Source organism: Bos javanicus, chromosome 1 (assembly GCF_032452875.1).
Source record: "Bos javanicus breed banteng chromosome 1, ARS-OSU_banteng_1.0, whole genome shotgun sequence".
Lineage (NCBI taxonomy): Eukaryota > Metazoa > Chordata > Mammalia > Artiodactyla > Bovidae > Bos > Bos javanicus.
In genome coordinates, this window is record NC_083868.1 from 64,524,776 (window position 1) to 64,666,922 (window position 142,147).

The 142,147-nt window shown below is 43.1% G+C and overlaps 5 protein-coding genes and 1 long non-coding RNA gene across 19 annotated transcripts; 3 read left to right on the plus strand and 3 right to left on the minus strand.

Moving 5' to 3' along the window:
• The first annotated feature begins 410 nt into the window (after window positions 1–410).
• Window positions 411–20,302, plus strand: TIMMDC1 (translocase of inner mitochondrial membrane domain containing 1). Of its 5 annotated transcripts, none has more exons than XR_009732712.1 (7): window positions 411–883; window positions 4,327–4,492; window positions 7,727–7,815; window positions 8,751–8,818; window positions 13,493–13,638; window positions 14,150–14,228; window positions 17,529–17,600. XR_009732712.1 is itself a non-coding variant. In XM_061397664.1 (7 exons), the coding sequence occupies exons 1-7, from the start codon at window positions 690–692 to the stop codon at window positions 19,995–19,997; spliced, it is 858 nt and encodes a 285-aa protein (XP_061253648.1). In that variant the 5' UTR covers window positions 417–689; the 3' UTR covers window positions 19,998–20,302. The 5 variants fall into 5 exon arrangements, 3 of the variants coding, with proteins under 3 accessions (XP_061253676.1, XP_061253648.1, XP_061253724.1); XM_061397664.1 differs by lacking the exon at window positions 13,493–13,638 and adding an exon at window positions 19,847–20,302 and having other exon boundaries at window positions 417–883; window positions 17,529–17,639; XM_061397740.1 differs by lacking the exon at window positions 13,493–13,638 and adding an exon at window positions 19,847–20,302 and having other exon boundaries at window positions 418–730; window positions 17,529–17,639.
• Window positions 20,303–21,557: 1,255 nt separating this feature from the next.
• On the minus strand, window positions 21,558–51,122 carry CD80 (CD80 molecule). 2 transcript variants are annotated; one of them, XM_061397533.1, is made up of 8 exons: window positions 50,037–51,122; window positions 48,707–48,755; window positions 48,437–48,541; window positions 39,334–39,660; window positions 34,165–34,446; window positions 27,832–27,942; window positions 26,530–26,638; window positions 21,558–23,918 (listed from the first exon to the last, which is right to left on the minus strand). In XM_061397533.1, exons 3-7 carry the CDS (start codon window positions 48,534–48,536, stop codon window positions 26,571–26,573), a joined length of 888 nt encoding a protein of 295 aa, XP_061253517.1. In that variant the 5' UTR covers window positions 48,537–48,541; window positions 48,707–48,755; window positions 50,037–51,122; the 3' UTR covers window positions 21,558–23,918; window positions 26,530–26,570. The 2 variants fall into 2 exon arrangements, with proteins under 2 accessions (XP_061253517.1, XP_061253428.1); XM_061397444.1 differs by having other exon boundaries at window positions 48,437–48,544.
• An 8,284-nt stretch (window positions 51,123–59,406) lies between these two features.
• Window positions 59,407–69,549, plus strand: ADPRH (ADP-ribosylarginine hydrolase). The gene is made up of 4 exons (XM_061398754.1): window positions 59,407–59,497; window positions 62,662–62,987; window positions 64,290–64,650; window positions 65,836–69,549. The coding sequence occupies exons 2-4, from the start codon at window positions 62,675–62,677 to the stop codon at window positions 66,221–66,223; spliced, it is 1,062 nt and encodes a 353-aa protein (XP_061254738.1). The 5' UTR covers window positions 59,407–59,497; window positions 62,662–62,674; the 3' UTR covers window positions 66,224–69,549.
• Window positions 69,550–72,398: 2,849 nt separating this feature from the next.
• PLA1A (phospholipase A1 member A) lies at window positions 72,399–120,467 on the plus strand. Of its 7 annotated transcripts, XR_009732815.1 has the most exons (12): window positions 72,404–75,093; window positions 83,668–83,869; window positions 85,620–85,797; window positions 86,322–86,430; window positions 87,938–88,039; window positions 90,607–90,696; window positions 92,403–92,570; window positions 93,962–94,051; window positions 97,640–97,748; window positions 101,121–101,285; window positions 116,919–117,009; window positions 119,922–120,467. XR_009732815.1 is itself a non-coding variant. In XM_061398094.1 (11 exons), exons 1-11 carry the CDS (start codon window positions 74,916–74,918, stop codon window positions 116,947–116,949), a joined length of 1,422 nt encoding a protein of 473 aa, XP_061254078.1. In that variant the 5' UTR covers window positions 72,404–74,915; the 3' UTR covers window positions 116,950–120,467. The 7 variants fall into 7 exon arrangements, 6 of the variants coding, with proteins under 6 accessions (XP_061254278.1, XP_061254078.1, XP_061254198.1 ...); XM_061398094.1 differs by having other exon boundaries at window positions 116,919–120,467; XM_061398027.1 differs by lacking the exons at window positions 116,919–117,009; window positions 119,922–120,467 and adding an exon at window positions 101,867–102,290 and having other exon boundaries at window positions 74,412–75,093.
• On the minus strand, window positions 102,627–110,372 carry LOC133236683 (uncharacterized). Its single transcript, XR_009732992.1, has 2 exons — window positions 106,024–110,372; window positions 102,627–102,938 (listed from the first exon to the last, which is right to left on the minus strand). It is a non-coding gene; the product is annotated as an uncharacterized LOC133236683 (long non-coding RNA).
• A 2,052-nt stretch (window positions 120,468–122,519) lies between the features above and the next one.
• Window positions 122,520–140,831, minus strand: POPDC2 (popeye domain containing 2). 3 transcript variants are annotated; one of them, XR_009732908.1, is made up of 5 exons: window positions 139,887–140,831; window positions 134,842–134,950; window positions 128,566–129,116; window positions 124,645–124,845; window positions 122,923–123,009 (listed from the first exon to the last, which is right to left on the minus strand). XR_009732908.1 is itself a non-coding variant. In XM_061398655.1 (4 exons), the coding sequence occupies exons 1-4, from the start codon at window positions 140,375–140,377 to the stop codon at window positions 122,924–122,926; spliced, it is 1,095 nt and encodes a 364-aa protein (XP_061254639.1). In that variant the 5' UTR covers window positions 140,378–140,827; the 3' UTR covers window positions 122,520–122,923. The 3 variants fall into 3 exon arrangements, 2 of the variants coding, with proteins under 2 accessions (XP_061254639.1, XP_061254564.1); XM_061398655.1 differs by lacking the exon at window positions 124,645–124,845 and having other exon boundaries at window positions 122,520–123,009; window positions 128,708–129,116; window positions 139,887–140,827; XM_061398580.1 differs by lacking the exon at window positions 124,645–124,845 and having other exon boundaries at window positions 122,921–123,009; window positions 139,887–140,830.
• Window positions 140,832–142,147: the final 1,316 nt, after the last annotated feature.

A 142,147-nucleotide genomic window follows, 5' to 3' on the forward strand; every position in this document is an offset into this window, starting at 1 on the left:
CCTGGTTCGAGTCCGAGAGGCTACCCACTCCAGTACTCGGGCTTCCCTTGTGGCCCAGCTGGTAAAAGAATCAGCCCGCAATGCGGGAGACGTGGGTTCAATCCCTGGGTTGGGAAGATCCCCTGGGAAAGGGAAAGGCTACCCACTCCAGTATTCTGGCCTGGAAAATTCCATGAACTCTACAGTCCATAGGGTCGCAAAGAGTCGGATACGACTGAGCCACTTTCACTTCAGCGTAAGACCACATCCTCCCGCCTGCAATCTACCTGCCACCGTGTTTCCCTGTCACAGAAGGGTGAGAAGGACGGCACCGCAAGTCAGACTGCGCTGAGCTTGGCTCCTTGCCATTACCTCATTTCCGGGGGGCTGGCCTGACACCGTCCCGCCCCCAGCCGGAAGTGTGTTCGGCTCCGGTTCCGGCTTTGCCCAGTCCCGCAGCCTTTGCTCTCGTTGGGGAGGGACTTCCTGTCTCGTGTGTCATAGTACCTCCAAAGTTAGGCTTGGCACCGAGGGCCTGTGTGTCAAGCGGTGTGTCGACGGATACGGCTGCAATTTAACTCGGGACTAGTGTAAAGATACTCTCCCATTCCTTCTTGCAGTTACCCTCGCTCATCCCCCACCGCACTTCCGTGAGGCCTTGGCCTCCTAAGCGCCCAAGCGAGTGTCTGTCGACAGGTTCGGAGAGGGTCATGGAGGCGCGGCCGCCGGCCCCACGGAGCTTCCTCTGCAGGTCGCTGAGACCTTTTCCTCGGGTCTTTGCTGCCGCAGCTGTGGCAGCCGATCCCAAGGCTCTTGTAGAGGACCAGGAACTGTCTTCCTTCGTCTCAGAACCCCAGTACCCGGAATCCGGATGGGACCGCCTCCGGGAGCTGTTTGTCAAAGAGTAAACGTGCCTTCGGTCTGTGGGGAGGGGCTACAAAGGAGGTGACCTGCAGCCTGGGTCATCTGGGGCGAAGGACCCCAGAGTGGTGTGATTTACTTTTGCGGGATTTGGAGTTTAATATAATGTACCTCAAGCTTGTATTCTAACATTGCTATTTGGTAGTTCTATTGATTGACAGGCCGGTTTTCAGATGGAGAGGGTGAGACTAACTGAAAGTAAGAACTTTTAGGAATGTTTAGGGAGTCTAAACATAGTCTTTAATATAATCCCCTGACTTTACAAATTAGAAGAATTAGAGTAAGCTATTTAGTGACCCTAGAACCAACATCTGGAGGACTCCAGTATTCTTATTCGTGTATCACTTGATCACAGATTCTGATGCTTCTTGAACAGTAGCCCTCTTCCCCGCCACAAAAATGGAGGTTGGAGAGAGAACACAGTTGTTAAAATTTTTACTCTGCCAAATAAGGAATGTATAAAAAAATAGTAGCAACTGTTATTGCAAAGATATTAGCTGGATTCACAAGTATGCTTCTGATGCTTCTTGAACAGTAGCCCTCCTTCCTGCCACAAAAATGAAGGTTGGAGAGAGAACACAGTTGTTAAAATTTTTACTCTGCCAAATAAGGAATGTATAAAAAAATAGTAGCAACTGTTGTTGCAAAGATATTAGCTGGATTCACAAGTAAAGCGGTGTCGGAATAAATGATAACCCTTTCAATTGAATTAACTTTAATGGAAAACTCAGGATAATTAATTTCATCATTTTTATTCCTCACTTACCGGTGAAAAGTTTTCCCTTTTTATGAAGTACTTTACTATATAGTGATGGACAGGGAGGCCTGCTGCTGCTGCTGCTAAGTCGCTTCAGTCGTGTCTGACTCTGTGCGACCCCATAGACAGCAGCCCACCAGGCTCCTCTGTCCCTGGGATTCTCCAGGCAAGAATACTGGAGTGGGTTGCCATTTCCTTCTCCAATGCATGAAAGTGAAAAGTGAAAGTGAAGTTGCTCAGTCGTGCCCGACTCTTAGCGACCCCATGGACTGGAGCCTACCAGGCTCCTCCGTCCATGGAATTTTCCAGGCAAGAGTACTGGAGTAGGGTGCCATTGCCTTCTCCGGATGGACAGGGAGGCCTGGCCTGCTGCAATTCATGGGGTGGCAAAGAGTCGGACACGACTGAGCGACTGAACTGAACTGAACTTCCCATATACTACACTGTAGTATCAACTGGTTAAATTAACATTGAAGCTTTATTATGTTGCTGAAATAGAGCAGGGGAGCCAGTAGAATTGTATTTAATTACTTTCTTTAGATTTCATCATCTTATTTTAAAGATAATGAGGCCGCCCTTCCATTGGTCGTTCCAAATTTATTTGAGATACTTGTGAACGATCCTATGTAGTACACAACAGAAAAGGTTTATTTTTGTTGATTTATTTATTTTTAATTGGAAATAGTTGCTTTACAATGTTGTGTTAGTTTCTGCCATACAGCAACATGAATCAGCCATAGGTTCCCTTCCTCTTGAACCTCCCCTTCCAACCTCCCACCCCATCCCGTGTATGTAAGTTGTCACAGAGCACCAGGTTGAGCTCCCTGTGTTACACAGCAGCTTCCCATTAGCTATCTGTTCACTTTACATATGCTAATGTATATATTTCAATTCTTTATATACATTATATATAATGTATGTATATCAATTCTTCCCACCCTCACCTGCCCCTGCTGTGTCTGAATCTCTATTCCTGACCTACAAATAGGTTCATCAGTACTATTTTTCTAGATTCCATGTATATGCATTAATGTATGATACTCGTTTTTGTGACTTAACTTCACTCTGTATAACAGGCTCTAAGTTCATCCACCTCACTAGAACTGACTCAAATTCATTTGAAAAAGGTTATTTTGATCAGCTTTATAAACCATAGAATGTTGGAGCTGAAGGAAACTTGAAAGATAATTTAATATAACTTTCATTGTCCCCTCCATGTCATGGGCGAGGAAACCAAGGTTCAGAATGATTGTGATCTACCTGTAGGTCACTTAGCAGTGGATGACAGAACCAGAACTACAACCCCATTGTTGCTACTTACAGTCTAGGTCCTTTCACCACTTTTCCCTGTTTGTTTACCATTCATTAGTTCTTAGGCCCAGTCATGTAACTTCATAGAGTGTCTGTTGATATTATGAAGAAAAAATATTGCTATGTCATGGAATTTTTCAGAGGATGAAAAAGAGGATATTGTATGCATTTCCTGGCTTGTTAAATCTTAAGCTCTTTTTTCATTTTCTCTTTTCCGAGTTCTCCCACTTTTTGTGTAAATGTTTTTGGTTTGATTCATTATATAAGATAAAATATAAAGTTTAGATTATAGCAGTTTTTCCTATTGATATAAGAATTCGTTTCTTAAGAAATTTTATTTAGGTTTCTCTCTTGTATATGTGGGAACTATAAGAACTCACTGATTCTGATTTCAGAAATGTGGTTGTTAGAATTAGATAAATTATATAGAATTAGAATTAGATAAACACTTGTACAGTCTCAGAAGAAAACAAGTTAGTAGTTTGTAAAAAATTAATATTCAGTAGTTTACTTACATAGGAGGGCCATTACTTCTAGTAACTAAACACTTACAAACTTAGCTGTTTGTTAGAGCAATTTCCAGAGGACATCTTGGAAGCTGCAACATAGCTTCTAGTTTCTAATGCTTTTGAGATTAATAGATTGAATGAAATGGTAGCTTTTCCGTTTATTTTAGGTTGGTCTGTGCTGCCCACTGCATCATGAGCTTTCTCATTCAGTGGTCTTCAATAGATAGTACAGGCCCATCTGAGCATGACATAAAAATTAAATATTCAGAAAGATAAAATTTGGGGTTTTTTTATGTATAGGTATTCATTCTTGCATACATTGTCCTAAAATCTCATAAGTTTTTATAATTTCCAAAAGTTATCTAAAAATTCAAAAAGGTAATTGTTAATTCTGCATCCAGTTTACAAATTCTTTCTGTTTCCAGGGATATAGCATAGCTGTAAGAGTCATCAAATAAAATAACCCTTTAAAAAACCTTTTTATTGCAGTATAAATAAAATATGCACCTAGAAAAATGTGCATAAGTATACCTGTCAGTGACTTTTCACTAAACATAGGTCTGTATCCAGCCCTAAGAGACTGTTAACAGTGTCCCAGAAGCTCCCCCTTGTGCCCCTTCTCTGTCACTGCCTTCCCAAGAATAACTACTAATCTAACTTCTGACAGTTTGACTGAGATTTGAGCTACTTGTAATATAATTATTTTATTCATCAGAAGATTTAATTGGTTCTGCCCATCATGAAAATTTAAGTCCTGTTTAGCATTTGGGACGATTCTGATCAAACTGTCTTTTGGAGAGCAGTATCCATAAACTAATCCCAAACAACATTGTCTTTTTGATGTTTTAGTGAACGGCAGAGAACTTCAAAAGAACTTCAGGACATTTACAAGGCAGCAATTTCAGCAGGCATCATCGGCTGGGCATATGGGGGAATACCAGCATTTATTCACGCTAAACAGCGCTACATTGAGCAGAGCCAAGCAGAAGTTTACCACAACCAGCTCGATGCTGTGGTACGTACTGGTGTTCTAATAGTGTTTGGGGGCATGCCAGTTTTGGCTGTTCACTTTATATTTAATCATCTAGTTAGGTAGTAGGGTTGAGAAGATTCAGGAAACAGTCTGTTCTCAGCAACAATGGAAGTGCTAATGCTAGCGTGCATACTCAAACTTTGTGAGACCACTTTTCTTACTAGAATCGATCACCACCATGGCTCTACTTTCTGAAATATATTTCTAATCTCCTGATAAATCATCAAGGCTCAGCTTTAGTGTATTTATCCTATTTACAAAGCCTGTATGCAGTACACTAGCTCACACTAAAATAATCATTAACATTTAGAGCTTTACAGTTTGTTGAGTGCTGACTCATTTGCTGTATCTTTCATTTGTACATCAGTTCTGTTGTCCTAGTGAGGAAGTTATGGCTCAGAATTTTTTGTTTTTTAAAATTCGTGTGTTTTTTTTTTTTAATTGTGTCAAGTTTTTAAAGTTGCAAAAGTAGTGCCAGTGTCCTACAATGTCCAAGAGGGATTGGTTCCAGGACTCCTGTGGATACCAAAATCCACAAATGCGCAAGTCTTTTATTTAAAAAAAACCATAGTACCATACGTCCTTCATATCCATGGTTCCACTTCCTCAGGTTCCAAATCTGGGGATACAGAGGACTGACTGTACAAAGAATTCCTGTACACCTTTCAGTCAGATTCCGCAAATGTTAACATTTTACCACATTTGCTTTCTTATTATCTCTGTATAAGGCATGCTGTTATTTTTTTGTGAACTGCTTGGGAGTGTGTTTTAGACATGGTGAGTGCTTCAGCATACATTTCCTAAAAAACAAAGACATTTTCTTACATAACCACAATATTATTATGCAGTTCAGGACATTAATACTCATAGAGTACTATTATCTTATCAGTGGACTTTATTAAATTTTGCTTATTGTCCCACTAACGTTATTTTTAAAGTAAACAAGTTATTAAAATTTTTTTTTCTGGTCCAGGATCTAGTATTGGATCAGATGTTGAATTTGCCTGTTGTGCCTCTCTAGTCAGTCTCCATTAATTTGGAACAGTTTTTCTATTGTTCTTTGACTTTCATGACCTCAGTATTTTTTAAGACTTGGGCCTTTATTTTGTATTGTAGAATGTCCCACAATTTGGACATTTGATGTTTTCTTGTGATTAAATTTCACTTAAGTGTTTTCACAGGAATACCCTACAATTGATACTGTATCCTTCCCAGTAAGTAATGATAAGAAGCATGAGATACCTATTTGTCCCTCTACTGGGGATACTTTAATCACTTAGTTAAGATGTTCCCTGCCATGTTTATCCACTATAAAATTATTGAGTTTTTCCCTTTGTGGTTAATAAGTATCTTAGGAATACTTATTAGATACTTTGAGACTATGCAAATATCCTATTTTTCATCAATTTTTCACCCCCTGGTTTCAGTGTTCAGTGCTGACTCTTTCCTAAAATAGTTATTACTGTGGTGGTAACCAAACAGCCATTTTGTAATTTTGTAATTCCATCGTCCGTGTATATTTATTGGTTAGTATTCTGCTGTAAGGAAGAGCTTTTATCTGTCCGTTTATCCATTTATAATTTATTCAGTGTGGACTTGTTGACTTTTACGTTATTCTATGGTTTTATAATCCATTATTATCATCATTTATTTTGATACTTGGCGTCGATTTAGACTGTTGGAATCTCTTCAAGCTAGCTCCTGTGTCCTTTTGATGACGTCCACGTTAGTCTTTGAGCACATCTTTACTTTGGGGCGCAGCATGGTTTTTCTGGTTCATCTTTTCAAGCACCAGCCTTGTTTCTTTTAAAATGATATTTAAATGACTCAGGGAACTCAAACAGGGGCTCTGTGACAATCTAGAAGAGTGGGATGGGGAAGGAGGTTTGGGAGGGAGGGGACATGGGTGTACTATGGCTAATTCTTGTTGATGTATGACAGAAAACCACAAAATTCTATAAAGCAATTATCCTTCAATTAAAAAAAATAAAGTGGCAAAGAGAAAATGATATTTAAAAACCAAGATCTGGGGCTAGGCATGCTCATTGCTACTGAGGTATGATGGTGTCTAGGCAGATAGAGCTAGGAAATGTATGTGTGTGATTTATATACACTTTCGTACATATATCTCTGTTTCTATATTTGTCTACCTATTTACTAAAAGCCATGAATTTGCGCTGATACCTTTCAGAGAGGCTTTGACTTGCCCAGTATCATATAGTAGTTAAGACTACATCTAGGGATTCTGTCACATTCTTTAAAAATCTAGGCTTTACCCTCACAATATTATGCCAGACTTGCTTCATGGTGGTTAATGAAAATGAGCGGTGGAAACAGACAACCTAACTTCCAATTCTGACTTTATTCTTTATTGGCTGAGTGATCTTGATTAGAAACTTCCTCTTTATGCCTTTTAACACCTGCTTGAAGAAAATGTTGTAAAGATTAAATGAGGTAATATGTTAGCAACTTTTACGTAGAAGGTGGTCAGTAAAGATTAGGTTTTTTCCCTTCCTTTCTTCCTCTCGTGCATATCTGTATTACTTTAATCCTTACCATTTATAGTTTACTCAGTGTTCCTTCTTTATTTTCTGTTTTTTCTTTTCCCCACAATTTCTTGAAAAAAAAGCATGTCTAATACTGATTTTGGAAGGACTGAGGCTAAAGCTGAAACTGCAGTACTTTGGCCACCTCATGCGACGAGTTGACGCATTGGAAAAGACTCTGATGCTGGGAGGGATTGGGGTCAGGAGGAGGAGGGAATGACAGAGGATGAGATGGCTGGATGGCATCACTGACTCGACGGACATGAGTTTGCGTGAACTCCGGGAGTTGGTGATGGACATGGAGGCCTGGCGTGCTGCAATTCATGGGGTCGCAAAGAGTCAGACACGACTGAGCGACTGAACTGAACTGAATACTGATTTTATATCTGTCATAGTATTTGTCATTTAGATTCTTAGTTGCTATTTAATTGATGAATTACTTGGTTGACACTGCATTTCTTAGTTCCTTTTATACCCTGTGATAGAATAGAGTGCACATGGTACATTTAAGTTTCAGTAATTGAAGAATGATATTTCTAGAGATTTTCTACTGTTTCTATCTATTTAGGTGTTCCTACCTATTTCCTAGTTGACATTCCTCCACCACAGTTTTAGAATAGAGAAAGTATCAAGGTGTCTTGGAACCTCACAGCCTTTTTATTAACTTTAGCAATCTGCCCATCGTGCTGCTACACGAGGCTTCATCCGGTATGGCTGGCGCTGGAGTTGGAGAACGGCCATGTTTGTGACTATATTCAAGTAAGTTCTCTGAATCTCATAAAGGATTTTAGGTATTCTTTTAGGAGCACATTGTTTTAACAAATGGAATTATAAAATCTAAACACCCATATAAAAGTGATCTATGATACCTTTTTCTTAAGAACTGTTACCTATTTATGCAAAAGATTCGTCCAGCTGTAGTTTTGTGTCAATGGATGATGATGGTCTGCCAGGCTTCTCTGGTGGCACAGTGGTAGAGATTCTGCCTGCTGTTGCCGGAGATGTGGGTTTGATCCTTGGGTTGGGAAAATTCCCCTGGAGGAGGAGGAAGCAATCCATTGCAGTATTCTTACCTGGAAAACTCCATGGACAGAAGGAGCCTGGAGAGGTATAGTCTGCTGCTGCTGCTAAGTAGCTTCAGTTGTGTCCGACTCTGTGCGACCCCATAGATGGCAGCCCACCAGGCTCCCCGTCCGTGGGATTCTCCAGGCAAGAACACTGGAGTGGGTTGCCATTTCCTTCTCCAATGCAGGAAAGTGAAAAGTGAAAGTGAAGTCGCTCAGTTGTATCCGACTCTGAGCGACCCCACGGACTGCAGCCTACCAGGCTCCTCCATCCATGGGATTTTCCGGGCAAGAGTACTGGAGTGGGGTGCCATTGCTTTCTATGGGGTTGCAAAGTGTTAGACATGACTGAGCACCTTGCAGAACTGAGCATGCGTGCACATGAAGGCCTGCCAGCTAGTATCAAAATAGATACAGGGTTGCTAAATGAGAGGAATTCTGCAGAACTTTACTTTACTTTTCTGTTGCTTACTGGCATATTATAGCAATCTGAAACACACTGAAGGAGCCTGCTGGAACCAGGGATTGACATAGTAAGCTCGTCTAAACTAACACGTATCACTTTAGTGAAAAAGTTAAAGTCAAGAAGGTAATTGAGATATGCTTTAAATTTTGTTTTCTTCTTCATAGTACAGTGAACACTGGTCTAAACGTTTACCGAAATAAAAATGCCTTAAGCCATTTTGTCATTGCAGGAGGTAAGACATTTTTGTTCATATTTCAATCTCAAATGTGGTTTAGGAAACATGTAAGGACTTATAAGTCATGGCTACTGAATTCTTTGGTTGGCTTCTCATCATATCTCATTTAACATTAATGCAAGATATATGGAAAATATGCTTGGTCTTTGGTATATTTAGTGAACAAAAACAGAAAAAAGTCTTTGCCTTCATTGAGTTTTATCATCTAATGTGTATGGGATAAAACAGGTTGCTATGATAAAAAATAGGTGGGGAGGTAAGATCTAATGTGGACAGACTGATTGATTTCTAAGGAAGTGACATTTAAGCTGATAGCTGAAGAATGGAAAAGAGCAGGCCTTGCAGAGAAGAGTCGCCTAAGCAGGGGTAACATCAAGGGTGAAGGCTCTAAGGTTTCTCAAATGTAGGATAATATGACTGCAACACAGTGAATGTGGGGGAGTGGCTTGAGAGAATTGTGAGGTGAAGTAGAGAGGAGCCAGATTTTTTATGATACGAAATTAGATTTTGTTTTAAAGTGCTCTGCCTCTGGTAGACATGCCCTCTTTAAAATGAACATTTTTAAAAAGTGTTGAATATTTTCATTACATTTCTAGTACAAATCCAGTACATCTACCGAAATGTAAATGAAGTTAACTGCCATTTAGATGCAAACATTTACTAATTCATGTATATTCCCTCACATAAGAAAAATGCATATACTTCACATAACAGCTTTTTACTTTTTGTTTGGAAATAACTTCAGGCTTATAGAAAGTTGCAAAAATAAAAGTAATACAGGAGCACCATGAGCAGTATCCTTTAGTACAAAGATTCTGTTATTGTTAAGAACTTTTTTAAGCTCCCCACCCCATGCCTATCCTGTTTCTATTTTTTTCCCCATCAATTTGCCATGAAGTGATGGAACCAGATGCCATGATCTTAGTTTTTGAATGTTGAGTTTTAAGCCAGTTTTTTCACTCTCCTCTTTCACCTTCATCAAGAGGCTCTTTAGTTCCTCTTCACTTTGTGCCATTAGGCTGAAGTGACAGACTTTATTTTCTTGGGCTCCCAAAATTACTGCAGATGGTGACTGCAGCCATGAAATTGAAAGACACTTGCTCCTTGGAAGAAAAGCTATGACAAAACTGGACAGTGTATTGAAAAGAAGCAGCATCACTTTGCCAGCAAAGGTCTGTGTAGTCAAAGCTGTGGTTTTTCCAGTAGTCGTGTATGGATATGAGAGTTGGACAATAAAGAAGGCTGAGCGCCGAAGAATTGATGCTTTTGAACTGTGGTGCTGGAGAGGACTCTTCAGAGTCTCTTGGACGGCAGGGAGAGCAAATCAGTCAATCCTAAAGTTAATCAGTCCTAAATATTCATTGGAAGGACTGATGCTGAAGCTGAAGCTCCAGTATTTTGGCCACCTGATGTGAAGAGCCAACTCATTGGAAAAGACCCTGATGCTGGGAAAGATTGAAGGCAGGAGGAGAAGGGGACAACAGACTATGAGATGGTTGGATGGCATCACGATTCAGTGAACATGAGTTTGAACAAACTCCGGGAGATAGTGAAGAACATGGTGTGCTGCAGTCCATGGAGTTGCAAAGAGCTGGACATAACTGAGCGACTGAATAACAACAACCACCCACCTCTGGCTGCAAAGCATGTGGAATCTTAGTTACCTGACTAGAGACTGAACCGAGGCTATTGGCAGTAAAAGTGCAGAGACCTATACCCTAGACCGCCAGGGAATTCCCAGTTATTAACATTTTAGCCCGTTTGCTTTATCACATATGCTCTTTGTTTTAGGTGCACTCTCTCTTTTTCTGTTAATACACAGGCAAACACACGTATACATAATTTGAGCTTAACATTTTAATGAAAACATTTAAAAACATGAAATGAGAAATAGGTATTAATAGCATTGGAGCAGCTAGAACTTGCCCTGTTTTAACTTGTGAAAAATTTTACATGGATATTCTATAGTGCCTATATCCAAAGAAAACTCTTGTGTTTCTGCCCTCACTTGCTCCTGTCTACTCCTGCTATATGTTTTTTGTCGTCTACTCTGTTAAATTCCAAAACTGGAAATCAATTAATGATGTGGTTCTGCCCTTTATGTCCCCTTTCCGAACTTCTCATTCTGTCAGTCTTATTTCTTAAATATTTGGACTCGCTCACCTCCTCTTTTCCCACTGCTACTGCAGGTTTTCGCTGTTTTTCATCTTGGTTTGCTTCAAACCTCTACTGTTATCTGACTTTTTTTGAAACATGAGTATGATTTTAGCACTTTTCTGCTTCAGATTCTTCCTTAGTTTCCCATCACACTAAGGTCGATTTTTTTTTTTTAAGGTCGATTCTTGACCTGACCTCCACGTACCACTCTTGCACGAGCCTTATAATCTACTTTGATTTCTCAAACCCAGCATATTCTTGCATTACAAGAATTCTTGCTTGAATCCACCTTTCCACTCCCATAACTAATTTTATTCAGCTCCATACTTAACACATGTCTTTCAAGGTTGAGTTCATCTGTCTGCTTCGGCTTCCTCAGAGGGTTCTCCTAGCTCCCAGTTTCCTATCTTGCGTATCTTTCCCCTGTGTTCTCATAATTCACTGTGAACAGTTTTATCAAAGCATTTATAACACTGTGTTGTAGCAGCTTACTTGTTTTGCTTCCCTACTAGACAACTCCCTGAAATTCAGAGAAAGTGTTTGCCTTTTATGTCACAATTGTTTGATATATAGCAGGGTAGAGTAAAGGTTTCTCGATTGAATGTAAATATTATTAAAATAAGAATAGAAAAATATGTATGATAGAAAATATATTTTTATCTCAAACCAGCAACCAACATTAAAATAAATAATATAACACTAAAATTAAAAAAAAAAATTATCCTGAAGTTGGAATCAGGTAAGGACATCTTCCCTCACCACTATTAGTTGGTATTTGTTTGAACACTTATAAAAGTATTTTCAATAACCAGAGAGCTTGGCAAATCCTTTCCTCCAAAAGTAATAATAAAATTGGACAAAATTATCAAAAACAACCCCTTAAAGATCCTGGAACTGAGCAAGGGCACATAACAAATTGAGAAGCATTTATTTAAGAATTTCTACTAAATCTTGGTAAGAACAATGGGAGTCTGTAGTATTTCAGCCTGAGGCTGCTCCCACCTAATGCCCAGCTCCATGATACAGAAGTTCCACAAGTGCAGGGCAGGCTGGGAAGACCAATACTAAAGTTGGAGATGACTGACTTGATTAGGAGCAGAGCACAGAAAATTCTATGCCTAAGGGTGTTGCTGAAAACAATAGCAAACACTTAGGAAAGAACAACATCACACAGCTAACTGGAGGTTTTGGTGGTGTTTGGGGCAAGCGGTCAATTAGTGGATGAGGTAGAATTCTACCAAAGACATCCAGAGAACCAGAAAGCCAACGGAGACTTCATTAAGAACCTACTAATCCCCAGAACTCCGAAAAGTTACCTGTCTGTGTAAGCACACTCAGGAGAGACTGGTAAGGGCTCTAGCAAGCTGCTTATCTGCTTTATTGTGAGGCCTCATGAACACAGAAAGTAAAAGCCAGAAGATTTATAAACTGCCTAAACCTTGAGTGCGTTCTTCAAGCCACAGACAGATCCACTGACAAAAGGTGACAGCATTACTGGCTTAAAATGTGTACTGGCTGTCTGCCAAGCTAGTGTGATTCCTAGGAAGCCAGAAATAAAAGTAAAAACTGAACAGAGACCTCTACTGGCTGCACTCTACTAAACAAGAAGACTAAGACTCCACAGACTTGGTCCAGGCAAATCACTATAGCAAAGAACCACAGCCATGCCCCTATAGGAAGATACTCCAGCTCCAAGTAGCAGACAGAAGACTTCAAGTGTTTACAATAATTAAAATGCGATGATAGTTATCAAACAGAATATATCACTAAAGATAGAAATTATTTTTAAGAGTCAAATGAATATTCTGGAGTTGATAAATACAGTAATGGAAATTAAAAATTCACTGGAGAGAAGGCCCTCAACAGCCAGTTTGAGAGAGCATGGGAGAATCAATGAACTTGAAGATAGATTGATATAGGTTATCTTTTATGAAGGACAGAATTTTAAAAAATGAAGACAAATGAATAGAGCCTCAGAGATCTGTGAGACACAATCAGTTCAGTTCAGTCCAGTCGGCCAGTCATGTCCGATTCTGCGATCCCAAGAACAGCAGCACGCCAGGGTTCCCTGTCCTTCACCAACTCCCGGAGTCTACCCAAACCCATGTCCATCGAGTCGGCGATGCCATCCAGCCATCTCATCCTTTCGTCCCCTTCTCCTCCTGCCCCCAATCCTTCCCAGCATTAGGGTCTTTTCCAAGAATATGAATAATGGAGAGGAAAGGGAAAAAAGGGAAGAAAAAGAATTTTAAGAAATTATGGCCACAGACTTCCCAAATTTGATGAAAAACATTAATCTACACATCCAAGAATCTCAACAAACTCCAGGAAGAATAAATGTGAAAAGATTCACACCTAGACACATAATAGTTACACTGTTGAAAGATAGAGAAAAATCATGAAATAGAAAAGTTAAAAAATGAATATATTATACTTAAATAAGAAATATAAACCTCAGATGTTAATGTTTAAACATGTTACCACCTGAAATGGCATTTGTTGTTTTGTGCATAGTGAAAGAGGAAAATGAATGGACATCTTGGGTGTACGGTCTCGGTGGTGAGGAAAAAGGACCTATGCTCCAGCCACCAGGTGGCAGTGTCGGCCAACTGCCCACTTGCAGGTCTGCTGGAGAGGTGATGCTAAGCAGCACAGAGCCAGTGAGGCTGAGGGCTTCCCTGGTGGCATGGCCTTTCTACTGTAGGAGGCATGGGTTCTATCCCTGGTTGGGGAACTAAGATTCCACATGCCGGGCAGCGTGTCCAAAAAAAAAGAAAGGGCGAAGCTGGGGGAAGACATGACCTGCAAGTGGCTAGTGAAGATTTTTATTGTTTATTTGGAGAAAACTTTCCTTAAAGCAGGAAGAACTAAAAGAGGTAGAAGTGAAGAAATAACATTTTTAAGGTGAGGTTGGCAAAAAAGCAGAATGAGAAGAAGCTGGGTCCATAGAACCGACTGAGCAGTTCTGTTTGTTTAAGGGACCTTTCTGCCTTTGAACTTGCAGAGTGGATGAGAAGCTGGCCGTATGGGAAGTCTAGGTTGTGGTGATATATTGATGTTGGGTTCAAAAAGCTTACTTGGAGATTTATGTCCTTATAGAAGAAACATGTTCAAATGGAACTCTGGTGTTTAAAAATGATTTGATACTGCTTTTTGTTTCTTTTAAAATAGCTATCACAGGAAGTCTTTTTAGAATAAACTTAGGCCTGCATGGCCTAGTAGCTGGTGGCATAATTGGAGCCTTGCTGGGGTAGGTATTAACGTATTTTGACTCTAATATAACATTAATTAATTCATTAATGCCTTGCCTGTTAAAAATCTGAATCATTTCTAAAGAACAAATTTAATCCTTAGAGGATTTAATCCCATGAAAGATCTCTAGTCTTGTATTGAGCTTCCCTGGTGGCTCAGTCAGTAAAAAATCTGCCTGCCGTGCAAGAGACCAGGGTTCAATCCCTGTGTTGGAAAGATCCCTTTGAGGAGGGCATGGCAACCCATTCCAGTATTCTTGCCTGGAGAATCCCCATGGACAGAGGAGCCTGGTGGGCTGCAGTTCTTGGAATCACAAAAGAGTTGGACATGACTGAGCGACTAAGCACAGCACAGCACAGTCTTGTATTGGTAGTAGCTTTGATTGTCCAGTTCTGATTGTATCCCAGTTGTTGATTTTACTTCTGGTCTTCACTGGGTAAAAACTGTTTAAATATCATTAACACCTGAAACTGAGGTTTGAACAAAGATACTTATAAAGAGTAAGAAAAAGGAATAAGAAATGGCTAACAAGCACATTAAAAAAAAATGAGGTTAGGTTTGTTTATTTAGTTTAATAAATTTTAAGACTTTTCTTCTCCAGCTTTTTACTTTGAAACATTTCAAACCTGTAGAAAAGTTGAGGTAATTAGTATGTTGAACACCCATATAACCTTCACTTAGATTCACCAGTTGTTCACATTTTTCCATATTTGTTTTCTCTTTCTCAGTATTTTTGTGGGACATGTGTATATTTCTTTTTGTTTGAACCATTTGAAATATTTGAGACCTCACAATTCTTCAGCCCTAAATACGTCAGCATGTATTTCCGAGGAGAAAGAATATTCTCCAATGATTTCACAGTACAATTATCACAATAAATGATTTACCATTGATTCAATACTATTTAAGATAAAGTCCATATTCAGAATTCCTGTTATTACAGTAATGCTCTGTGTGTGTGTGTGTGTGTGTGTGTGTGTGTGTATAATATATAATTTTGTAGAATCCAGGATTAAATTGTATTTTGTTGTTATATCTCTTTAGGTTCCTTTAAGCTAGACTAGTTCCACGCCTGTTTTTCCCCCAGAATATTTCTCAGTTTTGTTTGATTATCCCCTCATGATTAGATTTAGGTTTAACGTTTTCATCAAGATTACAACATAGGCGAAGTTGTGTCCTTCTCAGTGTGTGTCAAGAGGCATATTATGTCACCCCTTGTAAGTGAAGTAACTTGATATATTAGTTTTCTGTTGCTGTGTAACAGATTAACCACACACTAAGAAGCTTCACTACCCATTTATTATATCACTTTCCTGTAGGTCAGAAGTCTGGATGGGCTCAGATGGGTTCTCTTCTTAGTATTTCACAAGGCTAAAATCAAGGTGTTGGTCAGGCAGGCTCTTACCTGGAGGCTCTGTGGGAAGAATTTGTTTCCATAAAATTCAGATTGTTGACAGAACCGTTGTGGCTGTAGGTCTGAATTCCCTGTTTCCTGGGTGGCTATCAGGGACCACCTTGTTCCTAGAGACATCCACATTCCTTCTCCATGCCCTCTCCATGTTCAAACCAACAGCCAGCATGTTGAATCCTTCTCATACTTTGAATCTCTCTGACTTCCATTCTGCCACCAACTGGAAAAAACTCTGTATTCAGATGGTTCACACAGGTAATCTCCTCTTGGATTAACTCATTCAACTGATCAGTAACCTTAGTTACATCTGCAAAATCCACTTTGCTACATAACATAATTTAATCATGGGCATAATTTCTCATCATATATTCATATTTGAGAAATTAGGGTAGGAAATTTGGGGGGACCGTTTTAGAATTCTGCCTAGCAGATTTGGTATCTACTAAATTTCGCCACTGCAAAGTTATCTTTTTCCATTGTGTTTAATAAGTAATCTGTGGGATGAGGTAGTGTGAATTATCTACCCTCCAGCCATCTTTTAGTGGTTTTAATGATCCATTGATAATCCCTAATGTAATCAGTTATTATTTAATATAAAACTGGTTACAAAATGTTAATTTGCTAGTTTTGTCATTTCTTCTGTCTTTATTAGTTGGCATTCACCTGAATAGAAAGAAGAGTTCTCCCTCACCTTCCAAATTTGTGTTAAAATTCATCATGTGATGATCTGTTGCTGACATTTTTGTTTTCTTGTTAATATACCAACTTGGTTTGAAGGGGAAAATTGTTGAAATTAGGTGCAAAAATAGGTTTTTATTGTGGTTAAAAAACACACATAACATAAAAATCACCATCTTAACCACTTTTAAGTGTACAGTTCAGTAGTGTTAACTGTATTCACGTTGTTGTGCAACAGGCCTCTAGAACGTCTTTGTCTTGCAGACCTGAAACTCCGTACCCATTAAACACTGTGCTCCCTTCCCCCATCCCCACACAGCCTTTGGCAACCACCTTTCTACTTCCTGTTTCTGTGATTTTGGCTACTCTGAGTAATGCATATTAGTGAAATCATGTATTTTTCCTTTAGTAACTGGCATATTTCGCTAAGCATAGTGTCCTCTAGTTTCATCCATGTGACAGGACCTTCCTTTTTGGGACAGTATAACATTCCATTGTATATACAGTTCCATATTTTGTTTATCCATTCATCATCAACAAACATTTCCACATAGCAAAAATAATTTTTTAAATGTGGTTACAATGTTAAGTAAAGAATTTAAGTTGTATCAGAGTCAAAAACTCCCTTCTCTTTGAAAATATGAACAAAACCCTCATCATTACTGTGATAATTGTTATGTAAGTCATTTTCTCAGTGAGTAACTATTGGCATTCTGGGTGAGACAGTTGTGCCAGACTCTTGAATTTTAGGATATTTTGGCAGCTGCAACACCTAAAGCCAGTAGCATCCTTCTCCCAACCAAAAGTACCCTTCACATTTCTTGCCCCTTACAGGGTCTGGTACCATTCCTGGTATGAATTTCCTTTCTGAGAAACCTTCAATATAAAGCTGCTAACTAGAACTTATAAATATATGTTTTACTAGTTTATTTATCTTTCATGATTAAAAAAAAAGCCAATTTATAGACCTGTTGTTTTTATACCAGTTAAATTTAGGATGTTGCAATGATTGTTTTTCCCGTTGTTCGGACCAGGAAGGAAATTATCTTAATATTTTTTATCTGACAAGGATGCTTTAACTGTCAGACGTCCCTGCACCTGTCAGTGAGCCAGTGGTCTGGTTAGTGTTCCTCCTGCCTGAGCAGAGACTCTCATTCTGCATGGTCTCACGGCTCTTTCTTCTGAATGTTCCCTCTGCCTCCTCCTCAGCACTCCTATAGGAAGTCTGTTGATGGCACTTCAGATGTACTGTGGTGAAACAGTTCAGGAGAGAAAACAGAAGGATCAAAAAGCATTCCAGGAGCTGAAACTGGAAGAACGGTAAGGAGTGTGTTAAGACTGGATTGTTTGGGCTTTTGTGTCCCCAGACTGATGCTTTCTGAAACAGGTACTCTAAATTGCTGCTCAAGTCAAAGACTTTCTTTTTACTGAGTCTTTCACTTGGTACCCTACTTGGTCTTTAATATTTTTAATTAAGGAGAATGGAAAAAAGAAAGATACTAAATGAGAACCTTTCCTTAGACACTTTTTTTTTTAAGTTAAATGTTATAAATCTTATTTGGTTGCATATTTTTTCTTTTCCTATGTTTGTGACTGCATTGGAAATTATATAAAGGAAATGAAATGAATAGCAGTGAGTGAGTTTTACTTGGCTTTACTTAAAAGGTGATATCCTTGTTTACACGTATGTCTATGAACATTACATAGCATGTTAGGTCTCCACATTTAATTATTATACTTCTTGCTGTGGCTTCAATAGGTGTTAGGTGCATATAGTGGCTGTTCACAGACTAGATGCTACTGAGAAAGATGCAGACTATCGCTTGTTCATATAAGTCTCTCCCTGGGATCCAGTGATGGCCAACTTCCTGTTATTCTTTGTAAGATCATCGTAATAGTCTGCCGTCTAGCGCTTTGGTACAAATGATTCTCATGGTTCTGCTTCCTGCCCACTAAGATGACATCTGCTGCTGCTTCTTTGGTAGTCTGGTAGATAAGAAGTCTTCTTTTTCCCTTGGTTTTATTTGAAACTTCCATTTGTGCTACACACACACACGCACACACACACACACACTCTCACATAGACATACATGGAAATTCTTAATATCTATAGATCTGTTGTCTAAGGACTTAGGTACTATAGGAGAAAAAGCATTGATTTGGAGCCAGTGAAGCCTTGAAAACAAATCTTAAATACCAGCTAGACTATTAATTCTATGAACACAGATGTTTTCCTTAACTTCAAGCCATCAGTTTTCTCAGCTGTTGTAAGGGCAGAATCACACCACAGTGATGTTTGTTTTGTTCCTTCTTCTTCTCCATAGTAAGAGGGTGAGTGAGATATGAAGCTATTATAAAGCACTTAAAATTCTGAATGCCAGCTTAAAATTTGATATTATGGAGGGTTAAAAGCATAGAAGCATTAGCTTATTTCTAGTTTTTTAGGTGTCATGAGACTTCTTTTTTAAAAAAGAATCTTTGAGAAAGGAGTTGGAAAAGTAAGGAAAGTACATGATTATTTGAATCTGATATAGGAAGTTATAGAAGAATTAACATTTGGAAAAATATGAATAGTATTCCAGTCAGAAAAAGGAAGCCAGAAAAAGAAAGTTAGAGAAGTTGATCAGTTATTTAGAGAAGGAAAACCTCAAGAATGGGTAAAAAACTGGGTTTATAGAAATGAAAGAGTATTTTGGCAGAAGGAAATAGTGTCACTGTGTCAGTGTCAGAAGTGTTTAGGTTATTTATATGTATATAATATATATGTGGTGTTTCTGAGGACAGTTAATAAATAGTTAAGAACTTTTAAAATGTATGCTTCTTTGCTTGAAAATAACTATAGTATAGAGAAATCAACAAAGTGAGAATCTAAAAAATTGCCTTAGTGAGCAGAAAATATAGAACACTGGCTATATTTTCCATAGAGACATAGAAATGATCAAATCTTCTTATGAAAGTCATAGGTGACCTTGATAATCACTTAAAGAAAGGAAGACACTAATACTTGACTTGGAAAAAGAACCAATCTCTTATTTGAAAATTAGATATTTTAACTCCTAGTAAATATACATCTGTAGTGGTGTCCTGACTTCTCCGTATTGAGATTACCAATGTTACAACCTTTGTGCATGTCCTACAAGATCTGTCAACAGAATTTAACAGAGTGGCAGGGGGTTTCACATCCCCCTAGTCCCTGAGGGCAAGAGCACAGACTGGTTCCAAGGCTCACACTCAAGCTCAAGGTGTTTTAGCAACTGCAATTCACTGCTGGGAGAACTCTGGAATATCTTAAGGATCAGAGCTACTGCCCTGGCAATGTCCATTTTGGTAATGTGAGACTCCTACAAGGGGCTTTAAGTGAAACAGGTTATGAGACAGAAGAAAGTCTTGTACTTGAAGTGCAAGGAGAAGTATTTGCTCATAAGTTGTAGGAGAGAATAAGATAAATACTATCTTTCTTAGAAAAACTCTAAAAGCCAAAAAAATAGAACAGTGCTTGCTATATCTTTCTTGTACTTTCATTACAGGAAAGCCAGACTACAATTTACTGAGCTCCTCCCTGAAGAAATTGAAAGTAATTTACAGAAAGATCAATCTAAGGATGATGCTCAGAAAATTGAAGCACTGCTAAATCTTCCTAGAAACCCTTCATCAACAGATAAACAAGACAAAGACTAAACATGCTCTGGACTTGAAATTCAGTGGAGAGTTGAAGAGAGCTATGTCACCATGTCTAAGCATGCCAGTTGCTTGGGCTGCTGACACATGTAAGCACTGGCATCTGTAGTGGCACAATGACTTGCTCTTGCTTTTTTTTAATCAAAAATTGGGCTCTTGTACTCTTACTTTACTCTTCCTTAGATTTAAGTACATACTTGTATCTGCATTGATTGATCAATATAGATTTCCTTTCTCTGGATTTTACAGTAGTAAATTAAGATTTCGAAAAAGATTAAAGTTGAATTCTACAGGTTGTAAATTTATTCTTGTAGCCCTTTAAAAGAGTACTGTAGTGATCACTAGGAGAAGGAGAAGAAAGAACCAGGTAAGGCAGATGATCTGTGAAACCCCTGTACCCTTGGGTCCTAGAAACAGTAAGGACCTAAATGTGTAGTTGTGTTTGATTTTGTTTTAATACAAATCAGAGATGGTTTCTATGCCATTTGAAATAAAATAAAACTTAACAAAAAGGAAGTAGAGAAGAATTATTAAAGAAACAGCCCGACCTTGTTCTCTCACTCAGTAATGCTGACAAGTATGTCTGCTGTAGTATACAAGAGCTGCTCAGAATATACTGTCTCTATGCTCCTGGAGTTTGCTGCCTGGGAAAGAAGCTGCCCTGCAGAGTATAACTTTTATTAAATGAGGGCAGAATGGTTGAACCAAGTGTACTGAAATGAGAAAACTGCTAGTGCTTTGCTTTGGGTGAGTGCCGAAGAATTGATGCTTTTGAACTGTGGTGTTGGAGAAGACTCTTGAGAGTCCCTTGGACTGCAAGGAGATCCAACCAGTCCATTCTGAAGGTGATCAGCCCTGGGATTTCTTTGGAAGGAATGATGCTAAAGCTGAAACTCCAGTACTTTGGCCACCTCATGCGAAGAGTTGACTCATTGGAAAAGACTCTGATGCTGGAGGGTATTGGGGGCAGGAGGAGAAGGGGACGACAGAGGATGAGATGGCTGGATGGCATCGCTGACTTGATGGACGTGAGTCTGAGTGAACTCCGGGAGTTGGTAATGGACAGGGAGGCCTGGCATGCTGCGATTCATGGGGTCACAAAGAGTCGGACACGACTGAGCGACTGATCTCTGATCTGTAGACCTCTTAGTTCCTACTCTGACAACACGGTTGTTCCCATGAGCAGTGTTTGTGAAGCAGCCTATAGTAGTGGCTAAAGCTGTAGGCTCCGGAGGCAGACCACAGGCTTCGAATCTCAGCCCTGAGGCCTCCATGTGACTTACAGCCAACCCATTTTACTTTAGGTCTCAAGTTTTCTCATCTGTTAAACAGTATGTATCTCAGAATAGATACTAAGTGAAATGATGTGTGTAAGACATAGCACAGTACAGTGGCACACAGGACATTGTCTAACAACAGATATTAGCAGTTAAAAGGATATGAGAACCTCTGCACCAGCATAATCATCCCATTCATAAATTGCCGACAAATTGGCAGTTTATTGTTTTATTCATGCCCATGTATAGATTAAATCCTCCAAATGGAAATTATAAAATTAGATGGTTTTAAAATAATTTTATTAATAAAGTAAAATATAACTCCTTTAACACATTTATTAAATGTAATAAGCAATAATTTACTATAACTTATTTAAAGTACAAATAAGCTGTCTCTTAGGTTTGTACTGACTCTTACTTTTTTTTAATCATGTACAAGGATTATGACTCTTAATGAAGCAATTCCTGGGCTTTTTTTTTTTTTTTATTGTTTATCTTCTTTAAATTCTTGTAAGTCTACTACCTTTATTTTCTTCTGTAATTTTGTTCTGTAAGCAACCATTTAAAAGTGTATCCCTGTTTCTCAGACTGTATAGAATAATCTGATCTTTAAAGCTACTAAAATGAAACACTTTAAATCCTGCCACATTTGAGAAACTTGGTCAAACTCTTGCTGTCCAACTCCAGATTTTCAAATGAGAATGTCTAATTGACCAGGTCCACTCCTGGTTCAGTGAGCATGGAAGGCAATTTCAGAGAAAGAGAAGTCATAAGTTAAGTCATGTAAGAACAGCAGTTGGCCACTTCTTTCTTTTCAATTCTCTGATGTCAGGGGGATCCAGAAATACCGCAGAGAAAAAGCCACTTTAGGGATCTGAGGAAGCCCCATGGAATGCTATTTTCATTACATCAATCAATTTCTGCTAAAGACAGCTTACTCTTTAGTACATACACAATGAAACTATCTCATTTTAAATGAGAACCTTCTCATAAAGATTTTACAAATGAGATTAAACTAGCATAAAGCCATTTAAGGAGAGTATCAGTCCAATGTGAACCAAACATTACCACTCTCCAACCTTAATAGTGTGTTGGGGTGTACAGTAAGTCCCCTACATAGGAACGAATTCCGTTCTAAGAGTGTGTTCGTAAGTCCAACAAACTTAGCTTAGGTACCCAGCTGACAGAATTGGCTGTATACTGCTACTTTTACACTTGCTTCTGGACATCCTGAAATAAAGATCCTGTACTATTGTACTCTATATAGTACTGTAAAGTACACAAAAGCACAGTCACTTGTAGAGAATGCATGTGACAGTGTACACCAGACACATGAACTGACTTACATGATTGGACATGCGAATGCGCGTTCACAATTTTGAAAGTTTGCAACTTGTTAATAAGTGCAAACAGAATGACTTTATTTTTTGTTTTGTGAAGTAAATCATATTTACCAGGTCATAGGTCAAACAAGAATAGATTTTGCTGAATTTTTTTTTTATAGGAACAACTGAAAAATCAATACGAAAGTCCAAATGAATGCTTTTTGATAATTCCTTGGGAAAAAGTTGGTAAGCTTTTGTATACAATATTTACTTTTACATACAAAGCAAATATTGTATTAGAGAACAAGAACATAACAATATACTTAATACACAGTGCCAATCTTTGTGGTTAAGACTGAGGCTATCAATAAACTGTTAAGGAGAAAAATGCAAATTTCCCTAAGAAAAGATTTAGAGAAAGTTGTGTAAGTGTGCAAAACACACTTTTTTCTATTTAAAATTTATGATCTAACCAATAACTTGTTCTAGAAGGTAACTACAAACGAAACAGCTCATAAGTTCACTTTTGAATTAAAAATTGGCACAATACCTATTTTGTTACTTCGAAGAATTTTAAAAGAATTAAAATTTATTTTTAGTTAACAGTTCACAACTTGGGAGTTCGTATGTAAGGGACTTACTGTATAAGTCACTCATCCTCCATATCAGAGGAATTCAGTTTTAGATGGATCTACTTTCTCCTGAACCTGGTTGAGAAGTGGGAAAGCCAAAAAGGAGAACGTAGTGAGAATAAAGTCCTGGCTAAATACCAGTAATATTTCCATTGTCTTCTAGGTGTACTTACAACAGACTTCCCATACATTAACATTAGATTTCTTTTGACAGCATGACATCCTCCATTCCTTCATCACACTAAGTCTCTTGAGATGGACCTAACTGACACTGAATAAATTCTGTTTCCAGAAGCACTGTGACGGATAGTGTGTATACACACACAAACCAGTCAGTAGTACAGAGCCTGATTTGTGAAGGAAAAGAACACCAGAGCCAGAGCACCAAATCTGGGTTCTGGTCCTGACCTTTATAATTCAGGTCACCACACAGGACTTAGAGATCCTTGTTATTAGTAAGTGGTTTTCACTAATGTCTCTTCCAGGCCTAAAGAATTCCATGTTTCCAAATCCTTGGGCAAGGTCACCAGAACTACTTCTGTCCCCATCATACTCCTCTAGTCACTTTCAGTAAAGCCACTGGAGTGAAGGGGCTCCTAGAGAACAGATACAGGAAGGTCGAGGTGGGATAATCCTGGCTGTTCGCAGAAGCACCAGAAAGAGGCCAATCTCAGATGGAGGTAGGACCTGAAGAAAACATTAAAAAAATTTTTTTTATTTTTTTATTGCAAGGGTATTCCCAGCTTGAGGTACCATTATAGATACTGATCTTGATGGCTAAATGACATAAAGGCAGGTCCAAAGTATGAGAGAATTTAGGACAGGTCTGACGAATTTTACTACAGGAAATATTGAAGTATTATGCACCAGCAGTCACCAACCATCCAAACATTATCGATAAAGGTGCTCACTCAGCTATGTGTGGGACAAACAAAGGTGTATCAGGCATGCTTGCTCTTCTCAGTTAGCCTACAATTTGGTAAAGTAAGACACATGAAAATAAACCCAGGGTGGAGAGTGATGTGCCCAAGAGAGCACAACAATAGAGGTCACAGGCAGAGCTGCTTGAACTGGACAGCATGGCCACAGAAGACGTGTAGGGGATTGGGTTCCTGGCTGCCTTCAGCTGACTGAGCAGAAAACTTTTAAGATGGAAGGAAAGTCAGGGAAATGCAAGGTAATTGCAGAACTCAGGGGAACATCCTGGGAAGGGCATCCTGGGGAATGAGTAAGTTGTAAAGAAAGCAGAATTGGAAGCTGAGAGACTGCTGTGGGGGAAATACACATAGGCTGCTATGGAGCCATGAAAGGAACCGGAGCTTGATGTCCAGTTCGGGTTCTGGTTTTGCTCTTTATCTGTCTGACTTCAGGCAAATCACTCAACATCTGGGAGGCTTGAGTTTCTCTCCATAAAACAGATCTTGCTCAAAAGAGATTTTTATAAGATGAAATAATGCTTTTGTAAAGAAAACTAAGATCATGGCATCCAGTCCCATCACTTCATGGCAAATAGATGGGGAATCTGGGAACTTATTTATCACTGCAGATGGTGACTGCAGCCATGAAATTAAGACACTTGTTCCTTGGAAGAAAAGCTATGACCAACCTAGACAGCATATTAAAAAGCAGAGATATTACTTTGCCAACAAAGGCCCGTCCAGTCAAAGCTATGGTTTTCCCAATAGTCATGTATGGATGTGAGAGTTGGACTATAAAGAAAACTGAGCGCCAAAGAGTTGATGCTTTTGAACTGTGGTGTTGGAGAAGACTCTTGAGAATCCCTTGGACTGCAAGGAGATCCAACCAGTCAATCCTAAAGGTAATCAGTCCTGAATATTCATTGGAAGGACTGATGCTAAAGCTGAAGCTCCAATACTTTTGTCACCTGATTCGAAGAACTGACTCTTTGGAAAAGACCCTGCTGCTAGGAAAGATTGAAGGCAGGAGGAGAAGGGGATGACAAAGGATGAGATGGTTGGATGGCATCACCGACTCAGTGGACATGAGTTTGAGTAAGCTCTGGGAGCTGGTGATGGACAGGGAAGCTTGGCATCCTGCAGTCCATGAGGTCACAAAGAGTTGGACACGACTGAGTAACTGAACTGAAAGCATAACCTGCTCTGTAAGTCTTAGGTGTTAGAGCTCATTTTTTTTCTTTTTAAAAGTAACTCTGCAGAGTCTGATTTTTATATGCAGCTGTTACCCTAACTTTCACAAGTCAAAACTGAACTGTTTATGGAGACTGTAAACCATCCTGGTCCTGATATCAGTCTCTTGGATTCTAATGTCCCAATATTTCTCTTAAAAGACCTGGGGATTTTAGAATAGTGCAAATTGGGCTTCCTCAGAGCCCAAAATTGGAGCTTCCCTGGTGGCTCAGATGGTAAAAAATCTTGGAATGCAGGAGACCCAGGCTCAATCTCTGGGTTGGGAAGATCCCCTGGAGAAGGAAATGGCAACCCACTCCAGTATTCTTGTCTGGAAAATCCCATGGACAGAGGAGCCTGGCTGGCTATAGTCCATGGGGTCACAAAGAGCGATTAACACTTATAATAGTGTTACTCATAAAAGCTGATTCTGGGTTAGGCTCCCTTAACATCCTTGAATGAACAGTAATTACTCCATCATATATATTTAGAATCAGATCAAATCTAAAGTCTTGGACGCCATTTATTGACATTTAGTGTGTCCACGTGTGCTCCTGGAAACTGCCATGTGAAGGACGATAGAAACAACTGAGGATGTTTACACTGAGGAGATAACTGGAATATGGAAAGTAAGCTCTGAAGCCTTGCCTGTAGACACTGGAGTCTCTTCTGTTCTTAAGTGAGAAAATGACCCAAAGAGGTAATTCTTTGTGAAAATGACACTATGCTTGGGTCAGTGGGATGACTCTCTTAGTAAGAGGCAGACAGACCAATGAGATGTTACTGAATTAGTACAGAGCTACCCCACTCTGTGTCCCAGTGCTGAGGGATATAGGGAAGAAGGAAAGATGAGAATAAGGAGTTAGCCCAGAAATAGTACATGTGTTTGACAGATACTAAAAGACACTGAGTTGACTGAAAAGAGGGGAACATTTTAAGATGGCAGAATGGCACGACAAAGGAAAAGGTTACACTAAGCAAATTTTATGTGAGGAGAAAGAAGAGATGTGCCAACCACCTGTTGAGAGTACTCTGAGGATTTTGAGAAGGTGGTAGTTGGTAAAGGATCTTAGGTTTGGTCCTGAGAGGAAGAAAACCCTGTGTTCACAAGCCATAAGATCTCACACATCCCACATTGGCAGAGAAGGTACCTCCAGGCGTTTTGGTCATCTTGATCCTTCCACAGATTCTATCAAGACTGAGAGTAACTTTCCATTTCCACTTCATTCTCCCTTCTCTGTCTGCGTATTGCAGCATTTCCTTGAAGACAAGTGCAAGCAATAAAAATCTAGATAGGTAATCATTCCTTAAATCACGCCTATGTATTTTGGCAAAACTTCAGCAGGCTTAGAACTATAGCAGTGGTTCTCAACCCCAGGTTTCCACCACCACCTCAAAGTATACGTGCAATACTTTGAGACATCTTTGGTTGTCACAACTGGGCCAAGAGGTGCTATTGTAATATAGTGAGAGGAGGCCAGGGATGCTGCTAAATATCGCAATGCACAGAACAAACAATTATCCAGCCCTCAAAGTCAATGTACTAAGGATGAAAAACTGTAAACTAGAGGGTAGGGCTGGAAACATACTAGAAACTTCCTTGAGCCCACCAGACCTCTTTATACTCGTGGCATAAGTTGTTCATAACAAAAAGTCTCTAGTGACTTCCTCGAGCCTTGATTTTTTTGTGTGCTGGAAGTTGGAAAAGTCAGCAGATGTTGATTTTCCAATTTGCTCAGTGTATAAAATTTCTGCTCCAAGAAAGCTTGGTGTTCCTTCATGGTGACTATAGCCTTAACACTGGCCTAGCAGCTCCTCTTCATTTAATTACAGAGATTGAGTATAGCATATGTGTAAGGCCAAAGATTTAGATTCATAGGAAAAAGATATCCCAAATATCTCTTCTTTCCTCAACCACTCCTGATCTTTCATAAAAAATAAATTCTGAAGAACTGAGAGTTGGTAAAATCACCTGTAGTGATATAATTACTCAAATACATCTCATTAGTGCATCTTACCCTCCTCCATGAAAATGATTCTTGCCCCTAAACCTTGTCATTCTTGCCTTTCCTCCAATTCCAAATCAAAGATTAGACCATCACTTTGCATCAGATATGTTATCAATTTAGTTAGCAAGCCTCAGTATCTCTAAGAAAATACAGAGTTGGGGGAAGATAAAAGGACTAAGCTAGAATGTGCTTGAGGTCAGTGATTTCTCATCTGTTGAACTCCAGTGCCTAGTAGAGTGCCAGGCACATAGTAGGTGTCCAAGAAATATCTGTGCAGGGAATGAACAGAACCTGCTGAGACAAGTAAAGGAGACACTAAAGTTTCCATAGATTTGCTCCAAAAAGAATAAAATAGGCTTAAAAGTTGAGAGAGATGCTGACCCGTCCTGATAAGAGGTTGGGTGTCCAGAATTGAGATCATTACCAGAGTACAATATTACTTACTGCAGGTCAGGCATGTTAGTATAACTGCAATGATCACAGAAATCCCAAATGCTGAGACTGGGATAATAATGGTCCAGGTCAGGTGCTGATTAGCAGAAGGGGTTGGTTTGGCTGTTGAGGGAAAAGAACAGTGTCAGCTCTAATGTGTTTCCAACTGCTCTAATGTGTCCAACTGATACCCTTCATGCCCCTTATAATGACACAACTGTAAAGCATTTTTCACTACTTTGCCTGGTCACCTCTCCAAAATGCAGCTTCTGTCATTTTTCTTGCATAACTCTAATCAGACACATACTTATGGGCAACTAATATCAGATGTCAGATATAGATATTGAATGTGAAAAAGAGAATTTAAAGGTTTGCATTTACTGAATTAAGTTGGCACAAAGAAAAGATTCTCAGGAGAGCCTTTACAAACTATTTTAGGGACTCCCCTGGATGCCCAGTGGTTAAGACTTTGTGCTTGCAAAGCTGGGGGTGTGGGTTCAATCCCTGGTCAGGGAACTAATCGTGCATGCTGTGTGTTGTAGCCAAATAAACAAATACCAGAGCTTAATAAGCAATTTTTAAAAATAAATAAAAGTAGAAAAATAAATAGAAGTATTTCTATAGCTGATATTACTATGTACTGCTACTAATAGTTGATGTTGTGTTCTAGATGTACCTTCTAGATTTTCCTTCTCCAGCTCTGTCACGCCTTCTCCCTTTTAGGGTGTCCTCTTTAACGCACATACACATACACATACACACCTGACAATAGCTGCCTAAAACTACAGAAGTCACTTTGCATTCATTTTCAGATAACACCTTTTTCATCATTCAGCCTAGAGCTTCTGGAAGAATAGAAGAGACCTAGCAAAGAACCAAGCATGGCTGTCGCTTAGTGGTAGGTAGGATCATCCTGGAGGAGAGCTCTGCAAACTGGCTCTCATCTGTAGAACACAGGGAACAGAAAGAAGAGGGGGCACACGAAGAAGGATGTGGGTGGGAGGACAAAGGTGTATGTGTCAGTCCTCCACTCAGGAGCAGCAGCTACACCATTTATTCTTCAACTCCTTTAAGGAATAGTTAGCACCAACATCTGGACAAAGGGCAGAGACACTAAAGGAATACTAGCAGCTCATCCTCCTCTGATTTCCCCGGAATGGCTCATCAATAAATACTGAACATTTATTAATACTAAAGTACTTGATTCTCCAGAGAAGGCAATGGCAACCCACTCCAGTACTCTTGCCTGGAAAATCCCATGGACAGAGGAGCCTGGTAGGCTGCAGTCCATGGGTCGCTAAGAGTCGGATATGACTGAACGACTTCACTTTGACTTTTCACTTTCATGCATTGGAGAAGGAAATGGCAACCCATTCCAGTGTTCTTGCCTGGAGAATCCCAGGGACGGGGGAGCCTGGTGGGCTGCCATCTATAGGGTTGCACAGAGTCGGACACAACTGAAGTGACTTAGCATACTTGATTCTCATTTTTCTGATTATACACCTTGGGGATAAATTTTAGTCTTTAGCTTATTGGATTTCTCATCAGCATTCAGTCCCGTTGACACTTTTCCTCCTGGGACTTCTGTGACACCACATTCATCTGTTTCTGTTTGTTGTGATTCAGTTTTGTTCATCAGCTCTTCTTCCTCTTTTTATTCTTTAACTTGTCCCCATGGTTCCATCTGTGGTCCCATTCTCTCACTAGCCCTGGTAATCATGGGCGATCTTAGCCACACCTGAGGTTGGAAACACCAGCTGATTTCTAAGTCTGTATATCATATTTCTGATCTCACTTCTGAGCCCCAAATTTGTATTTCCAACTGCTAACTAGATGGTTGGATGCCAGCCTCTCCATTTGATTAAAATTGAACTCAGCATATGTATTCTTTCTAAAGTGTATCTACCACCTGCATTCTCCCATTTCAGTTAATGGCAACACCATTAGTGACCAAGGGAAGGCTTGCCTTCGTGCTCACTGCTCAGTAGCTCCCACTGACTTTCTGTTCTGTACTGAGACTATCTCTGCAACTGATTCCTTTTCTCCAAATCTCTTGCAGGAATTAGTTCAGGTTTTTCTGATCTCCAACCAAGTAGCCTTTATGGTCTCTTTGCCTCTGGTGTTCTAGGCTCAAATAATTCCTATACATTCTGCCACAGTGATCATTATAAAATGTACATTTGACCATAGAGCACCCACTACTTGAAAACTAGGGTAAGTTGTTTTTCTATTTTTCTCTAAAACACCCAATTGCATAGAGATATCCAGTGGTTACCAGAGTTGGCCTCTGCAGACCAAAATGACACCCAAAATAACAAAGAAGCTCTTGCTGTTATCCTGGGAGTCTAGATGTTTCACAGGGTTCCTCTCAGAGGTCACTCCTCATCCATTCTCAAGCCTCACTCAGCATAGAAGAAGGTAAGTGTTTAAGAGAAAGGAGGAATCAGTAACAGCAATCCCACTCTTTCGTGATGCCTATTAGGAACCTGGCACTACTCCATGGGGAAGACCCCAAATCCCAGATGTATAGTTGTGTGAGGACATTTGCACATATAGCTCATAAGACAGCCTGAGTAGGTCTCCCTGATTCACCCCTTATACACACACACACATCCCTATACGTTCCAGTACGTCAAGGGTTAACAAATTGGGTGGGCCCAGGCTAAAAGAGCCACAGACCCAATCTGCTTAATTAATAAATTTGGGGTTAATAGTGGGTATTTAAATAGTAGAGCTTTGCTCACATCCATTCAAAATTGCTATCAACTATACACTAATTTGACTTCCCTGGTGGCTCAGATGGTAAAGCATCTGCCTACAATGCAGGAGACCCGGGTTCAATCCCTGGGTCGGGAAGATCCTCTGGAGAAAGAAATAGCAACCCACTCCAGTACTCTTGCCTGGAAAATCCCATGGATGGAAGAGCCTGGTAGGCTACAGCCCACGGGGTCACAAAGAGTCCGGACACAACTGAGTGACTTCACTTTCTTTCACTATATACGCTAATTTACGTTTGTTTATGCAGTCACCCCTTGACACCCCACAAATGCTTTATTTGCTTCTGACTCTGAATGACATTTGCAGTCCAGTTGAAGTATTTAAAGCTGTCTGACCATAAAGACAACACTGGCACCTAGCAAGATGCTTGCTTTGTGACAACTGCTTAATGAAGACTGAATTGAAAAAAAAAAAAAAGATTGCGAGAAGGAATGATTAAACAGTTAATTCTGTCTCCACAAGTCATTGTGAATGTAGACCAAAGAGGACAAAGAGCTAGTATTTTTAATTATTCTGAAAAGGGATACTGCTCATCTTTAGCATGAAGAAAGAGTTGAGAAAAGACAAATCAGAGAAAAGATGATAAAGCTGGGCAGTCTAAATCATCTTTAAAGAACAGATCCATCCTTTTATTTAAAGGACTACAATCTATTTCCTTTAAGTCAATGAACTACCATGCATAGGCCAAATCTGGCTTACCACCTATTTTTTTAAATAAAATTTTGTTGGAACACAGCTATGTCCTTCATTTATGTCTTGTCTATGGCTGTTTTCATGTTATAACAGAACTGAGTTGTTGCTAGAGACTATGACCTGTAAAGAATATTTGCTATCTGGCCCTTTTCTGAAAATTTTTGTTAACCGTTGCCTCAGAATATCATACAGTCCCAAATAAAATATAATTGACTCTGTACTTATTAACTTCTACCTTAATCATGATGATCTAAAATTGATTAATTATATATCAATAAAATGACAATGCTGAATTAATAAACTATATGATTCAAACTTAATTTTTATAAGCTTTTTTCAGATACATGAAATATAGAGATGAGTTTGGACAATTAATAAAATCATATCAATAAGATTTGGTTTGTATCTGAACTAATTTTGTATCATGTTCCAACAAAATTTGGTTTGTATCTGAACTAATTTTTGCCCCAAATTTTATCTCATTACCTATTAAGGAAAACAATCCACTCAAGATGGAAAGACCTAGAGTTAATCTTACCTAAGATGAACTAGTAGACCATCTAAAATATCTCTACTACAAGCAAAGGTAAGTGGAAGATATAAGATATACTATACATAAGGTCAACATATTATACACAATATATTGTTTTTTACTGTGCAGCCACAAAACATATTGTTACAAGGGGTTGGGGGGTGGACAGAGGCCTGGTAATGCTCCATATAATCAGTCAAATAACGCTAGAAATGTATTTCAAGTATATGAGTTCTTCTGTAATAACCCATTGTGGATTTAATATGCATACATTTATGTAAGCCCTACTTTTTCCATTTTATATTTTCATATGATTTCACCTCTTGGGGAAAGAAAATTATATAAGTTTACTACATGTGGGGCAAATATTTGGGCATGGTTTTGGTCAAAAATGACCACTTTTTTCAAGCATTGTCCTCTAGTAGTTTGTCATTCACTTTCTTTGCCAGGCTTGGTTCTGAGTGAACAAGTATTTCTTAAAAAGCACATTCACCCTCAAAGGACAATGATTTGACATTATGGGACCATCATGGGAAGGGGGCTCCCAAAATGAAAGTGCCACAAAGAGAAACATAGATCAATGGAACAAAATGGAAAGCCCAGAGATAAATCCACGCACCTATGGACACCTTATCTTTGACAAAGGAGGCAAGAATATACAATGGAGAAAAGACAATCTCTTTAACAAGTGGTGCTGGGAAAACTGGTCAACCACTTGTAAAAGAATGAAACTAGAACACTTTCTAACACCATACACAAAAATAAAATGGATTAAAGATCTAAATGTAAGACCAAAAACTATAAAACTCCTAGAGGAAAACACAGGAAAAACACTCTCTGACATAAATCATAGCAGGATCCTCTATGACCCACCTCCCAGAGTAATGGAAATAAAAGCAAGAATAAACAAATGGGACCTAATTAAACTTAAAAGCTTTCACACAATGAGGGAAACTATAAGCAAGGTGAAAAGACAGCCTTCAGAATGGGAGAAAATAATAGCAAATGAAGCAACTGACAAACAACTAATCTCAAAAATATACAAGCAACTCCTGCAGCTCAATTCCAGAAAAATAAGTGACCCAATCAAAAAATGGGCCAAAGAACTAAACAGACATTTCTCCAAAGAAGACATACAGATGGCTAACAAACACATGAAAAGATGCTCAGCATCACTCATTATCAGAGAAATGCAAATCAAAACCACAATGAGGTACCATTTCACGCCGGTCAGAATGACTGCTATCCAAAAGTCTACAAGCAATAAATGCTGGAGAGGGTGTGGAGGAAAGGGAACCCTCTTACACTGTTGGTGGGAATGCAAACTAGTACAGCCACTATGGAGCACAGTGTGGAGATTCCTTAAAAAACTGGAAATAGAACTGCCTTTTGACCCAGCAATCCCACTGCTGGGCATACACACTGAGGAAACCAGAATTGAAAGAGACACGTGTACCCCAGTGTTCATCGCAGCACTGTTCACAATAGCCAGAACATGAAAGCAACCTAAATGTCCAGTGGCAGACGAATGGATAAGAAAGCTGTGGTACATATACACAATGGAATATTACTCAGCTTTTAAAAAGAATACATTTGAATCAGTTCTAATGAGGTGGATGAAACTGGAGCCTATTATACAGAGTGAAGTAAGCCAGAAAGAAAAGCACCAATACAGTATATTAACGCATATATATGGAATTTAGAAAGATGGTAATGATGACCCTATATGCAAGATAGCAAAAGAGACACAGATGTAAAGAACAGACTTTTGGACTCTGTGGGAGAAGGCAAGGGTGGGATGATTTGAGAGAATAGCATTGAAACATGTATATTATCATATGTGAACTAGATCACCAGTCCAGGTTCAATGCATGAGGGTCAGGATGGGGAACACATGTACACCTATGGCTGATTCATGTGAATGTATAGCAAAAACCACCACAATATTGTAAAGTAATTAGCCTCCAATTAAAATAAATTTTTAAAAAAATGAAAGTGCCAAAGCCTAGAGAGCAATTTCAAAGAAAGGCACATTTTAGTGCTTTCTATAACAACAATATTATTATAATAACTTCTTAAGATGTTGACTTGACAGAACTTACTTGGATATCTAAATTTTAGAATGTTTATTAAAGAAAGTAAAATTAGTACCATTATAGTCAAACCTTGTACAGTGACCTTAATAAGTCATACTAACACTTTTATTGTTATTTTATTTGCATGTCTAAAAAATACTGCAAGTAATAGTATCAGAGTCAATATGCATATTGTGTAATGTATCTGGCTGAGTTATTTTCTTTTTAGATTCTACCCAGCAGAAACTCTCCAGGACAATCACTTACATTCTTGCCAGTAGAAGGTCTGTGACACTGTTAAGTCTCCATACTTGACAAGACACAAGAAGCTGTGATTGCTTGTCATGTTGAAATCCAGTTCACTGCTAATCATGTAGAGCTTGGTTTCAGGATCTTGGGACAGTGTTGTGTTGGTAGCATTTAATTCTTCTCCATTTTCCAACCAGTAGAGGTGGGGCCTTGGAAAACCTCCAGAGGTTGAGCAAGTTAGCCTTCTGATATTAGGAGATGGATTTCCAAGATCATTTATGGTAGGGACAGGGAAGTCAGCTGAAGAAAGAACAAGAATGTAAGTACATATCATTACATGTTTGTGTGTAATTATATTTTTAATACATAGCTTTAATAATAATAAAATATAATTTTCAACTTCCCATAAGTATTAGTAATTATGTATAACCCAAAGACTAACTTTAGTTTGAGTTGGTTATATCAATTCATTACTTTTGATGGAATGGAGGTAGGAGAGCACTTATTAAAGAACTAAATTCATGTGAATAAATATTGACATAGTGCTTGCATTTAAAAACAACATTTATTGAGCTGTTAATTTTCTTAGGTCTGGACGTTATCTCATTTTGTCTTTATAACAACCCTAGGAGGTAGGTTGTAGATCCAAAAAGGTCAAATATCAGTAATTTTGTATTATTTATCCTAATACAATGTTTCCATTTTATGAATAATCAAATTGAGGTCTAGAGAAATCACAACCAGTAAGTGGGAGAACTGAATTCAAGTTTTTCTGATACCAGAGCCTTCCCTTCCTCTGATTTCTTTTCCTTTTTTTTTTTAGAGCTTTAAACTTTGCTGTCTTATTAAAACAGTAAATAAGATTATATTGAAAAAAATGTAGCCTCAGAAAAATACCAATGGCATGGTATTAGAGATAGTTATAAACAGGCAGATTTACATACGTTTGCCTTCTTTTCCTTTCCTTTCTTTTACTTCTTTTTCTTCCTTTTCTACCTAATTTTTGAGGTATACAAACTGACCCTCTTTTATGTATCTATTTATTAATTCATACTATACTATGTACCTGGGAGCCCACCACCCAACTTGAGAACCAGAGCATTGACAATAACTTATGTAAATCTACTTGTATGGTCTTAACTTTCCTGGCCTCCTAGTTCCCACACCTGGAGTAACACTACTCTAAAGTTTGTTTGGCATTACCTTTATATTTTCAAAAGCAGTCTTTAATCAGATAGACCTCTGTTCCAATTTTATACTGTTGAGCCTATAATCTCAACCACCATACTTTACTGATCCCCTTGCTGTTTTGATACACCTAACAAGGACAGAGAGGCCTTCCTAATATTCCTCCAAAGTACTTGAGGCACTCTTTCATTTGTGTTTTTGACCCCTAATAACATGTTAAAATATACACAAAGCAAAGCATAGTGAAATGACTACAGAGGAAACAGGGAAAAACTCCACGCACCTCTTTCTCACTTATTGTGAGGCTTAAAGAATTTATACTTTTTTTAGCGTAAGTGTGGGGAACCAATCCAAATGTGGACTTCCCAGGTGGTGGGTGGTGCAGTGGTATATAATCTGCCCACCAATGCAGGAGATGCAGGAGACGGTGGATTCTGTCCCTGTGTTGGGAAGATCCCCTGGAGAAGGGAATGGTAACCCACTCCAGTATTCTTGCCTGGAAAATTCCATGGACATAGGAGCCTGATGGGCTATAGTCCATGGGGTCTCCAAGAGTCAGAGCCAACTGAGCACACACACAGGACTAATCCCCTCGTACGTCATCTCATATGTTAGTTTTCTTTTTAGAATTCAGAGCCTCACAGAGAGATGTAGTATAATGCACAGTGGTCATCAAGGGCAGGTTTTAAAACCAGTTTTGCCTTTAATCCTGGGCCAATTCCTTAACCACTTTCAGTCTTAGTTTGCTCATTGTAAGAAAGGGATTATAATACCTCCTTCCCAGTGTTGTAAGAGTTAAATGGTATCATTAACATAAATCATGTAGACCAGAGACTGACATACAGGAAGTTAGTTAGACTAATGTGAGTCTTAAACGTGTCCTCTCTTAGAGGAATTCCTTCATGTAAATCACGTTGCTGGGTGAAAGCTTCCAGGACTGGGAGAGGAGAAGTTATGACAAGTGACTATAATTGCCAAGGAAAGGAAAAACTTGGATCTAGATACAGATAGAGTCACCTTTCTTTTTTGAATTAGTCCTGTTCTTAAATTGTTTGACATTTTCTTGAGCCATTTTTAGTTGACATTATTTTCTACTCCTTTAATTTATCCTATAAGATCAAATCATTGCAATGGTAGCTAACAAGAATACTCCTTTTGTTTCTTATAATATCAGTATGTCATGTTATAACTTGGAATAACAAATCCAAGTAACACATATCCAAATTATGATTCATGTTCATTTCTGGACTTTGCTTTTCTAAGAAATATTTAACCACAAGAATGCCACTAACACCAAGGATCATATTGAAAATCATCTTTTCAAGGTCTACCTGGACTTAGAACAGCCTAAGCTCTGTCTTCTATTCCTTCTGTAAGATGATCTGTTCCGAGTAGCAGCTCCAAAGGTTTTGCAAGACTGAACTATCAAAGAATTACTCTTTTGTATCTCATTTCAATCTTAACCCAAGTTTTCACCACTCTTAATGGGTAGAGTAAGAATATCCTACTAGGAAAGGAAAAGGTGCATATGTTTTAGAAAGGTAAAAATTTGTTAACCTAGTTAATATGTTGGGAGAAGGCCATGGCACCCCACTCCAGTACTCTTGCCTGGAAAATCCCATGGACAGAGGAGCCTGGTGGGCTGCAGTCCATGGGGTTGCTAAGAGTCGGACACGACTGAGCGCCTTCACTTTCACTTTTCACTTTCATGCATTGGAGAAGGAAATGGCAACCCACTCCAGTGTTCTTGCCTGGAGAATCCCAGGGACAGGGGAGCCTGGGATAGTTCATAGACCCCATAGACGATAGTTCAGCCATCTATGGGATCGCACAGAGTTGGACACGACTGAAGTGACTTAGCAGCAGCAGCAGTTAATATGTTAACTAGTATAGCTAGTTCCTGAAATGTGCTGCTTAATGCAGGTTTTAAAAACATCCATCGTGCAGCACATTTGAGGAACTAGCTATCCTACTTCATGATACTATGCTGTTATTGTATCCTTTGGCAATGTAGAGAAATCATCCTGTCCCAGTTAGCCTGAGACTGTCTCAGTATTAACACCCGAAGTCTCATATCCAATGAAACCCCTCAGTCCTTGGCAGACTGGGACAGTTGGTCACCTTGGCCAAATGAACGTTTACTTAATTTCTTGCTTCTCAGACTATAATCCTTAGCAGCAGTACAGGCATCACCAGGGAGCTTGTCAGAAGTGCCAAACCTGCTGAACAAGGTCCCCAGGTCATAGGCATCTTATCATTTGAGAAGCACTGTTCTAATTGACTCAACTGGGAATACCAGAATTGTTTCTGGGTCTAATTAAGCAGTATTTCCCCTTTGTCTTCCCTTGTCTGATTTTGGCACCGAATCCCCGTTTGAGGCCGTGTTAGCCTCAAACAGCACTCCCCCTGGTAGCCTTTTATCTGCGTTGGTCTCCAACTATAACCTGCTACTAAGGCCTGCCCTCCCTGAAACTCTGTCTCTTCTCTCCTTCTTGGATCTTCTTTATCTTTCTGTCAAAATGTACATGTCCTGAGTCTGTTTCTCTCTGGATATTCTGTTAAAGGACCGACTATGTATCTAACGTAATTAACTGATACAGGCTAATATGTCTGTGATGACATCTCCACCCAGGTAACACATTTTCATCTTTAACAGGGATCCTGGAGGGAGAGGGAGGGCTTCCCAGGTGGCTCAGTGGTAAAGAATCTGCCAGCAGGAGACGTGGATTCAGTCTCTGGGTTAGGAAGATCCCTGAAGAAGGAAATGGCAACCCACTCCAGTATTCTTGCCTGGGAAATGCCATGGACAGAGGAGCCTGGTGGGCTACAGTCCATGGGGTTGCAAAGAGTCAGACATGACTTAGCAGCTGAGGACACATACATGAGGGGAGAATAGTGCCGAAACTAGTAGGAGAGGCTATAATAGTGGGAATTGGAGGAATCCATGCAGATCTAAATTTTGGAGGAGATAGGCTTCTCAGAGCCCCTCACATCCCACCACATGATCATGGATATTTGTTCTCTCCATGGGTAGGGAGTACACAGAGTGAAGTTTAAGATAATTCTGTGTAAATTTGGCTTACTTCCTAAGCTTTAGGTATGATCTGGGTGTTACACAACTAAAAATTCAGTATAGCTGAAGACCAAAAGCAGGGAAGAACAGTAAAGAACTCACTAAAGATCCTCTTAAGCTAACTGTTATCAAGGTTATTTCTTACCTTATGTTAAAAGGTTTTGTTTCCACTAAAGGCTCAAGTGCCCAGAAAGAAAAAAGAAATGTGTTTGAATTTCACGTATGAAGGAATGGCCCCAGGCTGCCACTTCTCAATGAAGGTTCAGGACATATCAGTGTCCTCTAGCAGGATTACCTGTGATTGAGTCAAGGCTGGTTCCTACCCTGCCTTTCACAGTTTTCTAACATCTAACTTTGTAGGAATGACCGTTAGATGAGAGCTTCAAATATGCAATAAATACAATAGTAAAAGACATTCAAATACTACTTGAAAAATATGCCTGTGCAGCTTTTATGCCCGTCAATATACTTTACGGAGAATATGTTACTGGATCAAGTGCAGGTAACAGAACAACTATGCTGTGTGTTAGTACCTCAATCGTGGATGACTCTTAGTGACCCCATGGACTGTAGCCCGCCAGGCTCCTTTGTCCATGGGATTCTCCAGGCAAGACTACTGGAGTGGTCAGTACAACTCAGTACAACTACATCAGTTGTACTGATGTAGTTGATCAGTACAACTACATCAAATCAAAATCAGTACAACTGCATCAAATCAAATGTGTCCCTTTATGATTCAGAAGGTGCTTCAGGTCATGATAGCGCTCCAGGGTGGCTGTCATGAGCTTGGACTGTCAAAGTGCAAGAAATGCAACTAACAAATATTTCTAGGACATCCTGAGAAAACCCAATAGGAGTGTGTCTTTAAGGACATCAAAGACATTCTCCTCTCGATGGCTTATTGAAAATCAGAAAGTTCCACTGACCTCTGATCATTAACCTCACGGAAGTCAGGTGCTCCAGTTTATAAGCCCCTTTCAAATCAGGCTTCTGAATAACACAGGTGTAGGTGCCACTGTCCGACAGGCGCAGAGCCAGGATCACAATGCGGGGGTTATCGTTCATGTCAGTGATGGTGCGGTTCTCGTATTCAGGCCACACCTGCACTTTTCCAGGCAGGATGGCCAGCACCATTTTACTATCCTTTTGCCAATAGATCCGAAGGCTTGTCAGTTCTTCAGTGGATGTGTTGTAATCACAGGATAGCATTACTGTTTCTTTCACTCTTTTGGTCACACTCTTTGGGGTGATGCCTATGGAGAGGCAAACAAAACAAGATCTTGTATCTATTAAATGTTAAGATACCTGCACAAGCAGGAATTCAGAGTTGGCAGTAACAGAATTTTCAGAGTGTTGTATTTAGTGTCTAAGCAGGATTGGACAGAGTGTTCAGTTTGATTTTTTTTTTCTTTTGGTCCCCAGTGCATTTTTTTCTCCATTTAAATAATCATGATTAAAACAATAACATAGATTTTACCATCTCAACCATTTTAAAATGTACAGCGCAGTAGCATCCAGTATCTTCACAGTTTTTGTGAAGATTTTCCATGCTGTACACATTAAACTGCTCCCCCTTGTCCCTCCCTTCAGCCCCCTGGTAACCACCACTCAACTTTAGGTTTCTATGAATTTTACTACTTTAGATTCCGAATCATACAGTATTTGTCTTTTTGTGACTGGTTTATTCCACTAGGCATAATGCCCTCAAGGTTCCTCCATGTTTTACATGTGTCAGAATTCCTTTCCTTTTTAAGGAGTGATAATGATGTTAATGACTAAATATTCCACTGTATGTATTAATATATGCCACACTTCCTTTATCCATTTGTCTGTCCATGGACAATGAGAGAGAAGTTATACTAGTCCCAAAAGAAAAAGGACTTTAGGAGACCCCAGCACATGAATGCCAGCTATTGGTGAGACAGTTTTCTCAGTCCCATGGGGACAGAGAAGTCATAGTTAAGGAATATGAGGTTTTGAAGGAATTTCTCTGGTCATTCATTTTGGTGGTCTTATTTTATAGACAAGAAAACTAAGCACAGGAAAGGAAACTGCCCCAGTTTTGCAGAGAACTTTTTGGATCACTCTCCTTATTTATTTGTTTCCCTCATTTGAGACCCACTTCTAGGATAGGTAAGCCAGCATTGCCTGCTCAGAGCCGAGTCCCATGTTCTAGGCCCAGCTTGACCCGTGACTTCAGACTGAAATGACTGTCCTCATCTCCATGTGACAAGACCTCAGTTACACCTCCGGACCATTTCTGCCCTCTCTATCTACCGAAACATATGGCTACCCTGTCTTTATCTTCCTTGGCTATCTGCAATCCAAATAGCCGGTCCCCTACAACCTAACTTTGCAAAACATTTAAAACGTGTTTAAACATTTGCCCATTTAAACATTTGCCCATTTAAAACATGTTTAAACATTTGCCATTTAAAACATTTGCCCATTTCCCATCAGCGTATCACAGAAATTTCAGCATCCAAACTTCATAGTTTTGTTAGCTCCTAAGCACTCATCTTTCACTCTTCACTTTCATGCATTGGAGAAGGAAATGGCAACCCACTCCAGTATTCTTGCCTGGAGAATCCCAGGGACCGGGGAGCCTGATGGGCTGCTGTCTATGGGGTTGCACAGAGTCGGACACGACTGAGCGACTGCACTTTTACCTTTCACTTCCATGCATTGGAGAAGGAAATGGCAACCCACTCCAGTGTTCTTGCCTGGAGAATCCCAGGGACAGGGGAGCCTGATGGGCTGCTGTCTATGGGGTTGCACAGAGTCGGACACGACTGAAGCGACTTAGCAGCAGCAGCAGCAAGCACTCATCAGTAGCACCAAAATCCCTGAAAGACTATATTTTCTGGTTTTCTGCTTAGAAGGCATAGTAAATTTTCCCATGCTGTGCTTGACCTAAAAGCAGAGTCCCTCCAAAACCTCAGCACTTTAACAACTGGCCAGCCCCAAAGGCCCCCCAGTGCTGACATCTTCCCTTCTGTATCCTCCAGAGCCACACAGAACCCCAGGGAGGCCCCCATCTCACTAGGAGAGGGATCTCATTTCCAGGCCTGCTCTCCCTAGACAGCAGGGTCACGGGACACTAGCCTGTCTCCACCTCCCCAGCCATCCTCCCACCCGACATCAGACTGGATGTGGCCCCACCGCAGCATTTCGGAAGAGAGTTTTGTGATTGTGGGTATTTACACAGCAGTGGGAGGTACCTTCGATTGATCCAGGGCACTTCTTTCAGCAATTGTGCTGAACATTGCCAGCCCTAGATTTAGGGAGAATAACTGAAAAAAGGAAGTAAATGAAAAGGTATACTTTGTTGTTGTTGTTCAGTCGCCCAGTCGTGTCCGACTCTTAGAGACCCCGTGGACTGCAACGTGCCGGGCCTCCCTGTCCCTCACCATCTCCCAAAGTTTCCCCAAGTTCATGTCCATTGCATCAGTGATGCCATCCAGCCATCTCATGCTCTGACGGCTCTTCTCCCTGTTCTCTCTCTGCCCTTAATCTTTCCCAGCATTAGGGACTTTTCCAGTGAGTGGGCTGTTCACATCAGATGACCAAAATACTAGAGCTTCAGCTTTAGCATCAGTCCTTCCAAAGTGTACTCAGGGTTGATCTCCCTTAAGATTGACTGGTTTGAACTCCAAGGGACTTTCAGGAGTCCCTTTATATTTTAGGAGAGCACAAAATAGCTAAATAATCCAAACTCTCTTTTTAAAAAAGATATGACTAAAAATGGTATGTAGAAGGATTCCTATTCACTTGGGTTCTAGTCCCAGCTCAGCCACTTACTGATTAACCTGTTTCCTCATCTGTAAAATGGTATGATGCCAACCTCTCAGGATGATTGAAAACTTAAATTCAAATTAAATGGTGTAAGCGGAAAAGTCCCTAGTACCTAGCAGGTCTTCCATAAGGGTTTCCTTTCCTCTTTCTCCTTCCTCTCACCCCTAACTCGTACCCTGTGGTCTCTTTCACTCTGGGGTTATGACAGACACATGGAACACTAGTCTTGCTATGGGCCAGACAGACCCCATGACAGAAAGCAACTCAGTCATCTGGGGTCCTAAATAACTGAGTGTTTCCAATGCTCTGTTGGTTCCCACCCAAAAAGAATCCAGGATTTCTAATTTTGACATGTGGTGACATTAGCAAAAAGAAATCTTAACTGAAACTGATCTGAAAGTTTTCTTCACTGAAAATTTCAATGATGGTTCTTAAGGAGTTTTTGTCCAGCCATCTGAGGAGAAGTGTGGGTGTTTGTGTAAAGGTCAACAGCAAACCATCAATGGACTCTTCGATGTTCCTATGTGAGATCCCCTCACCAGACTCTGGTGCTGAGGAAGAACCAGACTGAAAAGAGGAACCAAAAATCTTCTGGGCAATTCCCACCAGGACCTGGCTTTCATACTCAGGGACTCCGCTACACATGGTTACAAGAAAACAGTTGAAAGATTCTGAAGGGTTGTGTCTGCTTCACTGGTTCTGGAGCGGAGAAGCAGGTCTCAGCATTACTGCCTGCACTGTTGGATTCTGAGCTTAGTTTGCCGTCTTACAAACGGCCTAGCAGCACCTACCTGATAATGTGGGTTGAGGTTTCTGTGAGGGAATGTAGGTAAAACCTGACCCAGTACCAGGCACACGATTGGGACCATTGCCTTTCCCAGACTTCCACACAGCTCCGTCCCTTGCTGCCTTCAGGGAAGATGTCCCCTTGTGGTGAGCCTTCTCTGACTCTCCCCAACCAGCATCATCCTCATGCCCCTTTTGAGTCACTTGCCCTGATTTATTTCTCTCGTGAGCTTGTCTAGCTGCTACATATCAGCTGGAGTTACTTTGGGGGCCATGAGAACAGGGACTTTTTCTGTTTTGTTTGTTGTCATACCTGCAGAACTCGGGCCTGGCCCAGAGCAGGTGCTCCCTAAGTACTTGCTGAATGCCTGGGTAGGCCTTAGGAGATGGGCTCTGATTCTACCTGCTGTGTATTAGACTCATAACCTTTGATTAACCTCCTTGGGCCTCAGGTATAATTTATACAAAATGGTCATAATACTGTCTCTCCAACTTACTTCCCGTAATTACCACAGGTCACATGACACCCAAATGTAAAGTGTTTTATGAACCGTAAAAGCTATACAGTTGTTTTTTTCCCCCATGGGGTTGTTCTCATGCATAGCACCTCCTGTGCCTCCGGTGTTGAGTCACGCCCAGGATGGGGCCAGAATCACTGTGTAACTGGCTGACACTTGCACTGAGTCACTGCCCCCATCTGGCACATGGTGCCCATTGTCACCTTGCCCATCTGTGAGGAGGAGGAGGGACAGCAGAGATGGAAGGCAACCTCGCTCATCTCTCACAAGTCTGTGTGCAAACCACCCCACCCTCAGGGCACTCTGGGTGCACTTCAGAACCCCTGCCTTTCCTGACCCCTCTGCCTGCTTCCTGCCCCGATCATAGCAGCTCCCCACTGATAACTCCCCAAGAGAGGGAGCTTTCTGCCAGCAAGTGCAGAGTACACTAGTTTTAGAAAAATAATGTACCTCTCAGAACTCAAAATACAATGGAATATTATTTAACCAGAACAGATGTGAGGCACTGTTACTACAACATAGATGAACCTTAAAAACATTGTGCTAAATGAAAGAAGCCAGACACAAAGGCCACATATTATATAGCTCCATTTAAAAGAAATGTCCAGAATAGGCAAATTCATGGAGACAAATTAGATTAATGGCTACCAAGAGGTGGGGTAGAGGGAATGGAAAGGAATAGCTAATGGGTTTGGAGTTTCATTTTAGAGTGATAGAAATGTTCCAAAATTATAGTGGTGACGGATTCACTTCTTTGTGATTATACTAAAAACCACTGAATCACATACTTTAAAATGGTAAATTTTATGTCTTTGCAAGAAAAACAACAATAAACGCATGCGGGACAGTTGGGAGATATGACAATAAAATTTAATGTTTAGCTTTAAAGAAATAAGAACCCAGTCTAGGAAGCCATGAGTCTCCCCCTAGTCCCTCCAAAGAAGGGGAAGGCAGTGTGGACAGTGGGCTGGTCACAGCACCCCTTCCCCATAGGTGAACCCCAGCAGTGGTCAGCAGGGCTGCACCAACACTTCTAACGGAGAAAAAACCAGGTGCCCACAGCAGCTTAGATCACCGTGTGCTGTTGTGTATCTCACTGAGGAATGTGGTGTGCTTTTTAAATAAAGACTTTCCCTGACTCTAAAAGAAACACACATTAAATTTGCAAAGAATGAAAAATAAAGAAAAACACAATAATCACCTATAATCTCACCATCTGGAGATTTAATGGTCTGGGTGACCTTTAACACAATGGAAGTGACCTTTTGGGACCCTTCTAAGTGCTTTTAATTAAGTGATCCAGCATCCACAGGGCTGGTGTGGGCCCTGGGCTAGGTGCTGGGCACACGAGGGGGCTACAGGTATCCGCTGTCCAGCAACTGACAAATTTATACTGGTGACCTGATTTATGCACTGCTCCCAACTTTCCTCTACAGGCCCAGACTATATGCTCTTTGCAAATATGATCCTTACTTGTGTGTCTCTCTCCAAAATGCTCGGGGACTTGAACAGCTGGTACCACAATAGTCATAGCAAGAAGCGTGGTTTGGGGACGCCTTGGCCAGCGGCATGCAGACAGAACGTGGCGACGGGGGAGAGGCCCTGTTTACGGTGGCACTCTGGGGCCCTCTTTTCCTCTAGCTCACTGTTCCTCGTGCTATAGACTTCCAGGCCAACACCTTTCCTGAATTCCTGGCCTACTCCTACCTAAGATCTCTCTCCTCTCCTTAAGGCTGTGTCTCCCTGAGAGGACCCTAGCTCTGAGGAAAAGGTGCCCATATTAGATGACCACCAGTTTCTGGAGCACGAGTCCAGTGCTTCTTCCTCTGCAGACCAAACCAGAAGTGAAACAGGAGGCCTGCTGGTGCTGCCCTGTGCAGGAAAGAGGTCCCCCTGTCCTGGGTAACAGCGGGGGGGACAGGTGCAAGTGTAGCTTTCCTGCACAGGGGAGGAGGTGGGTGGCAAATCCCCAGCCCTGAACAAAGTCCTCCCTGATTGCACTGGCTGCTCTAAAACCCATTCTCCATGCTTTAGCAACACTGGCTTTTTCTTTTTTTGTATAATGTTATCTTTTACTACTAAACCTAAAGGACTGTGGACCAGTAGCATCAATATCACCTGGCTGATTGTTAGAAATACAGATTTGCTGGCCCCTCCCCAAAGCCCACCTAAGCAGAAACTGCATTTTTAAAAATACATATATGGCCTTTATCTTCCACAGCAGTTCTAGGTTCACAGTACCCATGTGCCCCAGCTCCCATGGGTGCAGCCTCCCCCACTATTAACATCCCACACCAGAGTGGTACCTTTGTGACAATCAGTGAAGTTACACTGACACATCACTATCACCCAAAGTCCACAGTTTACATTATACATCATTCTTGATGCTGTACATTCTATGGGTTTTGACAACTACCATTGCATCTACCATTACAGTATCATACCCAGTCTTTTCACTGCTCTAAACATCCCCTGTGCTACAGGGAACTCTGCTCAATATTCTGTAATAACCTAAATGGCAAAAGAATTTGAAAAAGAATAGACACGTGTATATGTATAACTGAATCACTCTGCTGTACACCTGAAACTAACACAATATTGTTAATCAACTATACTCCAATATAAAATAAAAGTTAAAAAAAAGTCCCCTGTTCTAGAAGCTGCTTTTTAAACAGTCCTCCAGGAGATTGGTATGTGTAATAAAAGTGTGAGCAGCCCTGGCAGAGACTGTGTCACTCCCCTTCTTAAAATCCTTCCATGGCCTTCCAGTCCTCCAAATAACTTCCAGATCCCTGGCCTTCGAGCTCGAGCCCGTAGAGTCTGGTCTCTGTCTCCCTGCTGCCCCAACACTGCGCGCCTTCACTTCTTTGCTCCTCCATGTCCCTCACATGCTGCTCCTTCCACCTTCACCCAGCTCACTCTCACCACCCTCCTCCCCTCTGGCAGGGAAACATCGTGTTTCTTGGTCATACATTCAAGTGATTGATTCATCTTCGTCTTCATGCTAATGACTGTAAATTCCATGAAGGCAAAAGCCAAGTCAATTTTGCTAACAGCTTGTCCCCAGGACCAAGAAAAGTGTCTTGTACATAAGAAAGGCTCAGTGTTTGTTGAATACACAAATTATTAAACCAGAAAATGAGTTCCCCGCCTGCTGACTCATCCTCATCTTTCTGCATTTGTCCAGGCTAGTCTCTGCCCAAGTTCTGCTGCTGCGACCCCCATCCTCCACCATAAAGCCTGCCCACCTTTCCCAGGTCAGGGGCGCTTACAGGCAGAGCCAGGCACTTCTCTGCTTTTCACTTGTTTGTGGATTAATTACTTTTGCCTTCTCCAGCTAACATACTCACATCTCTCTTTGAGAGTAGGAATCTGAGGCTCAGTTTTTCAAGGTCCATCTTTTACACAGTAGGTGTTCAGACAAAAGAAGCTCAGATTCCTTTGTTGACTCAGTATAGCAACAATAAAATCTGGATGTAACTGTACAACAAGGTGCTTTCCAAAATACCTTTCTTTAGCTCAAAGTTCATTTCCTTCTATTGGCCTCTAATTTTTGTGGTATAATTGTTAAAGTCTTGGTTTTAATTTTCTTTTTATGCTTTCTCTCTTTTTTATTGTTTTTCTTTCTCCTCACCCCTCCCCCACCTCTCTCTCTCTCCTTCTTTCACAGACACACACACACACACACACGCTTGCACACACACCACATTTCTAGGAAGCTTGTAAATTTACTTTTAAATCTTTTAAAGCTCATTTAGACTCCCCAGAAGACTCTAAATTGGGAATGCTGCCTTCAGCTACCCAGGAAAAAAATTGTAACCGTTGGAAATATTACTGTCAAATATATGCAAAATCTGATGTTTAAATTGCAAAACTTGAATCATGGTTCTCTTGCTTCAGCAACAGTGTAAAATAGCAATTTCACAACAGAAAATGTATAAATACCTGCATTGTAGTCATCTTTTTGCGACTGTGCCCACACCCCTGTGTCCCCGCCACCGCCCCCACCCAACCCGCGAAGTCATTCTGGGTGATGGCTGCAGTTTAAGCAAGCAGAGCTTAAGACAAGATCCTTTGATATTTGGTTCTTTGAAGACTAGGAAACTGTGCAGGAGGCAAAACCTCCTCTTTATTTTGAGGAAACCAGGTGGTATGCTGCTCAGCAGAAAAGCAGATCTTTTATTTGTTCTGCCTTCTAAAAAAAGTCAGAGCCACCCTGTCAGCAGAATCAGCACCACCCTTCCCAACAGCCCCCCAAATTCAGCACCTGAGCTGGAAAAAGTCTCCAGAAGTCAAAAATACTCTTTGTAGGACACACTTGAAATACCTTTGTAGTAAGTTAAAAGTAACTCAAAATATGATTTGCACTACCAAATGTCAGATGCCAGCATTGACAAAGGGCATTGGCACCTAGAGCATAAAAGTAAATATTAAGAGAAAATTTTAATATGAAAAAGATTGTATGTCACCACTACTTTCTTTTCCCCCTTCAACTTGGAAAGATCATCACTGTTCAGTTTTAGAAGCAGAGGATATTGTGTTGTCTCATGGAAATGTAGCTTGGGAAGCAGAGCCCAAGGCCAGTGTGCCCTCGGTGTGTCACAACACGTAAATGAGCATCTAGTGGAGGAGATCACAACTCTAAGCTGTCCTTCTGAATTGGCTTTTGGTTTTGTTAAAATAACACGGCTCCGCCTTTCCTTTAAGGTCTGTGACCTGAGCTAGCTTGGCCAGTGGCTTGTTGTGTGATCAAGGACAGGTCCTTTAACCTTTCTGGACCTGTTTTCTCATCCCTAAAATGGACTGAAATACCCTGAATGTCCCTTCCCTCTTGCAGGGTGGCAGAAGGAGACAGCACAGAGAACACCATGCCCTTTCTCTTCCAAACCCCGAGGTGGTAGACTCAGTCAAGTTCCTGGAAGTTGCTTACCTGAACAGAAGTGAAAAAGACCAGTGAGCACCAAGAGCTGAGAGAGCCAGAGGCATGGGCGCTTGGGTGGTAGTGTTCCCCACTTCATTGTGTGACCCATGGCTTCTGCTGGTGAGGATGGAAAACAAAAGCAAACAGTTTCAAGCCACGTGAGAACTGGCACCTCACAGTTTACACCAGGCAGGGCCGGAGACAATTCAATTGCCTCCCGCACAGAGGGTTCGCCTGTGATGTTTGCAAAACACACTGAAGAGACGCTGGTTGGAGTACCTGGGTATGCAGACTCCTAAAATTAAAAGACAGGATTTATCTTCACAACCTGAAAAGGAAAAAAAAAAAAAAAAAGGTCATCCAGGAAGGAAGGAAGATTGGCCTACCCTGGGTTGTAAAACCTCTTGGTTTACTGCCTAAAATGAGTCAGGGACTGTAATCTGAGCAACCTCTAAATCACAGCACAATCTTAAGGGGAAAGCAAGACTTGACAGACATTTGAGGAAGTGACCCTGCCTTGCACATGTTCCGAGAACCAACCACTGCTCTCCTACTGCTGGGAGATGTTGAAGGTTGTTAAAAACAAGGAGAACTAAAGGCCCCTGGACACCAGCCAGCCAACGCATGAAAGCTCGGACCCTCTTCAGAACATATAGAGAAACACAGAGCACCAGGGAGGGCGTATTTTGTACAAGGCAGTACTTAAGTCATGAAACTATTTCTTTCTTACTATATTAACACAGAGAAACAAATGTTTCTGTTTTTAAATGCTTCTACATAAAGACTGTGTCTTAAAGCCGTAGAGGATTTCAATCAGTGGAAGAGCATCAGTAAAAGGGGAAGAGAAAAGACATACGGAAATCATTACTTGGTTATATTATGTACTACAATGTGAGAAAGCTGATTTTTTTTTTTAGCAAATATATTAAACATTAGGAATAAAAATGAAAGCTGTGCTTTGATGTGATCCTCTCAGATTCCAGCAGAGACCCAGTCTGGGTGCTACCCAGATGTTTGGGACCCATCTTGGAGAACCACCCCAGGGCTAGTCTGTCAGCCACACCAGATTGTCTTATCAGCCACACTGTATTTTAATCAGAATTAGCCTGGATTCACTTATTCACCAGAATTTTACTGGTTTTGGAAAACTCAGATTCAGCCTGAAAAATTAATATTTTCTACTATCTAGGGCCATAACTGATGCCCAGGCTGTGCTGGTGGCTCAGGCAGTAAAGAATCTGCCTACAATGCAGCAGACCCAGGTTCAACCTCTGAGTCGGAAAGATCCCGTGGAAAAGGAAATGGCAACCCACTCCAGTATTCTTGCCTGGCGAATCCCTTGGACAGAGGAGCCTGGCAGGTTATAGTCCATGGGGTCACAAAGAGTCAGACACGACTGAGCAACTAACAGTTTCCACTTTCCTTTCCACTTTTTAGAGTCATAACTCTGATAATGATTCTCCAATATGTTGGAATAAGAAACCCCCAGAAGGCCCTCTGGGGGGAAAGGATGCATCTTAGAGGTATGTTTGTTTAAAAAGCAGTCAGGTTGTTGGTAACTAGATCCACCAAGCTATCCCCATATTAAGCTAATAATAAATGTACTTACTTGCCAAAGAACAATTCCTCTTGTATTAAAAACCGAAGTATGAGGCTCCACTTCTGAGATGTTCCTTTCTTGCCGTCTTCAAACTAATGGCAAGTCACTCGGTTTTTCTTTGGGTGATATTTCACAGAGGTGGCATTTCCCCTCCCAACTTCCTTTTACTTGATAGAGAACTCTGATGTTCAGAAATGTTTAAGTCCAACCAGGGGAAGAGCATAGTGTTCTTCATGTGCAATTTGAGGAAGCTCCCTCTGCTGTCCTGTTTTGTCAGTTCCCTTCAGATGGTATTGCAGATTGCACAGCCTCTCTCCCTCACCTGCCCCAGCAGTGCCTCAGGGTCAAGGGGGAGAGGAAACTGCACTGGGCCACCTGGGGGAGAGGTTAGAAAGGTGCCCCATAGTGGGAGGGGCCGACCCATCAACTTTGGGGGTAGACAGTATTTGAGCCATAAGGCTGGCTGCTTCTGTGCTTTTTCAAGTTTTGTTTCAGCACCCAGAATTACCCCTCCCTAGTTACAGTCATGCCGTAGCAGGAGTGGGCCATCCATCTCATGGGTAGTGGAAACTTTGGGGGAGTGCCCAGCTTACAAGACCACTCTTACCTACACTGCCCCCTACCCCCACCATCTCTACAGAGTGGCTGGACAGTGTATCCTACTAGCCAAGTGGGACAGTAACCCCAGCCACCCTAGCCTGGTACAGTAAGCCTCAGGTGAACACAGTGACGGAACCAGAGGGTGAGCTGAGGAAGCTTTTAGTCCTCCCCTGCCAATTTCCAACCAGCCTGCTACTCCTGTGAAGAGTTCTAGAGCATTTCATGGGAAGGCAGCCAACCCACACTGGTCCAGTGGATCCCTTTTGCACCCGTGGAACCTGATAGCACTTTATCTGGCCCATACCTTTCTCTGTTTGCTTCTGGCACTTGAGGCCTCTCTGTTGCCTTCACATCAGATTCTCTGGGAAAGTCTACACTCAAGCATGTGCAACTTGGAAATATGAGGGACTTAGAACCAGTGGGGCTACTCTTGATCCAAAGGGGCTGGAAGATGATGGATAACTGCTTTCCATTTTCATCACCCAGATGGGGAATTGAGAGAGACATTTCACGAGGCTTTCCAGAAGGTCCCGGTGAGATGGAGTACCAGTTGCCTGAAGCAGAGGCCAGCATGGTGAGGCACCCTTGTATTGGCCTTTCTTTCTTCCCTGTGTCAAATCGCCCTGTCTTATATCACCAGACTCACATCCCCAGTCATCTAGGGCTTTGTAACTAGCTTTGCTTTCTAGAGAAACTAGGCTTAAGGCAGGAGGGACTTCATGTGGTAGACACACAATGGCTTCCCGTCTAAAATAACTGAGTAAAACAGAAAGGTGACTCCATTTAGAGGAAAAGAAAATGATAGGAGATGTGACTGATATATGAATGTGATAAATGCACTTGGCTTTGCCCCTGAACAAAGTGATCTCTCTAAAATGGAGATTCGGTCTAGCCTCTCTCAACCTTAGAACTGTTTCACCTCTCATGCAGATAAAAGCCAGGCTGAGCAAAAACGTTAACACAGGCAGGGTTGGGCTGGGCCAACTAGGGCTACTGCAAAGTCTTTGCATATTGAGTACTCAGGGTCCAAGGTGCTAGGACAGCTTTTGTTGTTGTTATTTAAGACAGCTTAGGTGCTGAGAAAACCTTTCCCACGGTGGACTCTTCTGTTGCCAAAGAAACAAACCCACTTTTGCATTAACAAAAATTTTCAGGAAGTTGTATCTTTGGTTTTTCTAACAAGACTGGTTGCAATCTCAGCAATGAAGAGTCACAAGAAGCTCTCTGACCTCTGTTTCAGGTCAGTTCCCCTGGGCAACTACCTGGCAACCAGCACCCTGATTTCTGCCCTGGACTGTGGTTGCAATGAATTTCAGCCTCTCTGTGGAGCCTCTCTGACTCCCGTTCTCAGCTTCATTTAAATTCATCTGTATAGCCTGCACTCAGAATGGGGTGGCCAGATCTGGGCTTTAAGACTGTGGTGCTCGCGAGTGGTGCCACACTCTGCTAAAGCTGGTGGTAAAGGCCATCGGTGTGAGAGTGGTAATCTCTTCTTCTTTGTACGCTGTCACATTCTTTCTGATTCACGGAGATGGAAATCACCAGAGTTCTTTAAATGAAAAGAGAAGTGGACATTCAGCGCTAACTCTGATCTAAACTGAGGGCTCTTTCCCTGTTGCCCACTGCCCCTCTCCCTTCTGCATTTGGGGCTCTACTTTCTGCCTGAAAATCTTAACTTCACCATAACCCCCTGTACTGCCTTTCCCATCCTCTCTGCCCATCCAAACATCTTCCTTCCCTAAAGGGGTATTCCAAAAATCACTTCCTCAAGAATCTCTCTTTGGCTCTTCTAATCCCCATCTGCTCTTTCCCTCCTCTGAGCTCCTAATGTCTGTACCACTCCTTTGCCACATCAAGCCAGTCCCCCCAAATTTACTGAGTGCCTACTGTATGCCTAGAACTGTATCATGTGCTGTGGATGCAAAGGTGAATAGAATGGGAGAGAGATAAGAACAAGATGGACAGACCCTAAGAAAAAGAAACAAACAATCACAGAAAAAGACCCAGGGCATTCTAAGGCTGCAAGATGGTGAAAATGCCAACAAAATATTAGGGAGGTATGAGTGGAAAAATGACATGCCACGGCCAGGAATTATCTTCATTATCTTTGCACATGAGCCCAGACCTTTATTGAAATACTACATTCTGTTTCAAACAAAATGGATCCCGAAAAAAAGTAACAAACAATAAGAAGAAGAATGTTAAACTGGGCAATTCAGAGAAAAGAGCAAACAGAGGAGAGCTGAGATATTTTTAAGATTGGCCAAGGGGATTGGGGGTTCTTGATAATGATCTTTCACTGCCTTGAGGTGTTCCTGTTTATTTGCTTTGAGCTTTTAATGGATGTAAATGAACTTCACTTCTGTGGATGACCAAATTAGAGAAAATAATCTTAAATTAAAGCTGGCGATTTGGTTGTATTTAAGGAAGACTTGGTTTGTGTGTGTGTGTGTGTGCGTGTGAGATGAATCTGGAAAGGGCAACTTTCAAAGGCACTGGGAGTGTAGTATTGTACTGCCTTTTCAGTCACTTCAGTCTGTATCATACTCAGGCTCCTCTGTCCGTGGGATTTTCCAGGCAAGAATACTGGAGTGGGCTGCCATGCTTATTACTTGATCCTTTAACAGAAGAGACAGACCCTGTGTCCACTCGAGTTCTCTGCCTGAGGGTAGGGGCCTGCTCTTGAATCCTGGCCACTCTGTGATGATAGGACTCTGGGGATTAAGAGTCGCCACAGACACTGGCTGCAGTCCTCCTGCCCACACTGTCCATTAGAGCTGCTGGCAGAGTCAGCACAGCTGCCCTTTTCTCAGTTTGTGCTTCCCTTTCCTTGCTCCCCCAGAAACATAGAAAGGCGCCATCCAAAGGCTGTCGAAGGAGAGGACGGAGACGATTTTGGTGCTCTCATAATGGGACATGTAGCTGTCATGATATCTAGCTCGAATAAATGAACGCTGAAGAGTCAAGTCAGCCCATTAAAGATTTTTGGGGGCTGGTGCACTGGGACGACCCAGAGGGATGGTATGGGGAGGGAGGAGGGTTCAGGATGGGGAACACATGTATACCTGTGGCGGATTCATTTCGATATTTGGCAAAACCAATACAATATTGTAAAGTTTAAAAATAAAATAAAACTAAAAAAAAAAAGATTTTTTTATTTAATTGGTAGAAAATAGCTTTACAATTTTGTGTTGGTTTCTGTCGTACGACAACTAGATTCAGTCAGAATTTATATGTATATATAGATATATATATATACCCCTTCTCTCCTGAGCCTTCCTCTCCTTCCCCTATCCCACCGTTCTAGGTCATCACTGAGTGCCAGGCTGAGCCCATTAAAGAGACTGAACAATAGGGCATTTACTTCTTAAACACACTAAACTATTTAACCACCCTAAGAGGCACAAAGAGTTGGACAGGACTTACCAGCTAAACAACATCAACAGGAGGAAGTAACCACCTTCCTTTACCCTCCCCTTCTTCTCCTTCCTCCTCAGCTTCTTCCCTTTCCTCCTCTTTCTTCTTTCTGGCATATTTTCTTGAAAAGTGAAATAGATAGCTGCCCTCTGTTTCTTAGTGACACAGTAATCTAGGGGAAAAACAATCTGTAACCAAAGGTCATGGTCTCCTATTTCAAAAGAAGGGGGAGGGGTTGTGGGGAGGGGTTGTGGGGAGGGGTTGCAGGGAGGGGAGTCGTCTAATTCTATGCATTAAATTAAAGAGAAATTGCATGGCTTGACTGGAAAGAGGAGATTTATCTCTCGTCAACTCTCCCCAGAAAGGGCAACATTTAAAGTACACCTTGCACAGACACATTTACCTAGAGGAAATCTGGCCACTTGTGGCCCCATTTACACAAGGATGCCGGAGAAGAGCAGAATTTATTTGATGCATGAAGAGCCAAAGCACATCCTCACATTGACTCGCTCCTGATTCTGGAGCTGACTTCACTGGCATCCACAGGGGGAGGCTGAGGGACTCTCCAGCGGCTGTTACCACTAGGAAACCTGCCTAAAACAGCTTCCTTTGTGAAGTCTTGGTTTCACTCTCACTTTTTAGATTTCCCACCCCCAAACTTGAGCTCTCTCCAAAGATCAGTTTTAGGAATGAATGCCAGAGACGAAGGGTCAGGGAACTGACACCTCATCAGAGGACAGGAGGAGAGGGCTGAAAGATGTCCCCTGATGAGGTTTTCCTTTACCTATAGTCCCGAGGATTCTTCTTGAAGCAAAATGAGCAGACTCAGGTAGGTTAGCCTAGTCTGATGCTGATGGAGGGATGGTGGAGCAGAGGATGGGAGAGTGGGGAGGGAACTTAAGCAAGGCTACCCAGGTGTTTGGCTTCAGTAGTTACTTTCCATTTCCTGGAAGCTATATTTTCACCCACTGAGAGCCAGACTTGTGGGCAGTGAAGTGCTTAGGATGAGCCTGTGGTCAGAAGCACCAAAAGTCCATTGCAAACTCAGGAAGGGGAGTGTGGGGACTCAGCTGACCGGCTGTGGGAAATCCCCACAGAACTGGGAGAGGCAGAGGGGCGGGGGCCATCTGGTAGAAAATGTACCAAAGAAGGTTTCAAAATCTACGTGGATCTCCAGATCAAAGGTTGGGAAAAAACAACTTACAGAAGCAAATGAGAGCACTCCAGAGACACGGGGAAAGAGGGGTGGGCAGGAATGTGGACTTCCCCCAGGTCTCTTTCTGTTCTGCTTAGGAGAGAAGCCACTGCCTGCTCTTAAAACACCAATTTGTATCCACTTATCTCTCCATTCAGTGTCCCCATCCCCACCTTCTGCCATATTTGATTACTGCCTGCTTATTAGAATTACAGCACATATCTTGGATCTTTCTTTAAATACGACTTTTATTTATTTTTTCTCCTTTTTAAGCATCAGAATTTTTTTTGTATTTTTTTTCACTTTTTTTTTGGAGGCTAATTACTATACAATATTGTATTGATTTTGTCATACATTGACATGAATCCGCCATGGGTGTACATGTGTTCCCCATCCTGAACCCTGCTCCCACCTCCCTCCCCATCCCATCCCTCTGGGTCATCCCAGTGCACCAGCCCTGAGCACCCTGTATCATGCATCAAACCTGGACTGGCGATCCGTTTCACATGTGATAGTTTACATGTTTCAGCGCTATTCTCCCAAACCATCCCACCCTCGCCCTCTCCGACAGAGTCCAAAAGACTGTTCTATACATCTGTGTCTCTTTTGCTGTCTCGCATACAGGGTTATCTTTACTAGCTTTCTAAATTCCATATATATGCGTTAGTATACTGTATTGGTGTTTTTCCTTGTGGCTTACTTCACTCTGTATAATAGTAAATATGACTTTTACACTGTCATCAAATGGAGGGCTCTTGTGGAAGGAGTATGAAATATTTTAAAAAATCAGGCTCAGCAGGTTCAGAGCGTTAATGAACTCAATGTTTAGTCTATCATATCATTTCAAAGTTTGTGTGAGTGGCAGTACAGGGAATGGAAGAAGCCCTGGACTGAGAGCTCCAAGACCATGGCCTCCTTTAGAGAAGAGTTCAGAGAAGGCTACTTCTCTCTGCGTGTGACTCAAAGGAACTCTCTTCACTTAGTTGGGCCTCACTTTCCTCACTATAAAGTTACAGGTATGCAAATATCCCTTCTGACTCTGACATGTTATGATGTAAACTTTGCTCTTATGTACATATGGATTCTATTTTTAAAAAGTACTTTGGGACCAGTGGCCAGAGAGCCTGTTTTCTTTGATAAACATCTTCAAATTCTTCTCCAGCCTTCTTTAAAATCCTCCAGGAGGACACTTGATTTCCATTGCGCAAATCTAGTACTCAGTCTTACGATGAAGTGTTTGGAAATGATTCAGTAAGACAGAAAAGGAGAAAGCTTAAGACCGTGACCAGTCTTCTAACCCAGCGACAGGCCGGACTGCAAACTAACTCACGCCTCCACAATGAGGTCGGGCTGAGCAACCGTGCATCACTCGGGAGGAAATATCAACCTAAGTCTGCGTCTTTGTTTTTACTTTTACTTTTTTTAAATCTTTGCTTCTCCTCTGAACTAGCTGTTTGGGTTATTTCTGGGCTTCTGGAAATTTTAGTTTATCTTCTTATTCTTTTAAAAAATAAGCCCAGATATAATTTTCTCTAGATGCCCCCTTCTGTGAACCCTCTAAGCTGATAATGTCTCCCTCCTATTTGCTGAGCTGGTACCTTGAACATTCTCCTTGGTCACAGTGCTTGTGCCTCAAAAGCCTCCTCTATCCCTGTGATTCTTGCTCTACCTCAGTAACTGCAGTAAGCGCCTAGCAAAGTATCTAGCATACTTTATATGCTGTAATAGGGTTCTCCAGAGAAACAAAACCAATACATACATGGAGAGAGAGATTTATTTTAAGGAACTGGCTCATGTGATTGTGGAGGTTACCAAGTCCAAAATCTGCACGATAGGCTAGCAGGCTGAAGACCCAGGTTGAGGTGATATAGCAGCTCCATGTGAAGATAGTCTGCTGGCAGAATTCCTTCTTCCTTGTGTCAGATCAATCTTTTTTCTATTAAGGCCTTCAACTGAATGGGTAAGGCCCACTTACCATGGAAGAAAATTAGCTGCTGATTTCCATGTTAATCTCATCTTAAAAATGCCTTCACAGAAACAGCTAGAAAAATGTTTGACCAAGTATCTGGGTACTTTTTCCTAGCCAGGTGAATACCTAAAATTAACCGTCACAGATGCTCACTGAATCTTCTGAAGTGAGTTGATGCTGCAGGATATGTGACCAGACGTTTTTGGCTTCCTATTTCTCCTGGCCTAGCTTTCTTCTGTTTTCTTCTAAAAAGCCTCTACTTCATTTTTTATCACTTTAAATCATTTAAAAAAAATTGTGTTAAATTGTGTCCTATTCTGTGGTACATTTTTCTCTGAAACTTTTTGTTATTTTGCATTTGCTGCACAGGTCAGGGGCCCTGTCTATTAACCATTTCCTGTTAGCTCTATCTTTCTCTCTCTTTCTCATTAAAAAAAAATTTTTTTTAGCTCTCAAGATTTCATGAGGCATGATGGCATGGTATAATACATTCAGGCCCCTGAAGTGATGAAGGTTTGTTTAATCTCCTGTTTTTCAACTATCTATACTTCTGTTTTCTTTCTGTTGAACCAGCCCTGGCCATGGTGTGGCTGCAGAGGAACTGACCATCAGGGCCTCCTAATTACTTTGTATCAACATGAAAGGGGGGTTATTTTAGAGGCATTACCTTATTTGAACATTTGGATCCAGCTGTAGTAACGACACTATTACAAATGACAGAAATGCTTACAATGTAAAGCTTAGTGATTAAAAATAGGATATAATATTGTATATACAAAATGACCCCATTTAAAAAAAATGTGCATAAAGACTGTATCAGTCTTTACAGTTTGAGTGGTAGAATGTGGGCTTTTTTTCTATGCTTTCTAAAATTTCTTTCTACACGTAATATGTAAAAATTCTTAATATGAAAGATTAATAAAAGTTTCTCTTTCTCTCCCTACTCCCTGCAAACTCTCCCCTTAGCCACCTGAGAGATAATTATATAATCATTAATAATAATGTAACATGTATCCTTTCAGTCATTTCACACACAGGCATGCACACACACACAGAGCTCTTTTTTTTTTACATAAATAAGACCATGTATATCCCTCACTCTAAAAGCTGATTTTTTGATTAACAAAATGTCTCCAGTTTCTTCCCCTGTGAACCTAATTATTTACCCCAAATCTACTGATTTAAATGTCTACCTTTTTGGAAAAGTTTCATAGTTATGCCCTAATTTAGGAGAAGGAAACACATTCTCCTCTCTAAATAGAGGTTATTTCCAATTTTCTGCTGAGAAACAATTCTGCAAAGAAATCCAGAAACATTTATCTTTGTGAACACATGAGAGATATATTTTTAAGAGATATTTCTAAAAGATTTCTCAGTTTTTCTACTGGAAGTATGCATTATTTTTTTTAATCATAAAAAGAACTTTTTATTTAAAAACAAAAAATGGAAATCAACAGCCTAAGATGGGATTCCTTGCATGGGTCCACTCTTATGAGAGCAGGGTTGTGTTAGGGCCTAGCATCCACGTGGTAAACAGCAGGTGTTTAATGCCTGTAGCAAGAAAGATAAGCATACAGAGATCATATAGTGTTTAGAATATCTGCATAGAATACCTGCAGATAGTGTTTCTAATTCTTTTCAAGAATTTATTCAGGCAAAAATACTCTTAGTTTTCCTTTGCTTTTATTTATTATCAGCATGAAAATATTCTATTCTGCGACCAAATAAATGACAAAGAGTTAAAATTAATCCTACCAACCACCCTAAAGAGGTCGGTACTATTATTGCCCCATTTTATGGATGAGGGCCCAGAACCGTTACAAAGGCCACTCACGCAATCAGCACCGTTTTCCGAGATCGGGGCCACACACTATTCACTGCCCAGGGGAGCTGGACTGGAGGAAAGGCCGAGGCTTCACGCCGGGGTCACTCCTGAGTCCTCGACAGGGGTGAGGGTGGGGTGGGGTGTTGGTGGCGGAGCGGCGCCATTTCCCGTCGTCCGTGCTCCGCGGCGCCCCCGCCCCCACCCCCACCCCCACCCCCACCCCTCCCCCCGAGCCGAGGGGACGGTTGACGCAGCGGGCAGCTGACGCTCGAGCAACTGCAAGCGCCGGGCACCGGTCCGGGCCTGTGGAACCTGAGCGCGATCCGCGGACGCGGCGCTCCACCCCGCTTGGTGCTCAGCTCTCGGCTCGCGCCGGGGTCCGCGCTGGGCCTCCTCGCACCCTGACTTCCCGGCGCCCGGCCCCGCCCTGGGCTCACGAGCGTGACACCCCTCCCGGCCACCAGGTACCCCTCCCCGCGCTAGGCCCCCACACCCGCGCTCCTCTCCCGGCGGCTGCCGGTCCCGCCCGCCCTTCCTTCCCCCACCCTCCCCGCCCGCATCCCGTCCCGTCCCTCGCGCCCCTCTCCCGCGGTGACCTAGGGGCCACCCTCCACCCCTGTCGGGGCTGAACCTGTACCCTCCCCCACTCAAAAAAAAAAAAAAACGCAGAAGACTGCGGTGAATCAACTGCCCAGATCTCCGTTTTGAATGTAAAGTTCGGGGACGAGACTGTCAACTGGAAATTTTAAGCGTGTAAAGAATAACAGTGTTCTGGAAAGCGGGAGGCCACAGCACGGTGTAAAAACTCAAAAGAAAATTTCTTACAGGGTGAGGTGGTCGTCGCCCACCACCCCCCAGCCTCACTTGAAAGCCACAGAAACACATTCGGGTGGAGCCAGGAGGAATTACAGACAGGAAGCTGAGAACTTGAGAAGAGGGTGGTGGTGGTGGTTTAGTCGCTAAGTCGTGTCCGACTTTTGCGATTTCATGGACAGAGGAGCCTGGCAGACTACAGTCCATGAGATTCTCCACGCAAGAATACTGGAGTGGGTTGCCATTTCCTTCTCCGGGGGATCTTCCCAACCCAGGAATCGAACCTGGGTCTTCTGCATTGTAAATGGACTCTTGACCAACTAAGCTACAAGGGAAGCTTCTTAGAAGAGGGTACAGGGGCTTAAAGATCCGTCTTCAGAAGTCTAGAACTAAGCTTGGTCTATGAAGCTCTCAGCGCAGGACGGGAGCCCAGGTTGCATCTATAGCTCCCCACTACCTCCGCACCCATCCCTGCAATACGATTTACCGTGGGAAAATTGAGGTCCTGGAAGGAGGTAGCTTGTCCATCATCACACACCTGATTCTGAGCAGAGCCCGGACTGTTAGCCCAGAACTCCAGCCCAGAACTCCAGTTCCTAAGCATCATTTATAAACATTAAAATATGTAAGTCAATTTTTTACAGATACCGTTTCTGGGCCAGGAAATTCAATATGATCAGGAACTCGATAATGGGCTGCTCAGTCTGTCCTCATCATTTTTCTCAGGTGCTTGCCAACATGCACCTGGTGTTCCCTGGGCTACAGCAGTGCAGCTGGAGCAGGACTCCCTTGGGAAGCCCAAGGATTTGAACTTAACCCTGAGCAAATCGATTTTAGGTAAGAGGAGGAGAGTGAGACATCTTGGATGGGGTAAGAGCTTGAGCTGAGAAGAGAATGAGCTACTCCACCAGCATTTCAAAGTGTTTTCCTGGCCTGGTGAAGTGGAGTGGATGATAGACGGAGGACACATAGTGGAAGGCTCTGCGGGTGAATGCTACAAGCTGTAGGGCACAATGGGAAACCAGGACTTTACTGGGGGTTAGGTTGGAGAAGACTCTTGAGAGTCACTTGGACTGCAAGGAGATCCAACCAGTCAGTCCTAAAGGAAGTCAGTCCTGAATATTCATTGGAAGGACTGACGCTGAAGCATCAGTGCTTTGGCCACGTGATGGGAAGAACTGAGTCATTGGAAAAGACCCTGATGCTGGGAAAGTTTGAAGGCAGGAGAAGGGGATGACAGAGGATAAGATGGTTGGATGGCATCACCGACTCAATGGACATGAATTTGAGCAAGCTCTGGGAGTTGGTGATGGACAGGGAAGCCTGGCATGCTGCAGGCCATGGGGTTGCAAAGAGATATGACTGATGACTGAACTGAACTGAACTGAACTGAGATTCATGGAGAGAGAGAGTGTTAGCTGAGACCCCAAGACTCTACAAGTCAAACATTTAGAAGGAACACAAAATTTAAATACTGCTGTTGAAAGGAAGATTGTGGGGAGAAAGTACAGTATTCTAGTTCAATTAATGGAAAAATCATTTCCCCTGGTTGTGTATGAATAATAAAAAATACTACTTATTATGTGCTAAACACTGTTCTAGGTACTTTATAAAGATTAATTCACTGGAACTTCCCTGGTTAGGGAACTAGATCTCACATGCTGCAACTGAGTTTGCATGCTGCAACTAAAGATTCAGCATGCTGTGACAGAAAGGTCCCATATGCTGCAACTGAAGTTCCTCTGTGCTGCAACTAAAAGAACCTGCATGTAGCAACAAAGATGGAAGATCCCACTTGCCACAGCCAAGACCTGGCGCAGCCAAATAAATATGTTTAAAAAGAATAACTAAAGTTATTTTTTAAATTAATTCATTTACTACTCATGACCAACCTATGAGGTTATTACTGTTTGTGCCACTGCCTTACAGATATGAAGGGTAAGGCACAAAGAGGTTGCTCAAGGTAAGTAGGTCTGTGCTGAGGTGAATGGCCCAGAAACAGAAGACTTGGATCCAGTGCCTCCATCTGTTGCTTGCGTGAAGTTACCCTCTCTGGCCCTCCATTTTCTTATCTCTGACATGCAGACTGTCATCCAGGCTCTCTGATGAGACTGAAGGTGCAGGTGCTTTGCGAACAGTGCCTCGTGTTACCAGTGGAAAGTTAATGTTTACGAAAAGGAGGGATGCATTCCAAGGCCAAATTCAACCAAAAAGAGAAAATGGTTGATTTGCAGAATTTAATGGGCTTGCCACTCACAGAGAGGCAAAGATAGGGTCCTAGTTAGTCTTGCCTAACTTGACAAGACAAGACAAAGTTCTGATCTTGCCTGGGAAATCCCACAGACAGAGGAGCCTGGTGGGCTAGTCAAGGCTGAAAAAGACTTGGACACGACTTAGCTTAGTGACTAAACAACAACAACAACACAACAAAATGGGCTTATTCCACTTCCCATAGAGCTGTTGTGAGGATTAAATGATATGCCCTTAATACTGTGCCTGCAAGGAGTGAGTAATCAGTAAAATGTGATGTGTGTGCTCCGTCTCTCAGTCGTGTCTTATGCTTTGTGACACTTTGGAGTGTAGCCCACCCAGCTCCTCTGTCCGTGGGATTTCCCAGGCAAAAATACTGGAGTGGGTTACCATTTCCTCCTCCAGTTGATCTTCCGGACCCAGGGATTGAACCTGTCTCCTTCATTGGTAGGTGGATTCCTTACCTCTAAGCCACCAGGGAAGCCCCAGTAAAATGCTGATAGGGCTATTATTTTTTCTAATTTTTTTTTCTCCCCATCCTCTGTGTATCTTTATGTTCCCCCAGAGACAGCTTCACCATGTGTGGGGCCCTGATGGAGAGGTATGTGGCAGCCATGGTGCTGAGTGCAGCTGGAGATGCCTTGGGATACTTCAATGGAAAGTGGGAGTTCCTCCAGAATGGGGAGAAAATTCACAGGCAGCTGGCCCAGCTTGGTGGCTTGGATGCCATAGATGTGGAGAGGTGGAGAGTCAGCGATGACACCGTGATGCACCTGGCCACAGCAGAAGCACTCCTGGAAGCTGGCAAAGTCTCAGACTTGACTCACTTGTATTCCCTCCTTGCTAAGCATTACCAGGACTGCATGGGAGACATGGATGGCCGGGCACCAGGTGAGAGCAGCTGGTGGAGGTCCTGGGCAGGTGGAGGATTAAAACAGACCCAAGGAAGTCATTTAAAATGTTGATTGGGGTTTAATTATAAAAGATACTAGTTTTTTATTTTTTAATTAATTTTTTTGCCACACCCAGAGCCTGTGGGACCTTAGTTTGCCGACGAGGGATCAAACGCATGCCCCCTGCAATGCAAAGCAGTCATAACCTCTGGACCACAGGGGAAGTCCTGGGACATGAGTTTTCTTAGTTATGATAAAAATAGAAACCAGCTAAATGTTCTGTCATTTATTTAATTATGGTGACACATCTGCAGCCATTTAAAATGATACAGAAAAGTGTTTACTGATACGGAAAGATGTATATGAAGTAAAGTAGATTATGAAACGCTATGTATCTTATGAACCCATTCTCATTAAGAGTATGTATGTATATCTGTTGGGAAAGATCTGGGTGATAAGAGTATTTATAGTTTCCTAGTTTCCTTTCACTTATTCGTAGTTTCTAAGTTTTCTTTAATATCTATGAAGAAAAACTTTTTCTTTTTAAAGAAGACTAGAAACGGTTTTGTAGAGACTCTTTTTCTGGTTCCAGGTCTGCTCACAAGTGGTTCTTGCTCACTTTTTTATAGTCACTTGGCCAACAGCTGATGTGAACCACCTTTTCCCTGGTTCTTGTATTAGTTAGCTTGACCTGCCATAACAAAATACCACAGATTGGCTGGGCTTAAACAACAGGTATCATTTTCTCACTGTTTGGGAAGCTAGAAGCCTGAGATCAGGGTGTTGGTTTCATTTCTTCTGAAGGAATCCTTTCTCTTTGGCTTGCAGACCATGCTGTGCCCTCTCAGAGCACACATTCCTAGTGTCTTTTTGTGTGTTCAGGTTTCCTCTTCTTATTAGGACACTGATTAGACTGAATCAGGGCCCATCCTAACATTCTCATTTTAAAGTCATCACCTCTGTAAAAGGCCCATCTCCAAATACAGTCACATTCCGAAGTCCTAGGGATTAGCTCTTCAACATATGAATTTTGGGGAATACAATTCAGCTTATCATCAATACAGTTCAGCTCATAACATTTCCTGATGAAAAGCCCCTCCCACAAACCCAACAGCGTCTAAGTACCCTTGTGTAAGTAAGGCACAGTGCTGACCTGGGGTTTGGAGTTGGGGGCCTTCATCATCACACGTTTTGGCTTTCCTTTCCACCCAGGAAAGTTGGAGGCAGGGCTTGGTTCTCTCCTCCTGCCAGGCCTTTGCTTTCGTTACCCTGACCCAATTCTCTACCCGACTCTTCCCAGGGGGTGCCTCAGTGCAGAACGCCATGCTGCTGGAGCCAGACAAAGCCGATGGCTGGAGGATTCCCTTTAACAGTCATGAGGGTGGCTGCGGGGCCGCCATGAGGGCCATGTGCATTGGTCTCCGGTTCCCTCACAGCAGTCAGCTGGACTCACTGATCCAGGTGAGCATCGAGAGCGGCCGGATGACCCATCACCATCCCACAGGCTACCTGGGAGCCCTTGTGTCTGCTCTTTTTACAGCCTATGCTGTGAACGGCAAGCCTCCCCAGCAGTGGGGAAGAGGACTGATGGAGGTACTTCCGGAAGCTAAAAAGTACATTGTCCAATCAGGCTACTTTGTGGAGCAGAATCTTCAACACTGGTGAGTTTGCAGGGGCACACTCCTGCTAGAAAATGGTTGAGTCTGTGTGCACACCTGCATGCATGTGTATGCCTAAAACTCAGACTTTTAGCAACCATCATCGGTCTCCCATCCAATTTCATCATCCACTGCATCCAGCCCCCTCCCCACCCTCCTGCTAAGGATTCTAAATACAGTCCCAGCTGTGATGGCCACCAAGGAGCCAAGTGAAGACCTCAGTGAGTAGGGCGGCTGCACTGCTTCCCTCATGTGTACGGATCCTGTTCTCCAGAGTTTTGTGGCTCTTCCTTTTCTCTCTTTTGTTTTTTCCTGGCCATGCCACACAGCATGTGGGATCTTCGTTCCCCACCCAGGGATCGAACTCGTGCCCTCTCCAGTGGAAGAGCAGTGTCTTAACCACTGGACTGCCAGGGAAAAGTCCCTGTGGCTATTCTTTACTGAGATAAATTTTCCTGATTATTTTCTGGAACTTGTTTTTTCATTGTTGTCTTGACAAACAAATAATATTGTGAAATCCTTGGTTAAAATGACCTAAAGATAGGTTTTTCCACCAGCTAATTAATAAGTGGTAAGACCGCATCTTCCCCTTTTTTGAATTCACTTCACATTGCCTTTCTTAGAATAAAAATGTCCAGAGGCTTTCTGCTGAAATCATCTACGGTCATGATGTTCTGAAGTTCCCTCTTAAAAAAAAAAAAGTAGCTGTATAAGGAGATGATGTGTTAATTAGGTTGATGGTAGTGATCATTTCATTATGCATATGTATACCAAATCATCATGTCGTACACCTTAAATGTGTACAATTTTGTTAAGAAAGTAATATAAAATAATAAAATATATGATGACAGACTAAATAAATAACGTTCACCCTTGAAAGTTGACACTTGACCTAATTCTCAACTCAGGAAAAACAAAACCTACATTTCTCACCTTTAACTTGCTGTATATCTTCTTTATGCATTAATAGCAACAGATATTGATGCCTTATTTATATCACTCCTTAGCAAAAATGTATTGAATGAAGGTCACTTAACATTCATTTTGATTTTTTATATCATATCATATTAGTTCTAGAGGTTGAAGTCATGATGGAACTCTCCCTGTTCACATGTCTTTCTGGTACCTTTCCTGATGGCTTTTGACTTTATTTTTTCAATTGACTGTAGTCTTTTTTTCTTCCTACAGGTCTTACTTCCAAGACCAGTGGGAAAAGTACCTAAAACTCAGAGGAATTTGGGATGGCAAATCAGCCCCTACCTTCCCCAAGCCCTTTGATGTGAAGGAAAGGGATCAGTTCTACAGTTCTGTGAGCTACTCTGGCTGGGGCGGCAGCAGTGGACACGATGCCCCCATGATTGCCTATGATGCCATCCTGGCTGCAGGAGACTCCTGGAAGGAGCTTGCCCACCGAGCATTTTTCCACGGTGGAGACAGTGATTCTACCGCTGCAATTGCTGGCTGTTGGTGGGGAGTGATGTATGGTTTTAAAGGAGTAAGTCCCTCCAACTATGAGAAGCTAGAATACAGAAACCGGCTGGAAGAGACAGCTAGGGCTTTGTATTCTCTTAGGTAATTACCCTAGGGAGAAGTGACATTCATTTCTGGTGGTTTCTTCTCTTGTGTAGTCCCTTTTCTACTGTTTCACTTTTTTCAAAGTCAAGAGTCTTAACCTTGTACTCAGGGAATTTTGAGGTAACAGTCCCTTGGGCACCTGTTACCCAAGGGAACATTGAAGCTCAATGTTTCCAAACTTATCCTGTCTTCACCAGCCCCTGCCCCAAATGTACCCCTCTTCCTATCCTGAAGAGTCTATTTCTCAGTTAATGGGATCAGCATTTCCCAAATTAGAAATCATATAGCCTCATATTTGGGTTTCCATTTTTACCATCTGATCTTTCACTAAGTTTTTTTTTTTTTTTTCTGTTTGTTTCAGGTTGGGTTACCAAAAGTGGATTCTAAGACAAAGATCTGAGTGCAAGTAGTTTACTTGGGAGGTGATTCCAGGAAGGACTGTTAGGAGAATGGGGAAATGAAACAGGGAAGGGAGAGGAGCCAGGACAAGGTGTGTTGATGAGCAGGTTCCCACTGTAGGCACTTGAGATGCAGTCCATCTGGGTCCTTTGCATAAGGCACTCAGAGTTGTCCCACCGTCTTTCATCTGATGTTGGTGGAGGACCACTCCCAGGGGTGCTAACTCCCTGGTGCTTCCTGGCCTGCCTCTTGTAAAGCCAAACATGAGTGTCCCCAGGTTAAGACTCAGAGATGTTTGCAGAGGCAGGCTGTAGGGTGCATGGGAACAGTGAGGTGTGTATGTGGGGGTCCCCACAGCGTCTGCTAGATGGTTCTACATCCTGAATATCCTTCAGATCTGTCATTCTTTTACCTTATGGCACCACATATTTTTCAGCTGGATTTCTGTATTGCAAACTATTTAAGTCTGAAGAGATTCTGCTCCTATTAACAGCTGCACCCTCTAATTTCCTAGGTATGGCACTTGACATGGTGCCAGCTCGTTGTCACCTATTTGACAGTCTTTATTCTCCTCTAGACAGAATCTAGCATGGTGCCCAGGTGCACAAGAGATGCTTCGTCAACATATATTAAATGAATGTTGTTTATTAGCCTCCTGTCTGGTGCCTCTAATCCCAGTACTGCCTTCCGCATTGCCCTCCAGAGAGATCTTTACAAATACATAACAAGTCGATCATACTGCACTTGTAATCATGTACAATGAATACTTACCCCCTGCTTCTTCATTTCTGGGAGCTCTTCCTTCTCCTCTTTTACCTTCAAGTTCCAGCTCAAGTAGCATCTCCTTGATGAAAACCCACTCTCACTGTTTAGGCTCTTGGCCCTCTCTCTTCAAAACACCCACAGCCTTCTGTCTCCAGCTCTGTCACCATACTGAGCGTGTTGTGTGGTGACTGTGGGTCTTCTGAGGACCCTCTGAGGCTGCTTGTGAAGGCTCGTGTCTCACTCTCTTTGTGGTCTTCCTGTCTAGCCTACTGGAGACACTCAGTGTTTACTGTGGAGGTTCCTCAGTTGGTTTTGATGTGAATGCTTTGAGCATGCACTTTCTCTTGGGTTTCAAATGCCCTCTACTTCATAACTATTAGGAGTGACCTGTGCTGGCCTGAGAGAGATGGAGGATTTGAGGCTTTAACCAGGCCTGTGTGCTGACTTCAGTGAGACAGAGATCTCAACTCTGTATCTGAAGCAGGACTGCAGCAAAGGCATCAGATTTATCATTCTTTTGTATGTAAAGGGAGAAGAAAATTCCAAAGCTCTTTTTCTGGTTCAAAAGCTCTCATATGTATTTATATATTTCAGAAAACAGATGTGTTTTAAATAATGAAACTAGTACAGTAGATTCTTCAGCAGGACAATCAGAAATTGCAGACTTTTAGGGGTGGGGATTTACCATTTACAGAACATGGTAATAACCTCTTAAATGCAGGTGTCTTAAATCCAGGTGCACAAGAAAACTCCTCTGTAGAAATATTTTGATGACAGTTTTAGAATAATAGAAAACAGTAAATACATATTTACACAGGATTCTTGAACAGAAGATTAAGATGGAGACTTTTATGACTGTTTTTCAATTTCCCACTTGATAAAAAGTGACAGTACAGAATAGCCTGTACTTTTCTGCAGCTGTAGGAAAAAAAGGAAACATTTTTTCTGTGTCTTTCTGTCAGGAGAGCTTGCAGTATTTATTTATTTATTTGGCTGCACCGGGTCTTGCAGCCTGTGGGATCTTTAGTTGTGGCATGCAAACTCTTAGTTGTGGCATATGGGAGCTGTTCCCTGACCAGGGATCAAACCCAGGCCCCCTGCATTGGGAGCAGAGTCTTAGCCACTGGACCACCAGGGAAGTCCTCTGCCTGCAGTTTTAGGGTGGAGCACTAGAATTCAGTCAGCACTGACCAAGTGGCAAAACTGAGATGCTTAAACCTTGTAATATAGAAAAGGGAAGAAGAGCATTTTAGCCAGTGGATTCTGAGGCATGACCTGTTTTACCTCTATAACTGGTTTGATGAATTGTCTGAATTTAGTGGAAGCACACATGGAATGATTTTCTTTTTCTCCAGCCACTGCCTTCGTATAAGCTGCTTTCTGTGCTGCTTAGTGTCATCTTTTTAGTTTTGTTAAAGTTGCTTTCCCTGCTCCTTAGTGTCATCTTTTTAGTTTTGTGTGGAGAGGGGGGTGGTGAAGGGTATTAAAAATCCAATCCAGTCCATCCCAGTCCAGATATTTTTTAATTTCAGCTTTACTGAGATATGAATGAATGTAAAATTGTAAGATATTTAAAGTGTACATTGTGGTGATTTAATATACATATACACGGTGAAAGGTTTCCCTTCATCTCATTAAGGAGCATATCCATCACCTCACATGTTTACCTTTTTTTGGTGAGAACATTTAAGTTCTACTCTCCTAGTAAATTTCAATTTCACAGTATAGTGTTATCAACCATGGTCACCATGTTTTCCATCAGATGTTCAGACCTTATTCATCATAAAAGTTTATACCCTTTTACCAACCTCCCCTTATTTCCCTCACCACCACTGCCCCCTAACCAGCCCCTGGCAACCACTTTTCTACTCTCTGTTTCTATTAATATGGATTTGACTTTTTTTTTTTTTAAGATTCCACATATAAGTGGTATCAGGTAATATTTATCTTCCTCTCTCTGATTTATTTTAGTTAGCATAATGCCCTAAGGTGCATTGATACTGTCACAAACATCAGGATTTCCTTCTTTCGCATAGCTGAATAGTATTCTATTGTATATATGTACTACATCCTCTTTATCCATTCATCAGTTGGCAGATACTTGAGTTGTTTCCTTATCTTGACTATTATGAATAAAGCTGCAGTGAACATGGGGCAGAGATACCTCTTTGATGCCCTGTTTTCATTTCCTTTGGATATATACCCAGAGGTAGGAAGCCCCATCCAGTTTGATCAGTTGTAAAACTTTAAAGTCATGTCCTCCTTCCTCCCGACCACAGTCAGTCCTGAGCCCAAAGGGCTTAGAGGAGAAAAGGGGACATGGATGCCTCTCTCACTCCTTGCCTTCCTCTTTCGGGGTTCCCTGTCTCCAGGGTTGCCCTAGACCAGCCTCACCAGGGGAGCCCTGAGGGAAAAGAGTCAGTTTCTCTCCTGAAGGTTCTCCTCATCCCTCCTGGTCACAGCAGAGGGGTGCAGGCTGTGCCCCCCCGGCCCCCTGCTGCTCTCTACACTCCGCCTGTTCCTCTCCAATAAGACAGATCTGGAGGCCGGGGAGGTTGCCCAGCACACGGCCGACTCAGGAGCAGCTGCCGCTGTCACCTTCGTGTGGTCGCCCTCACTCTCGGCCAGTACCCCCCCTCACTCAGCTGGTTGTGAAGCACAGCACTGCCTTCCTCCCCTTTCAGGAAGGAAGGGGAAACCCGTAGAATTTAGGATTCTCGTGATTTCTCCTTCAAACTGCTGATTTCCTGCAGAGGGAAGTGGGGAAGGGAGGTCTAGAGCAGTTCAGCTGCCTCCCATTAAGTCCTCAGGGATTTGTCGTTGCAGTCTCCTTAGAACGGGGCAGTGGAAGTATGTGCATGTGGGGAAGGGGGTCACGGCAGAGGAAGAGGGTGGGAACTTAACATTTTTTGTTTTCTAGTCACATTTCAGCTGCGATTGGAGACAAGAGCGAGCATCTCTTTAAGAGCCTGTTCTATTTGCTCTGCAAATTCTCACTCTTCACAGCAGGCACAATTCAGAATGAGATCAGACTCTCAGATTCCTTTTTCTCAAAACCTTCTCTCCAAACTTGACTCTCAGTTGACAGCTTTGCTTCCTATTTCTCTGAGAAAATAGAAGCAGTCGGAAGAGAACAACTGTTACACCCATCACCTCTGCCTCCGCCCACCCACACCTGGGCTCTGCCTTCTCTCCCAACCTGTGAATGTTGGTGTGTGTGTGTGTGTATGTGTGTGTGTGTGTGTGTGTGTGTGTGTGTGTGTGTGTAAGAGAGGGAGAGAGAAAGAGAAAAAGGAGGAAGAACCAGAATGAACAGAGGAAAGAGATAACAGACTTAATTATATGCATAATGTTAGAATAAATTGAGAAGATGACCTGAATCACAGTATAAACTTCTCATGCTGCTGCTGCTGCTGCTAAGTCACTTCAGTCGTGTCCAACTCTGTGTGACCTCATAGACGGCAGACCACCAGGCTAATCAGGTTAATACATGTGTCCTGGAGAAGAGAAAAGATCATGAGTAACGTTAACAGGGATTAATGGTATTTTTTTGACCTGCTAAATGATGGCACTTCACTTGCTTTGTTACATGATGGCTAGATGTTCTCTGGAGAAGGCAATGGCACCCCACTCCAGTATTCTTGATTGGAAAATCCCATGGGCGGAGAAGCCTGGTAGGCTTCAGTCCACGGAGTCGCTAAGAGTCGGACACAACTGAGAGACTTCACTTTCACTTTTCACTTTCATGCATTGGAGAAGGAAATGACAACCCACTCCAGCGTTCTTGCCTGGAGAATCCCAGGGACGGGGAGCCTGGTGGGCTGCCGTCTGTGGGGTCGCACAGAGTTGGACACGACTGAAGCGACTTAGCAGCAGCAGCAGATGTTCTCTAGAAGTCTTGGCAATAAGTACTTTTTAATCTGCAAAATTAGCATTGGTCTCATCTCAGCCACCATTCTCCATTCTCAGTGGAGAATGAAATATTCTCCATTTCCTCTTCTGTCTCCACCCCTGCAGGGCGAGGTAATGTGTATCTTTGTAAAACAGCCAGAGCTCCTGGGAGCGTGATTTCAGTCAGCCATCCCCATGGATCACCTCCTCAAGGAATGGGGTCAAATTAAGGACCAGGGGTCATCCAGACACCATAGAGAGGGCAGTCTTGCCATCATTTTTTCATCCTTGGGGTTTGGGTTTGAGGAAACTGACACCTAGGGAGTTGGTGAGACCTTCCTTTGGGGAAGGAAAGACAAGAGCAGGAAGAAAAGTTGCTAAGTGATTAGATGGAGCTGGGACTTAAACCCAGGTCTGCTTGTCTTCAGTCCTGCTGCTGCTAAGTCGCTTCAGTCATGTCCGACTTTGTGCAACCCCAGAGACGGCAGCCCACCAGGCTCCCCTGTCCCTGGGATTCTCCAGGCAAGGACACTGGAGTGGGTTGCCATTTCCTTCTCCAATGCATGAAAGTGAAAAGTGAAAGTGAAGTCGCTCAGTCGTGTCCGACTCTTAGCGACCCCATGGACTGCAGCCTAACCAGGCTCCTCCATCCATGGGATTTTCCAGGCAAGAGAACTGGAGTGGGGTGCCATTGCCTTCTCTGTCCTACTATACCCTAATTGTTTACTATAATTAGAAAGGGTTTCCTTAATCAAAGCCAGAATGAAACCCAGGAGTGAGATGTTGGTGGCAGCAGCTGGTGCCCTCTCTTCACCTTCCTACAGCTATAAGGTGACGTCAAAAGGGAAGTGAGTGGTGGGTTTGAGATGCGTGTTGTGCTTTTGTACTTCTTAATTAAAAAAAAATCATATGCATGTAGAACTATTAAAAACCACACTTGAAAAAATTAATGTGACCTCATTTTGTAGTCATAAACAGGTGAGGCCCAGAATTAATTAAATTTATTAATTAGAATAATAAAATTTATTTTATATTAGTATGTTTGTTTATATTCCCCCCACTTCCAACCCCACCCCTAAACTGAAGGCCTGGGATCCTGAAGCAAGATGAGGAAGCTGGGTGTCTGAGTTGGGAACAGGCAGGCAGGAAAGGCTGGAAGGGATTCCATGGATTCCAGGGATTGAAGCCTATAATTTCCTCTCTTTCTCTCTTCCCTTCCACACCACATCTCTTCTTCCCCTCTCTCTCTCTCAAAACAAGTGTTTAATGAGCACCTCCTATGTGCCTGGCAATGTTCTAGGTAGCAAGCACACAGCAGGGAGCCTGAGCAATGAGCGATGGATATTGAACCCGGCATCCTCGATCTCTCATTTGCCTCCCCGTGTTCCCAGATCCTAGGCAAGTAAAACCATCGGATTCCACTCTAGGAGGCCTCCACGTGGTCTCAAGATCAGGCCCCTTCCCACGGCCCTTCTCTAAATGAGCAACCCCTGCAGAGTACCACCCCTCCCCACCCCCTCCCCTTAGCAAATACTGAACACTGGCTGAGTGGCAGGCGCTGTGCCAGGTGCTTGGGGACACCTCATGAACAAAAGAGACCAGAATTTTGCCCTCTGAAGGCTCATATTCTCCCTGGGGGAGATGGGCCATATACACTGATTATAAGCTGGTCCCCAACAGAGTCTCCTGTAGAAAAATCTCTATCCTCACCTTCTAAAACACACCACTTCACTTTCCAGGGGTACCCCGCTTTCTTGGCGCCCTGAAACAGTGCTTCTAGGCCACTGGTCTCTGTGAGCATTGGTTTCCTCACTGGTCACATGGAGACGGCCTTGGTAAGAGTTAACAGAAGACTAGTGGCTCTGGCATGAGAACTGCAGAGTCCTGGGCACAGCCCCAGAGATTCTCAGTCAGCGTGTCTGGGTTGGGCCCAGCAGTCTGCCCTTGGTCCCCTGGGTGATTCTGAGCAACTGCACATGGAGAACATTGACCAGATGATGAGTGTGAGGGGAGGGTGCTCTCTGCACGTGAGCTGCGCCGATGCTGCACAGGGAACACTGTGCTGGAGTAACTGGGACCACTGGCCTGGTGACCGGCTCTGATCGTGCTGGGGTGTCCACTAGAACGCCATCCTCCATCTCCTGCTCTGGGGAACCTAACCGATTCACGGTCCCAGTTGCTGCCCTTCTGAATCTCCCCTCGTCTTTGTGCAGAGACCATCCCCAACTGGTGACTGAGCCAGGCAGGGCTGCTAACATAGCTCCTTCTCATAAGAGACAGGCTGCTATTTAGCCTGAGACTTCAGCTGAGGCTTCCCCGTGGCCTTGACCAGGACAGTCTAGGAACCGGCAGTATTCCAGGACTTCCTGAGCAGTCCTCTCTCTTCACAGATGCCAGCCCTCCATCAGCTGCAGGGTCTCAAGGTTCTCCCTGCCATCTTCTATTCTTCACAAATGTTACCCCCGATAAATCTCTTATACATCTAGTCCCACCCTGGCTTTTTTTCTCTGTGGACCTAGACCTCTACACCTGGCTTGGTCTCTGACACCAGTATTGCCCTGTCTGCTGCCACTCTGCTTCCCAATGGTTGCAGCCCCTGAGCAGTGGGATCATGCACAGGAGGGGAAGCGAAGGCTGGCTCCTCCAAAATCATTTTATTCCCGTCTTGGGTGACCCTGGCACAGCCTGTTGGTGCACTGGTTGGTGCAGCCTGTTGGTGCAGAGGTTCAGGGCATGGCCTCGTGCCAGCTTGTCCTGCTTCAAATCCCAACTCTGCATGAGCTTCTGCAGGGTATAAGCCCTCTGTGCCCTGAAGCTATAGGTAGATAGTAGTCGCCTCACAGAACTGTGGTCCGGATTGTTCCGTGCTGCCCTGTTGGCGGGTTCTCAGCCTCACAGCAGCGTGCTGCAGTTTCAGCAGTGCTGGGCAAGCACCGTGCCTCCCCTTTCCCTGAGCTGTCCGGAGCGAGCACTCTGTGGTTTCTGCTGCTCCTCTGGATGAAGAGGCCAAGCGGTACACTGGAAACACCCTGGTTCCAGGCCAGCTCTGCCACTTCCAGCAGCACCATCTCCTCTCCATAGGTCATTTTCGTTCTCTATTTCTTGGTTCCTTTATCTGTGAATTTAAGAAGCTGAACATCTCTTCTTAGAGGTTGGACTTACTTATAGCCTCAAGATTCTGTTAAGGATAGTAGTCTATGAGGCCAGTTTCATCTTCTTTCATTCTTTCTGGTAAATGTACACTAAACACATATTGTTGACTCAGTTCTGTGCTGGGCACTGGGGACTGAAAAATGGAAACAGAAGGTCTTTGCCCTCAAGCTGTTCAGAGTCCTTCTAGGGGAATAAACATATCCACAGATGACTCCAGGACAATGAGGGTTTGTGATTGCTTAGAGATGAAAGACTTCTGCCTTGGGTTTTACTAACATTTTATAATGGGAAGTGGGAGAGGTGCAGGAAATTGTTTCCTGATGATGTTTGGTTCAGAGAGGAAGGACAGTGTGTTTCAATGTCCCTTGCCTTAAAAAAAAAAAAAAAAAAAAAAAAACTATTTATTTTCATTGAGAAGAAACAGAAAAACTGGGTAAGTTAAACAAAGAGGGAAAGTTTCCTTTTACAGGTCATGACGCCAGTTAATGATTAGTGAGACCCAAGTGGGTGTTTGGCGAGAGGCTGGGTTATGCGATCTCTTTGTCATTAGAGGTCAGTTCTACCCCAGCTCTGAGACTTCTAGCTCAGTGATGCCCCCAGACTTCTGGGAGAGATGTTTCTGGTTGTGGGGCCTCCTTTTGTGGCTCAGTGTTGGAAGTACAGGTAAGTTGGGGAACGGGTCCTTGGGTGAAACTTCTTTCAGTCAATAATTCTGTTTTTTTCACGCCATCTATTTATGCAGCACTAACCTTTGGAAGGTCCCCTGTAAGTCCTCTCCTGAGATGAATTTAAAAGAGGGAGGAAAAAACCTTCAATCATAAGGGGAATGATGGCACGTCCTTAAGTCATAAAAACTAAACTTCTTCAAGCTGTTTTACTCATTTTTCTAAAATCTACATTACTCCTTTTCACCTTGCGCAAGACAAGAAGAGTTTAAGGAAATAAATGCAATTAACTCCAAAATATGATTCATTTTCACACTATACATATTCAGTGTTCCAAGATGTATTTACTTTTAAAATCAAAATTTTCCAAACTAACAACAGTTTTTTCATTGAGATTGTTAGAGGTTTTTCCTAATCTTGCTGACCCACCTCAAGTTCAGGTTTGTCATCCCACCTGGTAGGACTATGATCATTAGTCTGTTAAGCCACAGATGACCTGCAACCTTTAGTACAATTTCCCTCCGATGTGAAAACCCCACCCACCACTCTCCCTTGCTTAATATAACAAATCTAAACTCTCCTATGGCGTAGACATTCCGGGAAGAGTGAAGATCCCCTTCTCTGACCAGCAGTGGCATCGCCCTTAGAAAGCTCCCTTTCCCCTGCCCTCAACAGCTGACTGCTTTTCTGTCACCTCCACAAGACATTTAGTTCTCATTCCCCAGCTTTACAACGTGTCTGTCTGCCTTCTGCCTGCAGTTGCTCATACTACCTTTTCTGCTCTTCACATCTTCCAGGAAAGCTTCCATGATTGATACCACCCTTGCAGCACTGCTTACCCCTTCCCTGCCTCACTGGGTGATGTTGAACAGGTCTACTTACTTTTATGTGTGTGTATGTGTGTGTTAATCACTCAGTTGTGTCTGACTCTTTGCAACCCTATGGACTGTAGCCTGCCAGGGCTGTCTATGGGATTCTCCAAGAAAGAATACAGTTCCTTCTCCAGGGGATCTTCCCGACCCAGAGATAGAACCCAGATCCCCTGCACGGCAGGTGGATTCTTCACCATCTGAGCCACCAGGGAAGCCAGCTTTATGTGTGCTTTTTCCCTAACTCAGTCATATATTTGTGTGTGTGTGTGTGTGTATAAAGTGATCATGTATCTTGTATTGTGTGGCTGTTTATGTACTATACACTAGATCTAAAAGGATGTATATCTTATACATTTTTGATGAATGTGAGAAAAAGTGCCTTGTAAGGAAGTTATAACTGTTGGTTAGTATGTGGGCATGTTTGTTTCCCCATCTCTCCACCAACACTTTGTTAATGTTATCAAATGTTTTTCGTATTGTCAATCTCATAGGAAAAGCAGTATAACATTATTGCCTTAATTTTTATTTCTTATTACAATTTGTGTCTCTGATGTCTTGTTTAAGCAATCTTCTTATAATCTTTCATATTTTCTTCTAAACTCTATGTATTTAAATGAAGATCACCAGGGGCAAATCTTTTAGTCATGGGGTATTTTTTTTCCTATTCCCATGGGGTATTTTTAAATATGATGTTGAATTTTATTTGCCAACATTTATTTTAATTTTTGCATATATTTATTATTTTGTATGTTTATTCATAAAGGAAACTTATCTATCGTTTTCTTTTCTTTTATTGCCCTTCTTTGGTCGTGATGGTGCTGCTATTAAGTTGCTTCAGTCATATCTGACTCTTTGCAACCCTGTAGACTATAACCCATCAGGCTCCTCTCTCCATGGGATTTTCCAGGCAAGAATACTGGAGTGGGTTGCCATTTCCTTTTCCAAGATGATTATAACTGCAGGAAATAAGTTTGTTCTATGAAACAGTTTTATATTGGGTTGGCCAAAAGTTCTTTGGGTTTTTTTATTCTAGCCTCCAGAAAAATCCAAATGAACTTTTGGCCAACCCAATATAAGATAAAGGTTATTTATGATTTATAGGTTTTGTGGACTTTTCAAATAAAACCATCTGGATCTAGCACATTTTATGGTGAGAGAAGACTCTTGATTACCAATTCAATTTTTTTTTTTTGGTTCTAATAGGTTTATTAGGATTTTTATTTCTTTCTGATTCAGTTTCAGGAAATTATATTTTTCATTGCTGTTAAGTTTTCCAATGCATTTGTCTGGGAATGTTTAAGAATATCTGTTATACCTAATGTTCTGCAGTTTTACTATCACCTGTCTAGTATAGATGCATTTTTTAAAAAAAATCTTGCTCATTGCCCTGAGTATAACTTTTGATTAGAGAAATCATATATTTTTTTAGTTATAAAAAATTATTTGCAGCACAGCTTTTTTTCCCATCCTCTTGCCTTAGAGAACAGCCACTAGATAAATGTTGGAGCCTCTCCATGTGTTGCCTGTACTTTTTAACTGCACTTTCATATTAAAAAGCTTCTTTGACTTCTTCTGTACTAGACAATAGTGTACTGATTATATTTTTATTTCAATGGCCTTTTCATTTCCAATTTCTAATTAGCTTTTTTTTTACTGTATATCTTATCACTTATGCCTATTTTATTTAATAATTTCCTATGCTCTGTTTTTATGTTTATCCTTGTATATAATCTCAGCTTACTCATTTTAAACCTTTGTCAACAATTTTTTAAACTTTATTTCACCTGGATTGAATCAATGATTCACTCATTGACTATCTTTGTAAATGTTTGATGTCTTTATATATTTGTTTGCAAACTTTTAAAAAAATAAATTTGTTACTGAAATACAACATATATACAAAAAATACAGATTATTAAAACACATATTAATGAGTTTTTAGAACGATCATCCAGATCAAGAAAGAAAACATCACCCGTTTCTTAAAACCCATTCCCTGTATCCCATCTTTATCACAACTGCTCCAAAAGTAACTATTACCTTGACTTCTAACACAATAGATTAGTTTCATTTTAATTTTCAGTCTCTCTTTGTCTCTGTGTCTTCCTTCCTGAGCTCCCATCTTCGCCCCCTCTCCTTTGGGGGCAGGGGCGGGGTTGTTTCAGCTTCTGTTAGTAAGGCTTTGTCTTTCCATCTATCTTCCTCAATAAAGCTATTGCCCCAGTAAAAAGTTTCTGTGTGTGTTGTTTTTAGTTTCCTTTCCCGGGCTGGGGAGGCCTTCTCTCCATTGCTGGCCACAGATGGGTCTTCTCTATACCTGCCAGAGCACTTTGGACCCCTCAAACCTCACAAACCTGAATGCTTACAAACATTGCCTTCTCCCAGACCTGAAACCCAGAACCATTTTGCAATTCTGTTCTTGTTCGTGGAGATATTATTTTTACATTTGAGATTGTCTATGTCTCTTTCTCTCTGTCTCTTTTGGGTATTCATCTGTGACTACACTTTGGTGCATGCAGGGAGAGGGTATCTGAGCATGATTCATTGGGCCATGCTCCATAGTCTTGAATGATGGGCAGTTTAATTCTTTAAAAAAAAAATTATTTTTATTTATTTATTTCACTGTGCTGAGTCTCAGCTGTGGCATGTGAACTCTTAATTGTGACATATGGGATACAGTTCCCACACCAGGGATTGAACCCAGCCCCCTGCACTGGGAGTGTAGAGTCTTAGCCACTGGACCACCAGGGAAGTCCCTGAATAGTTTCATTCTATCATCTACAAATATTGGCAATTTTTCTCCCCTTTTTCAAACATCATAACTTTTATCCTATTTTATTATCTTGTTTTACTAGCTAGGACTAGAACTTCCAGTCCAATATTTAATAGAAGCACTGATAGCATACATTCTCATGTTCCCAGTTCCAAATGGAATGCTTCTAACATTTCACCAGTGAGTATAATCATTGCTATAGGCTTTTGGTAGATAGCCTTCCTTTCTTATGTTAAGGAGTATTGGATACTAAATTTTATCATTTCTCCCCCTACATCTATTGAGTTGAGCATATGTTTTTTTTTTTTCTTTAATGTGTTCACATGTGAATTACATTAGTATATTTTCTAATGTTAAGCCATCTTTTCATTTCTTAGACTAAACCCTGCTTGGCCATAATGTATTTTTAGTTCTTGTTACCCTTGAAGGATTTGATATTTTATCTAGGGTTTTTATGTCTATGTACAATAGTGAAACTGGCCTTTAGTTTTCCTTTCTCCTTCTTTATTTGTCCAGTTTTGACATTTTGGCTGTTTTCATAGAATGAGTTTGGATTCTTTCTCTCCTATTCTATTCTCTGAAATAGTAAGATAGGAATTGACCTGTTGGTGGAATTTCTATGTGAAATCTGTCTCTGAAATAGTAAGATAGGAATTGACCTGTTGGTGGAATTTCTATGTGAAATTTCTATGTGAAATCTATAGTTTTTTGATGAATAGATTTAAAACTACAGTTTCAGTTCCTTTATGCTACAGCTTTAGATTTGGTTTTCTGTTTTTTTCTTTCTTGACTAAGTTTTAGTAAGCTATTTTTCTAGGAAATTATCAACTTAGGAAAACATCTGTATTTTTAAACTGTTGGATGGGTGTAAATATGCTCCTTTGTGGTTTAAAAAAATTTGCTGTGTTTACATCCCCTTTTAATTCTCTATATTATTTATTTGTAACTTCCCTCTTTTTACTATGTCTTATAGAGAGTCCTGTGGATGGAGGAGCCTGGTGGGCTGCCATCTATGGGGTCACACAGAGTCGGACACGACTGAAGCGACTTAGCATGCATGCGTACTTTGGAGAAGGAACTGGCAACCCACTCCAATATTCTTGCCTGGAGAATCCCAGGGACAGAGGAGCCTGGTGGGCTGCCGTCTATAGGGTCGCACAGAGTCGGACACGACTGAAGTGACTTAGCAGCAGCAGCAGCATCAAAAGTACATCTTATTTTTTTAAGAACATCTAGTTTATTATCCTGTTCAAAGAACTACTTTTTGGCATTTATTCCGTGTGCCAAGTACTATTCTAGGCAGTAGAGTGAGCAAAATAGATAAAATCTCTTCCTTCTTTGAACATATCTTCTAATGTGGGAAAATTAATAAGCAATACATTTAATAATAAACTGGTAAATAAAAACTTGATTGGGTGATGATTGCTATAAAAATAAATCAGGATAAAGAAGATTCAGAGAATGGAGGTGAGGCACTTAGTCTGTGTGTTCTGCTCAGTCGTGTCTGACTCTTTGTGACCCCATGGGCTGCAGCCCACCAAGCTCCTCTGCACGTGGGATTTTTCAGGCAAGAATACTGGAGTGGGTTGCAATTTCCTCCTCCAAGGGATCTTTCTGATTCAGGGCTCAAACCTGCGTCTCCTGTGTCTCCTGTATGTAGACAGATTCTCTACCAGCTGAGCCATTTGTTTCAGGCACATAGGCAGATGGCAATTTAAATGGGGGTTAGAGGAAAGGAGATGACATTTGACAAGCAAAGACTTAAAGCAGAAGTGGGAATTAGCCACGTGGATGTCTGGAGAAAGACATGCCATGCAGAAGGAATGCCCAGCGCATAGAACCTCCAACAGGAACCTGTGTAGAGTGAGGAAGAGCTAGGAGGACAGTGGCTGGAAGAGGAAGCAATAGTGGGGCAGGAGAAGGCTCCTCAGGAGGATGGTCTAGATATTTAGGGCTTTTTTCCACTGTTAGGACTTTGGATTTTATTCTGAATGAAATGCCTTGGTGGCTTTTACTCAGAGATGTGACATGATTTAGTTTACTTTTCTAGCTGCTGCTGCTGCTGCTGCTAAGTTGCTTCAGTCGTGTCTGACTCTGTGCGACCCCAGAGACGGCAGCCCACCAGGCTCCCCCATCCCTGGGATTCTCCAGGCAAGAACACTGGAGTGGGTTGCCATTTCCCTCTCCAATGCATGAAAGTGAAAAGTGAAAGTGAAGACGCTCAGTCGTGTCTGACTCTTAGCGACCCCATGGACTGCAGCCTACCAGGCTCCTCCGTCCATGGGATTTTCCAGGCAACTGTGCTGCAAATAGGCTGAAGAGGATGAAGGCAGGAAAAGCATTGCAGGCCACATAATTTTGAGAAATGATGGTGGTTTAAACCAAAGTGGCACCAGTGTAGGTAGTGAGAATGGTTTAATTCTGAATATTTTGTTCTGAGGATTTACTTACCATTTTTCTGGGGGTAGGAGACAGCAAAGTGTCACATCTCTCCAGGAAGGTGGACCTGAGCAACTGCATGGGCTGAATTGCTCTTGATGACATTCTTATTCATTGTTTTCTTTAATTTTAATTACTTCCTTTGTATTTATTTCCCTACATTTTATTTGGAATTGCTGTAGTATTCTTTCTCAATTTTCTGACTTACAAGATTAACTTACATGATCTGTATCTTTCCCCATTTCCCTCTCATATTTGCATTTAAGGTTACATTAATAGCTATCAGTCTAGTACTGTTTTAGCTACTTTAACTCGTTTTGATATTGTATTGGTTTTATCGTCTTTAGCTTTTAATATTCTCTAATTTCTATTGTGATTATTCAACTCATTCATTACTTAAAAGGGAATTAAACTTAAAATTTCCAAATGTATCTTTAAATAATTTTGTTATTGATTTCTAATTTTTATTGCCACTTATTTAGATAACATTGTCTGGAATATGTTGATTCTGTGATGCTTGTTGGGCCTTGCTCTGTGACAAACTATGTTTACTACATGACCAATAGAGCAATGCAGTCATGTATGTGGTTCAGGTCTCCTGTTCAAGAGGAGGCTTTTCATCTTTTCTTCCAAAAGTAGGGGAGGCAGATGAGGTGGTCAAGTCATGACAAGTCTATCTTGGGTCATAGGAGCACAAGTTGCCACAGGCAGAGGAGCCTGGGGGCCTGCACTGTCAGAGTGGGCTTCACTGCAGGGGTGTCCGAGATCTGGCTGGTGAGAAGGGAGATGCAAGGGGACTCGGGGACCAGGCCTGGGGCTGAGATGCAGAGGTGAGGAAACTACTGGTGGCATGCTATAAGGGTGGGGCGCCCACATTCTGCTCACAGTACCAATGCCCAGTGCACTGCAGATCCACAGGCCTTCCGTACATGCTCCCCAGTTACCTCTGAAGGCAGAGAACTATTCCAGAAACCTGAGAGAGCTGTCTTCCTTGTGAAGAGGGCTGTGCAAATCAGTTTGCAACCTAGACCTGCCTTCTGATGTTGCAAATGGCTTTGTCCTGTGGTAGGAATGTGACGTCACTGCTAACAGCACCAGGATTGGGGCCCTGTGGGCACTCGGTACATGCACTGCGGCTCCTGCCAGTCTCTTTCTGTAAGACAGCTGGGCGTTAGAGGCCCCCCTCTTTATCACAGGCATGAGAGCGGACTGTTGGGTCTTAAAGATAGGTCAGATTTTCAGCTCCCTGGGATGCAGGCGTTACAGTATGCTGCCATTTCAGTTCAGTACTGTAGAAGGCCCTTCAGTGACCTTGACTATAAAATATCCTATTTAAAGGTATCTGTTGGAAGGCACTGTCCAATATAATACAATACAATAGAAGGCATTAAAGGCCTTCTCTATCATCTGGGCAGCCACGTGCTGGGTACTGCAGGCTCTGGAGTGGCTCCGGACTGCTCCTAAGAACAAAAGGTGATTAGTGAGAAGTGATCACTCTGGGATGGGATGAACAGACCAGAGTAAGCCTAGTCCCCAGGGCAACTGCTTATTTTATAGCCCAGGGTTCTTCTCAGAAAACTGTATTATTTATCCAGGACTGTTGTAAGAAAGTGCCGGAGGCAGGTGGCTTAAACAACAGAAGTTTATCCTCTCACACTTCTGGAGGCTGCAAGTCTGAGATTAAGGTGGTGGTGGGGTTTGTTCCTCCTGAGGGTTCTGAGCGAAGGATCCATTCCAGGCCTCTCTGTTTGGCTTGGAGATGGCTGTCTAGTCCATATGTCTTCAGGTCATCTTTCTTCTTTGTGACCAAATTGCCTCTTCACCTAAGGACATCAGTCATATCAGATAAGGGCCCACCCTATTGGTTTCATGGCCTTCCCAAGTGGCTCAGTGGTAAAGAATCTGCCTGGCAGGAGACGCCAGTTCCAACCCTGGGTCAGGAAGATCCCCTGGAGAAGGAAATGGCAGCCCACTCCAGTATTCTTGCCTGGAAAATTCCATGGTCAGAGGAGCCTGGCGAGCTACAGTCCATGGGGTTGCAAAAGAGTTGGACATGACTGAGCACACACGAAATGGCTTCATTCAATGTAATTACCTCTGTAGGGACTCTGTCTCCAAATACAGTCACATTCTGAGGTTTTAAGGATTAGTTAGTTCAACACATGAATTTATGGGGGGAAGGGGACTCAATTTAGCCCATGACAATATCCATTTCACCATGGCCTTTAATCTTCTCTAGCTGAGGAATATTTTATTCTTCTCTGGTATCTTATCTTTACACAAGATAAGAAAAAATCTGTGAAAAATAGTCACAGATTTTGGTTATAGAAGTGATGCCTTTAATAAATAAGTCGTTACACTTGCTGATTGATGATCAATCCCTGAAAGCCCCTGTTTCTTTCTTCCTTTCAAAAGCACTTTTCTTCTTTTTAAGAACAGATGACCTCACCTTTGAAGTTTCTTGGGTTTTATTTGTTTTTTCTTCTAGGGGATGCACCTCCTACCCCACAGACGAATTGCACTGACTTCCAGAATGCCAATCTCCTCCGAGGCACCAATCTCAAAGTCCAGTTTCTCCTCTTCACTCCTTTGGATCCCAGCTGTGGGCAGCTAGTGGAAGAAAGTAGTGACATCCAAAACTCTGGTTTCAATGCCACTCTAGGAACCAAGCTAGTTATCCATGGATTCAGGTGGGAGCCAACCAACCAGTAGGATCACCTCTGCTAGGAACTAGAAAATGACCCTCATGCCACAGGAAGTTAGTGGGGAGCAAGAGGAGAAATGGATTCACTGCCTGTCACAGGTCCCCTTGCTCACCTTCTGCTGGCGTTGAAGAGGTCTCATGGCAACACGAACACACAATGTGTTGCTCTTTCTTATTGGTCACATATGTTATTCCTCTGCTAAGTCTCATCTATATACTCTCAAACAGTAAATAAGAATGACCCAGGATAAGTAGCACATGAAGCCTCGATTTCCATGCCTGAATAAAAGGGAGGTTGTAAAAATGGTCTCAGTGATCCTTTCCTCCCTCAAGTGTGGGTTGCATGATTCATTTCAGCCAGTGAGGTCACAGGCTTTGTGCAATTGCTCAGGGTAACATGGTGTTTTTATCCAGGGTTTTATTTCCTCTTCTTCACTTCTACCTGGGTTTCACAACCCAAGAAACTTCCATCATTCCCAGAGATTAGTGTTTCTCAGATACTACACACTTCTTCAATTTCTTTGATGATCCACAGTCCAACTTTTGTTGTAATATATAGTCTCTGACTCCCAAATCAATCACCATCCTTCCTTCCAGCATCTTCTCTCCAAAATTCACTGACAATGCCAAAAACAGTAAAAAGTTGCTGGGAAGAGAAAGGGAGAGAATACGGTGAAACAGTAGCTAGAACTACTGAAACTGGGGGGAGACCCAATGAAGAGGTAGACAGTGAGGCACTACACAAAGGATAATTGCTTTCTCATCTCTGGCTGGGTTCTCCCTGCCTCTCAAACCCCTGATCCCAGGGTCCCAGCCACATCCTCCCTTAGGCATTCCTTCCCACTCTTGGGCCAAAGTGTCTCCTCTGGCAAATCCTGCATTCAGCCACAATCCAAGGTACAGAGACACCTGCGACCTGGAGATAGCTGATGGACTGGAGAGCTCTGAAGCCTTGCTGTGCTGTCTGTTCCAGATGCCCCCAGGCCATATTCCCTGGTATACACCCGGGCTGGGCTCCTCTGTCCACATGAGCAAGCTCTGTGCCATGGAGAAGACTTCTTTCCCATTCCTAATCTCTTAGGAAAGCTTTCTGAAAATTTTCCTCTTCTTCTTTTCCTAGAAAAGTCCTATTATACTCTAAGTTCTAGAATAATAAAGAATATATCTCATTTTTCATTTCTCAGAAAGCACCTAACACATTGCCTGGTCCATTTGTTGCATGAAGAGTGAATGCATGAGCAAGTAAATGGAAACATCCCCAAGGAAGGTGTCTCTATTATAGAGTGAGAATTAAGATTGCAAATCTTGAACTGTAATACACAAAGCTGTCTTTTCTTTCCCATGAGTAACACAAGCAGGGTCAGCACATGTGGTCCATGTGATTTATGCATTGCACAAGGGTACCTGACTGAGGGCCAGTGGGGCTGAACTCTGACCTGAGCTCTGAGCCCTGGCCCAAGGCTACATCCACCTGGAACAAAGGTACCTCTTTACAGTTTACCCACAGGCTCCACATGTGCAAGCAGGAGCCCTGCTAACTTCAGGATTATGTCCTCCTTATGCTCAAAGTGCTGCAGGATTTAGTGCTCATACTCCCCTCCACCCCCACCACACACACACACATGACTTTTTTCCTCTGGATTTGTTCTGTTTATAGAAACGTCATTGTAATTTCCATGACGATGAATACTGACTTGGAAGATAATTTTCCTATCCTTTCTTGGCCCCACATCTAGGGCTTTAGGAACAAAGCCTTCCTGGATTGATAAATTCATCGATGCCCTTCTGCGGGCAGCAGATGCTAACGTGATTGCTGTGGACTGGGTGTATGGCTCCACAGCTGCCTATTTCTCAGCCGTGGAAAATGTGATTAAGCTGGGACTCGAGATCTCTCGTTTCCTCCGTAAACTCCTGGTAGGTGTAGACGAGCTTAGGGTGAGTTCTGGCTGCTTATGGGGGAGCGAGAGCTCAGAAAGAAAGAAATAACACACGAGGAGGAGCTTTAGAGAGGAAGCAGAGCCACCGGTAGTCTGTGGGTCTTTGGTTCAGATCTCACCTTTACCACTTACTGTGCTGACCTCAGGGGGGCTTTGAACCTCTCTGAGCCTCTTGCTGCTCCTCTGTAAGATGGGCCACTGCATGTTACATAGCGGGTGCTGATAGCTGGCCCTTCTATGCTTTCAGGAGGAAATGGCTGTGGTCATGTCTCACACACCTTGGGCACCAAAAGGAAAGTGAATGGGTTGTCCAGGTGGGGAGCCCAGGGAGAGGGCAAGTGATTAACACGGTGAGATTCTGCACTTTCTCCCCAGAGCATGTGTGGCTGGTATGTCGTGCCCAAGACCCTCTGCTTCTGATGCCTCGGAGAAAATTGTTACCCTTGTAAGGTCAGGGGCTGGGGTGGCCCAAATGTAACTCACTGAAAATGCCTGTTCTAGGCGCTGGGTGTGTCAGAGTCCTCAATCCACATCATCGGCATCAGCCTGGGGGCCCATGTAGGGGGCATGGTAGGACATTTCTACAATGGACAGCTGGGACGGATCACAGGTAACATTCTTCCCTGACCATTCTCCGGTTTAGAGAGAGAGAACATGCCTGGAAGAGCGTTTGCTAAGGCAGGCAGAGGGAAGTGTGTTGGGCCTTTGTTCTTATGATCAAGTCATTGATTACCACTAAAATTTACCTATTGTGGCCATTTTGGATAAGATGGTATTGTGTTGTTATTGCATGATCTCTAGTGTCAGTGTCAGAGGCCACCTATTTCTTTCTGAGCCTCAGTTTCTACAACTCTAAAATGGGTTGTAACAGCTCCTATCTCCTTGGCCACTGTGGAAATCACCTTTACACAGTGTTTCTAAATAGTTGCACAGTGCTGGGAATTTTATGCTTCAGGAACTACCCTCAATCAGTAAGGAGCCAGAGCTGTATGGTAAATACTCTGGCTTCCTGGCACTTCAGTGGGACAATTCTGAGTTGTGTTTTGCAGAGTCCTGCAGGGAGACCCCAGTGGGATGAGACTCAAAGTGATAGTCTATTCATTTAAATTGTCTTTCATTCTCTGACTTTTTTCCACTCCCTCATGATCCTTTCTGTGTGTGCATGCTAAGTCAGTCATGTCTGACTCTTTGTGACCCCGTGGACTGTAGCCCGCCAGACTCCTCTGTCAATGGGATTATCCCAGCAAGAATACTGGAGTGGGTTGCCATTCCCTTCTCCAGGAGACCTTCCCTATCCAGGGATTGAACCTGTGATTCTTATGTCTCCTGCATTTACAGGCGAGTTCTTTACCACTAGCACCAGCTGGGAAGTCCATGCTTTCAGTGATTTTCTCCCAAATAAGCTACTTGCACTTTACATACTTGTCTCAGTCTGCTTTTTTGGGTGGAATAGGGAGGGATCCAAGGTAAGGCTGGGAGAGAGTAATATTTACTTCACTCTATCATTGTAAAGGGGCTTCCCAGGTAGCATTAGAGGTAAAGAACCCTCCTGCCAGTGCAGGAGATATAAGAGATGTGGGTTTGATTCCTGTATCAGGAAGATACCTTTGGAGGAGGGCATGGCAACTCACTCCAGTATTTTTGCCTAGAGAATCCCATGGACAGAGGAGCCTGGTGGGCTACAGTCCATGGGATCACAATAAGTTAGACACAACAGAAGCAACTTAGCATACATGCACACACGTTGTTGTAAGGACTAGAATGTGTGAAGTTGCCCAGCACAAGGCCTGGGCACATAGTAGCTACTCAAAACATTACAGCCATTGTTGTTACTACATGAGGATAAATATTACTAACATTAACCCTTGCCAAATGGTCGGAGTTAGCAAGTTCATTTCAGAGCCAGAGGAACTGGGTCATGAAGAAGTTAGAGTTCTCTCTACTCAACAGGTTAGGGTTCCCTGGGAAAGGTAGTCCTGAGCTAGTTCTCTCACCTTTGGGTCCTTGTTGGGGGATTCTGATCTGAACAATAAGGGTTGCCCATGTAGGTGTGCAGTGGATCCATAAGAGTTCTTGTGGCTGAGATGACAGGGCCCCTCACATGTCTGTCCTTGCAGGCCTGGACCCCGCTGGACCAGAGTACACCAGAGCCAGCCTGGAGGAGCGTCTGGACCCTGGGGATGCCCTCTTCGTGGAAGCCATCCACACAGATACAGACAGTGAGCTTGGGGGGCGGGGGGGCGAATGAGCACAGGGCAGAGGCTAAGAGGCGGACATTTATCGGAGTGGCCCTAGGAGGAGACTTCTTCCCCTCTGAGTTTCTATTGCAGTGAGAAGTTTATCAGCATGATCTCAAAAGTCTCTTCCAGCCCTATCTTGCTCTGGGACTGAGATGAAATGATTTTATTTTTAGCCAGCATGAGACAGAAGGATTCTCATTTGTGGACCAAAACTGTTTAGTCATGAGTCTCACTCTGATTCAACACTAAGCCGCATCTGAGGTAGTGTTTGGAGGGCACTTCTGCCTGGCAGGCACACGGGAAACTCAGGCTGCTTTTTCAGGGTGAACATGCCTTGCCCCGAGGACACTGGGCCATTCCACTCCTGGGGCAGATGCTCAAGCCTGTCAGAACTTCTATCCTTCCCAGGAGATGAGGCCAGCCCTCAGTCCAGTGAAGAGTGAGAATTGCTGCCTCCAATAATGACAGACACAGGCAAGAACCCCCAATTCTGAATCTATCATAACCAGCAGGCACTCCTCCTCATTTCTGCTGCTGCTGCTGCTAAGTCGCTTCAGTCGTGTCTGACTCTTCGAAACCCCATGGACTGCAGCCCACCAGGCTCCTCCGTCCATGGGATTTTCCAGGCAAGAATACTGGAGTGGAGAAGCCATTGCCTTCTCCTCATTTCTACTCAATGTCAAATGCCCACAGAGTCTAGTGCCAGGCCCTGTGCTCAGGGTGTTGGGTACAAGAAAAAATTACATCTGTCTCTGACCACGAGAGTTTGCAATTCAACTGAGAAACAACCGTGTCTCATTTGGCTAGAAGCCTTTTTAGCATCCCGAACTCACAGATTCATGATTCTAGAAGAAGTTCATGTAGTCATATAACTCAACCCTCTCTTCCACCTCCATTCCACAGATAAGAAAACAAAGTCTATAGCCCTCTGCTTAGTTATTAAGTTAATTAACCATGTTAATTAGCAATGTTAGCCCTTTATGTTCCTAAATTTGCTAAATAGGTGACCCATTGGTCCCTATTTACTTCTCCTAGGCCTCTCAGTCCCCTTCAAAGTTGTAGCCACTACCTGATATGATAAAAGAAAAAGTTTTTCTTTTTTTGATAAAAAAATAACTTCCATTTATTCAGTTAGTCTTGATTGATCTATGTAGCAGGCACTAAGAATACTGCAATGCACAGGGCACCACACGGAACTTTCAGGCTAATAGGGAAAGCATTTGTTCACTGATTTGTTCAATAAATAAGTATTTGGTACTAACATAGGCTAGGTACCGTAGAGTAGGGAGAAGACGGGTAAAGGCCCTGCCTTAGTGGAGCTTACATACAAGTCAATAGACAAGATAATTCTACCTCGTGATTATGATAATGAGGGATATGGGAGAAGCGTATGTGACTTGGCAGGGGGTGTGGGGTCTACTTCAGATAGGATTATTGAGGAAAATCCGTCCAAGGAGGTGATGTTTGAGGTGAGATTTCATGGATGAGAATGAGCCAGCACTGGAAAGAGCTGGGAGAAGACCATTATAGATGGGGAGGACAGCCAAAATGAAAGCCTTATGGTGGGTGAGGGCGGGAAGGAGAACCATGTAGTTAGCATGCAGTGAGTCATGTGATGAGAAAATGGAGCAGGACCAGACTGGACATGGCAGGGAGTTTACATCTTATTCTCTGATCAATGAGAATAGGGCAGCGATTTGGATTCCTTTAAAAGATGACTCTGCTGGGCAGAGAGTGGACTGGAGGTGGGCAGTAAAGGAAGGCCCTTTGGAAGGTGTTTGCAGTGGTGGCCTGGATGAGGGGGCAATAGTGGCTGAGGCAAAGGTGGTGGGAGTAGAGATGGAGAGAAGCAGAAGGATTCAAAATATATTATGGAGGTACAACTGACCTGACATGATGGGCAAGGAGGCATTCTAGGTCATCACTTAAACCCTGGATAGATGACGTTAAAACAGTAACACACACTCCACTGCTTGCAATTGTGACAAATAATATGACAGAGAAAGTCATGGTTTTTGGCAGCTGAATTGGACTGATTTTGAGGGGTCAGATATTGCCACACTGATGGGATAAAGGCTACTATGTCACAAACTCATCTCTTTGTAGTCAGATTATATTTCTTCTAAGTCATAGAAGCACAAAAGCATGTAAGAGACTGGAAATGTGGTCTCACACATATATATCTGAACTGTTACTTAAAATAGAAACTATTCAACAAGGAAATTTACCAAGCTTATTATAACATTTACTGATTCATAAAAACTTAAGGGATATTTTTCTTGATTTTATTAGGCAAATATGAGTATCTTCTTATGAATTTATTCTTAGCTTCCTTTCAGCATGACAAAACCTCTTAGAAAACCATCTAAGGGCTAGTTAGTTCTGTCATCTTCTAGCATTTAGGAATAAGTGGGCCCCCATTCAGCACAGAGAAGGGGTGGGTGCCCAAGGTCAGACTTCAGACTCTGTGGCCAGTAAACCCTGCTATGGGGACCTGGAAAATGGCCCCTGAAGGAAGAGGGTAACAAGGTTCTGCCTTCTTGCAGATTTGGGCATTCGGATTCCTGTTGGACACGTGGACTACTTCATCAATGGGGGCCAAGACCAGCCTGGCTGTCCCACTTCCATTTATGCAGGTCAGAAAGCCAGAAATACTCAGTGTTTGGCTGCTCCAGAGACTGGACTTTATCAACAGGTTTTGTGTTGAGTCAGCCAGTGTGAGCCACAGGAGTCTTCCTGACAGTGTCCTTTGCTATGTCCCATCAAGCTTACTCAGCACTTATTGAATGGATGTCTATGGAGACAAGGAATTCTAGGGGAAGACTGCCTGAAATTAAAAGACTGCTCCATATTTAGGTTCCCTCCCTATGTCTTAGGCCCTACCATCATCCACCATCCCTCAACCAATAACCTCTCTTCTTCCTGGGCCCCACTTTGTGGCAGAGTCCACACCAGCTACATCCTTTGCAGTGCCGTGTTGTGTCAGAACCAGGCTGATGCACCCAAAGCTAGCTAGCTGAAGGTTCAATTCACTGCACGACCATTTCCCCAAACTAACTAAATTTAAGTTCTCCAAAATTGCTTTCAAGATAATCTTCTTGAATACATTCAATGAATATACATATCTTCTCTTCTAAGTTTTCTCTTCTGGAATGTTCTTTTTGGATGTATTGCTTATGTTCTTAGCATAATTTTAAACAATTTAAAATTTATCAAAAGCTAAGCATTAAGGGTTGTTTAGTCTTCTTATATTCTTCTCATGAATGTAGCTAACCTATCAACATTTCATACAGGAGTTTTGATTTCTGAATACTATGTTTTTAACCTTTTCCTGCTTTACCAAAATTTTATCATTTTAAAGATTCTTTTGACAATCGTGTTGAGTAACCACTAATCCAACTTATCAAATTCACTGATTTTCCAAATCATGTTTCTTTTAATAATTCATAATTTTTTCAGCAATTCTGATCAGATTGGATGGTTTGATTTTAATGGCTTTTAAAAATTTCTTTGCATTTTAGTTGGTCACTTTCAATTTTTTTCTTCATAACACAATTTGAGAAGGGTTTAGTTTGTGTCTTCCAGCTCCCTGTTGTAGCTAGAAGGGGGTTGGCCACGGACAGTGTCCCAACTATGGGGGAAGGGAAAATCCGCACACAGCTCAGGCTTGGTTCTGGTCCCGGTGAGGGGGTCCCAAGGTGAAGGCAGAGTATGAAGACCTTAAATGCTGGAGTTATGGCTCACTATGGACCTCCTAGCCCCAGCAAATTCATTCAGTGTGAATTATCACAAATTTTAAAATAGTCAACAACAACAATAACGAGAAACCAAGTGTTTGTTGTGTTGGGACATTTGGCAGATTCAGTGTGTCAGTCATTGGGTTGGCTTTCATAGATGGACCACGAGCTGCTGCTGACTCCCTCGATTGTCTCTTTATTGGATTGGGTTTAATGAGGTTGAATAAAATTGGTTGTGTGGGTGATGCTGAAGAAGGCAAAAATGTGCAGACCAATATCCATTTTGAGAAGTAGGGTCAGGATCGCCAACTGTTCATATGCTCCCATTTTCCAAAAGAGAATCTGCATGACCATGGAAGAATGGGTCTCTAAGTAAGCAATTTTATTGGTAAGTTAAGCTTAGTTAAAAGAAAAAAAAAAGAATCAATTCGAAAAAAATTAAAAACCATGTTCATCAATATTTCAAAAATGTGGCTTGGGGGGATATCCCATGTATTTATAGCCTGTTGGACTATAACGTTCAATAGAGTTACAGTAAGTAGCATGGAGGGAGTTTCCATGTGTCTTGAACTGAAACCTTGGTTGTGTCTTTTGGCCTTGTTCAGGCTACAGTTATCTGATCTGTGATCATATGAGGGCTGTACACCTCTACATCAGCGCCCTGGAGAACTCCTGTCCACTGGTGGCCTTCCCTTGTACAAACTACAAGGACTTCCTTGCTGGACAGTGTCTGGATTGTTTCAACCCTTTTCTTCTTTCCTGTCCAAGAATCGGTAAATGCTCCTCTTTTGACTCCCTCTGACAACTTGGGGAGAGTCCAAGCCTTGACACCTCTTCAAGTCCTGATCTCCCATGGTCAAAAAGTCTTTTCAAGCGGGGTAAAGAAAATTTAAGTAATATTCAAAATTCAGCTAGAAGGTGTTCTCGCCTTGAAGGTGGCCTTTAGCTTGCTGTGTCCCACCCCCCGCCCTCTGTAGTGCTTCGTGATGCCGTATGCACTCTGTGCACACCCTTCACACACACCGAGACCCTGACCCGCAAGTCCACCTCAGGATGCTCTCCAGAAGCATCAGTGTGGTCCAGACCCCCTGCACCCACTCTTGCACCTGATGCACACCACAGTCTTTGTGCACCATGGTCTTCCGTGCTAGGCCAGCCGTTCTCCAGTTCCTGATAGGCTTGAAATCCAAGTGCTATGGGGAAATCCCTAAGACTGGCACACATTGCCTGCCTTAGAGGTGTGAGGCCACGTGCCAGCTGGAGGGATTCCTAATTGCTGATTGACCTGGACACATTCCTGGAGGATCCAGGCTAGTCTGGAGAGAATGGCTCGGGAAGGCTGAGGGATCCAGCCTCAGTTCACCCTGTGCAGATCATTGTTGTGAATATCCTGGGGTTATCCAGCCTGAAGGGTTCCAGGAAAAACTCCTGGGTAATGTGTGGTTCCTCCCCCTCCTTCACTCTCCCACTTCCCACCCTCCAGCTGCCACTCAGAACTGCAGCAGCCTGCCATTGCTTATATGAATGAAATGAATATCAGCTTGACAAAATGTTAAAGTAGGTGTGGTTTCCCATAATAAAGCAAAACAACATTACTTCCTGCTCATCAGGCATATGTCACTGTTTCCCACGCATGTGATGGACCAGATGGTTAACAACCACTTTACACTCTCTGCTCAGCCTCATCTCCCACGAGATTTTCCCTTTTTCCTAAACACCTCAGGGATGCTAACTACTCATACTTCCAAGAATATTTTTCATGTTTCCTCACCCAATATCCCTTTGCCCAGACTATACTTTCTGCTTGGAAAGCCCTTCTCCAACTTATCAACCATTTTCTTAAGCTCAAACACTTCCTGTGCTCCAATGCACAGGATACAAATACCACTAAAAGAACTGTCATATAGATTGTCTTGCAAGTTGGAGACATCATTTCATAATTTCATATACATACCCCTTGGGAGTGGGCCAGATAATCTAAAGAATGTATCTGCTGTCTACTTGTGTGTTTATCCCTGTCTGGATGGAGTTGCTGTATTCCAGGACTCACTACAGTTGTTTGTAGAATGAACGGGTGCATGAATTAATCACTGAAAGGCTGGGTGCCACCGAACCCTGAAATGGCCTCCTCAGGGCCCTGCTGTCTTTGCTTCTTTATCTCCAGGGCTGGTGGAACAAGGTGGTGTCAAGATAGAGCCACTTCCCAAGGAGGTGAAGGTCTACCTGCTGACCACTTCCATGGCTCCGTATTGTGGTGAGTAGGGAGGAACGCCCTGCTCACCTCTGCCAGTTTGCTGACCTGCTGAGTCCAGGGCTCCATCCTGGGCTATGTCCAGCCCAGTGTGGTAGCCAAAGTGGGAGGTGAAGAACGGGGGCAAAAAGGTCATGGAAAGTGAGAGGTGGAGGGCAGCATCTCCTGGGCTTAGATAGAACCCAGACTCATCAGAGCCAGCCCAAATCATTGCTCCATGGATAAGAACCTGGGGGCATCTTATCCTTCGGTCAGTATACTGACCTTCATTCCTCCTACCCCACCATGGAATCCTGCCCTCCAGTGTGGGCTCTCCCTCTAGGGTGGTATTTGGGAGAACCTTTTGGATTTCTTCTTCCTGCACACATTTCCCCCTCCTCATTGCCCACCCAGCGTGTCTCCACTCTAGCAGCCTTCCTACGTCAGGGTTCATGAGGAATACTGAACCTTCACATATATATTTCAACTGTTTACTGTGGCTCCTAACCACTGCATTTCACTGAAGCTAAGATGCCAGTGATCGTGAATGATGACTAATGTGAGAGAAAAGGGTGTCTTAGAATCTATAACATAAATTAAAGGCCAAACCATCCTCCTTCCTATAGTATTTGCATCTTATCTAGGTTGGCTATACTTCCTAATTTTTTTTTTATCCTGGAGTCCTGTCTGCTTTATTGTGTGTTCAGAATAGAAGTATGCTGGTTTGGGTGGGAAATTATATGACCACCCTAATTCTAAATGATTTTTTGATCACTGGTGTCTGGCTGATTGTTGGAGGGATCTTTGTGGCCATACCTTCCTGGTAGAGCCTGAAGTTCAGGCTCTGTGGTCACCCAAACCTGAATTGTTCTCGAATTCTCTGTTTACCTGCTGTGTGGTCAGGAGCAGCAAGTTCCTTAATCTTTCTGAACTTCTACATACTTATGTGGAAAACAGTCCTTATTTCAAAGAATTAATTGTGAGGATAAAATAAAATACGTAGTACACAGGCAAACACTGCACAGTGACTGGATTCAGTAAGAATAATTCCCTTCCCTCTGACAATGGGAGAATTTGGAAGCTGAGATGAGGGTGTTTGTAACTTCATTCGAGAGAATTCATGGCTACTTCTTAAGAATAAAGTGGGTCAGCTGTGGGCTTTTCACATCCATCCTCTCCTCTGACAACCCAGCCCCGAACAGTTGTATGCCCAAGGCTCCATGGGAGGGTGAAGAAGTCAGGATTCAACTCCGGTCTTCTGACTTCAAAATCTTTACCCTTTCCACGCCATCATCGCTTGCCTCCACCACTCATATCTCTGACCCCTCTTCCGAGAACCTGCTCTTTCCAGTCGTCTTTCTCAGTTACTCTGGGGTCCTTGCCGCTGCTCAGAGGTCAGCCTGAGGCAGGATGCTTTGTCTGGGTCAGAGGCAGGGCTGCAGGGACCCGACTTCCCATTTCTACTTCCAGCTCCAGGGCAGCTTTGTGGTGCCGCCTCCCCATCTAGACAGCCAGGGAGCCTGAGGCACACCTGAAGGTTGAAGGCATTTTTAGATCCCTGCTGAGGGGAATTCACTGAACCAGACTTTTTCTGTTTCATATTTGTTGTGAGATCCCCTCCCCATTGCCCCAGAAGTATGGTTATGTCTGTTCAAAGACCTCAGAGGGGCCTGCATCCTCTGAGCCTTCCATTCTGAGCATCAGAGTTGGGCCTCTCCTCTCCTGGTGGGAGGGTATGGGTCGCCCACCTGGTACCATCCATCTCATCCACTCCCAGGTCTCTGTGGCACCGAGCTCCCACTCCCCAGCACTCTGACCTGCCTCAGCCTCAGCACTGCTCACTAGGACAGCTGTCACCCTTGGCTTCTGCCAGGCAAGTGCCAGCATGGACAGAGAATCTGCTCCCAAAAAATCATTTTTCCAAAAATACTATTTTCCTCTTGTAGAGCAACGTTTCACCCAAAGTGTTTTCTCTCCATCACCCCGTTCCTCACAGTGTACTGTGAGGTGACGTTGGGGGTTACTGATTGCACATGAAGGAAGTGAGGCACAGAGAGGTTTGGTGACTTAGGCAAGACAACACAACTGGTGAGCGGCAGGGCCTCAGCTTGGATCCAGTTCTCCTGGCAAACCACCCAGGGCTCGTGTGCTGTTGCCCTTGTCACGCCCAGAGCAGGTAGGAATTTCACTACCAGTTCCCATCCACCAATGTTAGCAGACCTGGCCCTCCTAGGGCTTCCAGAGTAATCAGAGAAGAGATAAGCAGAACCTTAGGAAACTGTCTGGATCACTGATATCTGCTGGTAAAGTGATATATCCAACTCAGCACAGAGAATTAGATTCCTAGAGCTATGTAAGGTAGACTTTTTTTTTTTCCCACATTGTGATTATCCACTCCTGTTCAGCCCTTGCCCGTCAACATAACACACTGCATCCACAGTAAACAACCAAGAAAGAGAGACAGGGGGGACGTGGCAGCTGATGTTCTCCTCTGTGGAGGGGCAGAGTGCAGTGCTCTCCTGTCTTCTTGTGGGTTCTTGGCAGGAGTCCAGTTGCTAACCCCATGAGCCTATATGGATCACATCATTACTTCAACTTGGGCTGTCTCCCTAAATCCACTTAGTCCCTCCTCCCAATATTCACCCATAAAACAAACAAATGAAAAAGTACAGGTAGGGGTGAGGTGAAGGACTACCTCTCTAGCTATGTCCCAACCACCAAAGGAGTCTGTGAAAATGCTCAGAGACCAAAGTCAGAGCCAGGGGCCGCCAGATGGGCTTACCCTATTGAGGAAGGGCTAGGGTGTTGGGGAAGCTGCAATCCTTCTTAACCTCTCTTGACAGAGGGACTGCAGACCAGGGGTATCACCATGAACCAGGCTGCTCACCCAGTCTGTGCAGACAATACCAGCTTTGAGAGCCCCAGTTTCAGTGCTGCCCAGGAGGGAGGAGATGCCACACAGGACCCCAGCCACCACACGGAGGGCCACAGTCATCTCCTGCACACATGGTGTATTTCCTGACACTGTGCGCGTGCTAGCGGGGAGGGGCGTTGCTATATTTTATGAGTTAATTATTTAGTATAAGATAGACACTGGTTTTCAGAATCACACCATCAGGATAATGTTGCCAAACAGAGAGGAGAAGCACATTCTAGGAGTACAAGTAATAATAAAAACTATCACGTATTGAATGATTCCTAGGCACTGACACTGTCTAAGGACTTTATATGTATTAACTCATTTAATTCTCATTCAGAACTGTGAGGTATGTAATTTTGTTATCCCAATTTACACTTGGCAACAGAGGATGATATAGTTAAGATAGCATCACCGACTCAAAGGACAAGAATTTGAGCAAACTCCAGGAGATTGAAGGACAGGGAAGCCTGGTGTGCTACAGTCCATGGGGGTCTCAAAGAGTAGAACACAGCTGAGCTGCTGAACACAATTTAGGCTTGAGGAAGCAGAGAACCTGTGATTGACTGTGCCCAGTCACACAGCTGCTAAGTGTTAGAGTGAGATTTCTAACTGCTGTGCTGCTCTCCGGGATTTTTTATGCATTGCACCCACCGACATCTGGCCCTGTTGTCTGCTCTGCTTTGGTTTCCCAGTGCATCACAGCCTCGTGGAGTTTCACTTGCAGGAGCCAAGAAACAAGGACACCTGCATCACGGTCACTTTCCTTAGCAGCAGTGTCACCTCCTCGGTCAAGATCACCATGTACGTAAGTGTCCCGTGTGGCTGGTTTCTCTCCTATTTACATACATGCACAGACATCCCAGGACATGCTCTGTGTGGTCACTGATGGGTGGGCGGAGCCAACTGGGCCAGGGGTGGGGGTGAGGGTGGCACGTACCACAGATGGACCCACAGACACATGCCAGGCAACTGTTCCAGGTTCAGGATGAGTATTGGGCCCAAGCAGAGTGTATTCAGACAATAGCAGGCAGGCAGCAGTAAGGGGACATCCCAACAGAGGGGTGAGAATGTGGGGACTAGGCCCCTGACAGGACATTGTGTCAGGAATTCGGGCAGGGGCATCAGAGATGCCAGCAAGTAGGAGGACCTTGGCCACTGGCCCAGGCAGGGCTGGTGAGAACCTGGGAAGCCCCTACTCCTGGGCGGAGGGATGGGGGAGTGAGGAGGGGGGCTATCAGAGTGAGTTACTAGAGCAGACTCCCAAGCAGAGGGTAACTTAGCCAGGGAGTGCCAGGTGAGGGCCAGCGGGGTTGATGCCCAGTGGTGCCAGTCCCTGGAACTGGGGCTGATTTCCTTCCTTTTGTGGAGTCACACTTGAGCCAAGCAGCTGGTGGGACCAGGCTTGAGGCGAGAGGTTGGAGAGCCTCAACTGTAGGGAGCTGCAATCCTGGCTGCTGCTGCTGCTACTAAGTCGCTTCAGTCATGTCCAACTCTGTGCGACCCCAAAGACGGCAGCCCACTAGGCTCCTCTGTCCCTGGGATTCTCCAGGTAAGAACACTGAAGTGGGTTGCAATTTCCTTCTCCAATGGATGAAAGTGAAAAGTGAAAGTGAAGTCGCTCAGTCATGCCTGACCCTTAGCGACCCCATGGGCTGCAGCCTAACCAGGCTCCTCCGTCCATGGGATTTTCCAGGCAAGAGTAGGGGACAGCACCTCAGCCATGGTGCTTTTTTCTTTAAAAAGCCATTGATTAGTTACTCACAAGCGGCAGGAGGCAGACTAACCAGATACATCTCTGCCTCAGTCAGGGTTCAGTCTGGAAACTAGAGCCCAAGCCAGGCAGTCCAACAGAAGGAATTTAACACAGGGAGCTAATTACAAATATGTTGGGAGAACTGAAGATCCAACAGAGGATGGGGAAGCAATGCAGAGCTCAGCAATAGGAGTCACTCCCACTCCAGGGCTACAGGGACAAAGCCAGGTGGTGTTGGGAGAACCGAGTAGGGATCGGGGGTGGGAAGGGTAAGTGATTGGCAGGAGCTCAGATTCACTGCCTGAAGCAGCCTCCCACTCATGCCTGGGAGCCTGAGGAAGGTAGCTTCCAGCAGGAGGGGTGCAGTGCAAACAGGGGTGTGATCAGTGCCCATACATGCAAATGCACAATTGTCAGCAGTGACAGGGGCTATGAGAACAAAGAAGATAGAGCCTGGCTAAGTGTGGAGAAATAATGTTTGAGTAGAGTTCTGAAGGGTTTGCAGGATCCTTCCCTCAAGACCATGGGTTCGTGAGATGTGACCCTGGGAGCAGTGGTATCAGGCATGGGGACAAAAGGCTGGGGAGGGGGGGGTTAGTCAGGGCCAGACCGTGCCACCCCTGGAGGACAGGAGAGGGACTTGGGGTTTTATCCTGAGAGCAGTTTGGAGAGCTGCTGGAAATTTTAAACAGGAGAGTGACAGGATCAGATCTGGGTTTGGAAACACTTCTCGGGCTTCAGGGATGCACATTAACTGTGCTGTCAGGGAAGATGAGTTTCCTCTTGGAGGAGTGCACGTCTGGGCTACCAAACACTCTGCCACCAGGCAGGGTTCCAACTCTCCCAGGCCACACAGCACAAGACAGAGGGCAGTCAGGACCCCACATAGCCCTGGGGTGCCCACGGAAGCCTTGCAAATGATAGCTGAGTAATTTTCATTAGGTCAGTTCAAGATCATGTTAACTTCTACAAGTATGTTTCTACCACCTCTCCAACCCACCTCTCTGTTGGGTAGATGAGCCAATACTTGCAGGAATCATGATAATGACTCTGGCTGATTGTTAGACTTACCTGGAGAGCTTTAAAGACTGCTGATAGCAAGCCCCGCCCCAGGCCAGTCACAGTAGAATCTCCAGGCATGGCCTCACCTCCTACACTTTGAGAAGCTTCCTGAGTAATTGGAATGGATATCCCAAGATTTCTTCTTCTTCTCCCCAAAGAGACTTGCATTACTGTTTTGAAGAACATGATTACTTCAGTTCCTTGGGTTTTGTTTCTTCTTGCAGAACAGAAATTGAAAAGAAGGGAAGGGGGTTTATGTGTGGTCTTTCCCCTACTTTTTATAAATTTGTGAAACCCCAAGATTTCCTTCCAATTAGAAAATGGACCCAGGTCAAGTCCCCAGGCCACCACTCACAGTGTCCTTTATAGTACTTCTAGTTTCCAAGCTTTCCATCCAAGCAGCCTCTTAAAGTGAACAGTTTTGTTATTTTTCCTCTGAAATAAACACTTTTGAAATCAAAAGAAAAAAAAATGGAATAGCTTTTATACAAAGTTTTATGGGATCTTCCTCAAAAGGACAAAACAAACTATATGACTAACCCTGGGTTAGAAAGTACACACAGAAGACATTTCCTCAGCACACAGAGGCCAGAAAGGAAAGGGAAACCATGCTCGGCTTAGACAACACCCGATGGCATTCTGAGGGCAAAGCAGCACCCTCGGGAGCTCCCTCTTTCTCACGGTCCCTCTTTCTGAGCCCAGAGGAGCCTGCCCCTGAGGGGCAGCTCAGGGCAGGGCACAGGGAGCAGGGGCTGAGGCTCAGACCTAGGGCTGGGTGACACCAAAGCCGCAGCCGGAAAGAGACCACACCTGGACTCCACCCCAGCTCTGATCGGCCTCAAGGCCTATTACTCTTGGCTGGAAAATCCCATGGACAGAGGAGCGTGGTTGGCTACAGTCCACGGGGTCGCAGAGTCGGACATGACTGAGCGACTTTACTTTCACACTTTCACACATTCATACTCAGTCTGAATAGAGAGAGTAGTCTTCACACAAAATTCTTGGAACTCAACATCCTAGAAGAGACCTCTGCTTCCAGCTAGACGGACCCGAGAGTAAATATCTTCACTAATCTGAATTTAGATCATCACTAACTAGGACCCTTACCCTGATGTGTAAATCCAGGACCTATTGCTTTGCTGCAGGGTCCACCTGTTTACTTTCCAAAAACAACACCTATTTTTTGCTTCATGTTCAAAGCTGTGGGTTGTGGGCGAGATGCTGGTAAGGATGATGCAGAGGACTGTGTGCCCACCTCCCAGGAACTAACTGACCAGGCTACCCACAGAGCCCATGGGAGCCAAGGGGAAGCCAAGGTCAAACATGTGACAGTAAGTTACTTTCCCTTTCCCTTCCAGACCTAGACACCAGCGTGTTGGGAAAGGAGTCCTAGCTCACCCCAGCCCTCAGTGCCAGATAAACCAGGTGAAACTCAAGCTTCAGGCTTCCCACCGGGTTTGGAAAAAAGACCAGACGATCATCATCGGGAGGTTCTGCACTGCTCCTCTTCCTGTCAATGACAAGTAAGCCCCAGATCCACCCCACCCCAAACACAGCCACCAGGACCAAGGCTGACCTCAGATGTGACACTTGTTGAGGTGCAGTTTTATCATGAGGGTAAGCTTCCTTGATGGGGAGATGACAGACACCCAGGGTGTCCTGAACCTCCTGCAGGGCCATCTTGGGTTGGGATGCTAAGAAGCCAAAGAGGGTGGACTTTAATTCCCCATTCCCACTTTAATACAAGAAACTCCATTTTATCTATATGTTTTATGTATCTGTTCTATTTAGTTTCTCTGTAAAATTTTTTTGAAACAAAGATTGCTCATTGCATATTTCCTCTTCTTCAGCCTCTGCTGGTCACAGTCATGGGTGTGAATCTGGAATTCCTATCCCCTTTGCACCACCTCTAGCAGGCATTTGGAGTACGTCTTACCACACCTGGCCCTTGGAGGACAGGGGTGGACTCCTGTAGTAATCGTCCCATAGATGATTGTAGCTCTGACACCAGTGAAACACAAGGTCTCACAATTCTGAACCTTCTCTCCCGACCCGCCAGGAACCTGCCCTGAGCACACACCCTCTTGTTTCTCTTCTCTTGCAGCAAAAAGATGGTCTGCTTACCTGAGCCAGTGAACTTACAAGCAAGTGAGACTGTGTCTCATGACCTGAAAATAACCTGTATATAGTATATGGGCAGGATACAGCCCCCTGGATTGGGAGTGGGGGATGATGGGCATTCAACTTATTCTAAACCATTTAAGACTAAGAAAGAATGCAGAAGTCTTGTTTACTTTCTCCATAAATAGCCACCTTAGAGGGGAGAGAGGGGGCTCATTTTACAGAGCCTTATCTCCATTGTCAGTTGAAAGAGTTTTACAAAGACACCATTTCAACCTTCCTATTCATGCTTAACTGCAATTGCCCCATATGCTTGGACAACTGTACCTAGGATTCAGTAGAAACATATACAGGAGAAATACTTTCTTTTTTTTCAAATAAAACTATGGAATATCTGAATCATTCAATTGTTTTATTGGAATTAAATTCTGTTATGTACAAAACTGTGATTTACAATCTACATGATTGGAGAAAACATTAGATGCTGAATACTCTGCATTAAAATAGCAACTGAAAAGAAGTACTTGGTATAAGAGAGGGAATGGAGGATGGGGAGGAAGATGACACCATTCACCATCCCTTACCATTGCCTTCTCTGAGTATCTGGGAGGTTTCGGTAGCTCAGAGCAATCTTTGGGGAATATAGGCGGATTTTCTTTGGGTCAGTGTTTCTAAAACTTTGATCTTTATAAATAACCTCGTATCAAGCCATAGGCCAACAAGAAACAGATGGTACACTCAAATTGTGTAGTTTGAGAATTTATTAAGAGGACTCTTTACAAAGGTGTTGGCAGGAAGTGAGGAAATCACGAGGGACAGTGCAAGTTCTGTGGGGCTGGGGGCAGTGGGAGCTGCTGTGCTCTGTGTCTGAAGAGGCCAGAGGAGGAAGCACCAGAGTCTGGAGACAGACAGATCTGCAGGACCTCTGGTCAAGGGTCAGTGAGGGGGCAGCAATCCTGCAGAGAGGGAACCGAGTAAACAGATTCTCCATCCTCAGTCTTCTTTCTTCCCTCATTCTCCTGTTGGTGCGCCCACTGAGTGACTCCAGCCAGAAGCTGGAAGGCAAGAGGCGCGTTGATGTGGGGTATAAAACCGAGCAGAGAAGGTGGGAATGGCTGGGATGGCCATGGGAACAGAGAGACATGGCGCACACCTTCACTACCTTCTCCATAGCCAGGTACTCCTGGATCCCTCTGCACTGAATGGTTTTGCCTGTGTTGTGTGTGTGCTCAGTCGCTCCAGTCGTGTCCAACTCTTTGAGTCCCCCTGGACTGTAGCCCCCCAGGCTCCTTTGTCCATGGGATTCTCCAGGCAAGAATACCGGCGTGGGAGGAGCAGGGGATATTCCCAACTCAGGGATGGGAACTGCATTTCCTGCAGCTCCTGCACTGGCAGGCGGATTCTTAAACCACTGAGCCACCTGGGTTTGGCTTAAGTCTTAACAACAATTTTGACCATTTTTAAGTGTATAATTTAAGTAGTATTAAGCACATCCTCATTGTTGTGCAGCCATTACCACTATCCATCTCCAGAAATTTTTCATCATCCAGGACTGAAACTTTGTCCCCATTAACCAACAACTCCCCATTTGCCGCTCCCCTCAAATGCTGGTAACCACCATTCTAATGTTTGTCTCTATGAATTCTACTCTTCTAGAATACCTGATGCAATCATACACTGTTTATGCCTTTGTATCTGGCCTGTTTTACTTATGTTTCCATGGTTCATCCATATTGCAGCATGTGTCAGAATTTCCTTCCTTCTCAAGGGTGAATAATATTTTATTGTGTGTATAAACCACATTTTGTTTATTGTTTCATCCATCAGTGGACACTTGGATTGCTTCCACCTTTTGGCTATTGTGAATAATGCTGCGAAGAATATGGGCATACATATAGTGTTTGAGACAAAAAAAAAAAAAAACAAAAACCCTAAATAAACGGGCTTTGAAAGGAAACTGCTGACTTGCCAATTCACTCTCCACAATAGAGGCTGGGCAAATGATGCAAGCAGCAGGCTGCAGCTGCATCCGGGCTGAGTCACCCAGGTCATCAGGAGGGAGCGCTTCAGTCCTTGTCCAAAGCCCAGGTGACACAGTGTGAACGCTCACAGACACACTCTGCTTTCAGCACTGTCCACCCCAGTCAGTAGAACAACTTGAAAAATCTTCTTCAATATATGGACTTAAGAGGTTTTATTTCCCCCTCAAAACCCAAACCCTTCTTTCCTTTTATCCTTCCCTTTTTTAACTCCACCCAGGTTCCCAGCAAGAACCTCCCTAGAGGAAAGGGTGGAGGCAGAAAGCAGAGCAAACGCCAGTGTGACTGAATGGAAAGCTGAATTTAGGGACTGTCCCGAATGCCCTGTGCTGAACCTAGAAATGTAAAGGCCAGAAGTGATCGCAGGGAACTTGATTTCTAATTTTAAAAAGGTTTTACAAGACTATCCTTTTTTGCATATGTATTAAATAAGGTTTTAGGGAGGGGAAAAAAAAAAAACCTCCCTAGAGACAGACCTACCCTGAACTGAATAAGGCTGTATTTCCTGTTCTCTTACTTTAAAGCACTGTTAGACTCTCACATTTTATTTTGCTCCCCATTAGAAACTAGATCATTACCATACATGGAAAGCCAGTTTCCCTTATAAAAATAAATACGAGAACATAACAGTGTTTAAAAACTCCAACTAGCTCCTGTGGCTTGCTGAAGGCTCTATGCCCCAGGCCTGCTTTATTCTTATTAAAAAGAAAAAATTAGCAAGTGTGAGAGAAATGTCAAAAACTTATCAACACCAAACAGAGACTTTCTTCTGTGCATACGATCAGTGGACTGAAAGAAATTTAGAGCCTGACTAGCAAATTCACCATGAGATCTGATGTTATTTAATGCTGGGTCTATGTGCTACACTGCCTATGCTCTAGGAAACCTGCCTTTATGTCTGTGGGATGTGTGTGGAGTTAAGAAAAGGGGAGAGGTAACAGAACTTGCCTGATGGCAGGGCAAAGGCAGAGTGTGGGTCTCTCATTCACACCCATGTCACCCCCAACTCCCGCTGAGATGGGGTTTCATGAACAGAGACTGTTGTTGTTCAGTTGCTAAGTAGGATCCAACTCTGTGACCCCGTGAACTACAGCATGCCGGGCTTCCCTGTCCTTCACTGTCTCCCAGAGTTTGCTCAAATTCATGTCCATTGAGTCAGTGATGCTATCTAACCATTTTATCCTCTTTCGCCCCCTTCTCCTTTTGCCTTGAATCTTTCCCAGCATTGGGGTCTTTTCCAATGAATCGGCTCTTCGAATCAGATGCCCAAAGTATTGGAGTTTCAGCTTCAGCATCAGTCCTTCCAATGGATATTCAGGGTTGATTTCATTTAGGATGGGCTGGTTTGATCTCCTAGCAGTCCAAGGGATTCTCAAGCATCTTCTCCAACACCACAGTTCAAAAGCATCAATTCTTGGCACTCAGCCTTCTTTATGGTACAACTCTCACATCCATACTTGACCACTGGAAAAACCATAGCTTTGATTATACAGACCTTTATAGGCAAAGTGACGTCTCTTTAATTCAGGAATCGGCCCCTATACTTATGTGACACTAAAAGCATTAATTCTGGAGGCTTCTTCTCTCTGGCTACTATTCTGAGTATGTTCAGTTTGTACTGCAGTCCCCAGAGTGGGCTCCATTTACTAGGCTTCTTCCCCCGACGGCACGTGGCTCATTTGTTCTTTGTTAATCCTCCATTGCGTCACCCAAGAGTTGCTTTAGGGTTACCTATAGTTCTTCAGAGTTTAAAAATCGGTATTGATCCAGATTGCTTGCTTTCTTGTGGAGTTAATTTTTTGAACCTGAATGAACTTTCCATGTAACGCAATTCCTTCACATATTATTATTGTAGTCTCTCCAACCCATCAGAAATTTTTCACATCCTAATCTTATCTTAAGGAATACTTAGTGCTCCCTCTAAGCTTTATGTCATTTAAATCTATATCTATATGTAGATATATATGACGTTTTTTGTAGACTCCTATATCTATAGATAAGAACTTGAAAGGAGGCCAAGGGTAGAGACCTACTTCTGTGTTAGTTGCTCATTTGTCTCTGATTCTTTGCGACCCCATGGACTGTAGCTCCCCAGGCTCACCTGTCCATGGAATTCTCCAGGCAAGAATACTGGAGTGGGTTGCCATTCCTTTCTCCAGGAGATCTTCCCAACCCAGGGTTCGAACTCAGGTCTCCTTCATTGCAGGCAGATCCTTTACCAACTGAACCACCAGGGAAGCAGAGATAACAAATTGAAACCAACAAATTGATTTATCTTAATCAAATGTAATTAAGATCAATCAATACTCTGGACTTTTGTATATATTTCTAACTCATGTTTACCTTGGTACTTACATATTATGAGAAAAGTTTCAATTCTTTATATATACAACAATACCCTGATTAAAATATGATTAATTTAACTTTAGCATGACTTAATTCCTAGAAATGCAGGCTCCTAATAATTGCTATTTTATTATCTAAATACATCCCAGCAAACTTTTTAGTGAATTATTCTTTGCTGGGAATCAACATCAAACTTCCTGATCTCTAATTTTAGAGTCTCTGCTTTCTGGTTACTGGAGAGAATATATGTACCCACCATCTTCTAACCTTCTCTTTGGGATTATCTAGTGATCACTGAATAAAGACCCCAGTTACCCAGTGAAGTCTTTCTAAAGCAAGATTATAATTCAAGGTCTGAATAGTGTGGTTGATTTAAAGCAGTTGAGTGATTTCTTTTCAACCTTGGTCTCCCTGTTACGTTCACCCCCAAACCAATACATGTTCATTTTGACAAGTCAGATTGTAGACACACTTTATGGTTTCCATGACCCCAAGGTAATGAGTGTCAATAGCTTGATGTATGTCCTATATATCTTTCCACATCAATACAAATATATACACACATGATTATTGGACTTTTTTTGTTTGGGTTTTTTTTTTTTTTTTAAACAAAGATGAAATCATAGCACACACTATATTCTGTAATTTTCCTTTGTTATTCACAATATATCATGAATATTCCTCCTGGGCCATACACAGACTTAATTTATTCCCTGAATATATACATTCCAGAGCATGGTCATACCATAATTTAGCCAGCCACTTTCTTGGGATGAATATTAAGGCTGTTTCCAGTTTTCTTCAATTACAAATGATGCTGCAATAAGTATTTTGTAAATTTATTTCTATATTTCTTTGGTGAGAATAGCTGGGTCAACAGATACAGCAAAAGTTTAGTAGTGCTGGATTACTTTCCAAAAATGTCATATCAATTTACATACATTCTGACAATGGTTGAAAGAAATAGTTTCTTTTCAACTACTTATTCAAGTAATTGCTTCACCTAAGATCAGTAACCCAAATTTCTCCTCTGGAGTTACCACATGGTATTCAACACTTTCCAAGTTGGCCAACCAGTTGGCCATCCATGAAATTGGAATAATGCTCTTTCCTTCAGAAGAATAGGGGCCTGAAATTTTATTACCTTTTAAAAATGACATTCATTTAGACACAGTAGTCCTCAGAGCAGTGAAATTTCCTGTAGGTGAGCTGTGATGAACTTTTAAAAATGAAGGCTATTGTTGTTATGATTATAAAATTCAACTAATTTAAAAAAATATTTATTTGGCTGTGCTAGGTCTTAGGTACATGGGATCTTTGATCTTCAATGCAGCATACGGGATCTACTTCTCTGACCAAGCCTTTGCTTTGGGAACATGGAGTCTTAGTCACTGGACCACCAGGGAAGTCCCAAAATTCAACTAATATTAAAAGTTATGAAAGAGAAAGTGAAAAGCTAAAACTTCCTGAGCATTTAGCATTCTAATCCCTTTACATAAATTGTCTTATATAATCCTCCCAACAATTGTATGTATTACTTCATTTTACATATAAGAAAACTGAGGGACAGGAAAATTAAACAACTTGTCCATGGTTAGACAACTAGGTTCAGGGTTCACACCAAGCTGTCTGTCATCTGGGCTCTAACCACCACATTATACGGTTGTGCATATAAACTTGCTCAGTTGGTTTCTAGAACTTAGATGTCTTAACCAATGTCTCTAAAGAAAGATCTCCTCAGTCTGGCCCCATTCTATCTAACTAAAATTACTTGCCATTCCCCCGAGTGTGCTTAAGCCAGTATCCCCTAAAAGATACTGTGGACAATGCCTTCTCCAAGCCTTTGCAGCTGCTGCTACCTCCATTCAGACTCTGCCAGTCATTCTGGGTCCACTTCCAGCTCTCTCCTCTGGGAAGCCCGGCCACTCACAGGTCATTACAGTTGGTATCTGTGCAGCCTTGCAATGGTGGTGAATAGCTTATTCCATGTTGATCAGGCTATGTTTTCTCTTTCTCTGTGTCTTCCACATCGTAAGCATGCAATAAAAGCTCTTTTAATTAAAGATAATGCTCTAAGGATATAGACAAAGAGAGAGGATAAGGCACAGAGAGGCTTGACTCTAAAGGTTGGTGTCTTTTCATAAGTTTTAGGAATGGCCTTCATTTATTCAACTTGTTTTAAAATTTCACCTGCCATTGTTACACTTTAACCTTTAAAAATCTCTGCAGAGGAAAGCTCTGGTTGTGCATATAAATATAAATACAACTCTTCCCAAATTGCTGCATTCTCATCCAGTCCTTGATTTTCTTGTTGAGTGTTTGGGGAATAGATGGGGAAACAGGGGAAACAGCATCAGACTTTATTTTTTGGGGCTCCAAAATCTCTGCAGATGGTGACTGCAGCCATGAAATTAAAAGATGCTTACTCCTTGGAAGGAAAGTTATGACCAACCTAGACAGCATATTCAAAAGCAGAGACATTACTTTGCCAACAAAGGTTTGTCTAGTCAAGGCTATGGTTTTTCCTGTGGTCATGTATGGATGTGAGAGTTGGACTGTGAAGAAGGCTGAGCACCGAAGAATTGATGCTTTTGAACTGTGGTGTTGGAGAAGACTCTTGAGAGTCCCTTGGACTGCAAGGAGATCAAACCAGTCCATTCTGAAGGAGATCAGCCCTGGGATTTCTTTGGAAGGAATGATGTTAAAGCTGAAACTCCAGTACTTTGGCCACCTCATGTGAAGAGTTGACTCATTGGAAAAGACTCTGATGCTGGGAGGGATTGGGGGCAGGAGGAGAAGGGGACGACAGAGGATGAGATGGCTGAATGGCATCACTGATTCGATGGACATGAGTCTGGGTGAACTCTGGGAGTTGGTGATGGACAGGGAGGCCTGGCGTGCTGCGATTCATGGGGTCGCAAAGAGTCAGTCGGAGACGACTGAGCGACTGAACTGAACTGAAATGAACTGAAGTGACATTCTGAAAGTGACGTACTGCTTTCCCTAGCCTTAAACACACCTCTGACCTCACTTTTGAGCACACCCAAGCTCAGTGGTGATCATCTCAGTCCTGCCTCTTCTCCAGAAGAGATGGCTTCCTCCTTCTAGAGGAGAGTTTAGAGGTGATGGGAACATTGCTGTACCTGAGTCTTTCCATGCCTGTTTGAAGGCCTTAAAATCCTCCCTGATCCTCAGTATTTACCCTCTTATTTATGAAACCATACTGTTTAATTTTTGTGGCCATTCAGTATATTGACAGCAACCCAAACTCAATTCATGCAAAATCAAATCAACATCTCCCCCAAAGTTATTCTTCCTCTCCTTAGTGTAATAGCCACCACCATCATCCAATCTCCAGGCTTGAGGCCTGAGTCATCTTTGACTCAGAACATCACAGCACTTGCTAAAATTAAAAAAAAAAAAAAAAAATCTGTTTCTTAAAAAATTGTCTGTTATCTGTCCCCTCCTGTCTGTTCCCTCAGATATGTGGTAAGACCCTGGATCTGACACCAAACTCAAACTAGTCTCTTTTCCCCCAGCTTCTTTCTCCTCTAGTCCATTCTATTTACCTGGGCCAGATAACCCTACAAACTCTTTTTAAACTTACCAGTCTCCTGCTCCATAATTTTCACTGATGTCCTTAGAATAAGGGCTTCATGGCTTCCCTGGTGGCTCAGAGGTTAAAGCATCTGCCTGGAATACGGGAGACCCTGGTTCAATCCCTGAGTCGGGAAAACCCCCTGGAGAAGGAAATGGCAACCCACTCTAGTACTCTTGCCTGGAGAATCCCATGGAGGGAAGAGCCTGGTAGGCTACCGTCCATGGGGTCGCAGAGTCGGACACGACTGAGCGACTTCACATTTCACTTTCACTTAACTTCTTAACCTAGACTTCTGGAACTTTGTGGCTAAATTCTTATCTCTTTTCCTTGATTTCTTTCTTACTCTTTAGCAAAAGAAATCCTTAGCCCCTGATGAATTGATTCACTATAATTATTATTATTATGTTCTTTAAATAACCTTTCACATTAGTCATCAAGCCACAGAGTGTCAGAGGAGGAAACCAAGATCCAAAAAGATTCAGGGAATTTCCCAAAGCTGTTAGCCACTAGAGGAAAGCATAGCAATTCTCCCATTTATATTGTACTTCCAAACTTGGGCATTTCTATTGGGTTTTGATAAATTTAAATGGCTCTTCATTACATGTGAGTGTGAGCTTTAATAACATTTTGAAGATAAACAAGGGACAGTGTTTATCCGGAAGTAAATCCTTGCTGCTGCCTTGAAGCTGTGGATCATTTATCCAGGCCTAAGCCAGTACAGATTCTTAGTTTAGACAGAGCTGGAAGGTGGAGAGGTGGGAAGAAATCTAGGTAAATACCCTATGAAGAGCAGCCTCATATATGGCACCCCTCTTCAAGGCACTGGGATCAGACTGACTTAACTAGAAACATCCCTTCTCTCTTGCAATCACCAGGCCTCTCAACTTTAAAACTCCCACAGTGTTCACTCAGCCCTCCTGGTTTGGGCTTGAAACTGAAACTACACAACCTCAGGATTACTTCCTTTGACTCTCAACCCAACCTTCAATTCAGAAGTTACCCTCTGCTGTATTTCGTACAGCAGTTTCACTGGAGAGTACAGTGAAATGGGTAAAACTGGAGACAAATAATCATAAAACCAGAATATTCACTCATTCAGCAAACGTTTACTATAAGCCAATGATGTACCATGTATCAGGCACCATTCTGAAGGCAATCTTCTTCTTAAGAACTACAACATAACTGAATGCTTACTATGTCCCAGGCATGTTTAAGTATATATACTTAAACTCTTACAACAAACATATGATATAGGTTCTTTTTTTTTTTTTTTTTTTGTACTATTTAACATATGAACAAGGTAAGGGGCTGAGCAGTAAAGTTCCTAGACAGTGAATGAAGAGGTTACATGGCAGAGCTGAAATCTGAAACCAGGCAATCCAGCCCCAGAGCTTCATATTCTTACCCCTACATTAACATGGTGTCTTAACCCAATGTCTACTTATGTCATTCTCATCTTCTTAAAAAAAAACTAACATTTACTTATAATGACAAAATGTCTGGCCATGTGCTAGACGCTGGGAATGCAAATACAAATAAAATGGAAAGGACTATTCTCTTCAGAAACTCACTCATTAGCTCATAAGTGAGCCATCACGTGCCAGTGTTGGTGGTCTATAATTTACTTTAAAATACTTCAGCTAGGGCTTCCCTGGTGGCTCTGGTAAAGAATCCGCCTACCAGTGTAGGAGACACGAGTTCAATCCTGATCTGGAAGGATCCAACGTACTGCGGAGCAACCAAGCCCATGCACCACAACTGTTGGGCCTGTGCTCGAGAGCCCATGAGCTGCAACTACTGAAGCCCACGTGCCCTAGAGCCCATGTTTCTCATCAAGAGAAGCCACTGCAATGAGAAAGCCGGGCACCACAGCTAGGGAGTAGTCCCACTCACCACAACTAGAGAAAAGCCCGTGCAGCAATCAAGACCCACAACAGCCAAAAATAAAAATAAACAAATAAAAATAGTTTACAAAATACTTCAGCTAAACAGTGTGATACATGAGTCACCTTTAGTCACCATTCTAGGAATGTTTGATCAATTATCTAAATCAGGAATAAATACTTTAGGGGAAGTCATCTGACATTTCACCTAAGCTCACAGTCCAGAGGCAGCTACTATAATCCCTTCAATCCTCTTCATGTCCCCATGGCCCCATCTCAATCCTCAGAACCCCTGGGAAGCATTTAGAACTACAGATTCTAACTAAGCCCAGGGGCCCTCGAAATTCAATTGTAACTGGTTTGCTATAGGACCAGTTTTATATTGTTTTATATATTTATATTTCAAACATTTTTGTTATGAGACATTTCAAACACATATAAAATTAGAAATATAGAATAATGAATTTCCATATACCTGCTATCCAGCTTCAACAATTAACAACTCTTGGGGCTGTCTTCTTTTGTCTATGGCATTGGTGTTTTTAAAAACTTCTCAGTTTATTTTAATATGCAGTCAGATTTGGGAATCATTGATCTAAACAAGTAATCATTGCTCTAAATAAACAAATAAGTGCAATCACTGCAAACAAAGAAGCATGCATTAGACATAGTGGAAGCGGATGATGAAGGAAAAGGGCTAGGGTTTCCATAATTCCTCACTGGATCTCAGGGTTTCCGGGGCTAAACCATCCCTTGGCAGTTCTGATGTCTGAGACTCTGCTAGGGGGTGCTTCTTTAGCTTGGCCTGAGGATCCTAGGCTGGAAGCTGGAATTACATGCTCACACACCCACAAAATAAAGGCCTTCTCAAATATATATCCATATTTAGTTGCATTAAATTGGAGTTTACTAGGTTAGATAAAATAACAGTATAAACAGGGTGCTTTTTTTTTTTTTTCTTTCTAATGTTTATGTTTGTGACTAAGGAAACAGACGTTGAAATAAATTAGGAAGGGGGGAAAGGAAAGAAACAGAAGGGGAGCCGAGAATAGTGAGGAATCAAGTTACCTGATGCAGTGGGGCAGTGCACAGCCCCTAGCGCGCAGCTGTTGTGGCTGGCCTGACCCAGCAACCTGTTACCAGGCAACGGTTGCTGTGAGACCACTAAGCCAGAAGATTCGAGCGGTGATTAGTGGTCCCGCTTAGCCATTGGTCGGCACCCGCAGTAGACTGCACCCCCAACCGGCAACTGTCAATGAGCAACCGTTAGCGGTGCCACTTGGTCATTGGTCGGAGTCACAGTAATCCCTCCCCAGAGCGAGCAACCGTTAGTAGCACTGCTCTGCCAGTGGTCAGAGGAGTGGTGGTTGTCCAAAGGAAAGTGAGGTTAAGAGGTGGGTCCTGGCTTCTCTGGGGCCCTCCAGCTCACCCGGTGAGCTAAGAGGTCTGCGGAACAGGCTTGGAGCTGTGTCCTGCAGGGCTCTAGAGCCCTCCACAGGCCACACACACTGGCTGGTCCCAGGCCTTGAGGTAGTAGTGAACCTCGCCCCCATTCCTGCCTCTGTGACCTAATATCAGCGGCAGTCTACGGGATCTGGCCCCCTAAATGCTATTTGGGTGGCCTGAGGAGGCTGAGGGCTATTTGGGTCCTGGACGCCTGGCTCCCTCAGCGATGATGGCTGGGCAGGGTCTGGGGACCTGGCCCTGAGGGAGCCACCAGTTGAGATCTGCTTCTTCAGCACTGGGAGGAGGACCCCGATTGGGTGCTGGACTAACGTTCCTGGGCAGTGTAACCGGCCAATGCAGGGACCCCTCCCCCAAGCCCCCCCCCCCCCCTCCACCCCACCTCCTCTTAGCCAGGGCCTGGACCTTGGAAGGTGAACTTTGAGTCTTGGGACCTTGCCCTTCCTTGTCAGAACAGACTGTTTGGTGGAGTTTTACAAGAACATAGTTAACTGACCGTAACTAATCTCCAGAATTAAGGATCTGACACAAATAAAGTGAAAAGTGAAAGTGAAGTTGCTCAGTCGTGTCCGACTCTTTGGGACCCCATGGACGGTACCCTACCAGGCTCCTCCATCCATGGAATTTTCCAGGCAAGAGTACTGGAGTGGGTTGCCATTTCCTTCTCCAGGGGATCTTCCTGACCCAGGGTACAAAGACACAAAGAAGTCTACAACTAACCATGCCCTTCCTTCTCCTTTCCTAGAAAAAGGGCTTTGCTTTGGGGGAGTTTGGGGTTTTTAAGATATAAGCCACCCATCTCCTTGCGGGGCCCTGCAATAAACCTTTATTTGCTCCAAATTCTGGAATTTGGTATATTTGGCCTCACTATGCAGCAGGCACACAGACCTTGTGCTCGGTAACAGTTACAAGAAACAAGGAAGAGAAGAAACCAAACTGGAGAATGGAGAAGTCGCCAATGTTTTCCTCTCAGACACTTCAGGGAGGAGGATGAAGGCCAAGCTGTCCAGGGCAGGAGATGGGGACACCAGGCCTGAGCCCCAAGACACCAAACAGAAAGGACCTCCATCCTCAGCCACACACGAGTCAAAGAGAAAGTTGAATAGTGGACAGAAGCAAAAGAAAACTGGAAAGCAGAACTAGAAGTGCTAAAATCCCAAGAGTTTTATCTGACCCACGCTTAAATGAGTAGCAGCTGAACTTAACAAAGCTCCAATCGGTGCCACTTAAACACCAGTGCACCGCGAGACCATGGCCATAGGTCATAGTCTGCATGGCCCTTTGGTGCCTCCAGAGGAAGCCTAGGGAGAGAGGAGGCTGAACAAGGCAACCCCATAGGATCTTCAAGTCCTGTGGAGACTGATACTAACAGAGCTGGAGGGAAATGGTGCGAGAGTGGGCAGGGAGGGGATGTTTGCACCAGCCTTGTGGGATGCATAGGGTTCAGGGCTGACAGAGGGCAATTCCAGGCCATTGAGTATCTGTCTGTTGACAGTGGCAATCATGTGCTGTGCAGAGGAGGGCTCGTGGGAAGGCTAACGTCAGAGAAGTGAACCAAAAGTGAAATAAAATCCCATGATCTCCAGGGAAATTTCTGAGTAGAAGACACGTGTAAGTGCATAAATTCAATGACAATTAGAAATGAAACTGCTGAGAGCATTTCTTCAGTTATCAGGATTTGTGAGGGCATCTACAGGAAACCAGAGTGTTCAGAATATTCAGGGAAGAAGGCCCAGAATCTCTAAGGTGGACTTGACTCCCCTCCCAGGAAGTTCTACCCAGAGTCTTTCACAGGTATCTCTTCCCATGGCCATCACATTCTCTGGCCCTGGTACTGTAATAGGGGCGGAGCAGGTGTGCAGCTATTATCTCGAGACTAATATTGGGAGACCCTTAGTGCCACAGTTAGGGATCCCACTCCACCAACAGTCAGCCTTGCAGTGGTTCTCTCCCTGCAAAGAGTGTGGTGGGAGGTAGCTCTCAGCCTTTTCTCTGCAGCCCTCCAGGCCTTAGGTGGGTGGGTTCAGCTGGGGGACCCAGGAACAGGCTGAGGTCTGTGTTCTACAGAGCTCCAGATCCCTCTCCATAGTCGGCACTGGCCAGGCCCAGACCCAGCTCCATTACCTAATGGTGACGACAGTCTCAATGGGTCACAGTCTATGGAGGCCTCAGCACCTAGAGTATAAGGATACTGCTATTAAGGTAACAGCTTCAACCAACTTCAGTCTCTCCAAGTTTCAAAAATTGGTATAGCTGAGATCAGCTGTCTACCTCTAGGAGGTGGCCAGAGGCCAGGGTTAAGTTGCAAGGACACTGCACATCATAACTTCAGCCCCACCTCTGTGGTTGCCCTTCTCAAAGAAGGGCAATTGTTGTGAGCTAGGAATTAACCTGATTGGTATTTGCTACAATATATATTCCTAGTGATCCTATGCAAGTAATTCTCTCCAGTTTAAATGAAAAGCCTGAGGACTGGCTGGGACCCGGGTGCCTTGTTTCCTCAGTGATGATGGCTGGGCAGGGTCTGGGACCTGGCCCTGAGGGTGCTTCCAGCTGAGATCTGCCTCATCAGCCAGGCCTGGGCACAGGCATGAGGACCCAGACTGGGTGCTGGACCAACGCTCCCAGCAGGGTAACTAGCCCCGCAGAGACCTGCTACTTTTAGCCAGGGCCTGGACCTCAGAGGGTAAAAGCTGAACCTTGGGATCTTGTTCTTTCTAGTCAAAACAGAAAGTAATGTTTGTTTGGTGGAGATTTACAGAAACATCATTATCTGACTGTGACCTGACCTCAAGAACAAATGATCAGACACCAAGAAGTTTGCAACAACTAACCACATCCCCTCACCTTTCCTAGAAAAGGGCTTTGCTGAAAGCTTTCTGGGAGTTTAGGGGTGTTAAGGCATGAGCCAACTGTCATCTCTTTGTATGGCCCTTCAATAAACCTTTCTCTACTCCAAACTCCAACTTTTTTTTTTTTTAATTGTTTGGTCTCGCTGTGTATCAAGCACACAGACATGCATTTGCTAACAGTACCTCACAACCCAGTGACCATTTCAGCGGCCTTGACTATTCTCCTGGCTTTGTTTTCTCAAGTCCCTCAGAACATGAATATTGGAGAAACAGCTACACTCTGCCAGACCCCATGGTGTGCACTGAACACAACCTCCCTCCATGCTGCTTTGAGAATACCATGTCCAGGTTCACGTCCCACTGCCTTGCAGAGTTCGGGCTCCATAGCCAGTCACTGGGAGATATTGCTTCTCTTCTGCAAGCATGCCTTCCTTGTACCACCAGCCCACAGACTTTGACTTACATGCACCCTTTACCTGAATTGCTTCTGTTTTGCCTTCCTTTCTCTAGCTTTTAAGACATAGCTTAAAATCAACTTTGCTGTGAACCCTTCCCAATCCCAGAAATGGGAAGTGACACCTGCTGAACTGTTACAGCTCTTGTAGTGGTTTCAACCACTCATGTTAAGGCTTTCCACTAAGGACTGGCACAGTGTTTATTTGTATATGTATCAGGGCTCTAGCTTCACCTTAAACTAGTTACGAGTCACAGGAAGCCTATTTATACAAGGGACTGAGGAATCTTCTGGGAAGATTAATCGTCAAAGGAGTCAGGCCCAGGGAGCTTGACTTCGTAAGGCTATGGTAGAGATGGGGGAGGGTGCCTAAAGCTCATGTATCTTCTTTTCTAGATCTGGAGCTCCTTTAGGGCAGAGACCATGAGTGATTCATCCAGCAAAGCAGGTGGTATCAAGAATAGTGTTTGACAGCAGTGGATATTTAGTAAGTGTTAATGGGATAAAAGAATACTTACTATCCTCTCCTTAGAGCAAATCTGAGTATATGTCAGGCTTTATTCCTGAGTATATGAAGTTGTAATCCAGAGATTATTTTTACACATGTGTGGATCTCTAGCATGGGCTTATTGTAAGAGGTTCACAAATCCATATCATGTCAATAATTTTATGGAGACTGAATAAATACAATGCTTTGGACATAGTGCATGCAACACTGTTTCAAACAGATAAAGATACTATTTTGGTTAATTTTTTCAGTCTTTAAATGTATCTATAACCCTTATTGGAATGCAAATGTCTTTTGCCATTACATATGACATTAGATAATAAAAACACAACTTCTATGACATTAAAGTCTGATCCTTTTAAAAAAAAACACACATTAAAAGAGGTCCCTAGGACTTCCCTGGTAGCATAGTGGATAAGAACCTGCCTGCCAATGCAAGAGACATGGGTTCAATCCCTGGTCTGGGAAGATTCCACATGCCACAAGTCTGTCCACCAGAATGGCTGAAGCCTGTGCACTTAGAGCCTGTGCTCTGCAACAAGAGAAGCCACCGCAATGAGAAGCCTGCACATAGGAGTGAAGAGTAGCCTCCACTTGCCACAGTTAGAGAAAGCCCACGCAGAAGCAATGAAGACCCAGAGCAGTCACAATTTTTTTTTTTTTTTTAAAGAGGTCTCCATCCCGAGGAACCTCTGTTATATACCACATGTGTGTAACTATAGCCCTACCTGGGCAGGCCCCCAGCTTGCAGGGGCAGGGCCCTACCCTCCAGGTGACATGTTTTAGTCTCAATTTACAGTGTACAATGAGCTTTTCTGTTGTTTGTTTATTGCTTCATTCACTGCCTAAAACAACCCTCAAGGATTGGCAAGAGAGCGGTTGGATTTGTAGGACTTACAAGAGGCTTCTGTTGTGAAATGTACATGGAAGAGACAGAAATCCAACAGGAAAGAAAATAAATACACAGGATAATTTTAGGAAAAAAAATGAGAAAAGAAGAGCTCTATAGAACACACTGAAATGTTCTACAAAGCACATAATTGGAATCCTAAAAGGTGAGGAAAGAGGACTAGGGCTCTGAAGATGACAAGGCAAGAGGACAGAAGGTTATGCTGAGGTGAGGCAGGGGTCTTAGCTGGGATGATGACATTGAGCTGAGAACTGGATGACCAGAAGTAGTAGCCAGGAGAAACTATGATTGAAAGCATTGCAGAGAGAAAGAAAAACCATGAAGATCCTCATGTAGAAAGGAGCTGGGTGTGCATGAGGAGCACCCAAAAGTCTACTGTGGCTGAAACATGGGTGACAAAGAGATTGGAAAGAGGCATGGGTGGAGAGACAGGCAGGCAGGTGGGGCCTTATGGGTCATAAGTGGCTAAAAGAGTAGCATTCATCAGGTATTTCTTTTGCTTTCCCATATTTCACAGTTCCTTTAATCAGCAAAGCACAGAATTAATTATTAAGTAGGTCCATGTGACTAGCTCTTGTCAATGGACTGAGGGCAGAGAGACTTTAGCAGAGAGGGCCAAAGCATCAAAGAGCCAGTACAGAAACGTCAAGCCACTTCTTTATTCAGTGGACAGAGCCAGAAGGTCTAAGTAGGTTGAATCACTGAATTGCAATATGAAGACAGTTGCCCTGATGAGTCATACATATTCTCAGTAGACTTTAAGAGCAATAAATCTGTATGATATTAAGTCATAATAGACTGATTCTGACTAATAACACATGGTAAAAAGTTTAGATTTTATTCTAGGAAGTCATTTGAAATTTTTAGCAAGAGAGTGAAGACATCATACATATATTGATATGATCACTTTGTATAGAACTGATTATGGGGAGGACAGACAGAAATCAGGAGCCAGTTATAAATCTATTAAAGTTCATCTAGCCATGAAATAATGGTAGCTTGAATTTTGTGCTGGCAGTGGACATGGTGAGTTGAATTGGGGATATATTTTGAAGAAAGAACTAACAAGACAGGAGAATTACCTGGCAATCCAGTAGTTAGGACTCAGTGCATTCACTGCCAGGGGCCAGGATTCAATCTCTGGTTGGGGAACTGAGATCCTGCAAGCTGTGCGGCACAGCCAAAAAAACCTAACAAAACTGATGGAAAGACTCCAAGGTTTGGGGCCTGGGCAACTGAATAGGGAGAGACAAAGAGTTATAAAACATGTTTTGGTTTAAAGATCTCTTTCAAAGGACAAGGAGAAAGAGAGAGAGAAAATGTTTCCCAACTCCTTTCACAGAGTCAGCATAACCTTGATATTAAAACCTGACAAGGTTCATAGATGCAAAACTCCTAAACAAAGTATTTATGAACCAAGTTCTATATACATAAAGAGGAAAATATATCATAATAAAATTGGATTTGTTCCAGGGATGCAAGTTTGTTTTAGCATTCACTTATCTGGAGTTTGTTAACAGAATAGAGAAAAATAAACTTGACTAATGCAGAAAAGGAGAAGGCAATGGCACCCCACTCCAGTACTCTTGCCTGGAGAATCCCATGGACGCAGGAGCCTGGTAGGCTGCAGTCCGTGGGGTCGCTAAGAGTCTGACACGACTGAGAGACTTCACTTTCACTTTTCCCTTTCATGCATTGGAGAAGGAAATGGCAACCCACTCCAGTGTTCTTGCCTGGAGAATCCCAGGGATGGTGGAGCCTGGTGGGCTGTCGTCTATGGGGTTGCACAGAGTCAGACACGACTGAAGCGACTTAGCAGCAGCAGCAGCAGCAATGCAGAAAAATCACTTGATAAAATTCCATACTTATTCATGATTTTAAAAATTAAGACTAGAACTTCTTTAATCTGACAGGATACTATAAAAACCTAATAGCATATATCATACTTAATGGTGAAATACTGAAAGTATTTTCCTTACAGTCAGGTGTGAGAGAAGAATGTCCTCATCATCCTTGCTGCTCATCCCTGCACTTGAGGTCCAACCCAGTGCAGCAAGGCACCAAAAGAAAGGAGGAAGAGTGGGAGGAGTGTGGAGGAAGAAAGCAGAGGTCAAGAAGGAAGAAATAAAACTGTCATTATTTACAAATGACACAAATGTATCTATGGAAAATCTGAAAGACTCCATGGATTGGTAATTAGAATTGATAAATGGATTCATCAGGATCTCTGGATGGAGGTTGAAGAAACAAAAATCCATTTTATTTCTGTATACCAGTGATAAAAGAAAGTAAAAATATTAAATAATAATGTTTACAATAGCACTAAATTGAACAAATACCTAGAAATAAATGTAACAAAATTTTTGCAAGAATATTTGTATGGAAAACTACAGAACACTATTAAGAAAAAAAATTTTTAATGAAGCATACTATGCTCATAAATTGAAAAATCATTATAAAGATATTAACTCTTTACCAACCTAATCCACAGTGTGAATGTGATTCCAATAAAATTCCAGCAGAGCTATATTTTTGTGGAAATTATTAATAACAAGCTGGTTCTAAAATTTATATGGAAATGCAAAGGGAATAACCAAGACTTGAATAAGAATGAAGACCACCAGATATCAAAACATAAAGCTGCAACAATTAACCAGATGGTATTGTCAACAGGTAGGAAAATAGACAAATGGAATAGACTAGAAGATTCAGATAGAGACCTACAAATACATGGATACTTAATTTATGACAAAGAGGACACTGAACACTAGTATAGGTAGGATAAGCCACTCAGTAAGCACTGCTGTCTATTGGATATCCACAAGGCAATAACAAATTTGATCCTTATTTTATACCATACACAAAAATCAAATGCAGGTTGCTTGTAGACCTAACTGTGAAATGTAAAACAATAAAACATTTAGAAGGTAACAAAGAAGAATAAATCCAAGGCAGGAAAAGTTTTCTTAAACATGACACAGAAAGCATTAATGATGGAGGAAAAGACTGATAAATTACTACATTGAAATTAAGAACTTATTTTCATCAAAAGACATTATTTAGAGAAAAAAATTGGAAGAATACACTTGAATATCTAAGCAACAAAGGGCTTTTAACTTGAATATTTAAAGAATTCCTTAAAGTCAATGAGAAAAGCATACAGAGAAATGGACAAGAACTGGAGTAGACACTTCACAAGAGAGGATATCCGCATGGCTAAGAAAAACATGAAAAGATACTCACCCTTATCATTCACCAGGAAAATAAAAGTTAAAGCCAGAATGATATACTGCTACATACATCCAAGTGGCCAAAATGAAAAAAAAAAAAAAGACAATGCCAACTATTGGGGAGGATGTGAAACAACCAGAACACTCATAAACTGTTAGTGGGAATATTAATTGGTGCAATCACCTAGGAGGTGTTTGGCAGTATCTACTATAGTTGAACATATGCCTCAGTAATTCCAGCATATACCACCAAATGTGTATGTATGTGCACCGAAAGATAAGGTGAAGAACGTTCATAGTAGCACTATTCCTAATTGCCCCAAGCTAGAAACTACCCTAACACCCATCAGTAGTGGAATGGATAAATAGATTGCGGTATATTCACACAACAAAGTGAAGTGAAGTGAAAGTCGCTCTGTTGTGTCCAACTCTTTGTGACCCCTTGGACTATATAGTCCACAGACTTCTCCAGGCCAGAATACTGGAGTGGGTAGCCTTTCCCTTCTCCAGGGGGTCTTCCCGACCCAGGGATCAAACCTAGGTCTCCCGAATAGCAGGTGGATCCTTTACCAGCTGATCCACAAGGGAAGCCCAAGAACACTGGAGTGGGTAGCCTATCCCTTCTCCAGCAGATCTTCCCAACCCAGGAATGGAACCAGGGTCTCCTGCATTGTAGGCAGATTCTTTACCAACTGAGCTATCAGGAAAGCCCTACAACAGAGTATTATACAGCAACAAAATAAACAAACTTTTGAAAGAGGAAGAATTGCCCGAGGATCCCCAGCTGTCCCAGCCCTCAACTGTTTGAGTCTTCCCAGCCTGGGCCCTGAACACATGGTCAAGAAGCCTTTGGGGTGATCCTGGCTGTAGCCACTGTCTCAATGTAACAGCAAAAGAAACTCTGAGTGGGGACAGCCCAGTTGAGCCCAGTCAAGCCCCACTTCTGTGAGCAAAACAAATTATTGTGATGATTTTAACTCATTGCTTTAGGGACGAATATTGCACAGCAATAGGTAACCAGAATAGACGTCTAAGCATTTAGGGGAAAAAATAAAACAGAATATGTTAAATTTGTAAGTCTACTTTAAAATGTTTAAGGAAATTTAATTAAAGAGATTTGTAAAACTACTTCTAAAAACTACTGTTTAATATTAGGTTCATAAATAAAGGGAAAGACTTGTAAGTTGAATGTAAAAGATTAAGGGCAAACTAGATTCTAAAATTTCTACTTACCTAAGTTGAACCTTAACTGAGAAAAATATTTTCAATAAAACAAGACAAAAACACTGAAAACTTCTTGGATAGCTAACTTCACTGATCCTTTCAGAAAGTTAAGGAAACAACATAGGGAAAGGAAATGAGTGATTTATTGAGTGCTTACTAGGTGCCACAGCATGTCCTCGTGTCCTTGAAATCAACTCATAGCATCCTTACAACCCTGTGAAGTCGGTTTTATAATCACCCCTTTACAGATGATGCTCAGAGAGGCTATGTGACTTGCCTGAAATTCTGCAGTTAGTAAAGGATAGAATCTGTGCTTTGGCATTTTTGGATGACTTCTCTTGGAAGAAAGGCTGATGAAGGTAAATTTCTAAAAGTCACTCAGGGGCTTTGGTGTGGTTGCAGTGCTGGCATCCTGTGTCTGCTCCAACCTTGCCTGTGAGCCTTCAAGTGGGTGAGAAGAGGGGTGTGCACACAAGTGACCATCCTGTGAGGATTAACGTGGCCAGAGTAAAGGATGGTCCATTGACCCTTACAGTTCAGGAGTCTGGGTTGGAGCCAAGGGCGCCTGTCCCCTGGACATAACTTCAGAGTAGCTCCGGAGAGGAGTTCTGGAAGCTGTGGAAAAACAGAGGAAGAATTTCAGCACTGTGGCTTGGGATAGCTCACATAACTTCAGAGGGTTCTGTTCAGGTCTTTTTTTCCTCTACAAGTCCCAATATTTTAACTGTATGCAATTTTAACACAATAGGAGCAGCTGAATCGTTGAATCATTTTCTTCTATAATATTAGGGTGAGTCAGTTTTGAAGTTATATAGTTCAATTCTCTCATTTTATAGGAGAAGAGACCAAGAGATCAACTTTGGTTGCTTCCTATGAAGAATCTATAGAACTATACTTCCTATCTAATACTATGGAATGAGTTTAAAAATCTGCATAGAAAACCAGTGAGTTTTATAAAACCTTTGTGTTTTATTTTTACAAAGCAAGGAGTAGGTAAATGAGACCAAATAGAAGAAAAACAAATACAGGCTGTTGTGGTCCTAAGTGGGGAGGGAACTGCTGCCTCTAACTTAACTACTTGAACATGGAACCTTGGCAGGTTAAGCAGAGCTACCATCCAGAGACCCAGATCTGGAGACCCCAGGCAGCTCCTGCCAGGCCACCTTCAAGGGCAAGTCTTCTGCCCCAGGAGGCGTTCCAATGGTTCTGGGAGAAACGTGCTATTTAACAACACTGACAGCTAACCAAGCACCATAGGGACTTCTGAGGGAAGAGACCTGAATATAGTGTGATGGTGATCTGCCTCCCCTGGACAAATAAAACAGATGAAGGTCTGACCGTCCCTTAGCTATTCAGGGGCCAAGGAGCTAGTGTGTGTTTTCTTTGGACCTCCAACTTTTTGCTGTTCCTTTTGTTGTCAGGGGATCCTGTCAGTTATTACCTCCCTTAGGAAACCAGACTGGAGGAAATAAGGGGAAATCATGTGTCTCAGAAGGAGTAGGGGGAGGGCTTGGGGAGGGAAGTGAAAGTGAGAGAGAAGGGGAGGAATTTGAAAATAACTGTACACAGAACAGAATTTTAAAATATGTTATACATTAAACTAGGGCTTTACAGCTTAACAAATTGCCTTTGTATATTTTATCTCAATTACTCCTCAAGCAACCTGACAACATCAACAGAGGCTACCTATTTACTTACTTCTGAACAGTGCTGAATGGTGAAAGTTGCTCAGTCATGTCTGACTCTTTGTGACCCCATGGACTATATAGTACATGGAATTCTCCAGGCCAGAATACTGGAGTGGGTAGCCTTTCCCTTCTCCAGGAGATCTTCCCAACTCGGGGATCAAACTCAGGTCTCTCGCATTGCAGGCAGATTCTTTACCAGCTGAGCCACCTTCTCCAGAGGTTCTTCCTGACCCAGGAATCAAACTGGGGTCTCCTGCATTGCAGTCAGATTCTTTACCAACTGAGCTATCAGGGAATCCCATTTACTTACTAGTAGGTATTAATTATCTATGAGACTATTAGCCCTGTTCCGCAGCTAGGGAACTGCTCTTGAAAGTAATTATGTGGCAGGACAAGATTCACATCTTAGAATCATTGAATCATAGCATCACAGAGTTAGAAGGCATCTTAATAGCAATAACATAAGGCATTCTTCTCTTGGAGCATGAATCACCTTAAAAAAAACCTCTGAGAAGATTTCTTCTGATCACTATTTGAATTCTTCTAGTAACGAGTAACTTACTACTCCTTGAGGCAATCCATTCTCCTTATAGCTTTCAGCCCTTAATTCATCTTTGTCCTCAAGAACGTCACCGAATTAAGGTGAAGGTATCTTTTCAAAATTTGAAGATATTACTCTTGTCCATCTCTTGCAGATTAAGCATCTTCCAGTCTTTCAGTTGTTATTCATGATTACTCTTAATATGATTACCTGGCACAGTGCCTGAAATACATAGAGGATACTCAGTGAATGTTTGTTGAATTGGTTCTCTGGCCTTTGGTAATATGTCCTGGTCCTGGCCTCTTTCCTTGACCACAATTAGTCTCCATGTTGTAATGTGTTTCTCATTTCTTTATTTATTTAAATAATTAAAAGGAAGCAATATATAGTCTTTATTTTCAAACTACAGAGTCTTCAGAACAATTTGAAAACATAAGCTAAACTGGCCAAATTTTAGACAGCTTTCAGTTAATTTGTGATAATAGACTCAGTAGCTTGACTTAACTGACCACTTCAGAGATGTATTCATTGAGCATCTCCTGTAAGACATCAAATGAAACATTGTAGAGTGTGTTCATAGAATTAACGGGAAAGATTCTAGTGAAGGCAGGGTTAATGTGAGGTCTAATTGTGAGACCCTGCATGAACACATTATCGTACAGTACTGCTTTGCATGCTAAAAAAGTAACAGCCAGTTTGGGCTCAGTTCTGGGTACCACCGGGCTGAAAACTGTGCTCTTCAAAACAAACAAACAAACAATGCTCCAGTAGAAACACTGACTGTTTTTAGTTGGTTTTAAACTGTCTTGGTGTGAGGCACAAGCACTGCTGTCAGTGTGATGAAGCTATGTCATTCCCAACAATGCAGAATCCACTCAGCTTCACGACCCTTAAGTTCTGGACCAGGATGAATAGCAACGAGCTTACAGTTTTGGTTGCAGAACAGCTAGGGACTGGATGGTGAATTGTGCCCTGCTTTGGAAAGGAAAGAAGTAAATTGCTACCAGTCTGGAGGCACTATGCTTATTCATTACAGTAATAACCATAAAAGGAGTTTGATGACAAATAAGTCAAACCAAACGTCCCAAAATACAATTTGGGAAACATGTCTCTGGGCTAAATTATCCCATTATCACAAACTAAAGCTGTCTGAAATTTGGTCAATTTGATCACATTTTCAAATTGTTCTGAAAACTCTGTAGAAGTTCAGTTCAGTTCAGTCGCTCAGTCGTGTCCAGCTCTTTGTGACCCCATGAACTGCAGCACACCAGGCCTCCCTGTCCAACACCAACTCCTGAAGTCTACCTAAACTCATGTCCATTGAGTCGGTGATGCCATCCAACCGTCTCATCCTCTGTCGTCTCCTTCTCCTCCTGCCCTCGATCTTTCCCAGCATCAGGGTCTTTTCAAATGAGTCAGCTCTTCTCATCAGGTGGCCAAAGTACTGGAGTTTCAGCTTCAATATCAGACCTTCCAGTGAACACCCAGGACTGATTTCTTTCAGGATGGACTGGTTGGATCTCCTTGCAGTCCAAGGGACTCTCAAGAGTCTTCTCCAACACCACAGTTCAAAAGCATCAATTCTTCAGCGCTCAGTTAACACAGTTTTTTCCTTTCTCTCTATTACTTAAACCAAAGACGATTCTAATACCTTCTCTCTTTATACTCCAAATAATAGTAAGTATAAAGAAAGTGAGTTATATTAGCAGTTTTCTCACTGTGAACCTCAGAAAAGGCTGAATTTGGGAAGAAGCCTTTTTTTAATAGTATTAAAGGTAGAGGACCTGAGAGACAGAGGTGGGACCACCTTGCATGTGAACATCTCATCCTCCATGCCTCTCACATGGTAGGTGAGATTCTTCACAGGTACAGAATGGAGATTACTCATAGTCAAGCAGGACCCTGGTACCCAGCAGAGAGGAGGAAAGCTCTAAGTCGACTACAAGAGAAATCAGAGTGAAATACAGCAGCGAGTTCTTGCTGGAAACACACTGATGTCCAGGGGCTTGTGTCCATTATAAGGTTGCCTGCCTGATTCTTTTTCCTCCTCTGAACAGTTCATCCTTTTCCTTCTCACATAAACCCAGGAGGGCCTTGGGGGGCCCAGCTGGGTCAACACATTCATGTGAAGAAAGTAAGGTTCAGTGAGATTGTGTGCTTTGCAAACAGTAGTAGAGCCAGACATAGCAACCAGGACTTTGGGGCTCCTGGGGCAGGTCTCTTGTCTAAAACACTGCCTGCCTGTTAACGTTTGGGAAAACTCACGCATGAAATGTGTAGCCATCAAAGAGAATTTTCACATCCTCACTTGAATGGTTTTCTTCATAGGCAGAGGGAGAGGTACTGATTTTGGAAGTCAGGATTAAAAATTAAGTTGGGCATATAGGGCAGTTTAGGAAGAAGAGATAGAGCAACACAGGAAGTGGAGGAGATAGGAAGAAGGCAACAGTGAGATAAATACATAAACAGTCAAATGGGGTCAACGTGGAGGAAAAGTAGGGAGAGGAGAAATTAACGGAGAAGCAGCAGAAATGGGCCTTTTTCTTCTTAAAAGCAGCACACTGAGGAAGCCAAGGACTGAGCAGAAACAGGAAGGAGGGGAAAAAGAGGAGAACAAATAGAGCCAGGAAAAGAGAAGCAGGCAGAACATGAGAACACAGGGAGCTGTATGAGTTCAGAGTGTGTGCAGGTGGGTAGGTATGGGGACAAAGAGCGGGGCCCACGGGACGGAATTCACACGCACTGGCAGGGGTAGGCTAGTAGGGAGGCAACTGTCAGCAGCCAGGGAGGGACAACGGGGGAGAACAACACAAGTGGAGGAGGTCAAGAAAGTGATCTGCTAGATGCTGCTTCTAAGGACTGATGCCATAGATTATTAATTCCATATCCATGAAACCAAATAGCTAATCTTTTGGCACTCACCTCTCTTGCCTCTTTCATCATTTTTATGATTTGCTTTTCAACATGTACAAACATTCACTCACTTAACCTCTAAGTATCCTAGATGCCTTCCTACCTGAAATAGTTTCTTGGGAAAACAGTGTTTCCTGAAGAATGATTAATCTCTTAACCACCCCTCCCTGACCTTGGAAATGCCTTCCAAATTGAGAACAGTGGTATTTTCCTCAGGAAAAGCCAGGCCTGCACCATGGTTGGGTGGAGTCCTAGAGGAAAATGTCACCGTATTGTGAGAGCAGTCAGAGGGAACATGAAAACAATTTCCCAGAACTGCTCAGCACAGCCTTTTATGTACACTCTCCTGAGCTGTACACACACTCTCCTACGTCAGATTCACGCCCACTCTACCTCCCACAGTTATGATTGTCTAGGAAAGTCACTCTATCGTAGTAACATTCACTCAGCAGTGTCCAGTCCTGTGCCTGAGTAACACACTCTCCACTGGGTCAGAGGATAGCAGGGTGGGCCCATTTTCCTCCCAGTGTCATTAGCCTCCAATCACAAGCCTCTTTGAAATGGGGGCGATTTTAACAGAACTGCCTGTCCAATCCAGACTAAATAATGACTGCATTCTGGAGCTGACTATATGCCAAGAAGAATCATTAGGAATTTGAGCTATGCCAGCTTTTTAAAGTATTCTTTAAAATGCATGCCATAATAAAATACTCTTTGGCCTTAAATGTGACCTTGGTTACTAGCACAACTTTGAAAAAAAAATAATTAGCAACCTATCTGAACAAATGTCAGCCAGCCAGACCATTTTTGAAAGCTATCACAATTAATAAGGGATGAGTTTTTTAAAAAAAAAAAAACCCTCATGCCTTTCATGCAACAGGAGTGAGTTGCTATCTGCAGGGTTGGGTTAATGCCACTTTCTGTGAGTCCTCTGAGAGGACAGGCTCCATGAAATTATTTTTTGCCCTTATAAACCAATTTAAGGCCAGCTACTGGCAAGACTGCAGCAACTGCCTTCTGAGTACTTACACAGGATCCTGAGCCGGGTGGCTGTGCCCATGTTAGTTCTCCCCTCACCTCATGTACTCCCCATCACTCTTATAATCCATGAATGATTCTGATCCCGACACCTCCTCAAAATCCTCCAGAACCAGACTGGTGGAGTCCTCACCCAGGACGCCGCTATCGGGCCTGGACATTCTGACCCAGGGAGGAGGTGCAGGAGAGCTGGTGACCAGTGGAGGTGGGGAGCTAGGGGGTGTTTGCTGGACAGATGTGTGCAGAGCCTGAGGAGGGGTTGCCGCTGGCTCATGGACTTCCTCGTCATCCTTCTCAGACTGTGGTCCTGCATCTGGGGCAGCAGAACCGAGGACGTGGTAGAGGCTGGGGAGACGGATGTCAAAGCGTAGCCCGAACTTAGCAAAGAGCTTGTCATTGAGAGCGTAGAGCTTCTCTGAGATGTCATAGCCCAGCAGGACCGAGAAGAGGCGAGAGATGTATCGCTCTTTGGTCAGAAGGAGGTGGAGATTTTTCCGGGGCCAGGAAATGTAGCTACATTCAGTCTCAGCTGTTAGAGTGACCTGAGAGGGGTCAGGGACAGAAAGTGAAGGTTGAAACTTAAAAATGTGTCCAAGCTTAGTACAGAGATATATACAGTTTACTTGGCAAACCGCTGCACTTTGCACTTCTGAAGAAGCTGTGAAATACCTCTCCAGGGCCTTGCCTTGAAGAGGTGCAATGAATGACTTTTATTGTGTGCACTGATATGGTGGGAGGGATGGAGTAGGGGGCTGGTCTTGTGAAGAGCCCTGAGATCACCTTCTGGAACCTCACAGTCCACCTCCAGTCTCTTCAGCTTTCATACACTATGTTCCATGGCTGATCCCACTAATGGCTACAGAAGATTCTGAGCCTGTTGTGATTACAGGAGAGAAAAGGGGGCTCCCGGTGCTCAGAAGAAAGGTCAGGATGCTGATGACAGTTTTTAAGGATAAAACATAATATATTGGAGTTGGGACACAAAGAACTAGGAAGAATTTCAGTGAGAAGAGAGCCTCTAATCAGGCATGCCAGGCTGCATCAAGTGGACAGAATGCTGGCCTGGTCTTCAGGCCCATGAGCTGCACTTGACTTGGGCCCTACAAGTAACCAAATGGATCTGATGACTAAATTCAGAAAAGGGGCACAGAGGAAAAGGAACTCTTTTTTGGGGGGTGAGGTGCCTTGCAGCTTACGGATCTTAGTTTCCTAACCAGAGATAGAACCCGTGCCCCGCCTCAAGAGCACGGAGTCTAAGCCCCTGGACCACCAGGGAAGTCCCAAGAGGCACTCGTAAGAACACGAAGTGGAAGGATACCCAACTCTCCATTTATATAGACATCTAGCAATTTCTGTGTACTCAGCTATGTGCCCATGATACACAGCTAAGTCACACTTTCAGGGTCAGTAATGTGTGCGCAGCACAGAGCAGGTGCTTGAAAAATCTTGTTAAAACAATAATGAGTGGTAAAGATAGATTTCAAATGCAAATATTCTTAGGATAGTAAAGGAAAAGTGCGTAAAATCACACAATTCTTTATACCCTGTCCTAAGTACTTTAAAAATGAGCAGGTTGGCAGAGCTTAAGATGAAGATTCACGAATGGAGACAGTGGAAATGAGAAGGAGGACAGCAGCTAACATTTACTGAGAGTGACCATGTGCCAGTCATCGTGTTAAGTGCTTTATGTGGGTTGTCTCATTAAGGGTGGGGTTCTTTATCAGAGATCATATATATAATCCTTTCATTTCATTGCCTCCAAAACAGCCCCTCTGCTCCCCTCCTCCCCTTCCCATCTGCAGTACCCCTCTTCTGTTCCCTTCTTTCATTTCCTCCTCTCCCTCCCTGACCCCTCAGTCATCAGCACTCAAGTCAGGGCCTAAATTGCCTCATCAAGACCAGAAACGAGTTTCAAGTTCCAACTTTACCAGCTGTGTGACATCAGATAAATTGCTTAATCTCCCCAGACTTGTTGCCTCATGAGAATACTGGTCCTCACAATCCATCTGTTACTAATCTGACTCAACAAGTAGTTGTCACATCTACTGTAACCTGTACTTTCAGTGCACTTAGTAACAATTCCCAAACAAGAAATCAGGGTGCTGCACATGAAGTGGGTACACATGAGAGCTAATAAGGACACAAGAAGTGTCCTCAACGCTGAACAGAAAAGACTGTGGGCATTCTTGCAAATACACTGTCACTTCTTCCATCTTAAACCAAAATTTTAAAATCAAAATCTTTTTTTTTTCACTTTAGTTCCTTGGTTAGCTATCACTCCATTGATTTGCTCTCCTTTTCAGCAAAACTCCATGAAAAAGTTGTCTATACTTGGCTGTTACCAATTCCTCTCCTTGAACTCTCTCTCTCCAGCCAGCAAGGCTTTGCCCCAGTGGTCTACAAACTGTTCCTAGCAAGGTCGCCTATGACTTCTACATTGTTGAGTCTGATGATCAGTTTTCACGGCATTCAGTCCCTCCTCTTTGATATTCTTCACTTGGCTCCCAGGACGCCACACTCTCCTGGTATAACCTCCTGATTAGTCCCTTTCAGCTTCTTTTGCTGCTTGTTACCCCCTTCAACTTCTAAACACTACAGTACCTCAGGGTTAATGGATTCTTGAATCCCTTTTCTGTCTACACTCACTTACTGGTGATCTTGTCCAATGTAACAGCTTTAAATATCATCTGTAGGCTAATGACTCAGTCTCAAGCTCAGACCTTGTTCCTTAATTTCAGACTCAAGTATGCAACTGCCTCTGCAGTGTCTGTATTTAAATGTCCATAGATGACGCAAATCTAATACCTCCCAAACTGGATTTCCCTCTCTTCTCCCAAAGCCAATACTATCTGCAGCCTTCCTTATCACATTTGATAGCAGCTCCATCCTTCCAGTTTCTCAGGTCAGAAGTCTTAGAAGTTTTCCTGATCCTCTTTCTCTCACATACTATATCCAATGTGTTAGGAAATCCTTCTGGCCGTATTTAGAAAATATACACTCTGGCCCTAGATGACATGTCTCCTTACCGCCTCTCTGACTTCCTCTCCTACTCTTCATCCCCCTCCCTCTCCCTGTTCCAGACTCATTGACCTTCTTTCTGGACCTCAAACATGCTAGTCTCTCTCACACCCAGCTTTTGCACTGGCTCTTCCCTCTAATATGCTATTCCCCCAGATATTCGCAGAGCTCACACTGCCAATCACCTCAGGTTTTTTCTCAAATGTCACCAGTTCAACAAAGACTTCCATGAAATCCCCAATTACAATTGCAACTACAGTTGATCCTTGAGCAACACAGGTTTGAACTGTGTGGATCTATTTAAACGGGGATTTTTTTTTTTTTTTCAATAGTAAATACCTGAAGTGCTACACAATTGGCCGATTGGTTAAGTCTGAGGATGTGGAACCCCAGATTTGGGGGAACCGTATATTTGGAGGTTGGACTATAAATTATGGGCTTCCCTAGTAGCTCAGCTGGTAAAGAATCTGCCTGCAATGCAGGAGACCCCGGTTTGAGTCCTGGAGAAGGGAAGGGCTACCCACTCCAGTATTCTGGCCTGGAGAATTCCATGGACTGTACGGTCCATGTGGTCTCAAAGAGTCAGACACTACTGAGCGACTTTCACTATAAATTATACATGGATTTTCTACTATGTGAAAGTACCCCTACCTCCTGTGTTGTTCAGGGGTCAATTGTATCTCTCCCTTATACTATTCTATTTTTTTTACTATAATTTATTATTTTTAACATGTTACATAATTTACTTATTCATAATTTCTATGGCTAATTTTTTGTCTCACCTACTAGAATGTGAATTGCATGAAGGCAGGGACTTTCATCTGTTCTGTTGACCGATACACTCTGAGCACCTTTAATAGTGCCCAGATGGGAATTCCCTAGCAATTCAGAGGTTAAGACTCGATACTTCACTGCAGGGGGCATGGGTTCATGAACCATGAGTTCAATTCCTGGTCAGAGAACTAAGATCCCACATTCCATGTGATGTGGCCAAAAATAAAACCAAACAAAAACAAACCATGTAGTGCCCAGGTTACTGTAACAGCTCAATAAATATTACTGAAATGAGTGAATGAATCAGGTAAAAACTACTAATCTTATTTGTTGCAAAATAACTTGATGTTGTTTTCTCATGCCCAGTATAAAATCCTTCCTAAATATCTTCAGAAACCAATGGATTGACAGGTTTGACCAGGTTTTTCTTTAACCTTCACTTTTGAAGCCGGTTGAATGGATTAAATCAGATGATGTACATAAAGAGACCTTGAGTCCAGTAAAACATGATGCTAATTAGAGAAATAATGCTGATTTCCATGTGATCGCTCCCATGCTATGTTCTCGGTGACTGATAAGAGGGTCGCAGTGTTTAATAGTCAATAAATTCTTCATTGAATTCTTGAGAGGTGTGATGGAATGTTGATCTCTTGTGCCAAACTCAATAAGAATTATGATTCGGTCACTGTGGATTCCCTATTAGTCAACAAAGACTATGCAAATACAAAGGCAAGGACAAGATGAACTACAACCCAAGACAACACTTGACATTTGCAAAGAGGAAATGGGACTTCACAGAGCCAAGAGCAAGTGTGTGGATCTCAAGGCTCCCAATGGAGGTGCATACTAAAAATACAAATGGAAGAAATGTGACGGTCCCTACATCCCTCTCAGATGCTGAGAGGCCATCTGGGGTCATAGCCCTTCCTTTCAAGCATAACTAAGGGGAGGACACCCAGCTTATCCACCACCTGTTTCTCGGTTTCAGTGTCAGAAACAGAGCCTGGTCTGGCTGGCTCAGGACCTGACTCAGCCCTCCTGAAGGTTCTTGTGGCTCTGAGGGAGTTCTCAAAGGTGACTGCTGAGCCACTTGGAGAGGATGTGAGTGTGTGGTGGGGGAGGCACATGTTCAGGGGGGGCCCTGTGGCTGATGGTCCAGGCAGTGGGATTAGGATTACCCCTCAGGCCCTGTCCTCACAGAGCCAAGAGTCAGGGTGGGGCGGAAGCAGGCCCAGCCAGGTGGCACCGCCTGGCATGTGTCTATTTTGGGGCTGGCATAAATGCTCGCCTGAGGAACTTCCTGATAGAACTGACAGGAGACAAAGGGAACCCAGTACTGGCCAACTATCTGGACAGGGGAGTCCCTATAATGGTGTATATGTGTAACCTCCACTCTCCTGGCAACCCCCCATTTTAAAAAAGAATAGAATAGTGGTGTCAGGCAACTCGGTTTTACCACTTTCTAGATGAAGAGCTTGGGGCAAATTACTTGAGGTTTCTGAGCCTTAGTTTCCTCATCTGTTAAACAGGTTAATAACAATATTCAATCCAGAGGACTGTTGTGAGAATCAATAAGGCAATAAAATAGGTACTGCCCGTCACGTGCTAGCCATACAGTGAGTGAGAACTACAAAGAAGGTAACTGAAATCTGAAGGATTGACAGAGAAGAGAGGAGGGCTCGAGCAGCCAGGCCCTGACCTTAGACTGTGTATGTGATGCCCTCTGGAGCACTCTGAGACACCAGTGGCCTACTGGCGAGGCAGTTCAGTGAAACTTTACTGAACACCTACTACTGTGTACAAAGTATTGCCCTTTGGAGCCTGGAGATGGAGAGGAAAAGCCCAGATTTCTACGTCAAGGAATTTACTATGCAAAAGACAGAAAGAAAACCAAGTCGTACATGTGCGCAGTCAGCATAGTCAAAGGAATAGAAGAGGCATGCAGGCAATGTGTGGGGATGGAAGCTGGTGAGGTCAGTCTGGGCAGGCTTCAAAGGAAGTGAGATGCCATAGCCTCCTCTTGATGAGGAAGTGCGTTTCGGATAGAGGCGACAATAGGGGGCAAGGCACGGCCGTGTAAAACAGTGTAGTATGTTTGGGGAAGTACTAGTAATTCAGCATGGCTGGTGTGAGCAGAAAGTGTAAGCAAAGGGCTGGAGATGTGGCTCCAGGATGTCACTAAAGGTCTTAAGTCACTCTCTAAGGAGTGAGGGCTTTTATCCTGTGGTCAGTGGGGTCTTCTGGAAGAGTTTTAAGCATAGGAGTGACATGGCCCCCCTTGCAGGGATCAGCACCTCCCTACCCTACCCCTCCTCTGCCAGGCACTTTTTCCACTGGAGGAGAGTGCTCCCACCTCAAGCATCATATTGGCAGTAGTTCAAAGGTCTGACGAAAGAAAGGAAAGATGGAAGCACGGATGTTGCTGGGTTGCAGTGGGATGGGCTGCGGCAGTGCTGCCATGGGGCTCCCTATTACCTGAAACACCCCCTCCTCAGAGGGATGCAGCGATTCCCACTCGGGAGAGTCCATGAACTGGTAAGGAAAGATGTAGTGCAGAAACTGCCCGTCCTGGCTCACACGAACCCTGGCAAAGGGAGAGAAGAGACTGTGTGGGAAAAGAGAAGTGGTTACCCAGAGCTGCTCCAGAGTTTAAATTACATGTTAAAGGAGTGGAAAATGACTAGGATCCAGAACGGGCTTTTTCCTCTTTTACCTAGAAAACCCAGAGTCTCAGTTTCAACCTCTCTTCTAAAGTCAGTTGTACTGGGAAAGAAAGTGTTTATTGAACAAAGGGGGCAGATCAACAAGCTCTCTAAGGTACATCCTGTCCAGTTGGAAGGAGCTATTGTTCCACTTTTTCTGGAGCTTAATTTTCAAAAACAAAAAATATGTATGGAGAACCTTCTGTGTTCCTGGAAGTCTGGAACCTGGAGATGATCTGGTCCTTTTTTTTTTTTTCTTTTTTACTCTTCAGCTGCACTGCGTGGCAACTGCTGGACCACCAGGGAAGACCCAATAATCTGATCCTTACCTTTCAGGATTTCACGATTCAGTGGAAGTCACAGGCACATAAATAACTAGCTGTAAGTTAACATGTGCTATTGTGAGACAGGAGACTAGAGGAGAGACAGCGTAGTTCTCTCCAAGTGGCAGACTTCTCAAAGATGATATTTCAGCTGATTTCTGAAGGATGTATAGGATATTGAGAAGCAGATCAGAATGCAGATGAGGATCTGAGAAATCCAGTATGGAATTCTGTTTTCCAATATCAGCTTTTCCCCTTCCTCTATAGTACTGGAACTTTTTTAGCCAGGGCTCATGACTGCCCAGCTAGACTGTTTCTCTACTTGCCTTGCAGCTGAGTAGAACCATGTGATTAAGTTCTGGCCAACGGGATATTAGCACTCCATATCTTGCTCCCAGTGAATGCCTAGATATATATGTATGTGTGCAAATTACCAAAGACCACTATCAATTAACAAACTTTATGTATTATCTGACAACTTAGAGATGGAAAACAGAAAGGGATGTAGGTCTCAAACCAAGCCAAGAATGTGGTGTCAGCCTATACTCTCTGATAGCAGAAACACTCTTGCTTCTACAAGACCCATCAAAATGTGTAGCTAGCCACCAGAACTTCTCTCAGTTATGAAAGCGTGCAAGAGAAAATGAAGTGCCGTGTGTTCCTACCTCATGGGCTTCACATATTCTGTTCCCTCCAGCTGCCTCTCTTCCCAATCCGCACCTTCTCCTCCAGCCTCAGCTTACACATTTCTTCCTCCGGGAAGTCTTATCTGGCCCCCCAGAAAATTTAGGTCCACTGCTTAAATGCTCTCATTGCACTTTGCCTTGCTCCTTGGAATTAGTGACTAGAGACATGAATTAGTGGCTCTCTTGAGAGACTGTAAATTCCATGAGTACAAGGAAAATAGTTTTCATTTTTTAACAAGAGATCCCTAGTCTCTAGCTCTCTTAATAAATATTTTTGGAAATGGGGAAGGAGGAAGGAAGGGAGAAAGGAAAGGAAGAGGGATGGAAAGATCAAACAAATGAACTCACTGTGTCACCATAAAAGGGACCAAAACCTCAAGGAAAAGCTTCTCGAACAAAGGAAGAAAGACAACCGGAGAGAATGAAGCTGCTGCCATACACATCAGATCCTCCCATCCTTCATCCTTTTCCCATGCAAGGAATCTGGCCACCCAAGCAAGCCACTGAGGAGGGACAAGACTTTACAGTGTGAGTAACATCTAATGAGGGGCTTTCCAGGTGGCAAAGAATCCACCTGCCAATGCAGGAGATATGGGTTCAATCCCTGGGTGTGTTGTTTTGTTTTCCTTAGATTTTGCAGTTTTAATCCCTGAATTGGGAAGATCTTCTGGAGAAGAAAATGGCAACCCACTCCAGTATTCTTGCCTGGGAAATCCCATGGACAGAGGAACCTACAATCCTTGGAGGATCCAGAGCAGGCTACAATCCATGGGGTTGCAAAAGAGTTGGACGTGACTTAGTGACTAAAACAACAACATCTAATGAGCCTGCTTGGCTCCCTGAGGCCATTCACATTGTATACTATATCCTTTATCATTTGAGTCTCTTCTTCCTCCTGATCTCCTGACAACAGGTAATTTCCTCCTCCGTGAACAGCTTGGAGAGCTGGCTGCCTCTTCAGGGGGTTATGCATGTGGGAGTTCATGCTTGGGATTGTATATGAGAGAAACTCTCCAACAGTAAGCACAGCTTAACAGGGTGATGGACTTTGAAGAAGTCGCTTTGCCTTTCTGAGTCTTGAAAGGGACTGATTGCATTGTGAAAGTAAAACAAAAAGGACGTCTGAGGTTGTAACAGAGGGCTCCAGATGAGGTATGCATGTGAGCTGGGGAGGTCTCCGTCAGAAGCCCCCACTTCTCATCATGGAGTTATATTCTGCTGCTTCAAGGTGTTTGGTACCTCACCAGCCAAAGATAACGATGATTCTCCTTTAAAGTCGGAGGCTGGTTATAGACTAGAAGTCCTTTCCTCAGCTCCAACTTAGCAAAGTTGAGACAGGATGATGTTGAAAGATATCAAAACAAAACTCTTACTTCAAATCTTGAAAAGCAAGAAAAATATTGAAATTTTTAACTTGAGTTTTTGATGCTAAGTATACTAGGAAATGGCAACCCACTCCAGCACTCTTGCCTGGAAAATTCCATGGATGGAGGAGCCTGGTAGGCTACAGTCCATGAGGTCGCAAAGAGTTGGACATGATTGAGCAACTTCACTTTCTTTCTTCCTGTAGTTCCTTTTGGAGAAGGAAATGGCAACTCACTCCAGTGTTCTTGCCTGGAGAATCCCATGGATGGAGGGGCCTGGTGGGCTACAGTCTATGGGGTTGCAAAGAGTCAAACACAACTAAGCAACTAACACACACACACACACACATACTAGGAAAAGAGCTTCACGGGTTGCTCAGCTGGTAAAGAATGTGCCTGCAATGCAGCAGACCCAGGTTTGATCCCTGGTTGGGGATGCAACCTGAAGGAGGGCGTGCAACCCACTTCCAGTATTCTTGTCTGGAGAATCCCCGTGGATAGAGGAGCCTGGCAGGCTACAGTCCAGGGGGTCACAAAGAGTTGGACACGACTGAGTGACTGAGCACAGTGCATACTATGAAAAACCACACTGAGGGGCCAAGCCTCTCTTTCCTCTTCACAGGAACACAGTCTACAAGTTCATGATAAATCTATCATATAAAAGATACCTGAACCATCTAATAATTATTATGTCCTTCCACAAATGAGCACCATACAGTGCAGGGGGGTGTTTCTGCTACCTGTCTTAATCCCCTCCTTTGAACAGAGATACTGGGAGATGCAAACAATATCATGGGTCTCATGAATGAGCATGTTTCCTAAACTGTCCTTATTTTAAGCATGGAATTGTAGGTGGCAAACATTTTGGCAATAGTTGTAATATATTTTTATCTACATGTGTATTTGTTTACAAATAATTTCATTTATTTATACTTCTGCTGCTGCTGCTGCTGCTGCTAAGTCGTTTCAACCATAAATGAAATGAAACATCACAAAACCTCATAGCTCATTCAACCCAGGACCTCAGTGTCCAAACAAAATTAAAACATGTATACATTATACTTTGATTCTGTACATTAATCCATAAATGCCTGGTGTCAACATTACTAGTAGCAGTAGTTGTGGTAGTACCATCATCATCAATGTCAAAGTCTTTTTCCCCACTGGCTATCTTATCTGGTTTTTTTCTTTTCCCCTTTTCTTTCTTTCCTTTTTTTTTTCTTTGAATCACCACATTCTTCTGGTCTCAAAAAAGGAGGAAAGAGGAAATTAAGGACAAAGTTTTTAAATACTCTATTTGTTTTCCACAGAGCCCAGTCCAAGTATATACCAGGTGAAGATGCTTACTGTCAGATGCTTAGCTCCAACATACAAGTCCCACTAGGGCAATATTGCAAAGAATTCACAATTTCCTACCAAATGTGCAGCACAGAGCTACATAGTATTTGTTCAGAAGAGATCAGTCAATGGCCAACATTCACATGCAGGCTAATCCAGACAAAGCCCCTTTTGCTAAGGTCTGACTGTCAGCCTCCTTAAAACGTGTCCGCCAGGTGTCTCCACCATATCCTCAAAGAGACACACATGGGCATCACTACTCTCCCCTCACTGTCTGGCCCTCAGATTTATAGCACTTTATTCCTGGTCTGTAGGAATCTCAATAGAACAATCTGGAATGGAAATGTGGATAAGGGTAACCTCATTGTTGTTATTGTTGTCATCACTAAGATGTGTCTGACTCTTTCACAACTGCATGAACTGTAGCCTGCCAGGCTCCTCTGTCCATGTAATTCCCCAGGCAAGAATATTGGAGTGGGCAACCATTTTCTTCTCCAGGGGATCTTCCCGACCCAAGGATCGAATCTACATTTACTTCATTGGCAGGCAGTTTCTTTATCATTGAGCCATCAGGGAAGCCCACTCCTGCACCATACCTGGGTATATATGGCTTTACCATAGAATCTGTACAGATATCCCATGATTTCTCTGATGTCCTGGTGGGAGCAGGGGTTACAAAAAAATCTCCTATTTTGGCACTGTTCCTTACACATAGTTGGCACTTAGCAAAGGTTGAATGCATATGGAAGAAACTAATTAATCTTACTGAAATGTTCAGTTTTTCAAAGCTTACAGAGATATTGCTGCAGTTTAGGCATGACATGCTGGCATGGTGTGGTCATTTCAGAGCCAGGGTCAAGAAACATTCACCCCACACCTCGCAGCAGCAACTATATTCACAATTCTTCCTGCCAACCATGAGCTAGTTTCCTCATGAAAAATATTAAGAAAGGGGAAGCAAGTATATGCTTAGAAAAATCTATTTTGGTTTGTTTGAGTCGCCACATCCTTCCTCAATGGAAGAGATACGAAATGGAAAGGGAGGCACTGGGAAACGAGAAGCGTGGGCATGGGGAAGAAATGCTGGGTAGTGACAGAGTGGCTTACCGGCCAGAGAGCAGCAGGGACAGGCGGTCAATGGGCGTCTCGCCCTCCACGGCATAGGTCTGCTCCGTGGCCAGAGTCAAGACCTGCTCCTCGCAGCAGTGCACGATCTCCTTGTATGCTGGCAGGGGCACCTGCAGGGGCAGGCACAGCGTCTTGTAGAGCAGGTCCAGCTCCTCGGGGAGGGTGTCCTCACGCAGGCGGTACACCAGGTGTGCCAGCTGGAGCACGCAGGCCATGGCCAGCAGGACGCTCCAGAGAACAATGTCCAGGCCGCAGGCACCGAACCAGCCCCATAGCACACAGCACAGGTAGCCTGTGCCCAGGAAGCCAAAAAGGTAGAAGCACCCATACACCCCGCTGCCGCCCATGAAGCCCAGGAGCAGGAAGCAGTTGGCCAGGTGGAAGACAGCCCCTTCCAGGTCCTGCCTCCAGGCGATGCACAGTGGCCCGTGCCAGAGGAGCTGGCCCTCCATGCTGCGGTTGCTGCTCATCTTCAGGTCTCAAAGCCTGTCAGGCTCTAAGACTGTCCCCACATGGGAAATTCAGGAAATGGGTCAACCTGTCCTCCCAACTGTCGTCTCACCTCTGGCTTCTCCCCGCCAACTCCACCTTTCTTGGGAGGAATGCTTCCAGCAGCTTTGGGAATGAATAGCAAAACATCATATACTTCATGGAGAACTGAAAACTTTTCTTTCTCTTTCCCTCAGCAAGGCTCTGGCCCTCCTGGCAAAGCTCTGGTGAGTGTCCTCAGCTCCAGGTTTCTTAGAACAGTCTTCACATTTGACTCTTGGCAGGAAACCTAAATCGTCCTGAGAAAGAGATAGGGCTATGGGGCTGAAAGCTTCAGCAGTGAGGGATAATAAAGCAGCCACATCCTGCTCTCTGTTGTTCCCAAACAGAATGAAGAGCGCCCAGCACGGGAGGCACATTTGTGCTCCATTTGGAATGCGTCTCTCTTGGCACCGGAAGAAAGGGTGACCCCAGACGGATACCATGTTTGGAATTGGAATCCAAGAGGTACTGGCAGTGAGAAAAAACAGGCCAGGCATACAGGCAGGCTGGCAGAGCACTTAACATACCTCCCCAGAGGACAAGATAAGGCCTGGGCAAGAGAGGCAAGTCAGGGGAAGGGGGCAAAGGGGGTGGATAAAGGGAAAGCGAGCACAGAATTTACTGTCACACCTCAGGTAGGACACTGTCCAGAGCCCCTCTGGGGAGGGCTCGGGGCTCTCCTGAGGTAGGAGGACACATCAAGGTTGGAAAGTAGGGGACTATTATCAGAAAAAATCCTAACAGTGAGAAATGGAAAGCCCCTCGAAGGCCTTTATGAAGTCATATTGGAAATATCAGTAGGCATTTATTTGAAATTCATTAAACAAAAATAGCTATACAAAGCAACTTTTGAATTCTGACTTTCTTCTGCATGTATCTGGATCTAGTAATAGTTTATACAATGGTAATACATTGCTCAGACCATCAGCCCACCCACTCCAATACTGACAAATGATAATAAGCATCACCTATTAAACACCTACAAAGTGCCAGATCTAGATTAGTTATTCTAGACGCACATGACTTAGTCGTCACACAATTTTATTCCAAATAAATATTGTCGTCCTCCTAGATCTGAAAGAAACTGAGGTTTAGAGAGGTAACAAATTCCCACACGTAGTGACAGAGACAGGATTTGATTTCGTCTATCAGACTTACAGCTGTGTCCCAAGTAGTGTGCCCAGGAAGTGGAAATTCAAGACTAGATCCATGCATGACTCCTAACTCTACTGCCCCCGGAAGTCTGAGGATGTCCAGGAACTTCTGGATGACCCTGTGGTCTGCTTTGGGTCACCAAGTTAAAATCTGGGAATATGCAAACACTAAACTAAGAAATGTCCCTCTGGCCTCCGAATGACTCCCTGCTTCTGTTTCCTTACTACCGTTACTCCTATAGCCCCTGAGGTCTGCGGGCAGGGATGGAGGAAGTGGAGGGGCACCTGGTAACCTTCTAGAATTATTCAAGCATTCCCTCCATAGAGGCCTTTATTATACTGCTGGTAACCTAACTAAAATTAGTGAGAAGTTAGGAATTGTCAGATATGCTGAGGAGTAGAAATTTTCAGCTTAACACACATTGAGTGCCTGCTATGAACCGAGCACTGAAGAGAATCAAAGTTTCCCAAGAGCGAGCTCTCTTATCAAGCAAGAGCTGCCTCAGAAAACAATGGCGATTCAGTGTGGGAAGTACAGTAACTGAGTTGAGTTAA

Bases quoted from the DNA above. Each gene is read 5' to 3' on its own strand.
- TIMMDC1 (XM_061397664.1), top strand. From the start codon at position 690: ATGGAGGCGCGGCCGCCGGCCCCACGGAGCTTCCTCTGCAGGTCGCTG. The intron at 7,816-8,750 runs GTAAGTTCTCTG...TCTTCTTCATAG, and splicing joins ATGTTTGTGACTATATTCAA to TACAGTGAACACTGGTCTAA. The intron at 14,229-17,528 runs GTAGGTATTAAC...CCTCCTCCTCAG, and splicing joins ATAATTGGAGCCTTGCTGGG to CACTCCTATAGGAAGTCTGT.
- CD80 (XM_061397533.1), bottom strand. From the start codon at position 48,536: ATGGGTCACACAATGAAGTGGGGAACACTACCACCCAAGCGCCCATGC. The intron at 27,943-34,164 runs GTAAGTGATTGT...TTCCCTCAACAG, and splicing joins GACCTTCTACTGGCAAGAAT to CCAAACCAACCCCTTCTGCT. The intron at 26,639-27,831 runs GTAAGTAATATT...CTTGTCTTCAAG, and splicing joins ACTAACATGCCTGACCTGCA to GAAATGCTGCAATACGCAGA.
- ADPRH (XM_061398754.1), top strand. From the start codon at position 62,675: ATGTGTGGGGCCCTGATGGAGAGGTATGTGGCAGCCATGGTGCTGAGT. The intron at 62,988-64,289 runs GTGAGAGCAGCT...GACTCTTCCCAG, and splicing joins CATGGATGGCCGGGCACCAG to GGGGTGCCTCAGTGCAGAAC. The intron at 64,651-65,835 runs GTGAGTTTGCAG...TTCTTCCTACAG, and splicing joins GAGCAGAATCTTCAACACTG to GTCTTACTTCCAAGACCAGT.
- PLA1A (XM_061398027.1), top strand. From the start codon at position 74,916: ATGATTAGTGAGACCCAAGTGGGTGTTTGGCGAGAGGCTGGGTTATGC. The intron at 94,052-97,639 runs GTGAGTAGGGAG...TTGGTTTCCCAG, and splicing joins TTCCATGGCTCCGTATTGTG to TGCATCACAGCCTCGTGGAG. The intron at 97,749-101,120 runs GTACGTAAGTGT...TTTCCCTTCCAG, and splicing joins TCCTCGGTCAAGATCACCAT to ACCTAGACACCAGCGTGTTG.
- POPDC2 (XM_061398580.1), bottom strand. From the start codon at position 140,377: ATGAGCAGCAACCGCAGCATGGAGGGCCAGCTCCTCTGGCACGGGCCA. The intron at 134,951-139,886 runs GTAAGCCACTCT...TCCCTTTGCCAG, and splicing joins TCCCTGCTGCTCTCTGGCCG to GGTTCGTGTGAGCCAGGACG. The intron at 129,117-134,841 runs GTAATAGGGAGC...GACCCCTCTCAG, and splicing joins CTGAGGAGGGGGTGTTTCAG to GTCACTCTAACAGCTGAGAC.